Source organism: Canis lupus, chromosome 8 (genome assembly GCF_003254725.2).
Source record: "Canis lupus dingo isolate Sandy chromosome 8, ASM325472v2, whole genome shotgun sequence".
NCBI classification, from domain to species: Eukaryota; Metazoa; Chordata; class Mammalia; order Carnivora; family Canidae; genus Canis; species Canis lupus.
In genome coordinates, this window is record NC_064250.1 from 29,121,091 (window position 1) to 29,230,951 (window position 109,861).

General features: G+C 38.4%; 2 protein-coding genes, 1 long non-coding RNA gene and 1 pseudogene across 10 annotated transcripts; 2 read left to right on the forward strand and 2 right to left on the reverse strand.

Moving 5' to 3' along the window:
* Positions 1–1,320: 1,320 nt before the first annotated feature.
* On the reverse strand, positions 1,321–17,351 carry LOC112657587 (uncharacterized). The gene is made up of 3 exons (XR_004817993.2): positions 16,880–17,351; positions 16,000–16,125; positions 1,321–2,674 (listed from the first exon to the last, which is right to left on the reverse strand). It is a non-coding gene; the product is annotated as an uncharacterized LOC112657587 (long non-coding RNA).
* A 7,661-nt stretch (positions 17,352–25,012) lies between these two features.
* Positions 25,013–105,516, reverse strand: FERMT2 (FERM domain containing kindlin 2). 8 transcript variants are annotated; one of them, XM_049113173.1, is made up of 18 exons: positions 105,501–105,516; positions 104,060–104,225; positions 74,153–74,386; positions 56,001–56,135; positions 48,776–48,808; positions 48,223–48,448; positions 47,855–47,957; positions 46,264–46,371; positions 40,215–40,349; positions 39,210–39,259; positions 37,890–38,014; positions 31,803–31,909; positions 31,453–31,674; positions 29,426–29,449; positions 28,891–28,911; positions 28,132–28,256; positions 27,690–27,831; positions 25,013–26,294 (listed from the first exon to the last, which is right to left on the reverse strand). In XM_049113173.1, the coding sequence occupies exons 2-18, from the start codon at positions 104,214–104,216 to the stop codon at positions 26,121–26,123; spliced, it is 2,121 nt and encodes a 706-aa protein (XP_048969130.1). In that variant the 5' UTR covers positions 104,217–104,225; positions 105,501–105,516; the 3' UTR covers positions 25,013–26,120. The 8 variants fall into 8 exon arrangements, with proteins under 8 accessions (XP_048969130.1, XP_025299417.1, XP_025299418.1 ...); XM_025443632.3 differs by lacking the exon at positions 105,501–105,516 and adding an exon at positions 104,974–105,114; XM_025443633.3 differs by lacking the exon at positions 105,501–105,516 and adding an exon at positions 104,685–104,847.
* LOC112657585 (homeobox expressed in ES cells 1-like) lies at positions 52,151–56,006 on the forward strand (annotated as a pseudogene).
* Positions 83,694–83,995, forward strand: LOC118355483 (cytochrome c oxidase subunit 7A2, mitochondrial-like). The gene has a single exon (XM_035719852.2). It carries the CDS (start codon positions 83,762–83,764, stop codon positions 83,978–83,980), a length of 219 nt encoding a protein of 72 aa, XP_035575745.1. The 5' UTR covers positions 83,694–83,761; the 3' UTR covers positions 83,981–83,995.
* Positions 105,517–109,861: the final 4,345 nt, after the last annotated feature.

Genomic DNA, 109,861 nt, shown 5'->3' on the forward strand with positions numbered 1-109,861 from the left:
AGTATAGGAGATATTTCTGTGCCTTGGCATTGTAAACTGTAAGCAATGAACAGGCTTTATTTTCTCTCAGAGTTCTTAGAGCTATTCATAGTTTATAAACAAAGTGATGGTTTTCCTTATATCATAATCATTTAAAACTTAGCTTATATTAATTAGTGATGAAGACAAAAGTAAATTCTAAGAAAACAGCATTCTCAGCATTGCAGATGGATAGTATAGCATGACTTTAGCCAGAGCTTGTAAGATTTACAGTGTACTTGACCCATTTTGTTGACATTTTTGTGATTTCTCTTCCTTCTACACATTAAAAGTATTCTCTGAAGTTTTAGATACTTATCCATTTGTTCAACAAATTATATGTTGAATGCTCACTGTATTCTGGGCACTATGCTTGTGACTGAAACTACAAAGATGATTAAGACAAAGCTCTCAGTGGGAGACAAAGATAATTGCAATGTAAAGATGCACAAACAGAAATATGTTTGAAGTTTCAAGAGGTCTCATGGGAGGGAGCTCCTGGTTCTACCTGGGAATGTCAAGGAAGACCTGCCTGAAGAGGGGATGATTACTGGAGAAAGATACAATTGCCATCGAGAGAGATAGACAGAGAGAGAGAGAGAGAGAGAGAAAGGTAGATGTATGTAGGAAGTGCCTGGCTGAGCTGCAGGGCACTTAGCCAGCCTGAGAGATTCTAGGAAGCTGCTTGGAGATGGACCACTAAAGGTTGGAGGAAAGATATGGAGTAGGAGAGTCTTCCTAAAAGACAGAGATGTTGGCTTAACTTGTTCAGAGAATGGCAAGTATTCATAAAGGTCAGGAGACAGGATTCATGAGGGAGTTGGTGAGGGAGGATGAGGGTGATGCACCATGCTGAACATTTAGCAATTTATTAGCTCATTTAATACTCATCTAACTCCATGAAATAGTTAGCATTTTCTCCATTTTGTAGAGGAGGACATTTATAACAGAGGACATGTCCACAAATTTTTTGATACTCTTCCCTTTAAGATGTATACCCTAATTCCTCTCCCCTTGATTGTGGGCTAGTTAATGACTTGTTTCCACTTAATAAAAAATGGCAAGAAGTGATGATTTGTGACTTTTGAGACTAGGTCATAAAGCATTATGGCCTCCTTGTTGTCTCCCAGATCATTCACTCTGGAGGAAGCCAGCTGCCATATGATGAGGACACTTAAGCAACCCTGTGGAGAGGCCCATATGTCAAGAAAGTGAGCCCTCTTGCCAGTAGTCGTTAAGGAGCTGTAGCCTCCTGCTATCTTCCATGTGTGGGAGCCATTCAGAAAAAAGATCTAGCCCCAGTCATGTTTTGAGGTGATTTATTATGATTTATTATGCAATACGAGATAACTAATACAGACAAGGAGTCATCAACATATTAAAGGTCACATAACTCATAAATTACAAATTTGAAATTTGAACCCAGAATTTGAAATTCAAACTCCAGAGTTGTTGCACCTAACCTATTTACTATCCTGCCTTGAAACGAAGGCGGGGACCTGTCTTTAGAGATCCAGTGCTTATATGACACGGACACACATGCATTCATATATATGCACACACTCATTTTTCCTCTCTGTTTCTTTTTCTTTTATGACTCTATCTTGATAGTAATAGGAAACCACTGAAAACAACTGGGTTTTAGAAAGACCCTGTGGTGTAGAGGCCTAATTATAAGAGGGCACAACTGCAGTTAGAAGAATAGGGTCAGGTAATGAAAGTAATCCAGACAGGGAATGGCCAGGTCTTAGACTAAGGCATGAGACAGAAAGGGTGTGGCAGGTTCAAGAAATGTTTAGTGGGTAGAGTTGAGGCACTCCTCTCGGTGGCTGACTGGATGTCTGTGGTGCTGGCCTGTGAGAGGGCAGGAAGGGGAAGTGGAGGGACTTTCAGAACTGAGTCAGTCATGGTGCCACAGTAGGTAGGTTAGGGAGGGGATGTTGGTGGCTGGTGGGAGAGTAGGAGAGGATCATAATGAGTTCTGCCTTGGATATGGTGCATTGAGATGTATCTGCACTTGAGAGGTATCTGCACTGGACCAGCACTACTGAGGAGGTCTGAGTTGAAGTGGGGATTTGGGGGTCACCAGCCTGCCTTTAGAGGATGCTGAAGTGACAGCACAGCTGACTGCACTGTGAGAGAGTGTGTGCAGTGAGGGGAAGAGAGCAATTACTAAGGGGAGAGAAGAAAGGAGAACCAAGGGAAAAGATGGGCATCTGAAGAGCCAAGGCGAAAGGGAGTACCATTAAGGTGTCAAATACAGCCTTGTTTTCTGACACTTGCCACTTTATATGTCTGTGGAATGTGGCCAGTGACTTCTAGGCCTGCTATTTGAAAGAGCCCCCTGCTGAGAAGCTTCTGCATTGTGCCCTGAGGCACATCCGAAGGCTCCCAGTGAACCTTATATGTGCACCTGGTCTTAGCTCATCTACTTACTGAACTCGTTTAGTTTCAACATTTATGCAGAGTTAAGCATCCAGTAGGCACATACTAAGTGACTGTTGGGTTAGTAAATGCTTATTATACATACAAGGCACTGGGTAGAGCAAGGCTTTACTCTTTGCATATGTAGAAGTAATAATAGAAGACCTCTTGATGAGTCCCATTGACTCAGATAAGTAGCTGCATGCAGATTTTAATGAGGATTTGATGTGTCCTGTAGAGATACAAAATTTTATTTCTCTTTATTTCTTTGTCATTAATGTTAATTAACAACAATAAAAAAAGAGTCAAAGACCTGGGATTCCAAAACTTTTCCTGATATTTTAAGATTGAGTTTACAGATGCAGTTTGGAAAGTTAATATGGATTAAGCTGAGATTTTTTAAAAGGGCTTCTTTAATAACATAAAATTCTTTCACCTCCAGCTGTTCTAATGGTAACTTCCTGTCCATCTGGGAGTCATTATTTTTAAACGTTGTGTTTGAGTTAAATGAAATAATGTCAGTGCTTACACTTTTTTAGTAATTAGATATAGTGATTATTGTTCTCTTTTAAAATTATGCTTGGATTTTCAATTAAGAAAATAGTAAGTCCATAATATAGTTTCAAAAGTCCAAAAACTTTTACAGACTAAAAAATAGTGAATTTAAAAAATTAAATCCTGTGGCTTTCATATTAAAGGCAAACAAAAGTTTCCCACATATTTAAATGATTAAGACAGAAAACTTTAACCAAGCTATCAATGCTGTAGCTCTTTTTTTTTTTTAAAGATTTTATTTATTTATTCATGAGAGACACAGAGAGAGAGAGAGAGAGAGGCAGAGACACAGGCAGAGGGAGGAGCAGGCTCCATGCAGGGAGCCCGACGCAGGATTGGAGCCTGATGCAGGACTCACCCATCCCCAGGCCTCCAGGATCACGCCCCAGGCCGAAGGCAGGCGCTGAACCGCTGAGCCAACCAGGGACCCCCCATGTAGCTCTTTATAGTATGAAAGTTCTGCTATAAATCTGCTGGATTTATTAACGGAGGATGTTCATTTATTTAGTAGGGCATTAAATCCTATAACATAATGCTGCTTACTAAGGGCTTGTTTTGGTTTTTTTGTTTGTTTGTTTGTTTGTTTGTTTGTTTTAAAACTCTCCAAAAGTAAAAAGACCAGGAAGAGAAAAGAGTTCAGTGGGTTCATCTGGAAGAACCTTCCATCCCATCCACCAACCTAAACCTTCTTACCCTTAACTCCTGCACTATTCCTTTGTCTCTGAGCCCTGCCCTTCTCCCAGTCCTTCCCACCTGCCTTGAATCATGTGCTCTGATGCTGGGCGCTGAGGCTTTCATTCTCTCATTTTAAGTTTTTTATAGTTATTTCATAAGTAATTAGAATAGGTTGGTCTCTACAATTTACCTTTCTTTTAGGCTTTATCTCCATTTCCCACAGTGGCTTAACCAGTGATGATCACTGAACATCCTGTAACTAGTACTGTGATGGTTAGTTTTTGTGTCACTTTGGCCAGGCTATGGCATCCAGTTAAGAGATAAATCAATAGAAGATGTAGTTTTCCTCCTAGGACTTAATTAGGATCAATTCTGGATAGGAAACACATACCCTAATAATGCCTGACTAAATCATTTTGATGGGCCTGTCTTCTCTAATATGCTTTCCTAATCTAAGTTTTCCTCTTTGCCCTGGGCACAGTCAGTGGGCAAGACAGACCCTATATCTTAAGTTCTATGAATAAGAGCTTTTTTGAATTGAGCTAGGCTTGGGAATTAAAACCAGATATGCTTTTCAGTTAATTAATTTCATAACATAAGAGAAAACTAAGAGCTTGAGTTTTTAAAAAAGTTAATGAGAAGATATTGAAGTCACTGGGAACAAGCTTTTCTCAAATATGTTTCCTTCAGCTTAATACATTTTCTAAAAAATTAATTAAGCGAGGGGTACCTGAGTGGCTCTGTTGGTTAAGCGTTGGACTCTTAATGGTCATGATCATCATGATCATGACTCATCAGGTCATGATCTCAGGATGGTGAAATTGAGTCCCACATAGAGCCCATAGGCTCAGTGGGGAGTCTGCTTAAGATACTCTTTCTCTTTGGGATGCCTGGGTCCCTCAGTGGTTGAGCATCTGCCTTTGACTAGAGCGTGATCCTGGGGTCCTGGGATGGAGTCCTGCATCGGGCTCCCCGCAGGGAGCCTGCTTCCCCCTCTGCCTATGTCTCCGCCTTTTCTCTATGTATCTCATGAATAAATAAATAAAATCTTTAAAAAAAAGTCTCTCTCTCCGATTAAATAATTAAATTTAAAGATTAATTTAAATTTAAATATTAAATAAATCTTTAAAAAAACAAAAGACAAACCAAAACTAATTAAACTAGATTTAGCCCGTAGCAACCTTAGCCTTTTCTTTTTTCTTTCCTTCCTTCCCTTTTTTTAAACAGAGGGAGACATTTGATTAAATTACTGAAAATATTCACTGAAATTCACTGAAAATATTATTCAATGGGGAAAACCCATTAGATATATAAAGACAGATAACATTAGATAGCTAATTAGGAACAAAGAATTGCATAATGTAGTACAGATAGCTAAGAAGAAACTCTTTGTTTTGAAATACATTTTTATGCAATGTCATATGGTCTAGTTAAAATCACTGTCGTGGACCTTTTGGTCCAAAAATGGAAGTCCTATAGTGTATCATTTAATGTCTTCACTTTGGCTGACTCACTGTCTTGGCATTGTTTCTGCTGCAGATATATATAGAGATGGTTCATGTCATACTTTAGAAGAATGTTTTTGGACAATAGAGCATAAAGAACACAGTTCAGGAGACTTCTGAATTATTAGATTTTTTTGAAATAGAGTTTATTTAAAGGAATATTTCATGAGCAATGCAAATAATTTAGTTTTTATAAAACAGGACAAATATTAAATTAGAATTTGATGGGGGTGGGGAGAGTTGTGTATGTTTATGTGATTAACAGCTGATCTCCAGTCAAAAATCCCCAAGTAGTAGATATTACTTCTGTAAAAAAGAAAGCTTTTTTTCTGTTTTACTTAGAAAATTTAATGAATCAAATTATTGCCATTAAAAAAAACTATCATTCTCATTTAGAAACCAACTAATTGTGGGGCCTATAATCAAGTCAGAAAGTTAATAATACAGTTTATTAAGACAAATGGCTAACTTACCAATTCAGTCAATACCCCTTGCTTGGGAAACCCAAATGGCCCTGGGACCAAGGAAGATCTCCAAAACTAAATGTAAAACATCTCTGATGAAACAAATGTTGTTGCCAGACACATTTCTACAATATTTTCCATTATTGACCGTACAGGAGGTGAGATGTGATGCAAACGAAAGCACTTATTCTCTGTTATTGAGAGCAACACAGGCTTCTTTGGGACATTTTGACAAAGGACAGAGACATACTTCTTTCTCACTGGGTAAAGGGAATGAATCGTTTCCTTCCAAATGAGTCTGTACCAGCTGAATGCAGAAAGCAGTCATGTGCCAGGGATGAGTTCTGGCCTTTGGCTTCCTGCTTCTTCCAAGTGGTTTTCCACCTCTTAATGTACCTAAATGGAATTCGGAGAGGCTGCCCCCTACTTCCTCCCAAAGAGACAGCTCCTCCAGTGAGTCACACAGACACACACTCTGAGGTCTCAGGCATTTTCTCTGCTAAGCACAGACAGGATTGCATTGTACCAACATCCCACATTGCCTACAGCTTCAGCAGCCTCCTCCACTTTCTCAGAGTGTCACAGCCTAGTGCTGTAGCCCTGAGGAACCAGGGCATGTGTCTGGGGATCCTACAGAATAGGAGGGAAAATGGGTAATTGATGCCCATTTCAGATCAAGAGCAACAGGTATTTTGCTGAGGCTGAGCGTATAGGGGGGATGGAAGTGTGTGGGGTCTGGATGGGGTAGACTGGTGGAGATAGTAAATGTCTAAGATTTGGGTTGCCTGCAACAGTATGTCAAGCCTTAGGTATTGCTTTCTAAATCACCACTAATAATTTCTTTTCCATTCTCCCACGAGACCTCAAGTCTGGTCATTAAATTTTCTAACTTTGAGAAGATTATGAATGTAAAGCTCAACAACTGTTGGATTTTATTTACCAGGATACAGTTAGATGATTGGATTAATTGTTGGTGACTTTGCCAGTAACTGTGACTCCTGTGGGATTGTTACTTCTGAAATGCTAATTTCTTTAAATTTCTAATATTACTGCTGATGTGTGTTAAAAATTACTCTGAAAAATTATCCTAAATTTTAAAATTTTAACTTAAATAATTTAAAAATTATTTTGTTCGGGATCCCTGGGTGGCTCAGGTCTAAACAGGTTTAGAGCCTGCCTTTGGCCCAGGACGTGATCCTGGAGTCCCGGGATCAAGTCCCACATCCCTGCATGGAGCCTGCTTCTCTCCCTCTGCCTGTGTCTCTACCTGTCTCTCTTTCTCTGTGTCTCCCATGAATAAATAAATAAACAAAATCTTTTAAAAAATTTATTTATTCATTTGTATATTTTAATTTTTACAAAAGATTTTATTTATTTATTTGAGGGAGAAAGCACAAGCAGGGTGAGAAGAGGGAGAAGGACTCTCTGGTGAGCAGAGAGCCAGATGCAGGACTTGATCCCTGGACTCTGGGATCGTGACCTAAACTGAAGGCAGATGCTCAACTGAATGAGCCACCCAGGCATCCCTCATTTATTTTTTTAAGGATTTATTTATTTGAGAGAGCTTGAGCAAGGGGAGGGGCAGAGGGAGAGAGAGACAGAGAGATAGAGAGAAGCAGACTCCCTGATGAGCAGGGAGCCTAATGCAGGGCCTCAATCCTAGGACTCCTAGATCATGACCTGAGCTGAAATCAAGAGCTAGATGTTCAACCAACTGAGCCACCCAGGTACTCCAAGATTTATTTTTATTAAAACAGTAAAGAAGACTTTATCCAAGACTCTTGTAATAAGAGCATTACATCTTAAAAAACAAAAACAAAAAAACAAAAAACCCCACAGAGGGCAGCCCGGGTGGCTCAGCCCTGATCCTGGGTATGGGGCATCCAGTCCCACGTCAGGCTCCCTGCATGGAGCCTACTTCTCCCTCTGCCTGTGTCTCTGCCTCTCTGTGTGTCTCTCATGAATAAATAAATACAAAATCTTAAAAAAAAAAAAAAAATTGCAGTAGGGGAGAGAGATGGTACTCAACTCCAAATACAGTGAAGAGCTGGAGATTAACAGCCAACTAACAAAGAGAAGGGGTCAGTGGATAGGAAATTACCATGAGGAGACATTTGAGGATGGGGGAATTTGCCAAACCAGCTTAACAGGATTCTTGCCAAAGGCAGGACTAGGACACATATAAAAGGTAGCAGATGAGGAAATTGATTCCAGCAAGGATGAAGGCCAAGGCTGAGGCCTAGTCAAGTAAAGGTCTCAGAGGAGCCTGACTGAAGTTCGGTCAAGGAGAATCTTTGTCATCTGTACTAAATCTGGTTGTTCACTGCAGAAAGAGGAATGGAGAGTACAGTTAATCAGAGAGAGGAGGAAAAGCCCTTCTCAGCCTTGTGATTGGGAAGTCATTCACACAGGGTTGCCATGTGAGGGCCCAGTGCATTTCTTCTGAAGGGTGGCCACAAATGCTGCCAGAGTACCAGCAGCATCAACAGTTGGGCCAGCCAGAGCTTACAGGCCTTCTGCTCACTGTGGCCCACCGCACCAGGTCCAGCCAAACAAATTGCTATTAAACTAGATCTAAGGATTATATTTGTGTATGGTGTAAGAAAGTAATTTAGTTCTTTTGCAATGTAGCTGTCCAGTAGCTGGATCACTCTCTTACATTTTATTTTTTAAGATTTTATTTATTTATTCATGAGAGACACAGAGAGAGAGGCAGAGACACAGGTAGAGGGAGAAGCAGCCTCCATGCAGGGAGCCAGATGTGGGACTCGATTCCGGGTCTCCAGGATCCACCCTGGGCTGAAGTCGGCGCTAAACTGCTGAGCCACGCGGGCTGCCCACTCTCTTACATTATACACAAAAATAAACTCAAAATAGATTGGAGACCTGAAGCCATAAAACTCCTAGAAGAAAACATAGGCAGTAATTTCTTTGGCATTGGCCATAGATAAATTTTTTTTATGTCTCCTCAATCAAAGGAAACAAAAGCAAAATTGAACTATTGGGAGTACACCAAAATAAAAAGCTTTTGCACAGCAGAGGAAATCATTGACAAAAAGGGAGTGTACTAAATGGGAGAGGATATTTGCAAATGATATATCCAATAAGGGGTTAATGTCTAAAATATTTAAAGAAGCTGTACAACTCAACACCAAAAAAAAAAAAAAAAACAAATAGTCTGATTAAAAATGGGCAGAGGACCTGAATAGATATTTTTCAGAGAAAGACATCCAGATGGCTAAAAGACACATGAAACATAATCAGGGAAATGCAAATCACGACCACAGTGACCATGACTTTACAACTATCAGAATGGCTAGAATCAAGACAAGAAATAACAAATTTAGCAAAGATATGGAGAAAAAGGAACCTTTTGTATTGTTGGTGGGAAGTAAATTGGTACAGCCACTATGGAAAACACTATGAAAGTTTCTCAAAAAATTAAAAATAGAATTACCCTATGATCCACTAATTACATTCCAGGGTATTTGCACCCCCAGAAAACGAAAACACTAATTTGAAAAGATATATGCACCCATATGTTCATTGTAGTATTACTTACAATAGTCAAGATATGGAAGCAACCTTTGTCCATCGAAAGATGGATGGTTAATGAAGATGTGGTATATGCATATATATACATATACATACATATAATGGAGTATTACTTAAACATAAAAAAGAATGAGACCTTACCACTTTAAACAATTTTTTTTTCATTTTAACTCTTTCATTTTAACTCATTTAGTGGCATGAAAGTACATTCACATTCACACTGTCCATTTGCAGAACTTTTCCATCATCCCAGAATGAAACTTTATACCCATAAATACAAACTCCCAATTGCCCCCTCCCCTTCGTCCCTGGAAACTATTGTTTTACTTTCTGTCTTTCTGAATTTGACTACTCTAGGCATTTCATACAGGTGGAATCATACATTTGTCCTTTTAGGACAGGCTTGTTTCAGTTAGCATAATGTCTTCAAGATTCATCCATGTGATAGCATGTGTCAAAATTTCCTTCCTCTTTAGGGCTGAGTAATATCCCATTATATGTGTATACCATATTTTGTTTATACATTCATCTGTTAAATGACACTTGAGTTACTTCCAGCTTTTGGCTTTTGTGAATAATGCTGCTGTGAACACACATATAAAAATATGTTTGAGTTCCTGCTTTTAATTCTTTTGGATATATACTAGAAGTGGAATTCCTGAATCATTTGGTAATTATATTTTTAATTTCTTGAGGAACCATCATACTGTTTTCAGCTGTGTCTATACCATTTTACATTCCCACCAGCGATGCACAAGAGTTCCAATTTCTCCATATCCTCAACATTTCTCTCTTCTTTCCCTCCCTCCCTCTCTCCCTTCCTTCCTTCCTTTCCTTCCTTCTTTCCTTTCCTTTCCTTTTCCTTCCTTCCTTCCTTCCTTTCTTCCTTCCTTCCTTCCTTCCTTTTTCTTTTTTCTTTTCTTTTCTTTTCTTTTCTTTTCTTTCTTTCTTTCTTTCTTTCTTTCTTTCTTTCTTTCTTTCTTCTCTTTCTTTCATTTTTCTTTCTTTCTTTCTTTTCTTTCTCCCTCTCCTTTGCTTTCTTATTTTCTCTTCTCTTTTCTTTCTTTTATAGTAGCCATCCTGATGGATGTGAAGTGCTATCTCATTGTGGTTTTGATTTGTATTTCTCTGACAATGATGTTGAGCATCTTTTTATGTGATTTTTTTTAAAGATTTTTTATTTATTTATTCATATTGACACAGAGAGAGAATGAGAGGCAGAGACACAGGCAGAGGGAGAAGCAGGCTCCATGCAGAGAGCCTGACGTGGGACTCGATCCAGGGGCTCCAGGATCATGCCCTGGGCTGCAGGTGGCGCTAAACAGCTGTGCCACCGGGGCTGCCCTTTTTATGTGGTTTTTAAAAAAGATTTTATCCATTTATTCATGAGAGGCAGAGACACAGAGAGAGAAGCAGGTCCCTGTGGGGAGCCTGATGTAGGACTTGATCCCATGACACCAGGATCATGACCTGAGCCAAAGGCAGACACTCAACCACTGAGCCACCCAGGTGCCCTCTTTTTATGTAATTATATATACCATTTGTATATCTCCTTTGGAAAAATGTCTACTCTAGTCCTTTGCCTATTTTTATCTTTCTAAAAAGATTATTTATTTATTTATTCATGAGAGACAGGCAGAGGGAGAAGCAGTCTCCATGCAGGGAGACCCATGTGGCACTCGATCCTGGGACTTCAGGATCATGTCCTGGGCTGAAGGCAGGTGCTAACCACTCAGCCACCCAGGGATCCCTGTCTTTGATCCATTTTGAGTTAATTTTTATATATGATATAAGGTATGGGAGCAATTACATTCTTTTGCATATGGATATTCAGTTTTCCCAGCACCATTTGTTGAAGGCCATCTTTTCCCCATTGAATGGTCTTGGCATTCAATTGTCATTGAGTTGTCATTGAGTTTAATCTTATACTGTGAAGAGGAAACTCTTAGAGTTGCATTACTTTTAGATGTACATTTCACTTTTTTATTTATTTTTATTTATTATTAAGATTTTATTTATTTATTCATGAGACACAGAGAGAGAGGCAGAGACACAGGCACAGGGAGAAGCAGGCTCCATGCAGGGAGCCCAACATGGGACTCAATCCCAGGCCTCCAGGATCACACCCCAGGCCCAAGGTGGCTCTAAACTGCTGAGCCAGCCGGGCTGCCCACATTTCACTTTTAAATAGGTTTTCAAAAATCTATGCATCCATCACAGTTTTTCATCAGCCCTTTGCTAGAGAGTCAATGGGGGTAGTGACTTTACTTCTGTTAGAAGTGACAAGGCTGCTCCTATGAAGGATTCTCCTATGAAGGATCCTTGAGGAAACCCAGACCTCCCTGCATTTACTTTGTTGGATTGAGCTTTCCTCCTAAAGGAATATATTCCTTTAGCTTAACAAACCTTTAGAATTGAAGTGCACATGGGAGAAATAAAAACACTAGTCATTTCCATGCCACTTACAACATTACATTCCTCACAGTTGATTAACTGAGAAGAAGGGAATTTTAACGTCAACTTTATTGAAGGACTGGAGAGAAGTAGAGCAAGATGGGAAAGGAGCAACACTACTTTAAGGAACAGGCCACATTCCAAGCAGGGCACGCCTGATTTGGAGCTACCCTGGACAGCATGAGGCATTGAGTGGAAGAGAAAACTGTAGCCCAGAAAGGGAAGTCGGAGAATCTAAAGATGAATGTTGCCTACTTCACAGCTGTGTCAGGGATAGGCTCTGGAAGTGAGCATGAGTAATCCATAGATGTGTGTGCGCATAACCCAGACCCATTTCTTTCATGTTTATTTTGAAGCAATAGCATATGTTTCTCCAGACCTGGCGGTATTTCTTTTAGTTATTTTCTATCCAATCCTTCTTTTAAGGGAAAAATGAGAAGACTATGGTGCTGAAAAACACCTAACAGAGGATTTTCTTTCTGTGACCATCACCTCTACCTCCAACATATACACAAACATACACACACTCTCTCACACACACACATCTCTCCCTTTAGGACTTGTCATGATTTTGTAGTGATTATAATTTGAGTTGATTATGCATATTTAAATAGAAGGTGCATTTAAAATGTAGATTAAATCATTGACACTGGGATATCTCTGGTGAGTACTAGATATTTTTAATAGTTACATTGATACATTTCAAGAATTAGGATGGGTTTTTTTTTTAAGATTTTATTTATTCATGAGAGACGGGGTCGGGGGGCAAGAGACACAGGCAGAGGGAGAAGCAGGCTCTATGCAGGAGCCTGACGTGGAACTTGATCCCGGTCTCCAGGATCATGCCCTAGGCTGAAGGCAGCGCTAAACCAGTGAGCCACCTGGGCTGCCCGAATTAGGATGTTTTTAAAATTATTAAAGACTGACATTCTGTGCTGTAAGCTTCTTTGGTCAAAATCATCTCTACTACACAGTAGAGAAAAGCAGTTTCAAAACTTGGTTCAGTTATCTCTAATGCACTTTTTATTCACAAAGGAAAAGATATACCCAGATCACAAAGTTTGTATGTTATTAATACCTTAGTAGTCTAATTAATGTGGTTGCAGGAAACTTGACCATTGCTGGATGTTAGTCTCAGAAAAAGTACCACTGAGACCAAACCCATCCTTTCTTATTTCCCTGCTAAGAGTTTTCCCTCTTATAGAACTACTTCTCTGTCACTTCTTGGTCTTTGTACTGTTTTAAGAGAATTGACTTGTGACACTAGAGTATACCACATATCACTCTAGCCAATGCTTTTTTCTCTAAAAAAATCACACTTAACTATATTTCAGAAGTTAATGAGAGAGGCTGTCTTGTGATATCATGAGGAAGCTGGGGTTTCCACTTTCGATTATCTTTTAGCATCTACTCTCTCTCTCTCTCTCTTTTTTTTAAAGTTATGTTGTCCAACTTCAGGACCTCAAATCTTGTGACTAATTTCCCCTGCTGTATGACCTGTATAGCCTGTATGACCAGCCCCTTAACATGCTACTTTTTAAAAAAAGGTATACAATAACCAAAAAATATGCTTTAACACAGTAGTGCCATCTTGCTTGATTAGCTCATATAGTTCCTTTATTTACATTTTGAAGAATGCATTTTTCCCTGTTTGGAATTATTACTATTATTTGAGGTAATCTCTGACTAAAATAATACAATAGCTAACAAGTTTTTGAGTAGGATAGAATGGAATAGAAAGCATTTTTAACCTTGGGATAAGGTATTTCTGACAACATTTTTCTTTTAAAGATTCCAGTATGATAGCATGGAAATATGGGTATGTCCAAACTGATAAAATCACATACATTAAATATGTACAGTTTTTTTTGTTTCAATTATATTTTAACTAAGCTGTTTATTTAAAAAATAATAAGTTTGGTGGTGCCTGTGTGGTGCAGTCAGTTAACTATCTGACTCTTAGTTTCTGCTCAGGTCGTGATCTCAGGAGCCCTATGTTGGGCTCCATGCTCAGCAAGGAGTCTGCTTATGACTCTTTCTGCCTCTCTCTCTGCCCTTCTCCCCTACATTCTCTCTCTGAAATAAATACATCTTTAAAAAATAATAATAACTTTGTTTCTGTCAAATAAATATAGGTTCAGTCTTACCCCCCTCAAAATTAAAAAGATTCTAATAAATGGAAAGAGGGGATCCCTGGGTGGCTCAGCAGTTTAGCGCCTGACTTGGACACAGGGCGTGATCCTGGGGTCCTGGGATCAAGTCCCACTTCGGGCTCCCTGCTCAGCGGGAAGTCTGCTTCTCCCTCCCCCTCTGCCTGCCATTCTGCCTACTTCTGCTCTCTCTGTCAAATAAATAAATGAAATATTTAAAAATATATAAAAATAAGCAAGGCACTTGGATGACTCAGTTAGTTGAGCGTCTGCCTTTGGTGTGGGTCATGATCCCAGGGTCCTGGAATCAAGCACTGCATCAGGCTCCCTGCTCAGCTGCGGGGAGCAGGGGGAGCCTGCTTCTCCCTCTGCTTCTCCCCCTGCTTGTGCACATTTTCTCTCTCTGTCAAATAAATACATAAAATCTTAAAAAAAAAAAAAAGGAAAAGAAATAAGCTATCAACAGCCTGAAAGGAGTGGCAAAATGTATATATAATAAAGGACTTGTATCCTGAATATATTTATGTGAGTGTATGCATATATACATACAAATATACATATATATATACACACACACGTAAAGAACTATATAAGAACTGTATAAGCAATAATAAAAACAATCCATTTTTGGCATGCCTAGGTGGCTCAGTTGGTTAAGCATCTGACTTTTTTTTAAGATTTTATTTATTTATTCATGAGAGACACAGGGAGAGAGGGGCAGAGACACAGGCAGAGGGAGAAGCAGGCTCCATGCAGGGAGCCCAATGTGGGACTCGATCCCAGTACTCCGGGATCACACCCTGAGCTGAAGGCAGGCACTCAACTGCTGAGCCACCCAGGTGTCCCAAGCATCTGACTCTAGATTGAGCATTCCATCTCACTTACTTTTATCTGTTTGAATTTTTTACAATAAAAGTTTTTAAAAGGTTTATGAAATACAAAAAGTTAATTGGATGGGTCATGGGTTGCTCTTGTTGCTGTGCTTTTCTTGAGTCATACTCAATTGTCTATATTAATGGAGCAGTACAACAGTGGTTTAAGATCATGAGCTTTGGACTCACTTATTAGCTTGCATGGCTTTGAGAAAGTTCCTTGGTTTCTCCATAGTCCAGCTAGCTCCCTTTGTGAGGCTCCAGTGAGATGAGTTATGTGTAAAGTAAAGCCAAGTTCTTGCTCAATTAATGTTGGTTATTACCACTAGTGAAGGGAAAATGTGGCAGAGATCATGTTAAAAAAATTCTTAATTTCTGTTGGAGTGGGACTGTGGCCGTTTTTGGGGAGTGGACTCAGGGGATTCACACAGGGGAAGATGTGCTGAGAGGAAATCACACAAGTGTGCCCCACCCCCTTCTGCTTCAGGCTTCCCCTGACAATCAACACCTAGACTTTATCTCCACGAGACTGTCTTCAAATCCCTAACAGAAAACAAGAACATAGGCAATCCTGAAATCTTTTTATCTTGTTTGTTTGTTTTTGAATTTATACTTATTTTTTTTTTCTTTTGAGGGCACCTGTCTCTGGGATGTTTCTCTTGGGCTAGTATTTAAATTGGCTGTTTTCTAACTTCAAAACAGCTAGTGGTAGGGAGAGAAGGCTAAGATTTTTGGAGCTAAAAATAGCAAAATAAATAATCCCCAGCTGGGCTAATAAAAAAGCAAGCATGTGACCATATTCAATCTCAGGCCTGGAGTACAGTTCCCTCTGACTTTCTCCCCATAGCGACTGTCACCTTCAGGATTTCACATTGTTAGAGGCTAATCCTTTTCTTTGTGACTGCAATTCTTTCCTTCCTTTATTCAAAGACTACATCAGAGGCACTGGGAAGTAAGGATGAGCAAGGCCCTCTTAGTTCTTGGGTTGGGACACACTTGGGAAATAGCTTATGGGGACACATGGGTTGTCCAGGCAGGCCTCTTCGAGAGGTCAGGAGCACAGATCCTGTCAGATAGGAAGGGCCCCACGGGTCTGTTTTTCTTGCTTTACATGGTGCTGGTTATACATAGTGTTTGAGTTTTGGTGTCATTGTTCTTTAGAGGACCTAAATGCAATTTGCCAGAAAGAGTGGGCTTTGAAGACTTAATTGTGGCAATATTTCTAAATCCCTTACAGAAATCACTCCAAGCACCACTATTTATTTGTTTTAGAAAAGCAGATTTAGGCACATCTGCTCAGGGTCGAAGTTCTCCGCACACCCCTTACCGTGTCTCTGAGATTCCCACGCTTCAGCGGTCTTGCTCGATGGGGTGATTTCTCTCCTTCCCTTCAGACCTCCCCTGAGGACGTGCTCACATGCTCATGTCTGTTTCTGGCCCTCTCCCTCCTCTCCTGAAATGTAAGGAGCATCTTTTAAAATGGAAATTGGCCTTCCTGTGGGTCTTCCATGACATCTTGTTTTTGGAAGCTTCGATGTACTCCTTTATCTTGTATTTTTGTAAAGCTTTTTTGTTACTTTCTCATCATTGTTCCTCCACTGCTTTTTATTTTTTTTATTTTATTTATTTATTTTTTTTTTTTAAAGATTTTATTTATTTATTCATGATAGTCACAGAGAGAGAGAGAGAGAGAGAGAGGCAGAGACACAGGCCGAGGCAGAAGCAGGCTCCATGCACCGGGAGCCCGACGTGGGATTCGATCCCGGGTCTCCAGGATCGCGCCCTGGGCCAAAGGCAGGCGCCAAACCGCTGCGCCACCCAGGGATCCCTCCTCCACTGCTTTTTAATAACACAAGAATTGATGCTAATTAAAGTTATAGCCAACACATCACATGTGCATATTATTTTCTGGTTTCTTCAGGATGATTTTCAGTAGTTTGTCTTCCTCACATTCTGGTTTCCCGGTCTGTACTTCTGAAACAGTTGGCTTGATTTAGCTTCACTTGAGTAAGTCAAACATGTACTAAATTACCTCACAGAACTCTCTGAGTATTTTAATCAGTTTCTTAAAAAAAAAAAATTCCTCTTTTAAGGAAAAACTACTTAAGGATTAAATATTTAAAAATTTTTAGGGATTAAATGTTTTCAAATGTTTTCATAAATACTTATTGAACACCTGCTATTAGGATTGGGATTTTCTCACTGACCTGGATCCTTGTTTCCAATCCTCCTGCCTTCCTGCCCTCCTCCTGCACTTCTCTCCACATCCTTCAAAGCCTGTCCTCTGGGGTCCCCCTAGTCAGGCAGTTGTCTGGGGTTGCTCTGCCCCCCAGCACTCTGACTCGTGAGCAGTTATCACCTCTATCACTCTCTTGGCAGTTAAGTCGTAAACTTCTCGTGCACTTGTGCTGTCTCACATGAGTAGAAGAGTCTTTTGGGCCCCGAATCACTTAATATATTTTTCTCCTTCTGAGTATTCAAAATATTAGATTTATTAAAAAGGTAACAGCTCCTTGCTTCTACTGCTCCATCTTCAGCAACCTACTTTGGTTTTCAGCTCTACAGAAGCATTTCTTTCCTTTCTCAAAAGAACAGTCGACCATGCAGCTTTACCTGCCTCACTGAGGGATACATCTGACTGTATAGATCTCTTAGAACTAAAATGAGCTGACTGCCTCCAGTAATTTGTGACCTCGTACTTGGAGACGGAACTCAATTAATTATGTGCCAAACAGTTATTCTACATATCTCCCCTCCCCCACCCGCTTTTAAAAATAGTTGCCTAACAGATTGCAGAAGACTGTGCCCTGGGCTTTTCTGGAACACAGCTTCTTAGTGTTATTTCTTAGAATATAAATCAAGGACAAGGTTTATAATCAAATCTCATAGGTTTAGAAGTCATTTTTGTTTAGAGATCAACATGGTTTGATCTCAAGCAGTTCTTGGGACTAGAGGAAACATTGTCAATTCATGTTGTTTGCCTTAAAAAAAAAAAAGCAAACAAAACTTGAAGATCTGCATTCCAGATTTGTCTTAACCAGTGACAATTAATGAAAACATCTGTCCAGTTCCCTCTTTAAAGATCTTCAGAGGAGGAATTCTGGGCATGTGAAGAATCAAGTTGACAGTGCAGACCTCCATCTATAGCACAGCAAGGTCTGGGCGGGGGCATGGCAGGGAGCTTAGTTCTGGCTTCCTGCTAAGAAATCAGTAGACGGCATTTACTCTTCGTTTTGTGGTGGTTTTCCACAAAATTTATAAGAAAGCAAAAGGAAGTTTCTAAACTACTGCCAGATGGCAAGTACGTGGAGCTCTGAAGCAAGGCTAAAACCCAATCAAAAAAAGAAAAAACACATTTAGGACAAGACAGTTGGGCCTTTTTTGAGAATACCTGAAATTGAAGCATTTGCAAAACTTGTGTGAAGACATAGGCAGAGTGTTTATACAAAATAATTTCTTGAGTGGAGATTTAGGAATCAAAGTCAAACATGAGTGACAAAGATGACCTCAAAATGGTCTCCTAATTTCTGCCTATTCTCTGTTCTTGTTAGCTGTATTTCTTTCCTGTTCAGGCTATTTTTGAAGAGCTGGCTTCCTTTTCCCCACCTTTGGTACAGATCAACTGTTGCTGTACCCCCTGCCCTACCCCAGGACGAATGGTGGCTTTTCAAAATGTCCGTTGTAGGAAAACAAAACCTGTATATATTAAGGTCTTGTTTCATCTGTGATATGGTGTCTTTTCCATTCTCACTGAAGCTGCCCTGAATTAGCTTTACTGACTTTTTCAAAAAACGCCTAACAGTTCTACCTACCCGTAATCACTCCTTGCTCTGGTACTTTCTGTATGAACCAGGAACATTTTCAAAACAAAACAGACTCCTGGTATTTTCGAGATTGTCCTGCTACATAGCAGTGGTGTTTATCAACATTTCCCATTCTGTTGATTTCATGCTCATACATTAATAAGGCACTTTCAAATCACAAAAGCTTAATTTCTTGAGAATCGTATCTTGTTCAGTATTCCTGTCTCATAAAGTCAGCCTCTATAGAAGGCACATTCTCAAGTACAGGAATACATTTTATACTCAACCAGACAGCAAGCAAGAGAAGGTGTCAGGTAAGTTCCTTGGTTCCTCTGCTGTGACTTGGATGGTTTAATAAGATTTGGGTTGACATCTCCACGATTGCTTGAGTAACAACAATGCTGTCATTTGTATCCTGACCAGAGCCTTGCGCTTAAAGTTGATTTTCTAGTTGAACTGATAGATCTGTTTGTCGCTTCTTACCCAGTCCCTCTTCTTACTATCTCTGCACATTTACAGAATTTAAATGGCGTGGCCTGTGAGCATGAAACAGAAAGCCAGTGGACCACAAGGGGACTGAACCCCTGACACTGGGCTCATTAGCTCCATTCTTAAACTAGGACAGCCAAACAGCCAGTTAGTGATTCACTTGGCAGCAGTGGCCAGACTCGTGCTGATCTAGTCCAGAACAGGAAAGTATGTCAGAAGCAGAGGGCAGCTATCAAGAGCCAAGACCCCCTATACCCATTAGGCCAGTGATTTTTAGCATCACACTGTTTCACACTGAACTTCAGAATCACCAACAATCTTTTAATAATGCGGCTTTTACCCTCCCAACAGAAGAGGAAAATATTTGCCACTTATATTATTTTTTAATGTTTGAGAAAACTTGAACATTTTTTCAACTTTAATCATACTGTGTTCTGCAGCTAAATTTTTGGTTCAGCTTTGGGTTGAGATTCATCCATGTTGTGTTTTGGAATTTATCCCCTGTTTTGATTCCATTTTATGACTGTATTGTAAATCATTCTACTCTGATTATTCTATATTCGATTATTTCCAGTTTTTTGTTATTATAAGTAGTTCTGCTATGCATATTCTTGTGCAGGTCTCCTGTTCTGCACATGCAAGAGTTGCTCCAGGGTATATACATACCTAGGAGTAGAACTGCAGGATTGTAGGATATATCACCAATTTTACCAGATGATGTCCAAATGTCCACTTTCCTCAGTGTCACATATATATGCTGTCTTCTGTCACCTTTTAAGAATTTTACAGTTTTTCCTGTCACATTTAAGTCTGAAATTCATTTGGAATTGATGTGGACTACTACACACATGTATGAAGGCACTGGTCCAAATTCCTTTGTTTCCTAAAGATAATCACCAGCACCATTCATTGGGAAGTCCGTCTGTTTCGTGATCTGCAAGGCTGGCTCTCAGAAATCGAGGGTCCATATGTGTGCATGTTTGTTTCTCAAGTCTCTGTTTGGACTTTGGTTAATTTTACTTACCCCAGTGCCAAAATTACCCTTTGGGTACAGTGTGATATGACTTCTTGCCATCTGGTGAGGTTACTCCCCCCACCTGTTGGTCTTTAGGGAGTGTTTTCCAAATGTTCTTTCAAAGAGTTAGCTGAATTTATAATTAGGCCAGGAAGATCAAAACAAAGTTTAGATATTTTGATCAGTAAACCTGAAAGTAAATGTGTTTTACCTGAATTTTATTTGGTCATAAAAATAAAACAAAATTTAGATTTGAGATGAGAATTTGTGCTCATAAAAAGCATTTTTATTGTGCAGTATCTGCAAACCATATTAATACAGGTATGTCAAACTTGTTTGGATTGGTTGTGCTGTTTGTATCACAAATTTAATTAACATTGGCCTTGGACCACTTCCCTGAGCAGTAATACAGATAATGCCTGGCCAATGAAGCCACATGAGACTCTAACTAGATTTCATGAAATAAAGGGTCTCAAATTATTTTAAGTGCTTATAATTTTTAGTAATATGCAGGCCTATGCACAAATACCAAAAGGGAAACTCAACTAAGAGTGCATGTGTGCTGGTGTTTACTAAGGGAATAGAGAATTTTAATGTACACATTCAGCCTGGGAAACTTTGTATTGTTTATTAAATAAACCAGAGAAAGCAAGAGAGGAATCAGCACAGTGGGAAATAAGGTCAGCAGATAAGGCTTTTTTTTGCTACTCTGTTTCCTGTTCTGGGTGGCTCTGCAGTCCACTCTGAGAATTTCATTCCTTTTACCCAGATTGAAAATTTCCCATTTCCTGTCGCTCTCTACCACCTCCCCCATTCTTGAGCTGCCAAACCAAAGCAGTTCAAACAGATAAAGACACAGCTAATTTGTTGAAGAGCACAGAGCTTTCGGTAAACAGCTTCTTCCTGGATATTACTGTGTAGAGATGACCCGACCCTTATCAGCAGATTTAAGAATTGACCAAGTTATTATCGTACCATATCTGATGGGTCTGCTCAGCAGGGCAACTCCTCCTTGCCTTCTTCACAACAAAAAGAAGGAATGACTACAATAGCTGCAAAAATGCTTTATTGGGGGGTGGCAGGATTTTTTTGAATCCGTCTACATGTTTGGAATAAAGCAGAGCAGATGATAGCTGGGTAGGGTTATGCACGTAGGAAAGGCTCCTGTGAGTATCAGTGACGGTTCTGGCACAAAGAGCTGAATTCAGAAAGCCCTGTTCTCTTATGAATTATCAAATTGGTGAAGATGTTGCCATGTTTTAAGTGATTAGTCTAAAACTAGCTGCAGACCCCGTCAAACTTGACTATATTGACTATACAGGGTAGAAACAGTTATGAAAGGAATAGGATAGGAAAGTGTCTTAGGGGATCAAAGAAGTTTTGAGTTTAAAAACCTAGCATTTCACTGGGAAATCACTATGCTCAATGTAGGTGGAGTATTGGGTACTTAAACATTTTCAATTCTGTGGTATTTTTTTCCGGATAAATTACAGTCAGAAACCGAGGTTGGTCTGATCCTACCACATAACTAACTGGTAACTAATTAAAAGCACTTGAGTAACACTTTTTTTTGAAGTACAGTTGACAGTGTTACATTAGCTTCAGGTGTACAACAGAGTGATTTGGCCAAGTCTTACATTCTTGCCATCCTCACCACAAGCGCAGCTGCCATCTGCCCCCTCACAGCACTATTACAACCCCTGTGCTGCACCCTTTGCCCCCAAGATTCATCCTGTAACTGGAGGCCTGGATCTCCCACTCCCCTTCATCCATCCCTTTATCCTCCTCTCCTCTGGCAACCATCAGTTTGTTCTCTGTACTTAAGGGTCTGTTTCTGCTTGTTTATTCATTTCCTTTGTTTTTTTAGATTCCACATGTGAGTCATATGATACTTGTCTTTCTCAGGCTGATTTATTTCACTTAGCATAATATCCTCTAGGTCTGTCCATGCTGTTGCAAATGGTAAGATGTGTCATCCTTTTTTGTGGCTCACTGAATAACTCCATTGTGTGTATGTGTATACACACCACATCTTTATCCATTTGTCTATTGATGGGTACTTTGGTTGCTTCTGTATCTTGGCTGTTGTAAATAATGCTGCAATAAACATAAGGGTGGATATATCTTTTTAGAATTAATGTTTTTGTTTTCTTTGGGTAAATACCCAGTAGTGGATTTACTGGATCATATGGGATTTCTATTTAAAAAATTCTTAAGGACCCTCCAGTTTGCATTCCCACTAACAGTGCATGAGGATTCCTTTCTCTCCAAATCCTCTTCAACACTTGTTTCTTGAGTTTTTGAGTCTAACCACTCTGACAGGTGTGAGATGACATCTCATAGTGGTTCTGGTTTGCAAAGACTTTTAACATAAAAAGGAACAAAAACTATGGTGTACAGAACACAAAAAGTAAAATCTGCCACCTGTTGCTTTTCGGCTTGTATAAGAGCAGAGGGTCAAGAACAGCAAGTGGCTTTTCTTCTACAAAGTTTGTGTCTCTAGGGGATGGATATGTTAACTAACTAGATGGTAGAAATCCTTTCATATTATATGCATTTACCAAATCACCATGATGTACACTTTATTTTTTTTTTAAGATTTATTTAAGAGAGAGAGAGAGAGAGCATGAGCAAGAGGAGGAGAGGGAGAAGGAGAAAGAATCTCAAGCAGATTAGCAGATTCCCTGCTGAACACAGAGCCCAACACAGAACTTGATCTCTTGACCCTGAGATCACAATCTGAACAGAAATTAAGAATAAAACGCTTAACTAACTGCACCACTCAGGTGCCCCTACACTTTAAGTATCTTACAATTTTTTTCAGTTATGCCTTGATAAAGCTGAAAAAGAAAATAAGTTCATGTCTCTAGGTCCCTGACCTTTGATGTTCAAGGTTGTGTAAAAAATAATTTGTACCAAGTTAAAATTACTGATTAACTATAGCATCAGCAGGTCTCTAACTTGCTGATTTAAGATAAAGAATTGGAAGAGAGCTTGGTTGGTCTCCTGTCCCCAGTGCTTTCATGTTCATGTGAAACTGAGAGTGTAAACCTGAAACTGTGTCTCTCAAGGCCCTGGCCAGGGTTCTTTTCATGGACTGATGTCTCTGTATAGAGACCACTACCAATGGGGTTCCTCAAGATTCATGCAGGGTTTGTTTTTAACACTACTGGTACAGAGAAGGAAATCTGGGTTCCACTTCTAGTCTGCCTTGGTACTAATTAGTTATAGCCATGTTGCTTTGAACAGGTCACTTGGCTGGAGTCTCGTCTAGAAAATGAGGATGGATTGTCTAAGTCTTTAGATCTTGTACATGAACGCACTCAGCATGTCTCTTAAAGCATAGCTGGTGTGCATGTCTGTTTCCTCTATATTAAACTATGCTGAGGTTGTAAAAATTCTAAGTTGTCCTAATTCCTTGATTTCTAAAATAGCCATTATTATATTCAATGAACATATACGTGTTAACTGATCCTAAGTAGAAACTATGAGGCTCTGGGATGCCTGGGAGGCTCAGGTGGTTAAGCATCTGCCTTTGGCTCAAGGCGTGATCCTGGGATCGAGTCCCAACACATCAGGCTCCTTGCATGGAGCCTGCTTCTCCCTCTGCCTGTGTGTCTCTGCCTCTCTCTCTCTCTGTGTCTCTCATGAATAAATAAAATCTTAAAAAAAAAAAAAAAAACAACTATGAGGCTCAGATCCAGTCCTCAAGGGAGTAATGAATTATTATAAGCAATAATCATAATAAGGATGATTGCTCCTAAGTTCCAAAAAGGACCAAATTTAGTGGCTGTTCACCGGAGTAAGAAAATTTGGGGCTGTGAGGAAGCTTGGAAGTATTCATGGAAGAACTCTTGAGGTCTAAAAACTTTTTTAAAGATTTGACGGGGCGGCAGGGGTGAAGAGCATAAGCAGGAGGGAAGGGAGGGGGCAGAGGGAGAAGCAGACTCCTCACTGAGCAGGAAGCCTTATGTGAGGCTCAATCCCAGGACCCTGGAATTATGACCTAAACTGAAGGCCGACACTCAACCAACTGAGCCACCCAGGTGCCCCTCTTTCTAAAATTCCTAAAATGCTAGAAAAATGGGATTTGGTACATGTGGGAGACTGGAAGAAAGTCTGCAAAATGACATGGCGATGAGCAAGTGCAAATGGTCTTGGAGAATGTGGGCTGGGATACAGAGCATAGAAGCCCTCTTAGCTCCTGACTGGAGTCATCAGAGCTGACATACAGCCAGTGCTATGCTGGGGCTAAATTAGTATCGAGATTGTTAGGATGGCGGGGGGGGGGCAAACTCAGAGAAATCAGTACAGAGGCTGTGAAACACTAAGGCACTCAGGTAAGCCTTCATCTCAATATATTTTAGGGCTTTTAACCAAGTTAGTGACCTGCATTTCAGGTGAGGAAAGGGAATATATTATTTAGGTTTTTTGAAGTGGGAAGGAGCCCTTATATTTTGGAGTGAGGTTTGTAGGACCAGACAGAGTATAAAAAGTCATGGAAAATGTGATACGCGCTTTGCTTTAGAGGCTGTGGCATTGTGGTGGGCACAAGAAAAGGACAGTGACAGGTGTCAGTGACATCAATGACAAAAGTTTGCCTGAGGGAAAAAGCAACGAAGACTTGGCCTGATGAAAAGCAAGAGCTAAGGGAGAAAATCCAGAGCTGAAGTTTTGTAGCCAAGTGAGGATCCAATAGCTCTTAACAACAGGCAGTAAATTCACACATGTGAGTTGAGGTTTTTTAGACCAGGAGTCATTCATTTTGAGTTTAAAACGAATTCTTCCCAAGTCAACAATGTCCTTTCATCTGTCATACTGTTTAGATTCCTAATATTCATGCAGTTCATTTTTAAGTAGTAGAAAAAAGTGAAGTGGTGGAAGAACCTATCCTAGAGATGGAGTATATTCCTGTCTGCTGACATTCTGGTACCAGCAAGCTGTCCTCACAACACAACACGTTTCCAAAGGCAAAAGTTCATTTCTTCAGTTTTAATTCTATGTAAACAGTAAAGACAAGAAGTACAAAAAGAAACAAATAAAATATCTTGCTTTTATTTAAAATAAAATGCATTTATACAGTTTTTAAACCATGGATTATTGGACAATACTGGTAATCCACCCCTCCTGGCACCCTTTTGGGTTGTGTGAGCTAGGAATTTTCCAACTAGCACCAATGCGGACTGTAACAGCACAGCGGACGAGAACATGGCCAGTCCAGGCATTAGAGTTAAGGACGCTGTGGCGAATTATGACTATAATGAAGTCATTCTTAATTTAGCAGGTATGAGATCTGCACATTAATTATATTTTTAAAGCATTTAATTAATGCAAAGATGCTACATCTAAGCCATTTGCTAGCTGTGAGTTTTTTTAAAAAAAACTGTACAATTTTATAAAATTTGTGTTTGTACATTAGTTACACAAAATGCATACTTCATAGACCTTTACTTCATATTGTAATGCAAAAGTTGCATATTTTAGGCAGACAGTGAATATGCTGGTGAATACTAAAAATGTTGTAATACAATAGGGTGTAAAAATAAAAACAGAAGACAGTATACATACATGCTTATTCAAAGACAAAAATAAACCAAGCCAAACGGACTGATAGCATTTTCCTTCAAGGTCAAACAATGACATTATTAAGTATCAGGGACCTTTCACAGGCCTGATTTACTTGGGGGTGGGAATGGGGGGATGGAGAATCAATGGCTACCAGAAGTAGGTATTTTTAAAACACAAGATCAAATTAAACATACATTAAAACACATGCATTAAACATGATAAATAGACTTCATATAGTTTAAGCCCTGGATAGCTTTAAAGTAGATGGCTTGACTTTCTTGGTTTGGCTAGATTAAATCAGTGATGTTTTGTTCCCGACTTGCCCCCTACTTTAGTTTTCAATTCATGTCCCTAAGGAATGTGTGCCATATTTGAGTCCATATATTATATCACGAGAGCAGATTAACAGTCGTGCTTGTTAGTGCACTTACTAACTGGTCTGGTAAGGCAAAAAAGTTTTCATGATAAAATGATAAATTTCAAGCTTACTTTATTAAGCAGCATATAACAAACAACAGCTTTCAAAGTTAAATATTGTTATGGCCATGGAATTTCATCACACAGTGTCTCTATTCACACCCAACCACTGGTAAGTTTGTAGAACATCTCTTCATCTAAACTCTCATTTTGGTCTTTTGCACGTGTTGAGAGAAATATGTAGCCACCAATGAATTCATGAACCACTTTGCAATCTACTTCCGTACAAATGAAGGACAATCGTACTTCATCTGCAAACTCTACCGTGACCTAGAATGAAGACCAAGAACTGTCAGTCCCTGGAAAACTCTGTGTGGCTGGGACCAGCGAAGCTTCCATGCTATTTAACGTCTCCCCTCTCACAAAATATTTGTTGAGCCTTGTTTTTTTTTTTTAATCCTAAAGAGTAAGTTTATTAACCCCTCCCCCACACCTTTTTAGTTTTCATGTTCTGAAAAGGAAGACTGAATGCAAGGGGTTTAGGTCATTCTGTTCCCAATGGTCTCTGGTTAGTCTAGTTATGAGAAGGTCTCTCTTCAAGGCCTGGGAGAAAACTTACTTCTTGCATTTAATTTAATATTTGCTCTAGATATTTAACCTTTAGGTATCATGTGTGGATACAGTAGCCCTCCCCTACCTTATCCATGGGAAATATATTTCAAGATCCCCAATGGATGCCTGAAACCACGGATAGTATATATGGTTCTTGTCCCTTCACACATATACCTGTGATAAAGTTTATCAATTAGATACTTTATTATTTGTTATTGTAAGAGATTAATAACTAATAGAATTACAACAATATATAATCAAAGTTACGTGAATAGTCTCTCTCTCAACATATTTTACTGTACTGTACTCATCCTTGTGATAATGAGAAATGATAAAATGCCCACGTGATGGATGAAGGTGAAGGACGCAGGCACTGTGACATAGTGTTAGGCTACTACAGACCTTCTAGCAATATGTCAGGAGGAGGATGGGTTATCTGCATCTCGACCATGGTTATCCACAGATAAGAAGGGATACTAGTATATTTCAGAAATAGGAGATTCTGTGCAGTAATAGGAACTGATACAATAATCCTAATGATCCTACAATAACACATGGCTTATCAGTAAAAGATGGTTTATTTTAAATGATTTTCATTGTACTCCAAGGCTAGGGGCAGCATGATATACAGTAGTAGCTGTGCCAGGTTTTAGACCTCTGAGCATCAGTCTAAATCCTGATTCTGTTAACTAAGTGTGCAGTCATGGCAATCATGGCCATTAAGCCATTAACTTTGAGTGTCCTCATTTGTAAAGTAGGGACAATCCAACCACCTCACAAGGCCGTGGTAAGATTAGAAATAAGGTACAAATGTAAAAACATCTAGCATCATGACTGGCACAGAGTAGGAATTCAATAAACAGTAGCTGCTACTGACAGGGATGTACCACTACAGGAAAACCACCCTCTAAGCAGATCATTATGTTCTTAGAATTCTAATAATTGGGACAGTTATGAAATGGCAAGTTAAGTGGGAAATAACCAACCATGTTTTATACTTTAAAAGGTAATGGTACAAATAATCTACAGAATTTAATAGCCTTTTAATTCTTAATTTACTAATTCTTAGTAGAAGGGCTCTACATGCACTCAGGTAACACTGTTCAAGCTTACCATTTTTATTTCCCAGTTTACATTCCACTGTTTCATGTTACTGAAGCGCCATGTTTTAATTGCATCTCCTGTGCTGGCATCCATCCTAATCAGTCTGTTGTATGCAATTCCAATAAGTTCTTCTTTTTTTCCTCCCTGAAACCTATAGTATTAAAAACATAAAGTTTAAAAACAAGTGGGGGATGGGAGGACATGTTGCTTTGTTTTTAAGATGAGCTTTTTAACTCTTACAAAGGATATTTTCATATAAGTAAAAAGAGAAATCATTTTGAATTTTTAATGCAAAAATTACAAGTATAGAAAATAGGTTTCAATATTCTTGACATTTTACTGTAAAATTGCTAATGGATCTCAGTAGGTACTTTAAATGTTTAATTGAAGTAGATTACATAAAAAGGCACTAATTAAGATTTATACATAAATGTTTAGGAGAACCACTGACCTTGCAATAAAGTGTGTGATGCCAAATTCTGGTAATGACTGCCAAGCTTGAATAAATCTCATCTTGGCCTCAATTAGACTCATCTGAGCTACATTCTGATGGGCCTCCAAGATTCTTGCTGTTATCTAAACATGATTAAACACCACCTTTACCATCGAGACAATATTCTTTCATGGGAGGATCATGACAAAAAGTAAAAAACTGAATCACGTGCCCCACCCCACAATCACATATTTTAAGAACTAGAATTAGGAAATCTCTGCAGCTACTTTTGGAAATTTTAGTATAATGATGACTCTTCAAAATAAACCTTGATAGATTTCTTCTTAATTTAGTTTCCATATATCCAGAAACAAAAGGTACTATTAGAGGAGTATGTAACTGCCACTCTTGAGGTATATTCCAAGTACACACATATATGTCGCTGCTTCTATAAAAGGCATGTTCTAATCCTATGAATAATGAAGTTTTAAACTTAGCACCAAGACACAGTATCAGAATGAGTACCTGGAATATAAACTTCTAGCAGGAATATTTATTAGCACCTTTAAAGTACTTGAAACCAGCATAATAATTAAAAATTTTTTCTAAATGAATCATTAGAAAAGTTAACTTTTAATTTAAATTACACTCACTTTGGGATGACTACTGCCAAAAAGAGTGGAAGGAAATTAATCCATAAAAAGGGATTGTGGCTAAGGCTTTAAATATTTTATGTATTTTTTTCTTTTCTTTTTTTGGTAAATATGGAGAACTTACCAAATCTCTTATATAGCCTGGCTGTAGATGGCAATGCGAAGAAAGAAAAAGGAAGCAGAAAGAAAAAAAAAGGCAATCAGAAAAAATGGCAATGAAGCAAAGAAAAAGTTGCGGTAACCTGCAAACCAAAATTCCAGCCAAAAACCATGCAAAAAAAATTACTTTAGGTGGAAACCAAGCAAAGTAAATGCAAGCATGAAAATGAAAACAAGGAAGCAGCGATTATTTTCCATTTAGAACACTGAGAAACACTTCCACATTATTTTAAACTGATAAGTGTTACTAAAATTATGGGTAAATTATTTGTAGGGAAAAAAAAGAGCAAATACCCTTTTCCCTGTTCATTTACCAGTTCTTACTCGTTAGGCAGAACTAATGCTTTTAGTAGCAAAATCAAAATTAATATTCAAAAACCTTTAATGTTTTCAGATTGAGTCTGATACTATGACCCATGCATCACTGTTCAGAAATAAGTTGAAGGTATTCAGTGACCATACGGTTTATTTGCACAAGAAAAGCAAACCCCTCAAATTACCATCTGTTTTTTGCATCCTTTTTCCTGGAAGGGAAAATGAAGAGATACTATATACTACACTAGGAACAATGGCTATAAATAGATTATCTAGTTCAATGTATATTCACATGGATAAAACAGAGACAACTCTTTTCTTTAAAATGTAAAAATTCAGCTTGGGAATCATAGTCATATAAAGATACATACAGTGAGTTTAAATAATTAATAAATAGTTGCAGGGATTTAAAGTAGATTAAATATAACACAATCTTTATTGATGGGCCCTGGTAGGAATAGAGGAGCTCATGGCCCAAACCTCTTTCTACTGGATTCCTGAATCCCACTGTATTGTATAGTTTAACAATTACTAAGCACTATATCCAACGACTGGTGCAGTGCTGGACACACAACAGCAACGAACTCTGCCTGTCAGCACTTCTTAGCTGACAGTAGGAATTGTCAGGGCAATACATGGTCTCTACTTTCTGGGAACAACCAATATAAATCTAGTCAGAGAAAAGAGCATTAAAAAAGAATGTGCATTTGATAAGATGCCAGCATGGAAGAAAAGGCTAGAAGAATCCTTAACCACGGACCACACACATGCTGCCATCCTGCGAGTTAAAGACAGTCAGATAGTCACTGTTTTTGTCCTCCAGAGAATTTTCACTATGACAAGCTAGCTGAGAAATCAGGGATAGAGAACTATCTTTTTAAAGTGAAAACTATCGTTTAAAAGGCTTCTGAGGAAACAATCCAGTACCTTTGACAACTACACCAACAGTTGGCAATCTTCAGTAACACTTTAGTATTTTTCTTTCCTGACAGCAGATAGTGTAAATGATATGCTTGCTAAGGTTTGAAATTGTTCCTTGTCTTTGAAGGCAAATGAATCCACTTTCAGAAATAAGGTTTTTTTTTAAATGAGTAATTTTTAAATGAAATAACTAAGAATAAAAAAAAAATTAGTACTTGATTCACTTTCCCTTTTTAACTTACAATCTACATTCCACAAAGCTCCCCAGGGCAGCATTTCCTCCATTCCTTACTACTCCCACATCATAGGACTGTGGGATAAACAATTTCCATGTAGCTTACACAACCTCTGAAACTTAAAGACAAATACTTGGTGATTAAAACTTCTGAACATTTCTAGCTAAGTGATTTCAGACCCATTTGATAAACATTATATTTAAAGTTAAGAATTAGTAAATGTTCTGGGTATTTCATTGGTGCCTTCAGTAATGTTTTAAAATTATTCTTTAACAGAAATAAAAATGAAACTAGATAGAAATGAAATATTTATTTGAAAGGTCTTCTTCACCGCCCCACCTCAGACTGAAGCCTTTGCCTTTTATGGCATGATGTTTGGTGTAGCAAATACTGGGGGCTATCCCAAGTGAAATTCCCCTGCAAAGAACCTTTTATGTTGTACCGAAGAACCATTTTCCTAAATAGCAATCCTTTTATGGTATTAATTTCCAGGAAAGGAATTCTAAACAGAGTGAACAAAAGCAGCGAATTTCAATGAAAATTTACCAAACTTTGTCACATGTGCAAATCTTGGTTTAGGTTTTTTTTTTTACTGTTAAGAAAAGATAAACTATTTCTACCCTTGTAAAGTTTATTTCCAAGGCTGGAAAGTCCATTTTGACAGCAAGAAGAGTTGTTATAGACTTTGTTGAGAAATGCTGGCTGCGCTTTATACTACACTTAATTATATAAGGAATAAAACCCAAAGCATCCTCACCATATTCAATTCCCTGAAAGAACACACCCTGTTCACAGGATGATTTCCTTAGGTTTTGAGTAAATATGCTCCCAACTATCTTACCTCATTATCTGTCCTATTAAATGAAAAATATTTTTTAATGACTAATTTAAATGGACTGAAGGTTACTTACATCCTATTTTATGCTCTGATCACTGGATATGAAATTAAGACCATCACTAACACTAAAAAGTTTTAAGAGGGGAACTGAATTTAAAGTGTATGTACAAAATCATAAAACCGGAAGAAAACAGATGAAGTAAAATGAATCAAATACCTGCTTGTTCTTGTATTTTTTTAGATAGCGAGGGGACACCAAACATTCAGGATTTATATCAGTTGTTATCTGTTCTGGTATTAACTGAGGATCTGGGTTTAAATGCTGCATCTTCAGAAAGGAAAGAATATTTTGAACTTCCAAGTTATAAGAACTGTCTGCCATGGTCTTGCCTTTGGAGGCTAATCTGCAGGCTGCCATCCAGTGTGCATACTGTTTTTCCTGTTGAAAAGAAATATTGAAATATGATATGTATCACATATCCTTTGGGTTTAAAAATCTAAGGATGACTGGTCAACTCTAAGTAATCAAAGAAAATTAAGGTTTATACTTTTAATTGGAAAACTTACATTGTCACAACGAAGCCAGATTTCATTCATGCCTTCTGCAACTGGAATCAGGAGTTTAATGTTGAATTTTTGCCCTGAAATGTTTACATCTGGGGTCACTTCACATCCTAGAATTTAAAAAAAACGTGAAAATGGTCAAATTTACTTTTAAGAAATCTCAAGCCAAAAAAGGCAGCCCTCATTTTATGGTATCTTAACATGCTGAATTTTGCTGTTTTGGAATCTATTAATTGAGAAGGAAATTTTTACCACCCAATAATTTTGTTTGAGGCAGAGCACAGAGACACATCTAATACAGTTTGTGGCCCTCAGAAAACCTGATTAAAAAGAGAAGGGTCCTATTGAAAGGATATTACCAAAAAATACCACATGGCAAGTTTGATGCTGTGTTTTTTTTTAAAAAAAAAAAGATTTTAAAAAAAATTTTAAGATTTTTATTTATTTGACAGAGAGAGTGTGTGCCAGAGAGCACAAGCAGGGGAATAGGAAAAGGGGAGAAACAGGCTCCCTGCTTAGCGGGAGCCTGAGGTGGAAATCGATCCCTGGATCCTGGGATCATGACCTGAGCTGAAGGTAGATGCTTAACCAACTGGACCACCCAGGTGCCCTAGATTTATGTGAGAGGGGTAGGGTGGGGTGAGAGAGAGCCTGACCCCACAACCCTGAGATCATGACCCAAGATGAAACCAAAAGTCAGATGGATGTTCAACCTACTGAGCCACCCAAGTGCCCTGATACTGTGTGAAAAGTAAAATAAAGATTGTTAAGCCTCCATAGCATTTATAGTTGCATTGGAGGTGGATAGTGGCCTTGGAGAACAGATTCAGCAGATTTCAGTAGCCCTTTGAGGATCTGAGCCAAAGTACCATGACTGAGAAGTAAATAGGAAACAAAAAATAAATAAATAAATAAATAGGAAACAAAAATAGCTTTCTGATGAACCTCGCCTGTAACAAGGAAGGAGGAAAGAGGGCAGTTACAGCAGAGAGAGGTATAAGATAAAGGAGAAAGGGACTTTGTGGTTTAAGATAGGAGAGACTCCAGGAAGTTAAATGCTGATGGAAACATCACACTAGAAATAGGAAGAAAGAAATCTAGTGTCCGGGAGATAAAGAGGGTCTCTGATGGAGCGAGGCTCCTGGGATGGCAGAAAACTCAGCCCAGTTGGATAGGAGAGCCTTAAGAGAAGAGGTGCCTCCTTCCACTGTGTGGAAGTTGAGGGAAGCTAGCTTTCTCAGCTGTCGTGGCAGAGAAGCTATGTGACCTCCCTTCTAATGGCTTTCTAAGAAAAAAGAAATGAAGTTGTCCCCTGAGATTGAATGGCATCAGAGGCCTGAGAAGATCTGAAATATTGTTGAGAATGTCTAAAAAAACACAGAAGTACTGCAAGTGTTGAGGCCCAGGTTGAAGTTGGAGATCCATGAATTTCTAGTGAAACCTATCCACTCGGTTTTGTGATTTTTCCCCCCCTTCCCTCCTTTGAGTGCTCAGCAGCCTAATGTAAGCAAGTAAAAGACAGGTGGTTGGAGTGAGCCCTGGTTAAGGTTTTGGTAAATGTATATAATGGAAAAGACAGTGAATCTAGGGAATTGAAGGTTAATACCTGGTAAATGGTGTGCAGGCTGGACTCCGGAAAAGGAAGAGGTGAAAATATGTTACTAATGGGGAGAAAGTTGAGGGGTTGTAGGGAGAGAGTCCCTCAGATAGTCTGAAGAGAGGAATGAAGCTTGTGTTGCTGTTAAATTTGCATTTAACATTTCAGAGGAACAGTAATTGGGTTACACTGAAGTGTAGCATGTTGCCATGGAAGTAGGCAGCCAAGATGGCATGCAGTGATTGTTGTCTGAGATGTAGCCTAATAAGTGCCTCTGCGCCTACACCAACACCTGACTTCCCACTCACTTTGCATTTCCAAGCTTTTTGGGTTTTTTGGCATTTTACTCTTTTTTTTCTTTTTTAAAGTTTATTTATTTAAGCAATTTCCACATTCAGCATGGGGCTCAAACTCACGACCCTAACTAAGATCAAGAGTCACAGATTCCTCTAATTGAGTCAGCCAGGCACCACAGTACTTTACTTTTAAAGGTCTAATTATTATGGGGTTGTATCCTTTAAGTCCATTTGGATGATTAATGAAGTGTGTAAAAGATCACATATCTTCAGACATCTCTGTTTTAACTTTGCAGGTTAAATGAATTGCCACACAACTTCCTGATAGTTTGTAATACTTGAAGAGAAAGTTAAATGCTGTTGCTAATATTTTTAAAAGAAAGCAAAAAGGGAGAGAAAGTCCACCAAATTCATGATAGGAGTTGCATCTGGAGAGAAGAAGATCTCCCATTTATCATTTAAAATGTTTCTTTAATATAATACTTCAGTTTTAACATTTGTCCTATTTGTGTGGTGGGTATGTAGAGGTCTATCTTTTTCCTTATACAATACACTCCACTATCCACTTCCAATGCGGCTATAAATGCTATGGAGGCTTAACAATCTTTATTTTACTTTTCTGTGGCATTTGATGCTATTGACTACTGTCTTTTTAAAACAACTGTTACTTTAGTTCCCACCATACCTCATTTCCATGGTCTTCATAAGCATTTGTGTTTCCCTTGCAAGCTCCTCTTCCTCTAATCTGTCCTATACCGCAAACATAGGTGTTCTGTAGGGTTCTGTTCTTAGCTTTTTCATAGTACAGACAACCATTCTAAGGCTGCAGTAAGCATTAATCCTAAAACTAATACCATTAGTATCTTCAGTGCAGCTTTCCAGCTATCCAGTGGCCTACAGGTTATCTCCAAAAGATATTCCACAGGTACCAAAATTAAACTCATCATCTTTCCACCCAAACTCAGGTCGTCTATATTCTCAACCCTTTTCACTCAACTGCGCAAGCCAGAAATAAATTCCTCCCCATCAGCCTCTCCCAAGTCTGTCACCCAGGGTGCTGCTGAGGGTTCCTTAGGGTTCTCTGAGTTGGCACCCTCTTCCCCATTTATACTCATCACCTTAATCTGCATCAGTCACTGCTTTAAAATTACTCCTCTATACTATAGCCAATATAAATAGGATGAATCCCATCATTTTCATGTTAGTGACTTTTCAGTGGCATTTCACTGCTGCCAGTTTAAAAAACAATCTCCTTAACGTTTTTATCCTCTTAATTCCTGCCAATTTCTTCTGCTATTATCACTCATTTTAGTAGAAATCAGATTCGGCAACCACTAAAGTATTCATCCTCCCCCTTGGACTCTACGTTCAAGCAGCACAAAACACCCCCTTGGTTGTTGATGCTTTCTCCATACATTTCTGCACAACAGTCTCTGCCTGCCTGGCTTTTACTAATTCACTTTCCCTTCGTGAAACTCTAACTCTGGCATTATTTCCCCCACAAAGTCTATCCTGATTCTCTCCATTGTCACTGAACACTGATACCTTGTCCCTTTGCTCCCCCTTAGACCTGTTACTTTTTTTTCCTAAGATTTTATTTATTTATTCATGAGAGACGCAGAGAGAGAGACAGAGACAGAGATACAGGCAGAGGGAGAAGCAGGCTCCCCTCAGGGAGCCTGATGCAGGACTTGATCCCAGTCCCCGGGATCATGTCCTGAGCCAAAGGCAGATGCTCAACTGCTGAGCCACCCAAGCTCCTGACCTGTTACTTTTTAAAGTACTGTTGTCCAAATTGTAACTGTTTATCTTCCCTACATGCTCTAAACTCCTAGAGGAGTGGTACTGTCATCTGTTCTTGCTCACGTCTCTAGTATCTAGGACAGTTTTCAGTACAGGAATTCAATCAGTATTTACTAAACTAAATTTTTTATAACTTTATATTTTAGATGTCCAAAGGCCTTGGAGAGCATCTAGTCCAACACACTTATTTCTTAGAAAAAGATACTGAGGTCCAAAGAAGCTATTTTTCTAAAATCATAGGGCTTGTTTAATAGCAGAGCAGAATCTAGGCCATTTGATTTTAAGACTGGTGTTATCTTCATTAGTGTGATGTGCTGGAAAAGTGCTCTTTTGGGAGAACCTGGTAGAGGCAGCATGTGTAAGCCATTCTCCATACCAGGACTTGACTTCACACAGGGAGAAGGTTAAGGATGTAACAGGGACAAAGACGACAGGGGCCAGAACACAGATCTAGTCTACAGACAGAGAGGAGATCATCTGGAATGGTCCTGGGCAGCTTAGGAGTGAAGCAACAACAGAGCTGCAATAGAGTCTAAGAGTAACAAATAATGATGGAGACCCAAAAGTCAAACCCATGGGTCTTATGAGAGAAAGGCAGGAGCCTAATTAAAACTTTGAGGAAAATTACAGAATTCTAACACATGGGCATAGCAGTCTTCTACCCAGGACAGAGACTTCCCATTTTTTAAAACAACAGTTCAGAGGACTACTGGGCAGAACACAGGGTAGAGATTTGAATTATTTTTGTTGAAATATACTAAAAATATCCTAATGTACTATGCAGAATGGAAAATTAAGACTATAGATCAAGGAAAGCACCTCTGTATTTTAAGCAATTAAATGAAATTATTTTGGGAAACGTTTTTGTGAATGAATCAGGGGCCCCCTTCTTGGGTACTTTTGTCCAAATATGGATATTTTTAGTTAGAAAGACTTACTGCTTTAACATATAATCATAAATGTACATGCAAAATGTAGCCCAAAGGAGAAATGGGCCGGGCCGATAGGAATTAACTCCCTGAATACAGCCCTCAAAACTGGCCTGCTAAAGAAGTGCAATCTTTGCTACCCTAGAGAGGCTGGAAACAGGAGGCTGCCCCTGCAGCTCCACAGCCCAGAAGCACCTTGCTCCTTTCTCAATTCTGTCTCTCCAGCCCCTTAACATAATTGGAAATTCAAGTTTCACATGAATGTATCTGATTGGAATCAAAATCTCACTGGAAATGAGTCCAGAAAATGTATTTTAGTTTTCTGGCCTTTGCTGTAAAGAGTGTGGAACAGTGAGATGCCAAACTACTGCATCCTCCCCCGGACACACTCGTGCCAAAGGTGTGGTGAGTGCAGTTCTTATGTCAAGTGAGCCAGGTAGCCAGGTACTTTTTAGTGAATATGTCCACAAGTGAAGGGCTCATCAACGATCTGCAAGACCCTGCAGAAAAATCATGGCAGGAGGCAGCAAGATGTTCTCCAGCGGCAGAAGAACCAGTCCAACCTGGGTAGGAAATTCGCCTTCTACCTGAACCACTACATCAATCAGGTAAGGGAGGTGAAGAAGCAGTATGAAGAACTAAAGAAGTCACCCAAATAGCAAATAAAGTTGGGGGGGGGGGGGGGAGGGACGACGACCAAAGCCAGTAGCTCTGAGCTCCCAGCCGGTGTTAGTCCAGACCACAGGAAGCAAGCCTGCTAAAATGGAGTAGAAACATGTCCAATAACATGTGCCTCAAATACCAGATCCTAGTGATAGCACTAGATTTGAAGAGACAAGAGGAAACCAATGAGATTCCGGTTGTCAGCTAGGAGGAGCCTCAGAGCAGTATCCTGGGGCTTTCCCAGAGGCGAGACTGAGAGCTGAGTGTTGAACAAAAATGTGCAGGGAAGAGTTATGGGGTAGGGGAAAAACTTGGCCAAACCCCATAGATGCCTGCTACCCCACTGTTGAGCCAAAAATGAGGCTAGGGAACCTGAAGGGGACAAGCTTGTCATCAGTAAAGAAAGAGGAGTACAATGCTGATGAGGAAGGGAGAAGTCAGCAAAAACAGAGGACTACAACATGGATGAGAATGAAGAAAACCTGAATGCTGAAATGCTGAAGATGAGAAAAGAGGTACCATAAATTTACCTGACAAGAAAAGTGGAATCACTTCAAATGAGGACTGCACAAAGAGTTTACAACAAAATATTCATGTGAAATTGAATACCCAAAATTGTGACAAAAACTACTTATAAAAAGAAGAAGAAGAAGAAGAAAAGAAGAATCTAGACCTAAAATAGAACCTAAAGAAGCAATGAATCTGCTAAAAAAACTACCCTGGCCCACCACAGTGAAGTTTATCAATGATCAGCCAACAGAAATTACTCCATCAACACTGCTCATTCCAAGGCTTTCCTTACCTCTCAGGTTCATCTGATGAGCTGGTGTGCCACTGGATTCTTCTTTGCTCTTATAGCAAGAAATAGATGTATCTTTAAAGGTGCACCAATATTGCTTGTAACCTTTTAGAGTTAGCTTTTTTGGCCTACATGTCAAATAGAATTAACAGAAAAATAACTTTTGAAATAACTTTATCAATAGGATTAGCAGCCAAGTTTCACAACAGCGAAAGTCTAAGGCCAAGTTTTACACATGCTGAGCTCCGTTCCCTTGGGCCAGCATGTTATATTCAATGTTGCTGTTAATGGATTTGCGCCTTCTCGAACAATCTACTCAGGAATACCTCACAAAGAATGAATGGGCAGGGGAGAAAGACAGAAGGACCAGAATTCGAGTATTTCTGTTAGTGTTGGCATCTCTATCACTAGCAGGTCACATGGAAAGGACAAGAAAAGGTGAAGTAAATGTCACCAATGGGAAGGCTCCTAGGTCCTGTAATCCACCAGTAGGTTCTTGGGTGTGTGCAGGGCTGCCTCTGGGGCCTCTCTGGACAGGCAGGTGTACCTAGCATAACTAAAGTGAGGAAAATACTTGTCTCTCTCAGGGTGTATCTGGTGTTTCAACTTGCCACACCAAAGCCAAACACAAAGAAAACAGAATAGTCACGATGGAGTATGGATAAGGAAGGATGTGTAACGGGAGAATGGGGTAGGGAGCAGCATCTGAAATCATGCCCTGATCTCAGAAACTGTTCTCTATGGTGAGCTATTCTATGTTTAGCTACAGTAAAGGGTTTATTCCATAATGGCTTTACATCTTATATTCCATATCACATCCTGTCCTCTTTACCCTCTCTGCTTTAATGCCCAACTCTCTTGATTCTGTGGACTGTGCCTAGATTGATAAAAGTCTAGATAAGATACACTCATAAAATGTTCCATGATCAAATGAATAAAATGCAATAGAATCCGGGGCTTTGAACAAGGAAATAACCACTGGCAATAATGGTTCATTATGTCCTGCTTTCACCCAGAGGGGATGCTTTGTACTGAAATGCCACTGTATGTCTCAGAATCTACACAATGCAATCTAGGCTATACTGTCTTTGTTTTTCCCTTTTAAGAAAAATGTTTATTAGAAAAAAACAAGTTCATGAGTACTACAGTTTTAATTTGGTAAAGATAGTTATTTTCTCTCATAATTTAGTGTTTCTCTAACTGATAAATGCTTGTAGAGATGCATTGCTAATCTTACAGTAAATTTCAACAATGTGAACATTACTATAAAATTAATATTTATCATTCATTAATATTTGGAATCCCTCCCCTTTTTGTACTTACTTAAAAACTTTAATATAGTCAGCAAGTTCAGGAATAGAAGTGATGTCACCCTAAGGAAAGAAATCATTTTTTCCTGATTTTTCTTGAAATTTGAAGCTCTAATATATAGTATCTGATTATCAAGTATGAGCTTATTCAATAAACAAAATTACATAAAATACAGATTATGAAGGTTTTTTTTAATGAAGGTTTTAAAGGTAGAATCATTATATGGTTATACGTACGGTCATTTTCAAATGACATAAAAAGCTAATAAAAATTTTGATCAAAATAGCAGTTCATATAACCTTTAAGAACATATTATTGATTCTAATTCAGCTAGAACTGTTTGTATCTGCATATGAAATTATGCAAAATCATAACAGCCCTAAGTGTTTCTTCTGTAATAACTAATTTCTAAGTTTTATTTTTATTTTTTTAAAGATTTATTTATTTATTTATTTATTTATTTATTTATTTATTAATGATAGACATAGAGAGAGAGAGAGAGGCAGAGACACAGGAGGAGGGAGAAGCAGGCTCCATGCCAGGAGCCCGACGTGGACTCGATCCCGGGACTCCAGGATTGCGCCCCGGGCCAGAGGCAGGCGCTAAACTGCTGAGCCACCCAGGGATCTCCTAATTTCTAAGTTTTAAAACCAAACTTAGTATTTAAAATTTTTCCCAAGATATATTTTTTTCCTTTTGTAGCTCACTACAAATGTGCAGCTCACTAATGGATTTTACCATGACTTGAGACTACCTTTCACTCTGCAAAAATGTCTTCCCACTGCTTATGACAGAATGGGCAGATATCACAAGATTTATCTTTGCTGTACTAGAAGCACTGCAGACTAGAACAATATTAATTTTATAATTTTCCATAAAGTTTCTGAAAAGCCAACACCTGTATTCTGTAAAGCTTGAAATATTTCTCTATATCCACCCAATACTTATAAGAACCTAAATCCACAAAAAGATAAGCATCAATTCAAACTATACTAGCAGGAAAAAGATTCACCCTACCAAAATTGTTGATGTTTTTCCCCCTTCCAAAGTGATCTCCAGGTCTGAAAGGGCAGCATCAACTTCGTCCACTTCTTTGTCACTGTTGTTCAAATGATTCTCTGATGTCATGATTGACAGCTTATTGATGTGATACTGAAAACAGAAATGATATTTATTTAAGTGACTATTCTAAATTTAGTAACATTTTAAAATGAGATTACTGCCTGCATCTATATTCAACGCTTTTCATCACTTAACTTGAAAAGAGAAGTGTCCAAGAACTGGAATGATAAGAAAATAAATAGCACCTGAAATCAGTGTCCGAAATATCCTAATACTTATCCAAAAGGTGTTTGGACATGTAAAACCAAGAAACCAAGTGGGGGGTGGGGGGCAGAGACACAGGTGGAAGGAGAAGCAGGCTCCATGCCGGGAGCCTGATGCAGGACTCAATCCTGGGTCTCCAAGATCAGGCCCTGGGCCAAAGGCTACGCTAAACTGCTGAGCCACCAGGGCTGCCCCTGAGCAGAGATTTTTTTATGTGTTTTTTTCCCTCACTGCAGTATTCCCTGTGTCTAAAACAGGTCCTGAACCCAATGAACACTGAATGAATTAACAGAATAGGAATAAGGTCTTGTGTAAAGATGGATAACATTGATTACCTTATATTACTACTGTTACCCAGCGGAGGAAAATTAGTTATCAGTATTAGGCTGAAATCTAAAGCTCTACTCTCCCCAACCCCACTCCTCAACTCAATTCAATACTGAAAATAAAATCAGAGGAAGGTGTTTATATTCTCAGTTACAAAAGAATGATAAGATTAGGACGCCTGGGTGGCTCAGCAGTTAAACATCTGCCTTCGGCTCAGGTCATGATCCTGGAGTCCTGAGATCGAGTCCCACATCAGGCTCCCTCCATGGAGCCTGCTTCTCCTGCCTATGTCTCTGCCTCTCTCTATGTCCTTATGAATAAATGCCAAAAATCTTTTTTTTAAAAAAGGAATGATAAGATTAGGGGTTTTGGGTAGTTCAACTTGGGTGGCTCAGTGGGGAGTTTGCTTCTCCCTTTCCAAACTCTGCCTCTCCTCCTGCTATGCACTCTCTCTCTCAAATGAACAAAATAAATAAGATTGATTACATTTATATGTGGATATACACACATAAGTATATATTTGGGTATATACATAATGAGTAGTAATACTCCTCTATGTAGATAGAAAAATCTCTGCTTTTGAGTAACTAGTCATGATTTTAAATATGCTTAGGTAAGTAAGTCACTTATTACAGATCTATTAGATCTTGATGGAATGATAAGCAGAATTTTTAAATCACTTAATCAGTTACCTTTCAAAGCATTTAGTAGCAATCCAAATTTCTGAAGCATTCATTCACTGAATACAATTTATTCATAGGAAACAGTGAACTAATTTGAGGCCAGTTGTCAGTTTTCCTCTATATTTTAAGATTTAGTGAATTGGTAATTAATAGTCTCTGGCTGTACCTTCGGTTATGCTAAAATGAGATCCTTACAGTGACAGAAATTTCCATGTTCACGAATCATGGAGAATGAAGTAGGTAGAGGCCCTTGGGCAGTTGCCTCAAATGGCAGAGTAACATTAGGAATCATGAAGAGAGTTGGTGAAAAATACAGATTCTTAAGAGAGATGGTGAAAAATAGATTCTTAGATTCACCCCCCGAGATTTTGATTCAGCAGATCTGGGGGGTCCAGTCCAGAATCTGTATTTTTATTAAGTGACTCAGGTGGCTGTGATGCAAAAAGTCCTTAGCAGTTATCCAGGAGGAGTAACTGGGTGGCACTCTCAGTTAAGTGTCTGCCTTTGCCTCAGGTCATGATCCTGGGCTCCTGGGATCAAGCCCTGCCATTGGGCTCCCTGCTTAGCAGGGAATCTGCTTCTCCCTCCGCCTCTCCCCCTGCTTGTGCTTGCTCAAGCATGCGTGCTGTCTCTCAAATAAATAAATAAAATCTTAAAAAAAAAAAAAAAAAAGTTATCCTGAAGAAACCCTGGCTATGAATGGGACTGGTCATAAAATCCAGCTTTGCTTTCAGAGGTGCATGGGGTATCTATTAAATGTTATAATACAGACTTGAACGTAACTGCTTCAAAACAGTGTTACTAACCTATTTCTTTATTTACACCTTCTTAGTTTATTTTTTTAAAGATTTTATTTATTTATTTTTGAGAGAGAAGTATGAGCAGGGGCAGAGAGGGAGAAGCAGACTCCCTGCTGAGCGGGGAGCCCAAGGCAGGGTTTGATCCCAGGATCCAGGGATCATGACCTGAAGGCAGAAGCTTAACCGACTGACACACTCAGGTGCCCTACACACCTTACCTTAAATTACTTGTTTCTTTATACTATGTAGATTCATGAAACACAAGGAAACAGAAGCCCCAAGGAGAAAATAATTCAGAGTGTACGGTATGTCGGAGATAAAAATACTAGACATTTCCTTGCCGTTTTTTCAAAGTTTCCCCCTTCTGGTACTGGATGGGTTCCTAGAGCCTTTGGGACAGTCTCTGGGAAGGCTTCTAAGAATTCAGGGGGTTTTTGGTCCAGAGTTCTCTCATTAAATCTAGATTCTTTTTTTTTTTTCATTTATTTTTTATTGGTGTTCAATTTACTAACATACAGAATAACCCCCAGTGCCCGTCACCCATTCACTCCCACCCCCCGCCCTCCTCCCCTTCTACCACCCCTAGTTCGTTTCCCAGAGTTAGCATGCACATGAGAAAATGCTCTGCATCACTTGCCATCAGGGAAATACAAATCAAAACCACAATGAGATACCACCTCACACCAGTGAGAATGGGGCAAATTAACAAGGCAGGAAACAACAAATGTTGGAGAGGATGCGGAGAAAAGGGAACCCTCTTACACTGTGAACTGGTGCAGCCACTCTAAATCTAGATTCTAAAATGGTCCCCGAGACCTATGCTTTGGGACATTCCGTTTCCACAGATTAAAATTCATGATTTCTGAGGCATTTTCTACTGCACTAAAATGGAACATCTGCTGTACAGTGGGTGAGGGAAAGCTACAAAATAATCCCATTTCTGTGAAAATACAACTGTGTGTACATTTTGACTCTTGGACAACATGGGGGGAGGGGCGTTGATTCTCCTAAAACTTTACTGATAGTCTACTCTTGACTAGAAACCTTACTGATAATATAAGCAATCAATTAACACATATTCTGGGGACACCTGAGTGGCCCAGTGGTTGGGCATCTGCCTTCGGCTCCGGGTGTGATCCTGGGGTCCCAGGATCGGGTTCTGCATTGGGTTCCCTGCATGGAGCCTGCTTCATTTACTGGACTATATTTACTTGAGAAAACCTGCATGTAAGTGGACCCATACAGTTCAAACCCATGTTCAAGGGTCAGCTATATTCTCACTCACCAAATTTTTTTGAGCACCTATGTGCCAGGCACATTCGTATCTGTTGGTATTTTTTAAGTGCATTACTTTTATAATAAAAAGATAAATACTATGTAAAAAATCTGAGTTTCACACACACACACACATATAGATGTCACACATGTCATATATGTTTCACACACACACATATATATGTGAAACTCATATGTATGAGTGTATGTGTATACATATATACACATTTTTTTTTAAGATTTATTTATTCATGAGATACAGAGAGAGGCAGAGACACAGGCAGAGGGAGAAGCAGGCTCTTCACAGGGAGCCCAATGTGGAACTCAAACCCTGGACCAGGGATCACATCATGTCCTCAGCTGAAGGCGGATGCTCAACCACTGAGCCACCTAGGTGTTCCCCCGACATATATTTTATATGTATTATTCTGTCATTGGCAAAACCTTCACTAGAAAATTATAAGCCCATATTCTAAGTGAGAAAGATGTAGGCAGAAAGCCATAAACCAAGTGAGGTACTCTGAGTAAAATTACACCAGAACTTTTTTTTTAAAGATCTTATTTATTTATTCATGAGACACACAGATTGAGAGAGGCAGAAACACAGGCAGAGGGTAAAGCAGGCTCTACGCAGGGAGCCCAACGTGGGACTCAAACCCGGTACTCCGGGATCATGCCCTGGGCCGAAGGCAGGTGCTAAACCGCTGAGCCACCCAGGCGACCCTACTCCAGAATTTAATTCAAGAAATTCTTCAGATAGTCTGAATTATCTAGAAACACAACAGAAGACCCTTAACTAGTTGATTAAGCAAGTCTATCTAAACTAACTCATCTATCATGAAAGATTTTCCTTGTGTAAGCTTTGTTTCAATTCCTTTCCTTCATCATATAACAGAAGAAAGGGGCTTCTCTTCCATCACAAAGGACAATTTTAGGAGTCTTAAACAGAAAACCTTCCTGGATGCATAAAAGCATTTAGAAGATTAAGAGCATTTTTATTTGTGTTCTAAAGAGAAGAAAATAAAATCATAAGGAAAGCTTTTTTTCTTTTTTTAAAGATTTTTATTTTATTTAAGAGAAAGAACATATAAACTGGGCAGAGGAAAAAGCAGGCTCCCCGCAGAGCTGGGAGCCCAATGTAGGGCTCAATCCCAGGACTCTGGGATCATAAGCCAAAGGCAGCCACTTAACCAACTGAGCCACCCAGGCACCCTGATCTTTTTTTTTTTAAGATTTTTATTACCTAAGAGAGAGCACGCGCGCAAGAATGAGTGGAGGTAGGGGCAGATGGAGAGGGAGAAGAGGGACAGAGAGACAGCGGGAGAAGGAGAAGCAGGCTCCCCACTGAGCCGGGAGCCCCACACATGGGGGACCCATCCCAGGACCCTACAATCATGACATGAAGCAGAAGGCAGATGCTTAACCGACTGAGCCACCCAGACACCCCCACAGTGAAAGCTTTTCATAACTAAATGTCACCTCTGCCTCCTGTACTTAAAGAACACCAATTTTGTTAGAACTTTACACAAAACCAGAATTCAGAATTCTACCATAATCTGAGAGCATTCACCAAAGCCTCACTCAATCTAAAATGTAAGAATGACTTAATCTAGTGGTCAACTGCATGCAGCTCAGTGTCTCTCTCTCTCTCTCTCTTTTTTTTATTTATGATAGTCATACAGAGAGAGAGAGAGAGAGAGGCAGAGACATAGGCAGAGGGAGAAGCAGGCTCCATGCACCGGAAGCCTGACGTGGGATTCGATCCCAGGTCTCCAGGATCGCGCCCTGGGCCAAAGGCAGGCGCCAAACCGCTGCGCCACCCAGGGATCCCCTCAGTGTCTCTTAAATGCGGATTTGTGGATGCCACCCTATGTTATTTTATTAGAGGACAGCAGTAGTGAAGTGGACAATTTTTTGTTTTTAAGATTTTATTTATTTATTCATGAGAGACACAGAGAGAGGCAGAGACACAGGCAGAGGGAGCCCGACGTGGGACTCTAACCCGGGTCTCCAGGATCACGCCCTGGGCTGAAGGTGGCACTAAACCGCTGAGCCACCCGGGCTGCCCTGGATAATTTTTAAATGAGCACTACTGTAATTCTGAAAAAGTTGATATGCAGTTCAGAACCACTTTTGGGGTAACACTGGTTTAATATAAGGAAAATATTAGCTACCTACTTCTTAAGGATTATCATTCTAAAAACTTTTTTATGTTTAGTTTCACTATTTTATCACCTTTAAAATGTATTATTTTTGCTATAGCCATTTAACAAACATTATCATCCCCAGCTACTTAGGAAATTATGCAAGTAATAAGCTTCATTTTAGAAATGTGATTTTCAACACAGATCCCATTTCTAAGGGAAAATGGGGTAGTGTTAAGCTACTATATATCTAGAGGTAGGACAATGTATTTCTCCTATAGGATACAGAAAAATAGCTGTTAAGTATACCACTAACAGTACACCACCACCAAACTCTTAGATGAGATGACAAAAAAATTAAATTCATGGATTTGTCTTTAAGTGTATTCAGTTTCCACACAGCAAAAAGTAAACACTATCAAAATACTACTGGAATTACAATGCTACTTTATTTAAAAATAATCCCCTACTCTTTCCCTTGAAAGTCCCATTTACCAATACTCTCCACTACCTGTAAGGCTGCAAACATCATCATTTCTTCTTCTGTGCATTCAATTTCTTCTAGGAGAATAGCCCATTTGGCCTGCTCATAAAGCTGATTGATTCTGATTGCATCATACTGCAGCAAAAGAGACACAATCTTTTTACTACATCACCCTTAACATAAAAATGTTTGAAAAGTGAATATTCACTTTCAAAGCTTAACAAAAAGTTTTAATATACTTTTTTTCTGGGATTTTTATACAGTATCAAATGCTCAATAACAAGGATACCTATCGGGTTAGGTATATCTATATATTCCCACATCTAATTTTCCATTAAAAATGACATTAAAAATATGCCAAAATATTATTACTCAGTATTAGAAATAAGATTCTGTATGTTATTTTACAGGGAAATAATAATTAGATATTACAGAGCTCTTAACAAAATGAATCTAACTTGAGAGACATTTAAAGTAAGGTACAAGTGACTGATTTTCACTTGTTATTGCAACCTGCCACACTAAAATGTTACAGTCAGGGAGTAAGTTACTTCAGGGAACACCCTGCTCACTATGGAAAAGCATACTTAGACAAAGTACTAGGTCCTTAGTAATTATATTAAGAATCTGAAATACAGAGTACATATATATACTTGTGGTAAAGATTTACTTATATGTTACTGAATTATCCATTTAGTTATGTTAATAAAAATTAATAGTAATGTACTAGCAATACTATTTTAGAGTGGTAACAAAACATATGGCATCCCCTTCCCTAGCAAATATAACTTACGTTCCCAAAACAGTTTTGGTTTTACTGAAATGAGACATGATATGGCCTGAGGGGACTAAGACTGTTTTTTGTAGTTCCAAATTATACATTTTACCGTTAAAGAATTACTTAAGCACATAATAAAAAATGGTAAGCATATACATTAAAATCTATACTATAATCTAGACATGAAAAGGATGAGAAGTAGCCAAGAGAGGTTTTCACCTAAGAACGATAATAAGGAAGCAAAAGATCCAAAACACCATGCCATATGTTTTCTAGGGAAAAATACTCCAAGATTTCTTATCAAATTTACTCTTCTCAGAAAAGCAAAGTATTTCCGTAGGACAGATGATGCAGTCATTTGATAGTAAAAATATATAACAATGTTTGCCTAACTAAGAAGGAAGAAATGTAGACTTAGTTTTTCTTTGAAGCAACATCTTGTGATTTATAATTAGAAATTTGAAAGTCATTGAAAAGGTACTATTTCAGAAACACTTTTTTTTCCAGAAACTCTTATTTTACTAAAATCACAGCTTAAAGAGAGACTTAAAAAAAAAAATCCCTAAAACTAACTTTATCAATTCTATAGTACCAAGCTAGTGCATTTAAAATACAAATCAACCAAAAATTCAATTATTTTAACAAAAAAGAAAAAGTTTAATTATGTTCCCAACCTAGGAACACAATACTTATTTCAAATACAGATGCCTTTGTCTGAAGCTTGGGTTTGTAATATTATTCAGATGTTCTATATACAAATGATTACTTACCCCATCAATTCTAAAAAACAAACATCCAAATGAACCAAAAAAAAAAGAGATCCCTCTAAACCCTCGGTACCTTTGGATTCAAATCAAAAAAGCTGTAATACTTGAATCGGAGAAGCAAGGCCTCATTTTCCTTCACATCTTGTTCCATAAGAGATCTTGAGGAATCAAGCCACCTGGACAAATTAACAAGAGCAGTGGAATGCAAGACAAGATTAATAAAATATTTCTACCTCTAGTTGGAGAAAGAAATTCTTCAGTGTGTCTTTAATTCATTAATTTTTAAAAAATTTATTTGAGAGACAGCGTGTATACAAGCCTGATGTGGGGCTCAATCCCATGACCCAAAAGATCATGACCCAAGCTGAAATAATGAGTCAGAGCTTAACCGATTGAACCACACCCAGGCGTCCCTCAATGTTTCTGTATTTTAAAACTTACCCTTGGTTGATTTTTGCTTTGTCAAGAAGAGCCTGAGGCTTGAACATTTTCGCCAGAATTTCTGGTGATGTGATTGGCTGACTGACAGCAAGTATACCAGGGTTGCCTTCTGACAAAGCACTGTCACCAAACCAAGCAGAAGTTGGTGACAAGGGGCTTCCATCATGAGCATCGTAAGTGGGGGTCATTGTTTTACTGTAAAGTCCTGGGCTTGAATATATACTTCCTAATAAATAACATGAAAAATAGGTAATAAGTATGAATGAAGTACAGAATTTTAGTTTTTAATAATACATGCTATATAACGCAAATTGTGAAACAAAAGTTTCATTATGGAAGAGCTTAGTACATTATTTTACCTGTCTTGAAAACATGTAAAATTAACTTTAATTCTACTTGTACAACATTAGAACATATAATAAATAACAAGGTCAAAAGAATATAATTACATTGGCAGAAATTCTGGGGAAAACAGTTCAAGGGAATTAGAAGCTAAATGTTAAGAATATAGCTGAAGCAGACAGATCAAGTTTTTAATTGTGGCAAGGCTCACCTTTCAGAGGGCCAATGTAAAGAACATCGGTGCCTATAGGAAAGGAAAGACAGGAATTCAGAAGGTAAAGGAAAGGTAACAACAGAAGACAGAAACGAAATGAAAAGGAAAAGGAAATGGAAAAAAGAAAAACAGATTTTCCTAATGTGAATTATAAACCGAAGTAAATATTTTAGATGAATTTAAGAGTAAAGAATCTTAAAAACTGTAACATAAGTTTTTTTGTCCAATTCAAAAAAATGAAGTGCTCTAGTCAAGCATCCAGTGACAAACATATCCACGTTTATCACTCTTTGAAATCCACACCCTGTTTTAAGACAGCTTGATGTAACTGAATAAATGCACATAAACTAAGAACAATTTTATGTTAACATTTTCTCAGTTAATAGCTGAACTGGTTCCAACAGCTTTACAAATAAACTAGTAAAGCAAACAGGAAGATAAAGTTTTGCAAACAAAGATACATTTTATAATTAAGCCCCAAAGGCAGGGGTATTTTATCTTCCAATTCCTCAGTGTTCAACAGGGACATACATGTAGTAGAGGCTACATTAATTAAAACTTGTTGACTTAGTCAACTGACAATATATCCTCCATCATTTTAAATTACAAAAATTAAGGAGACTGGATTAAATTAAGACTTCAAAGTTCAGAATAATGTTAAGTAAAAGAACCTTCCCTCGAAGTCCTAACCCTTTTATGTTTGTTTTCAGTCATAATTTTTAAAAAGAAAATGTGTAAATGGAGGATGCAAAGAGAATGACTGTTTTCCCTTATCTAATTTAGGAATATGCTTAGGAATTTCCCTTCCACTCTAACAACCCCTCCATGCAATGATAAAAACAATTACTCCATGCAATGACAGAAACAATTCCCTATGAAACAGAGGTAGTCATGCTAGAGATTTTTATAGTTGTCATGACCTAGTCTAGGAAGAGCACACAAAGTAAAAAAAAAAAAATCTTTCTAGCCACATGGTATCTCATTTGATGTCCCTATGTGTTCTCCCAATGTTATTAGTCAGTAAAGCAATTTGCAGTACCTAAACATTGTTAAATAAGCAACAAAGAAAGCTGTCAATTCTTTATTAGCTTTAAAGAACATTGCGATAGTCAGTGATATCCTTAAACGCTTGAACTTTAAAACTACAAAGGCATTTTGTGAAAGGGTTACTTGGGCAGCCCATACTAATTAAAAGGGCTGAAAACATTACTCCAGCTTAAGTGGGCAAAAAATAATCTTGCTATAGTGAGTATATATATAAATAAGGAATAGAAAAACACTATCTTCCAGGCAAAATCTTCTCATTGTATATTTCAAAGATATAGCAAATAAATCTTTTACTAGGAATGTCAGAATACTGAAAATTCATTCCTAATTTGATGGACTATTCAGAATTAAAGGTAGAATTGACAATTTTATAAAGATTCTAAAACAAAATATATTCCCCTAAATTATACAATATTTAATAGAATCAGCCACCCCATCAATTCTCTGCCTTCTCAATTTCCTCGACTTTGTATATTCTACACTTCACATGTGATCACCTCACTGCTCTTATTCTTACCCTGTTAGGCACTCCACGATAATAATTCAGTTAGTTTTTCCAACAATCCTATTATTCGCATTTTAGAGGAGCAAACTGAGGCACAGAGAGGTTAAATAAGTTGTCCAATGTCAAAAGCTATTAAGTTTCAGAGCCAAGCTATAAATCAGCCAGTCTGATTGAAGCGATACACACCACCTCCTGGGTACCATAACTTATTTAAGCCATTTCCAATTGGTGTGATTTGTTTAGAATTTTGTCAGCTACACCATTGCTACTGCAAATGTGCCTTCCAACAGGTATGTTTGTACTTATTTCCCAATTCAATGCTGGGACAGAGGGTTAATGCATTTTATATTCCTTCTAAGTCTCAGTTCAGTGACAATCCCAACTGCCTTGTGTTTCTGATCGCTCAATTTAAAACATATTTGAAGTAGAAAGTTATTAAGGATAAGATGAACTAAGATACTTAGTTAACAACAAATAGGAGCTTGCTCAACTATATGGAAGGATAACCCAAACTGCGAGGAGGGGAGAGTGAGTTCAACAAAGCACTACAGTCTTGGGCCACCTACTACAAATCTTAAAAACCCCATGTAACTTTAGAATCTGCCTCATAACTTGGTTACTATGGTTACTAATTACATTCTTATTCTTTTTTAAAACAGAGTGTGAAAGTATTTAATACATTTTAGAAAATTTCCATCAAAATATCAATCTCCTACCATACTTAGGAAACAAACTGCAGGTGAATTGAAAATAACAAATGTTGACATTACAGATGAATTAAAACACATAAATATGAAATAATTATATAAAAGTATATAAAAAGGAAATATAGAAGAATTTTTGTAATAGTTGTGATTTTCTTAACCAAGGGTGAAAGCCCAAAACTATAAAGCAAATTACAAATCTGACTACATAAAAAATGTAAAACTTTAGTACAGTAAAAAGATCACAAAATTAAAAACTATAATATATATTACTCAACTATTATTCATACTAGTGTTTATCAGGGCAACTAAAAATGTAATTCTGAGATATTTTTATTGACATACTGGCAAAAATCAGTAGTGATTTACAACATGTATTATCAGTCAGAAGGTAGGAAAAGGGGCATTTTCATGTACTGTTGATGGGAGTGTAAAACTATCACTTTTACACTTTTATGGTGTATATTTGAACTTCTGGGAGACTTTCTGGAGTATATTTGATAGAATAATTAAATACTATCTAGGTAGGAAAACAGTTAAATATACATTTCCTAAACGGAAATTTTGACACTATTTATATTGAACTAGGGAGACCTTTTATTCCAACACAGAAAGATCACCAAAATCTACTGTTCAACGGAAAAACTCAAATTGCAGAATATACAGTATTTACTAAACTCTCATTCATGTCATAAAAAACATAATTAGACACAAATATAAACATATAGAAAAGGTACTCGCAAGTTGTACTCCAACTGTTTACAACAGAGTTTCACAGCAGCAAGGGAGTAAGTTGAAGTGGAATATTCACATTCAGTTTAGTAGGTTTTCTATACTATTGGAATTTTTTATAATCAGACTGTATGAATGTAGGACTTCTATAATTAAAGGATTATAAGATCCATTAATGTTATTCCAAGTGCAAAAACATAAATTACAAATGTATAACAGTCCTTTTTTTTTCAAAAATTAAAAAAAAATTTTTTTTAAGATTTTATTTATTTATTCATGAGAGAGAGAGAGAGAGAGAGGCAGAGACACAAGCAGAGGGAGAAGCTGGCTCCATGCAGGGAGCTCGACGTGGGACTCGATCCTGGCCGGGCCTCCAGGATCACGCCATGGGCCGAGAGTAGCGCTAAACCACTGAGCCACCCAGGCTGCCCATTAATTTTTAAATTTATTTTTATTTATTGATTTTTTTAAGTAGGGATGGAACCCAATATGGGGCTTGAACTCACAACCCTGAGAGTAAGACCTGAGCTGAGATCAAGAGTTGGACGCTTAACCCACTAAGCCACCCAGGAGCCCCAAAACCACGCTTTCATGAAAGACAAAAATGAATGCATAATTCTGTAATATTTGAATTTTTACTGTGAGCATACTTTTATAATTAAAGAACAGTTTACAAAAATGTTTTCAGGGAGCCTGGAATGAACTACAGGAAGATCCCAACTGTAAACGTGGGGCGGAGTCAGTCAAGAGGCAAGGAGAGGCCAGAGCTACCCTGTGCAGCCCATGCAAAGATGTCTCCCAGCCTCCGGGAAGGTGCATGGCTTGGGGAAAGCAAATCCTCACCCTGCTCCTTTTCAATTGAGAGCATTTTAGGACAAGACCAGAAGAAAGCCTGTGTTCCATCAATGAAACAGGCCCTAGACAGACAGACACCTGTAGTTCCTCAGCAAAAGATGTTAACCTATGTCTACATATCCTGAGCCTTCCCAATGGGATCTCATTCCCTTGTACTATGCATCACCCAGTACCAGAAAAAGATATTTGAAATATGAAAATTACTCAGCCTCAGAAAGACTGTCTTTCTGAAAAGAGGGCTGAGTTGTATAGAGGCCGAAGACCAAGAACTGCTTTTAGTCAAAACCAGACTGAAGTGTTGGAAAATGTCTTTACAGTAAATGCTATGAGTAATGCTGGTATTAATACTGGAGAAGACTTCGCTCAAAACTGAATCTAGAACAAGACAGAATCCAAATCTGTTTCCAAAATCAGCATGCACAGCTGAAAAAATCCCATAGAGAATCGCTGTTTTCAATGGTGAAAACAAATTTCAATACAAATCTCCTGGAATAGACAGAAAACTAAACACATGAAATCTTACAATTACAGAATATGAAGAAGCAATATCAAGTGTTAAAAATATGTTTTCTTTTACGTATATAACCTGTTATTTTTTTTCTAAAAATATATTGTCAATATTATAACATGGTCCCTATTATATTTGGGCACTTTTAGTTAAAGGCCTTTGCCACGTATTTTAATGAATATTTTCAGAAAAAAAGCCAGCTGTTTTAAAGTGAGCAAATTTAATAATTTAGTTTGCTTAAAAATTTTTTTTAAATGTTTTTGCTGCTTAAAAATGGCAAACTCCAAATAGGAAAAATGGCGTCTTGCATAAATGATTTTCCTGACAATGCCAAACAAGCAAAGTATTCATTACTTTCTGTATTATCTTAGAACCCAGAATTTTTCTTTGTCTAAACTGCCTTTAAGATTTTTAAGAAAAATTTCTAATGAGATAATTTTCTAATTCTACTTATATAGTAAATCCTGAAATTAGTAATTCTTAAGTCAGTACTATACTACAAAGTTAATTGTTTCTTGGAAAAACTCTTTCCCCAGCTGATCAGGCTCATTTCCCTCCCTCATAGGTAATTAGAGATTTGGTATTTTCCTCAGTAAAGTGGTGAAGCACTCAAGGGCATACCACCTGAGCACAGTTGTGAAAGCAAGGTATTTAAGAACTCCTAGAATATGTCATATTCTATGTAAGAATTTGACTAAAGTCTGAGAATCAAAAAAAAAAAAAAAGTCTGAGAATCAATTCATTCATGATGGTTCTTGAAAGATTACATTTTAAAAAAAAATTAAACTTTGTTAAAGTATAATTTATATGCTAATATTTTATCAAATGTTCCAACTACTATTCACACAGTATTTACTTTAAATATAACTGGAGAAATGATATTATGTAATGGTTAGTAACAGGAGTGTGAGCCAGATAGACCTGGATTTGAATTCTAGCTCTGCCCTCTATTATAAACCTTGGGCAAATTACTTTTTTTTTTTTTTTTTTTTTTTTTTTTTTTAGAGATTTTACTTCTTTATTTGATAGAAAGAGAATGTGGGCACATGGGGAAGGGCTGATGGAGAGGGAGAAGCAGACTCTCTGCCGAGCACAGAGCCTGACTTGGGGCTCAGTCCCAAGACTCTGAAATCATGAACCCAGCTAAAGGCAGACACTTAACCGACTGAGCCACCCAGGCACCCCATAAATTTCATACTTCTTGTAAGGTTCTTTGCTTTTAATACCACCAAAATCACAGGGAAAAATGAAAGATAAAGTATACATTAAATAACAGTTATCACTTACTGAGTATAACTGGCCATGCTCACACTGAGATGCTCACAATTCAAAAAGGAGGAACTAACGGAAACCAAGCCTGAAGAGTATATATTTAATCCTCACCACACCTGCAGTAAAGGAACATTTACATTTGCGAAGCAAGGCATCTGAAATCATGAAGGTATCACATACTGAGATACCTGGACCTGTATTTAGGGAAACAGTATGCATCTGATCATGTTTTTCAATATTTGGTTCAAATATTGACTTAAGGTGCTGACAAGTCATGGAAGCATACAAACTAGATGGAGTATACATCTGTAAATATTCAACTATAATTTAAAATTTGTCCACTTTACTGTATATAACACCTCAAAAAACAAAAACCCACCCTGCAGTTACTTAGTCCCATTTACACTATAAACTAAGTGAAAAAGGGATGGTGTCCCCTATCAGATGCCTTCAGTAACATAAATCTTCATGTATTAATTGAATTTTTAAATTAACCCTACTCTAATTAAAGGCACATTGTTTTATTCTCCTTTATCCTCCGTGTAATCCTGAAGTTCCTTGAGGTCTCCCCCCCAGTCAGTTGGCTCAACCGGTTTATTAACATCTTGTAACTATTCTTTGACCAAAATGTTCACTGTCAAGATCAGTCTGTCTGGATTGCCTTTTCTTACCATCAGAGTCCTAGCCACTGCAACTTTTTAAAAGCTTAATTCACAAACTCAGTTCCTCAACCTATAAAGTAAATATACCCTGTTTGGAATTGTTTTGTCTTCCAAATTCCTGCAATCCTACTTTCTGTATTTTCATTTAGCACTTATATATTACCTTCTTAAGTACAGTAACTGTTTTTCAATTAGCCTAAAAACTTATGAATAAGGATGTCCAGTCCCTGTATATGCCCAGGACTAAAGAACCATGTACTTTAATTAGTCATCTAGCTACCCAAAAGACACTGCCTATGCTCCTCCTGGATGCCATATGCTGAGTTGGGTTCTGATAACAAAAATGTGAAAGTTCTATCATGCCGAGAGCTCACAATTTATTAGGTGAGAACATGCAGTATGATACTAAACACAGAAAAGTCTGGTCTTAGAAGAGAAGGATACTTAATTCAGGTTGGGAAAGTAATAGAAGGAAATCTAAGGAAGCTTCTTAAAGGGGCAAAGTCTTAAAGGAAAAAGGTGGAAAGCCAAAGGGACCAACACATGCAAAGCATAGAGGTTTTAAATAACCCAGAGTAGTAATAATGTCTTAAATAAGTAATTGTGGTTTTCACAGAATACAGAAAAAAGAACTAAATATAAAACACTGTCCAATTTTTTGCAATACAAAGTTATTGCCCCCCTTTTAATTATTCTTGAGCAGAGAACCAGCCTTCCTTTTTATTGATGCAGCTATTAACAGACACTTGACATGATGATTTGCACACGACAGTGCCTGGTGGTGATTTCATGATTGCAGGGGAAAAATGCTGACGGAAAGTTTTTAAAAAATGATCACTCTCTTAAACCTATGTAAATCATTTGTCAAAAAAACACAATCATATGGATATATGCATGGTTCTCACAGTATCCTTTAGTTAGTCTAACAAAGTCTCACCTGATCCAGGAGTAATAAGAGGCCCCTCTAATTCAAGTGCCTCATCTTCAGACTGGTCATCTAGCTTTTTCTTTTTTTTCTTTGTTGGATCTCTGGGTTTTTTCAAGAGAGAAAGTTCTTCAGGGTGTCTGATATCTATTAAAATAAAGAAGAAAGATTATTTTAGTAGTGTAATGGAAAATTTAAACACTTTACACCTGGCAAATCCATCCAATATAAGAATTAATAATTTCCTTCTGTGTATGTTTATGTTTTGCCAAATATTAATGTTACTCAAAAGACTGAAGTATGGTACTTCTAAAAATAATCTACCAAAGCGTTCAATTCATAGCTTTGTAGTAAGTGTAGTAACCGTAAAGTAGAGAAATAACCATCTGCTGGGGGTACTGAGAAAATATACTAGAATTCTTATATATGTATTTGTTTTTCTAAAACCATAAAAAATTAAGATTTATATCCTAGCCACAGCAACTAGGCAAGAAAAAAATAAAAACATACCAATTGGAAAGGAAGAAGTAAAACTGCTATTTACAGATGACACAATACTATATATAGAAAACCTTAACTACTCCAATAAAAACTGTTAGAACTAATCAGTTAATAAAATTCAATGAAGTTGTAGGATAAAATAAATTAATATACAAAAACCTGTTGTGTTTTATTGGGGGCACTTGGGTGGCTCAGTCTGTTAAGTGTCTGACTCTTGATTTTGGCTCAGGTCATGATCTCGGGGTCTTGGGATTGAGCCCCATGTGGGGCTCTACACAGAGTCTGCTTGGGATTCTCTCTTCCCTCTCTTTCTGCTCGTGCTCTAAAATAAATATAATCTTAAAAAAAATACTCAACAATATTGATCAGGGAAATAAATGCAAGTTAAAACTATGAGAAAGCATTAGGTACCTGTCAGAGTAGCCAACATTAATAAGATTGATAATAGCCAGTGTTGGTGAGGATGTAGAGGAACTGGAACTTTCATACCCAGCCAGTGGGAATGGGAAATGAGACAAATTTTTTAAAGTTTCACAGTTTCTTATAAAGTTAAACATATACAACTCAGCCATATCACTTCTACTTACTTACTCAAGAAAATAAAAGCACATTATGTAATAGATTTACTCATAAAAGCCAAAACAGGGCAGCCTGGCTCAGTGGTTTAGCGCCGCCTTCAGCCCAGGGCGTGATCCTGGAGACCTGGGATCAAGTCCCACATCGGGCTTCCTGCATGGAGCCTGCTTCTCCCTCTGCCTGTGTCTCTGCCTCTCCCTCTCTCTGTGTCTCTCATGAATAAATAATCTTTAAAAAAAAAAAGCCAAAACTAGAAATAACCCAAGGGTACCTGGGTGGCTCAGTCAATGAAGTGTCTGTCTTTGGTTCAGATCATGATCCCAGAGTCCTGTGACTGAATCCCGCATCAGGCTCCTTGCTCAATATGAGGTCTCCTTCTCCCTCTGCCCTTCCGCCCTGCTCATGATCTCTCTCTTTCTCTCAAGTAAATATATAAAATCTATATCTGAGTTTTTTCATCTGTTAAATGAGAATATTAGTACTTCAGGAGGTTGTTGTGAAAATTAAATGATTAATATGGGTAACGTTCCTTGAACAAGGTCTGGCATAACAAGTACTTCATTAAGCGCTAAGTATTAATTTTTTTCTAATTAAAAAATTGCAATTATGGTAGAAATTTGGAAATTATGAAAGTATAAATAATTGAGTCATTTAAAACACATTCTTGAAAAATGGAATATGGCTATGTAAGTAAGAGATTACGTTAACAGATGTATAAAATTGCACTGCGTAAATGTAGCATAATTCAACCATTCTTCTAATACTGAGCCCATTATAAATAATGATTTTACAAACATATATCTGTGTACATATCTCTCCACATTTTATTTCTTCAAGAATTCATTGGAGTGGAATTACCAGATCAAAAGTTTATAATAATTTTAAGGCAAAAGTGGAGCAAGATGGACATGTTTTTTAAAGCTTAGCTTATTTGAAAAATAGTATATTTCCTTGTTTTAATTTACATTTCCTTATTTACTAGTGATGTTGTACATCAAGAGTTTTTAGCCATTTATATTTCCTTCACTAATTTTTCTATTAGGTTTCTTCATTTTTTTTCCTCTTAGGTTTCTTCAAGTCAGAGTTAATTTTCATGTAAATTGTATAGTAGCAAATCACACTGGATTTCTATTTTAAAAACTACTATTATAGGAGCACCTGGGTAGCTCAGGCGGTTAAGTGTCTGCCCCTCCCCCTGCTTATGCTCTCTCCCTCCCTCTCTCTCTCCCAGGTTTTAAAAATAAGTTCAAAAAACCTTTTAATAACTATATGGCTTTTTCTGTTTCTCTGTTGGTTATTTGAATTTTACTATTAGGAACACTCAGGTACAGGTCAGGTTTTTGTTTTGTCTCATTATTTCACCTATTTTCTGGGCAATGTTTTTCTGAAATATAAAAACAGAATTACCAGAAAAACTGTCCTGAACAAACAGGTTACCAGAGAACAGGTGAACATTACTGTCCTTTAATTATTAATAAATTTTAGGTAAGTACATTTTAAGTACTAAGCAGCAGAACCATGTTAGAATTAAATGCCTGCTCCTTAAATTCTGTCCCTTTCTTTATAAAAGCTTCCAGGCATATTTGATTTCCTTTTTCAAAAAATAATTTTTAAAAGATTCATTTATTTTAGAGAGAGAAAAAAACGAGTGGGGGTGGGGGGAGGCAGAGGGAGATGGGGAGAGAATCCCAAACAGAATCTATAAGGAGGGCTGAGCCTCACATGGGGCTCAATCCCAGGACCCTGAAATCCTGACCTAAGCCAAAATCAAGAGTAATCTACTTAACCAACTGAGCCAACCCTTGATTTCTTTTTAAAGTTAAAAATAGTATAGCATATTCTTTATAGCTAAGGTTACCTAATTAAAAATCCAAGATTCTCTTCATTCTTTTTTTTTTTTTTAAGTTTTATTTATTTATTTATTTATTTGACAGAGAGATCACAAGCAGGGGGAGCAGCAGGCAGAGGGAGGGAGAGGAAGAAGTCTCTCTGTTCAGGGGGGACCTGATGTGGAGCTTAATCCCAGGGTCCTGGGATTGTGACCTGAGCCAAAGGCAGAGGCTTAACTGAATGAGGCACCCAGGTGCCCGATTCTCTTCATTCTTGTATATTCCAGGTAAAAAGAGGTTAATTTACCTCAAATGTAATTTTTGAGATTTAATGCATTAGCATTAATTGCTTTATGTAGATTCACAAACTCAGGAGATGTTTCAAGTATCAAGTATATCTTTTGAGCCATATTTATTTAATTAATAGAATTGAATCATTTCCTAGAGTACTTTTAATTTTAATTTCTTTAAAATGTTTTTATTTATGAGAGACACAGAGAGAGAGAGAGAGAGAGAGAGGCAGGCCAAGACACAGGCAGAGGGAGACACAGGCTCCACGCAGGGAGCCCTACATGGGACTCAATCCCGGGTCTCCAGGATCACGCCCCGGGCTAAAGGAGGCGCTAAACCGCTGAGCCACCTGGGCTGCCCTCCTAGAGTACTTTTAAAATAAGATTTAACATTCTAAGAGACTTAATCACTGATGAGTTTCACTTTCAATTCTCAGTGTACCCTCGGCTTTAAATGCCATCACTACCATGTTAGGAGATAAGAAAGGCATTATACAATCCCAAGCTTTTGAATAATCACAACTTCAGTATCAAGTGGTGGTAGTAACCTATCTGTCCATCCCATTCATCTCCTCAAAGTAATTCATGTGAAAAAATCTAAAAAAAGTATAAAGGGACATATAATGAGTCATGCCTGAGATATGGACATGCTTTTACCACAGTTCACCACAGTCAGGTTTAGTGGGAGAGGGGAAAGCAAGCATGTTTCATCTGAAAAGGCATCCCAAATGATTCTGGCATGTCCCTTCTGCTTGAGAATCACTATACCACATGATTCATCCTTTGAGATTTTCGTTCCTAGGTCATTTCCTGTCCAGCTATTAATATTATTAGAAGGATGAATACTGTTAAGTGTAACTAGCTTTTGGGTCAGTCATAAGAATGTAAAAAAGTTCTTAACCATATGTGTCCATGAGAATTACTTGTGAAGTTAAAAATAATACTAAAAATATATGTTTCAGTCATACCCCCATATACTCTGAGTGACTTAGGGCTTCTAACAGCTTGTTTTATAAAAGCTCTAGTGATGGACGACATTAAGTAGATTTACTGTGGGGATCATTTCACAATGTATACAAGTATCAAATCATTATTTCATATATTTGAAACTAATATGTCAATTATATCTCAAAAAAAAAAAAGCTCCATAGGTAATTTTGATTCCAACTTCTTGACAACCAGTAGCTTAATGAAGGGGTAAGTGGAGGAAGAATGACATCTTATTTCTCAAATGATAGGCACATCTACATTGGAACAAGGTAGCCACTCTCTATACATGAAGTCTGAATAGGTTTTCATTATAACAAAAAGGTAAAGTAAATCTACACTTCCACATAAGACACTAATTATTTCATTCATACCGGAATTTAGGACTGATTCACTGACTGTGTTTTGTTTCAAGAAAGAATTAAACTAGTGAATTTAGAAATGTGAATCGCATGTAAAAGTAGGTCTGGTGAAGAAAATAAGTAATTTAAACTAAGTTTATATTTAACGAAAATACACCTGGAGGACTATTTTAAAATGGGTATACCAAAATACCGTGCCTTCATTCATGCTCAATTTTATACTTCAATAATATAAACTAGTATTATGAGTCACTACACAAAGTAATGATCCAGGACTTCTTTATAACACAAAGATATACTACATAGCAATGAAATGTAATGTTCAAAATCAGTATGTTATCAAGTAGAAGACAAATCTAGTGGAAGATGGACTACATAAATGCTATATATATATATATGTATCAAACTATGGGGAGTGAAGAAATGGGGAACAGAGAAGCACAGAAGGGTTTTCAGGTAAGATAATCAGATTTTATCTTGTTTTTTAATTTAAATTCAATTAATTAATATATGATTTATTAAGTTGCAGAAGTTGGAGTCAGTGATTCACCAGTCTCATATAACACCCAGTGCTCATGACATCACATGCCCTCCTTAATATCCATTACCCAGTTACCTCATCCCCTCACCCCCTCCCCTCTAGCAACCCTAAATTTGTTTCCTATGATTAAGAGTCTCTAATGGTTTGCCTCCCTCTCTGATTTTATCTTGTTTTATTTTTTCCTCTTTTCTCTTCTGATCCTCTGTTTTGTTTCTTAAATTCCACATGAGTGAGATCGTATGATAATGGTCTTTCTCTGATTGAAGGATAATCAGATTTTAGTTTAAAAATATTTTGTTAAAGATTTTATTTTTATTTTTTACACAGAGAGTGCGTGCCAGAGAGCACAAGCAGGGGGAACAGCAGAGGAAGAGGGAGAAGCAGGCTCCTTGTTGAGCAAGGAGCCCAACGTGGGGCTTGATCCTAAGACTCTGGGATTAAGACCTAAGCCAAAGGCAGATGCTTAACTGACTGAGCCACCCAGGTGCCGCTAAAAATAAATTTTGTCGTGAGAATTTCTCATTAAACATGTATATTGACCATGAGAGACTCCTAACTCTGGAAAACAAACAGAGGGTTGCACAAGGGGGGAGGATGGGGGAATGGGGTAACTGGGTGACAGATACTAAGGCCCTTGATGGGATGAGCACTGGGTGTTATACCATATGCTGTCAAATGGAATTTAAATAAAATATTTTTTAAAATTAAAGGAATCTGAAAATCTCAAAAAAATGTATATTGAGCTTGTGCATTTATTTTCAATCCTCTCTAAAATCATACTAAATAAATTAATAAATAAAACATGCACTTATAAGGACAAAAAGAATAGTAAAAAACATCACATAAAAAAAAGTCAGGGGCATCTAGGTGCCTCAGTTGGTTTAAGTGTCTCCCTTCGGCTCAGGTCATGATCCCACAGTCCTGGGATTGGGCTCCCTGTTCAGAGGGGAGCATGCTTTTCCCTCTCCCCTTGTCTTCCATTCTGCCTACTTGTGCTTTGTCATATAGATAAATAAAACCTTAAAAAAAAGAAAAGAAAAGAAAAGAAAAATTCTGGGAGACAAAAGCCAGAGTGGGAGAGTAGTAAATGACTTAACAAAAGGAGAAAAATAAAATCAAGATGTTTGCAAAAGGAAATACCAATAGGAAACACAATGACTCATAGTGCCAAATATCAAGCATGACCAAGCACTAAAAACAGACAAAAATCCAAATCCTGTCCCATATTGGATTAAACCTACCCCTTAGATACATGCCTTTTAGGATCTCTTAGAGGAGAATCTAAGCCCTACGGAACAATCTTTTAGATACTGACATTTGATAAAGCTTGCTCAGTGTCTAAATACCCCAGAGAGGGGTGTCTAAATACCCCAGAGAGGGGTGACAAGCTAAACCTCATTCCATGCAGAACTTCCTATTGATATTTGTAGTGCTCTATTATTAAATGTATGAATGGACAATGATTGAGAGACATCTGAGAAAGGGCTCTGTGGTAGGTTTCACAGTTCTAGAGGTTAACTCCTTTAAATTTCTGTCCCCGATTATACAATCATACACTAATTTAGGACTGCTGTGAAGAGACTTTGCAAATGGAATTAAGGCTACTAATCAACTGATTTAAGGGAGATTATCCTGGATTTCTCCATGGGTCCAATGTAATCATATGAGGTCTGCCAAACAGAAGAGGAAGGCAGAAGAGGTAAGCACAAGAAAGATGAGACAGAAGGAGAGGTCAGATAGATGTGAAGGGAGTAATAAAAACTGGACTTGCTATTGCTGTTTTTGAAGACGGAGGAAAGAAGTCATATGTCAAGGAATTTGGGAGGCTTCTACAAACTGAGAATGCCAGAGGTCTCTGGCAGACAAGGTAGGAGAAACTCTGGCCCCACAGCCACATGGAACCAAATTCTACGGTGAATAATTCTTTCTCAGACCCTTCAGGAGGAACACGGTTTTGCTGACACCTTACTTTCAGCTCTATAAGACTAACTAGAGGGATCCCTGGGTGGCGCAGCGGTTTGGCGCCTGCCTTTGGCCCAGGGCGCGATCCTGGAGACCCGGGATCGAATCCCACGTCGGGCTCCCGGTGCATGGAGCCTGCTTCTCTCTCTGCCTGTGTCTCTGCCTCTCTCTCTCTCTGTGACTATCACAAATAAATAAAAATTAAAAAAAAAAAAAAAAAAAAGACTAACTAGAACACCAATCTGAGCCACACTGTACCCAGATTTTTAAACTACAGGAACAGTGAGATAACGAATTTGTATTGTTTTAAGCTAAGTTTATTTTATTTTGTTTTTTTAAAGATTTTATTGATTTATTCATGAGACAGAGAGAGAGAGGGAGGCAGAGACACAGGAAGAGGGAGAAGCAGGCTCCATGCAGGGAGCCCAATGTGGGACTCGATCCTGGTTCTCCAAGATCAGGCCCTGGGCTGAAGGCAGAGCTAAACCGCTGAGCCATCTGGGCTGCCCTTAAGCTGCTAAGTTTATGATAAAATTTGCTATGGTAGCAATGGAATGGATGTACTGAGCTTCTAACATGAAAAACACCAAATGAAAAGGAAAACAACTTGGGAGAACCAGAGATACTGCTGGAAACAGAAAAACAAAACAAAACCTTCTTAAATACAATTCTCAGAAAGTAAGATGACATCTATGACAGACAAATAGGATGTTGTAAACAATAACTAGCAATTAACAAAGAGATATTTGAAGATACAGTGAAAACAGTTCTAAGGAGTGCCTGGCTCAGTTGGTAGAGAATGCAACTCTTGATTCAGGGTTATAAATTTGAGCCTCAGATTTGGTACGGAGATTACTTAGAAAAACAAAATAAAATCTTAAAAAAAACACAGTTCTTTTTTTGTTTAAGATTTTATTTATCTGACAGAGAGAGAAAGAGAGCACAAGGAGGGGGAGCAGCAGGCAGAATGAGAGGGAAAAGCAGACTCCCCTCGGAGCAGGGAGCCTGATGCAGGGCTCAATCCAGGACTCTGAGATCATAAACTAGGCCGAAGGCAGATGCTTAACCAACTGAGCCACCCAGGCACCCCCAAAAAAAGTTTTAAGAGGGAATATATAGTATTACAAAGGCCTACTCAAGAAACAAAAAAGAAAGTCAAATAAACCATCTAATCTTACACATGAAGGAAACAGAAAAAGAAGAATAAACCCCAAGGTGAGTAGAAGGAAGAAAATAATAAAGATCAGAGCAGAAATAAATGACATAGAGACAAAAAAAAACACCCAAAACATAACAAAAATCAATGAAATTATGAGATAAAATTGATAAACCCTTAGACTTACCAAGGAAAAAAAGAGAAAGGACCCAAATAAATAAAACCAGAAAAGAAAGTCTTGAAGTAAAAACTGGCCCCACAGAAATATAAACGACTGTAAGAGAATGGCATATGAAAAATTATATGCCAACAAATAGAACCCAGAAAAAAATAGACTAATTTCCAGAAAAATACTATCTTCTAAAACTGAATCACAAAGAAATAGAAGATCTGAACAGACTACTCATAATTAAATTGAATAAAAAACCTACCAAAGTCCAGGACCAGATGGATTCATGAGTAAATTCTACCATTTAAAGAAGAGTTAATACCTATTCTCCTCAAAGTATTCCAAAAATAGAGGAGGAAAGAAAGGTTCCAAATATATTCTATGAGACCAGCATTACCCAGATACCAAAACCGGAAAAAGAAAGAAAAGAAAAGAAAGAAAAGAAAAGAAAAGAAAAGAAAAGAAAAGAAAAGAAAGAGAAAAGAAAAAAGAAAGAAAAGAAAAGAAAAGAAAAGAAAAGAGAAAAGAAAAGAAAAGAAAAGAAAAGAAAAGAAAAGAAAAGAAAAGAGAAAAGAGAGAAAAGAAACGAACTACAAGCCAACATCCTTGAAGAACACAGATGGAAAAATCCTCAACAAAATCTTAGCAAACCACTTTCAACAATACATTAAAAAGATCATTCACCAGAATCAAGTGGGATTTATTCTGGAGATGCAAGGATGGCTTAATATTCATAAATCAATTAACATGATACACCACATCAACAAATGGAAGGATAGAGATTATATAATCTCAATCAATACCAAAAAAGCATTTGACAAAATTCAACATCCATTCAGGATAAAATTCTCTGTAAAGTGGGTTTAGAGAGAACATACCTCAACATAATAAAGGCCATCTATGAAAAACCCATAACTAACAATATACTCAGTGCTAAAAACAAAAAACAAAACAACTTTACCTCTTAAGAACAAGACACCACTTTATTTATTTTTTAAGATTTTATTTATTTATTCATGAGAGACACAGAGAGAGGCAGAGACACAGACAGAGGGAGAAGCAGGCTCCATGCAGGGAGCCCAATGTGGGACTTGATCCCAGGACTCCAAGATCATGCCCTGAGCCAAAGGCAGACGCTTAACCGCTGAGCTACCCAGTGTCCCAAAGACACTACTTTCAATCAACATAGTACTGAAAGTACTGGAAACAGCAATCAGAAATAAGAGGCATCCATACTGGTACAAAAGAAGTTAAACTGTCACTATTTGCAGATGACATGATACTATACATTGAAAATCCTAATGACTTCACCAAATAGCTACTAGAAGTAATCAGTAAAATTGTAGGATACAAAACACCCAGAAGTCAGTAGCATTTCTATATACTACTAATGAAGTAGCAGCAAGAGAAACACTGGGACAGTTGTTAAGAAACAACTCTGCTTATAATTGCACCAAAAAGAATAAAATATCTAAGAACAAGCTTAATGAAAGAATTGAAAGACTGTACAATAAAACAGATAAAGAAACTGAAGATGACACAAATGGAAAGATATTCCATGTTTAGGGATTAAAAGAATTAATATTGCTAAAATGTCCATACAACCCAAAGCAATCTACAGGTTCAATGTAATCTCTATCAAAATACCAAAATCATTTTTGTTTTTTGTTTTTTTTTTTTAATTTTTATTTATTTACTTATGATAGTCACAGAGAGAGAGAGAGAGGCAGAGACACAGGCAGAGGGAGAAGCAGGCTCCATGCATCGGGAGCCTGATATGGGATTCGATCCCGGGTCTCCAGGATCGCGCCCTGGGCCAAAGGCAGGCGCCAAACTGCTGCGCCACCCAGGGATCCCGCAAAATCATTTTTTTTAAGATTTTTATTTATTTATTCATGAGAGACATAGAGGCAGAGACACAGGCAGAGGGAGGGAGAAGCGGGCTCCATGCAGGGAGCCCGACGTGGGACTTGATCCTGGGCCTCCAGGATCCTGCCGTGGGTTGCTGGCAGAGCTATACTGCTGAGCCACCAGGGCTGCCCCCGACATCATTTTCACAATTACTACTAAATAGGACAATTACTACTAAAATTTTTATGTAACTACAAAAGACCCTGAATAGCCAAAGCAGTCTTTAGAAAGAAAACAAAGCTGAGGGTATCACAATTCTCAATTTCAAGATATACTACACAAAGCTGTAGTAAATAAAACAGTATGGTACTGGCATAAAAACAGATGTACTGATCAATGGATTAGAACAGAGCCCAGAAATAAACCCATGCTTATATGGTGAATTAATATGTGACAAAGGAAGCGAGGTAAAACAAAACAAAACAAAACAAAACACACAGGAAAGACAGTCTCTTTAATAAATGGTGCCAGGGGATGCTCAGTGGTTGAGCATGATCACTGGGGTCCTGAGATCAAGAGTTTCCCCATGGGAAGCCTGCTTCCCCCTCTGCCTGTGTCTCTGCCTCTCTGTGTCTCTCGTGAATAAGTAAATAAAATCTTTTTTAAAAAATGGTGCTGGAAAAACTGGACAAAATATTAGCAAATCGCATAAAAATAATGAAAATGGATTACTTTCTAACACCGTACACACACACAAAAAAAACCTCAAAATGGATTAAAGACCTAAACATGAGACCTGAAACCATAAAAATCCTAGAAGAGAACACAGACATTCTCTGAGAGTGACCACAGCAGAATTTTTCTAGGTATGTCTCCTGAGGCAAGGGAGACAAAGCAAAAATTAAACTGAGACTACACCAACATAAAAAGCTGTTGCACATTAAAAAAAAAAAAAAAAAAAAAAAAAAAGCTGTTGCACAGCAAAGGAAACCATTAACAAAGCAAAAAGGCAACCTACTGAATGGGAGAAGATATTTGCAAATGATTTATCACATAAGGGGTTAATATCTAAACTACATAAAGAGCTTATACAACTCAACACCAAAAACACAATTCAATTTAAAAATAGATTAATAGGAACACCTGGGTGGCTCAGCGGTTAAGCGTCTGCCTTCAGCTCAGGGCATGGTCCTGGAGTCCAGGGATTGAGTCCCACATCGGGCTCCCTGCATGGAGCCTGCTTCTCCCTCTGCCTGTGTCTCTGTCTGTCTCTCTCTCTGTGTTTCTCATGAATAAATAAAACCTTTTAAAAAATAGATTAATAGACATTTTCTCAAAGACATATAGGTGGCCAAAAGACACACAGAAAGATGCTCAAACCACTAATCTTCAGGAAAATCAAAATCAAAATCTCAATGAGGTATCACCTAACACTTGGGATAGAATGGCTAAAATCAAAAAGGCAAGTAATAAGTGTTATTATTAGCAAGGCTGCGGAGAACAAGGAACCCTCATGCACTTTTGGTGGGAATGTACACTGGTATACTTACTGTGGAAATAAAAATGGAGTTTTCTCAAAAAAAAAAGAAAACAAAACTATAACATGATCCAATAATTCTGCTACTGGGTATTTATCCAAAGAAAATGACAACACTAATTCAAAAAGATACATGCACCCTTGTTAATTTGCAGCATTATTTACAATAGCCAAGATATGGAAGCAACCTATGTCCAGTGACAGATGAATATCGGATAGGGAAGATATGGAGTGCATATATATAAACATACACATACACAATGGAATATATGCAGCCATAAAAAGGATGAAATCTTCCATTTTCAACAACATGGGTAGACCTACATGGTATTATGCTAAGTAAAATAGGTGAGACTGAGAAAGACAAATACTGTATGATTTCACTCATATGTGGAATCTTAAAAGAAGAAAAACAAAAAGCAGAACTAGATCTATAAATATTTACAAATCATATAACTAAGAAGTGATTAATATCTAAATTATAGAAAGATCTCATACAACTCAATAACAAAAGCAAAAACATCCAATTAAAAATGGGTAAAGGAATGGGATGCCTGAGTGGCTCAGTGGTTGAGCGTCTGCCTTTGGCTCAGAGGTCCAGGGATCAAGTCCTGCATCGATCCTGTGAGGAACCTGCTTCTCCCTCTGCCTATTTCTCTGCCTCTGTGTGTCTGTCATGAATAAATAAATAAAATCTTAAAAAAAATGGGTAAAGGACCTGAATAGACATTTTCCCAAAGAAGATACACAAATGGTAGACAGATACATGAAAAAGTGTTCAACATCACTAATCATTAGAGAAATACAAACCAAAACCACAATGCAATGTCACTTCATACCTGTTAGAATGGCTATTGTCAAAAAGATTAGTACTGGCAAGGATATGGAGTAAAGGGAATCCAGCCACAATGGAAAATAGAATGGAAGTTCCTCAGAAAATTAAAAATAGAACTACTGTATAACCCAGCAATTCTACTTCTGGTAATATAACTGAAGGAAATGAAACCACTATCATGAAGAGATATCTGCGCCTCCATGTTCTTAGCATTGTTTGCAATGGCTAAGAAAAGGAAGCAACATAAGTATTCACTGACAGATGAATGGATAAAAAAGTTGTGATACACAAACACAGATATTATTCAGCCATAAAAAGAAGGAAATCCTGCCATTTGTGACAACACTGATGGACCTTGAAGGCATTATGCTAAATGAAATAAAGTCAGAGAAAGATAGATACTGTATAATCTCGCTTATATGTGGAACACAAAACAAAACAAAACCAAAAAAGTAAATTCATAGAAAGATCATATTTGTGGTTACCAGAGGCAGGAGGTGAGGAGTGGGGGGAACTGGATGAAAGTGGTCAAAGGTACACACTTAAGTTATAAGTAAGTACTAGGGATGTGATGTATGACATGAAGACTATAGTTAATGCTGGTATGGTATATTTGAAAGTTGTTAAGAGTTACAATTGCAAGGATTTTGAGTGCACATGTGTGTGTGTGTGTGTGTGTGTGTGTGTGTGTGTACCTATATGAGATAATGGATGTTAACTTTGGTGATCATTTTACAGTATTACTTAAGTTATTATGCTGTACACCTTAAATGTACACCATGATCTCAGTACAACTAGAAAAAAAGTGTTTGGTAGAATTCACCAGTAAACCAGTCTGGCCTTAGTGCTGTTTTGGAAGGTTATTAATTTATTGATTCAATTTCTTTAACAGATACAGGTTTACTCAGGTTGTCTATTTCTTATGTGAGTTTTTAGAAGATTGGCTGTCAGGTTTTTTATTTAGTAAAAATTATGTTGGCTCAGGTCATGATCTGGGGGCCCTGGGATAGAACCCCACACTAGGATCCGTACTCAGTGGGGAATCCCCTTGTCCCTCCCTCTCACCCCTGCTTGTGCCCTCTCAGAACAAATCAAATCTATTTTAAAAAAGAGCTTATGACATAGGGCAGGGGGGTAGGTTAAATAGATAATGGGTATTAAGGAAAACACTTGTGATGAGCACTATGTGTTGTATTTAAGTGACAAATGACTAAATTCTACACCTGAAACTAATAAGTACACTTTGTTAACTAGAATTTAAAACTTGAAAAAAAAAAAAGGGCTTAAAACATAAAACCATTTTATTTTATGAATACCAACAAACTAATTCTAAGGTTTTTTTTTTTTTTTAATTTTTATTTATTTATGATAGTCACACAGAGAGAGAGAGAGAGAGGCAGAGACACAGGCAGAGGGAGAAGCAGGCTCCATGCACCGGGAGCCTGACGTGGGATTCGATCCTGGGTCTCCAGGATCGCGCCCTGGACCAAAGGCAGGCGCCAAACCGCTGCGCCACCCAGGGATCCCTAATTCTAAGGTTTATATGGAAAGGCAATACACCTAGAATAGCCAACACCATATTGAAGGAGAAAAACAAAGTTGAAGGACTGATGCTACATGACCTCGAGACTTAATATAAAGCTATCATAATCAAGACAGGGTGCTGTCTAGCAAATAGATCAATGGAACAGAATGTAGCATCCAAAAATAGATCAATATAATTATAGGCAACTGATCTTTTTTTTTTAAGATTTTATTTATTTATTCATATGAGAGAGAGAGAGAGAGAGAGAGAGAGAGACGCAGAGACATAGGCAGAGGGAGAAGCAGGCTCCATGCAGTGAGCCCGACATGGGATTTGATTCTGGGTCTCCAGGATCATGCCCTGGGCTGAAGGCAGGCACTTAACCGCTGAGCCACCCAGAAATCCCGGCAACTGATCTTTGACCAGAGAGCAAAGGCAATACATAGGAGAAAAGATACTTTTTCGATACATTATGCTCGAACAACTGGACATCCCCATGTAAAAAAAAAGAATCTAGACCCAGACTTTATACTCTTCACAAAAATTAACTCAAAAGGATCACAGTCCAAAATGTAAAATGCAAAACTATAAAACCTCTAGATAACACAGGAACAAAATCTAGATAATCTTGAGTTTAGTGATGAGTTTTTAGATATGACAAAAAAGACATGATCGATAAAAGAAATAACTGATAAGCTAGATTTCATTAAAATTAAAATTTCCGGGATCCCTGGGTGGCGCAGCGGTTTGGCGCCTGCCTTTGGCCCAGGACGCGATCCTGGAGACCTGGGATCGAATCCCACGTCGGGCTCCCGGTGCATGGAGCCTGCTTCTCCCTCTGCCTGTCTCTCTGCCTCTCTCTCTCTCTGTGACTATCATAAATAAATAAAAATTTAAAAAAAAAAATTAAAATTTCCTGCTCTCTGAAAGAAACCGTCAGAGAATGAAAAAACAAGCCAGAGACTGGAATAAAATATTTGCTAAAGGAATATCTAATAAAGTACCATTTTCCAAAATATATACTAAAAACTTAAGAACTCTTGAAATTCAACAGTAAGAAAACAAACTGATTAAAAAATAGGTCAAAAGGGATGCCTGGATGGCTGAACCAGTTAAGCATCTAACTCTTGATCTCAGCTCTGGTCTCAATCTCATTGTCATGAGAGCCTAGTTGGGGGGGGGGGGGGGGGGGTGGTTAAGGTCCAAAGACCTTAACAGTCTCCTCGACAAAGATGATGTACCCATGGCAAATGAACATACAAAAAGATGCTCCACATCCTATGTTATGAAGGAAATACAAATTAAAATAACAATGAGGGGCAGCCCGGGTGGCGCATCGGTTTAGGGCCGCCTTCGGCCCGGGGCGTGACCCTGGGGTCCAGGGATAGAGTCCCACTCCCTGTGTCGAGCCTGCTTCTCCCTCTGCCTCTCTCTCTCTCTCTGGGTCTCTCACGAATAAATAAATAAATAAAATCTTAAAAAAAAAATAACAATGAAATGTCACTGCACATTAGAATGGCCACAAACCAAACACTGACACCACCAAATGCTGGTGAGGATTCAGAGCAAAAAAGAATTCTCATTCATTACCAGTATGAATACAAAATGGTGCAGCTACTTTGGAAGACCGTTTGGTGGTTTCTTAAACAACTAAATATTTTTACCATATGATCCAACAATCACATTCCTTAGTATTTACCCAAAGGAGTTGAAAACATACCCATACAAAACCCTCCACACAGATATTTATAGTAGCTTTACTTATACTGCATATCTTAGAAAAAACTACAATACCCTTGGTATTGGTAGGTACATAGGATAAATAATCTGTGGTACATCCAGACAATGGGATATTATTCAGTGCTAAAGTGAAATGAGCTATCAAGCCATAAGACATGAAGGAAACTCAGATGCATATAACTATGCAAAAGAAACAATCTGAAGAAACTACATACTGTATGACTCCAACTGTATGATATCCTAGAAAAGGCAAAACTATGGAGACAGTAAAGAGATTAATGGTTGCCAGGGGTTAGGGAAGAAGGAGGGATGAAAAGGCAAAGCACAGAAGATTTTTAGGGCAGTGAAACTGCTCTATATGATACTATAATGATGGATACATGTCATTATGCATTTGCCCAAACCTACAGACTGTATAATACCAAGAGCGAATCCAAATGTAAGCCACGGACTCTAGATGATGTGTTGGTGTCGATTTACCAAGTGTACCACTCTAGTGTGGGATGTTGATAGTGGGGAGGTTGTACATGTGCAAGGATAGGGAATAAATGGGAACTCTGTACTTTCTGCTTAATTTTGTTGTGAACCTAAAACTGCTCTAAAAAAATAAAGTTTATGAACAAAAAAAAAAAAAAAAGATAAATCATATAAATGGGTAAGTCAAAAAAGAACCTTAGATGGCTAATAAAGATATAGAAACATTCTTAACTTTATCAGCTTTGAATGAGAAAATATAGTATTTCATTTTAGAAGTAAACACTAAAAACTGACAACATTCAAGTGTTTGTGATGATTTGGGACAATGGATTTTTATACATTGCTGGTTGTAATGTAAATTGGTAAAGCAGTCCTCCCTTATCCACGATTTCCATTAATTGTAGTCTGGAAGCAGATGATCCTTCTTTTGATGTATCATCAGAAGGTCAGCTTAATGCTGTGTCACAGTGCCTATATCCTTCACCGGACTTCATCTCATGTAGGCATTTTATCATCACACATTATCACAAGAAGGAGAAGTATAGTACAATAGGATATTTTGAGGGAAAGACCACATTCACAAGACTTTTACTATAGTATATTGTTATAATGGACTTATTTTATTATTGTTAATCTCTTATTGTACCTGATTTATAAATTAAACTTTATCACACACACATATATATATATATATGTATAGGATAAAATACAGTACATTTACTATCTGTGGTTTCAAGAATCTACTGGGGGTCTTTGAACATACCCCTCACAGATAGCAGGGGACTACTGTATAGCCACTTGAGAAACTCCTACATACAAATACAAAACTGAAAACAAAACCCCACAAAGTAATGGCACTAACATATTGTTTATGGATCTAAACAGATATGGAAAAATGAATGTGCATGTTGGTGTGTTACTAATGTATTTTTAAAAGTACTAGAAGGTTATATACTAACTTATGACAGTGGTTGCTTTGTGAAGACAAAATATAAGAATGTGACTCAAGAACTTTACCTCTATTATTGTGACTTAAAAAGTTTTGCAAAATGGCAGTTATTAATTCTAAAATAACAGGAATTAGGTAAGTTTCATATAATTCCTTATACTTTTCTGTATTTTAATTTTTTTTCCTAAAAATTCCATCAAGCATAAAAAAAACACTGTAATTTCAGTCATTAGATCAAAATAGTAATGTCCTGCATCTCCTCTAAATCTATGGAATAATAGAGTTATGTTCTAGTAATAATGACAATAGTTCACATTCTCTCTGATGGCCGAATACTTCCTGTCACATGACATAACTGGGTCAGCCAAAAGTAACCCACATTTCATTTCAGAAAGCATAAACAGAATTACTACAAGAGTGTTCAAGTTGTAGACTGCTTAAGGAAGGTAACACTCATGGTCATTTCCTTTAGAGCTGTGTCAGGCCTTTAGTGAAGGAAGTGACACAATGTGCTCAATCACTAAAGTCAAATAGTGACTTACCTGAAGGAAACATTACAAAAGCTACATCCTGAAAATAATGCTTTTTCCTTCTCCTTCCCGAGAAATAAATTAAGTCATCAGAATGAAGTATTATATAATAATACATACCTGATACATTTCTAGCAAGAAAAGAATCTATGTTAGACTCCTCCTGTTCCATCTTACTTTAATATTTATCTTGAAGTGATATAAAACTTCCAAGAATAAAGTGAAAAACTGACATACACATACATACATAGCTCACCCCAGCCTACTCTTTGAAATAAGCTCAGTGTTAATCATCAGTCATACATATTTCACATAACTCATATGTTCATGAAGAATTTAATACTTACTAAAAGTCTTACAGATGTCAGAAACAGCTTTGAAGACTCTATCAGAGAAATTCACTTTCACCTTCACATACTTCATGTTGGGAAGCTGTAGGCGAAGCAGTTTGTGCTGGGGGGTGAACTGAAGCTTAGCATCTGCCTGAATGCCATACTTATCCAAGGTCCAATGTGTTTTAAGAAGCCAAGTTCTCTTCTTTTCCCACCAGAGAGCATGATCAGACCAATCTTTTTTTACATCTATAAAAACACAAGCAATACACAAAACATTTAAAAACACTTAAAAATCACTAAGATTACTTCGAAAGAAATTATATGATAACTAATTGGATATTTAATATAAGCAACTAATTAAATATTGTCTTTTATGTGATGAGTATAAAAGAAATACTAAAGAGCAGAGAAAACATTCTGTGCCCTTGAAAGCCCATACATGAGGTAGCTGACGCAGAATTATTAGAACACTAATAATGCTTATACCAGGTACAATATGGGACACAGGGATGAAGAGGGTCCTGAGACTGAGCCTGGGACTCCAAGGATTCCCTTTTCCTTGGTTCCTCCACCCCCGCCCTACCCGCTCCTGTGCACATTCTGTCTCAAATAAACAAATTTTTAAAACAAAAACAAAAAAAGAAACAAAGCCTTCCAGGGAAAGAAAAAAAAAAAAAAAAAACCCTGGAAAATAACATTTTTGGAAACAAAAACTACTCTCATGATTCTGATAAAAAGATCATTTTAATATAAGTTTTAAAAGCCTTGGTCAACTTTAAAAAAAAAAGAGCTTAAAAGCATATACTTTTTTTTTTTTTAACACAACTTGTATACCTGAAAGCCTCACACAGTAAAAAATAAAATTTCCACATCATGTGCCTAGAAACACCTTCTTCAATGGTGAAACTTAAATCACATGACTGAATTTCTCATTGTGGAAGAAACACAAATGGAAAAAGTCTTCAATTAAATCCCCAGACATTAAAAAAAATTAATCAGTAAGTAATGGGAGAATTGTAGTTACTTCTGACTACATTGCCACTTTGAAATTTTAATATTTGTTTTGGAAAAACCCAGTCAATTATGTCAATTGAAGTTTAATTGTATTAATATATATAATTCCTATTTTATAACTACTCACTTAATTGTGAGACACACTGTATGTAGTACCCTGCATCTTTTTTTTTTTTTTTTAAAGATTTCATTTATTTATTCATGAGAGACCCACAGAGAGAGAGAGAGAGGCAGAGACACAGGCAGAGGGAGAAGCAGGCCCCACGCAGCAGGGAACCTGATGTGGGACTCGATCCCAGGTCTCTAGAATCACACCTGGGGCTGAAGGCGGCGCCAAACCGCTGAGCCACCTGGGCTGCCCAGTACCCTGCATCTTAAATTATTTTCCAGCACAGAATTTGTCAATCAACTTTAAATACTGAAAATCTTATCTAACATTAAAAACCACCAAGGTTGGAACCTTTTCATTTATTGAGGTAAATGGTCACACACATTATATAAAGGGTTTACTTTTCACGAAGAGAGAACCCAAAACAGGAAAAGATAACTGCAAAGAATGAACCAATTTGAGTAAGTCTGAGCTGAACTGAATTAATGGTAGGTAGGCATATATTACTTTCCTCCCCATACCTCAGTCCATTCACTCTTCTGTCCTCTGGGCCAATGTCAACCACTAAGGAAGACCTATCTCCCCAGTGGGGGGAAAAGGGAAGAAAAAGCTGTATCCTCCTCCTCCTCTGTAAACACTGATATATCATTTGGATTCCCCCAAAAGGCAAACCTGAGATGAGAACTTTGAAGGGAAGCACACTTTGAAGGGAATAGGAAGTGAGACGGTTACAGAGAAGTGTATTAAGGGTTCACTGACTACTGTGTATAACTGGGAGTTCAGTCCTGCTAAAGACCCCCTGAGGAATTATGTAGAAGATGCCTAAGACTTGTCCCACCTAAGGAAACATAAGGTGAGGTATCTATCTACTTCCTTGGTTGCTCCCAAGGCCATTAAATTCCTACTACTTTCTGGCTGTCAATGCATATAGCTGGCCACCCTTCACTCAGGCAGACCCACAAAGCCCCAAATATTTGTATCAGGACTTTTACAGAAAAACTTCATGGGTCTCTGATGAATGAAAATCTCAACTTTCCATCAATTAGGTTTTGAACTCTAAACTCAGAAACAGCTAACTCTCCTGATCTTCCTCTAAAAATCTGACCCTCCCTATCAATTCCACCTCCCTTCCTCACAACAAAGGAGCAGCCCACCTGCATCCAGCAAGAATAAACAAGGGAATGTTATGTTTCAAAATCATCACTGATAATTCTGAAGAACTACAGGAAACAGAGTGAAAATGAGAGATACATAAATTAATGTGGGAGTGGAAATAAAAGTCCGAGTAGCAATGGTTAGGCAGTGAGGAAGTAGTGATAAGGAATACAGAGAACTTTTCCTGAGTACTTTGTTACAGGAGGAGCACAATAATAGGATGGCAGATGGACAGAAAGTGGAAAGCAAATCCAAGGAGTATTTTTAGGGTTTTTTTTTCCATTTTTTTAAAAGATTTTATTTATTTATTCATGAGAGACAGAGAGAGAGACAGAGACACAGGCAGAGGGAGAAGCAGGCTCCATGCAGGGAGCCTGATGGGGGACTTGACCCTGGGTCTCCAGGATCAGGCCCTGGGCTGAAGGCGGCGCTAAACCGCTGAGCCACCAGCGCTGCCCTAGGTTTGTTTTAAAGAAGAGAAAGTTGAGGCAGCCTGATGGCTCAGAGGTTTAGCGCCGCCTTCAGTCCACGGCCTGATTACGAGACCTGGGATTGAGTCCCAGGTCAGGCCCCCCAGAGGGAGCCTGCTTTTCCCTCTGCCTGTGTCTCTGCCTCTCTCTGTGTGTCTCTCATGAAGAAGAAGAAAGAAGAAGAAAACAAAGAAGTTATTACAAGATCATTTTTTAAAAGAATTACATTTTTTAAAAAGATTTATTTTAGAGAGACAGCATAAGTAGGGGGGAGAGGCAAGAGGGGAGTAGCCAAGGAGGAGAGAGAGAGGGGAAATAGACTCCTCACTGAGTGGGGCACCCCATGCAGAAATCAGAGCTCGTGACCTGAGCCAAAACCAAGAGTTGGACGCTTAACCGACTGAGCCTCCCAGGTGCCCCTACAATGTCATTTTTTTTTTAATAGGCTCCATGCCCAGCCTGAACTCTCCAACCTGAGATCAAGAGCCTAGCTGAGATCAAATCCAATGCCTAACCAATCGAGCCACCCAAGTGCTCCTTTAAAAAGTGATTGGAATGATAATATAAAACTCAAAACGCATTTACAATTACCATTTCTTAATTTGCTCTTCAGCACAGTCATTGTGTCTGTTTCACCTCAAAACTTTTTAGAAACTTGATTAAGCTCTCTTAAATACACAAAATAATGTTTTCTCACCTTCTAGAAAATCTTCCTTTGCTGCTGGCTTTGTATAACACTATGTATCCTACTTCAAAACTAGTAATACCTTCACCTCAAGTACCATAACTGGCTTCACCCAGAATATCACAAGAATATAGCTGTTCTATTCAGAAGCAGCAAAAATGAATTTTATACACTGATAAAAATCCTGAGAAAAACGATGATCTACCAATTGAGAATCACTCAACAAGGCAAGTGTAAGAGCCAATTATACATCAAAAATACTTAACAAATTTTGTATGTATGTGTAAAGCAGTATATCTTAATGCAGTAACTCTTGAAAGTACTTAGGTTATCTAGTATGCTACAGCACAGCTTGTCTCCACAGTAATAAGTTAAACTATACTATGTCAACTGTAACTGATATAAACACAATGTGCACAGGAGATTTCAAATATCAAGATATATATTTATATATTCCTCCAATCAAAGACTGAGTAGAAGCATAAAAACTTTGATTTTAAAAGTAAAATGGTCATCTATAAAATCACTACAAATAAATAATGAAAAGCAAATGAAAATGCTGGTGATTCATAAAATAATGGCTTATTTTCCTTATGTGGCATTACAATTTATAAAGAAAGTTATTGAAGTTCCCTACATGTACATAATGAAACTTTAGAACAACTTTCCATGTATTTTACTCCCACATCAAAATCTGAAACCCGCACCTGTTCTAATAAACATTTCTAATTTTTTAGAATGGCAGCCTTAGTGTTTCAAACATAGCATTAGACAACTAAATGCAACACACACACTCACACATAAGAATAATCAGCCTGGGGCACCTGGGTGACTCAGTCAATTAAGTGACTGACTCTTGATTTTGGCTCAGGTCATGACTTCACGGTTGTGAGATGGAGCCCCACGCCAGGGTTGTGGAGGCTGCTTAAGATTGCTTAAGATTCTCTCCATACCCTCACTCTCAAAACAAAAACAAAAACAAACAACAACAACAACAACAACAAAACCATCAGCCTGGCACTTGCCATGGTAGGAGTTAGCAAGCATCACCATAAGGGGGACTTGTTTCATCAGCATTATAAAACCATTCAAGGGGTAGATCATGTTCAACAATATGTTCTAGTAGTCAATTTTTCCAAAGTTAATTTTCAGTTATGCTCCAGGTATAGTGTAACCACCTTCTTTTATTTGGTATATTGTGACTTTAAAATATTTTATCTAGATTTTAAGAGGCAACACACTATAAATACAAACCTCAGAAAGAAAATCTAAGGGGGGAATACTATAAAGTCATTTTCTCTCTTGCAGTAGAAAAGACATTTCTTTCTTTATTCATAAATCTAGCCTTTTTCAGAAGTCAAGAACTATTTAGATTATGGTTCCATAAACCAATAAAGGTCATCTAGAATACTTTTAGTAATATACGTCAATTTTTCAAAAACACTTTGCCAGCACTGAGTAATGTATAGAATTATTGAATCACTATATTATATGCCTAAAACTACCACTGTTTGTTAGTTATACTAGAATTTATAAACTTTTAAAATTAACTTAAAAAAATTTTGCTAGAATTCTGGAAAGAATTATTGCTGTGTTCCTCCCTTATTTAATAGATCCAATCATGCTGTGCTCTGTTCCACATAAAAGTAACACTATCTGACACTCAAATTTACATCATTAAAATTGCAAATGGCTAAAACATTAACTGAATCAATAAAAATCTCTCTTGACTAACAGAATGCTCTTCAAATTCAAGAAGTAGTTGAGTATTTAACCTACAAAGACACCATTTGTGTATTCTAAGGAACAAAACTTAAGGGTTTCATTATTGTGAGGCTGAGTATACAAACATTGCTTATTCTACCAAATGGCCTTTGGAGCATTCACCTGCTCCATGACTCCAGGAGTCACAAAAAAAAAATCAAGTATTTCAAAAAGCTTTCTGCTAGGGAAAACACTATGTCCCTCTTTTTGCAATGATAGCTTCCTTACACTCTAGAAAATATAAGCACAGAGAAAGGGGATACACTATTAATACTCTATTTAATCTTTTCCTATTAGGGCCACAATTCCTTCTTAACTATTTTATTATGCAATTCTAAAATGTAATTATTTACTTTCATTTTTTAAAAAATTTTAATTGTTGGGAAACCCCGGTGGCGCAGTGGTTTAGCACTGCCTGCAGCCCGGGGTGTGATCCTGGAGACCCAGGATCGAGTCCCACATCGGGCTTCCTGCATGGAGCCTGCTTCTCTCTCTGCCTGTGTCTCTGCCTCTCTTTCGCTCTCTCTGAATAAATAAATAAATCTTAAAAAAATTTTTTTAATTGTTTAAAAAGTAAAAAAATGACAAATAGAAAGTTAACCAAATTAACTTATTTTTAAGTACCACATTTCAAAAATAAGTAACTTATTAGTAACAATTTGAAACAAATAGGAAACAAAATGTTACTTTTAAGTGGCTTAGATTTCTGTTGCATATTTAAGAAATAATATTCAGGAAGGAAGGAAATACAAAATTTGTTTAGCATTCTCATAACTTCATAAACCAGAAGCAAAGTTTACATTAGATAATCTCTGGTAAGTCAACATTTTGTATTAAATTAGAAGTACACAGATGCTTTCTGGGCACATGCCTTATTTTTTAGTAATATTTTTCTGTTGTGCTAATATACAGTTTGTCCTGTTCCGTTTTATTTTAGCATCCTCTTAAAACTCCAAATTAGGTAGTGTTAACTATTGCATGTCAAGAATTCACCCTGTCTTTAATGATGGCAAAAACTCTTCAATCCTAGTAAGCTATTAACAAAGCTACTAAGCAACTGGTTCTGACACCACTGCGAACTAGCCATGCAAACTGACCAGACCAGATATCATAGGCCAGTGTCCTCTTGACCTCCAAAATAAGACTTTAGAACTCCATCACACCATTTACTTATTCCACCTAGTTACTCATCTACCAAACTCAGATTTTCCCTCATTCATTTCACAACTAGATTGAAACAATCACAGGCACACTTCCTTTTATCATGCTTTGCAGATACTCTGTTTTTTTGTTGTAACAAACTAAAGGTTGTGGCAGCCTTTGTACCTGCATGGGTCTCTGCCTTTGTCTTATAATAAAAGAAGTATCTATTTATCTCAAACCAATCCTGTTAACTATGCTCTGCTGCCCTACTCACCTTCTAGGAACCATACACTTCTTACACTGGCTCCCTAGGTATCTCATCCATTACCGCGGCTTTAAATGTCATCTATACATTTTATCTACAGTCCAAACTTCTGCTTAGAGTACCAGCTTATACATCCTACTGCCTATCTCATTTCTCCATCTAGATGTCTCACAGGCATCTCAAACTTCATATATCCAAAACTTAACCCAATTTTCTCTTATCTCTACTATTACTAAATAGCACTAACCATCAACCCAGTTGCTCAAACCAGATTCTAGAAGTAATAGATCCTTCTTTTCCCACCATTCCCCACATTTATCAGCAATCCTTTCAGTTTAACTTCCAAAAATCTCCAATTTCCACTAGCATGAACCCATTTTGTTTAGGTCACTAGCATCTCTTCCACTGATTACTGCAATAGCCTGACTAGCCTCCTGATTCCATTCAGCACCTTCCACACAACATCCAAGGTGATCCACTTAACACTCATGTCATTCTCCTGATGAAAATAACAGCTTCTAAATGCACTCAAAATCCAAATACCTTATCGTAGTCTACAAAGGCCCACACACTATGGCCCATCTACTCCTCTGAATTTATTTTATGCTACTCTTCCGTCTGCTTCAACCACACTTTCCTTCTTTTCTCCAAGAACTAATAAGTAAGCTCTATCTTGCCTCAGTGGCTTTGCACACACTATTCCATTCTGAATGCAAATTCTCTTATCTTTCTCAAATTTTAGTTTAAATTTCATATTCCCAGAGAAGTCGTTTTTAGCCACCCTAAGATAAACCTTCCAATTGACCTATGTCCCTCTGTTATTCTCTATTTCAGTACACTGTGATATTGATGATCAAAATTTGCATTCATTGTTTGTTGTTCATGGGAGGAGTGTCTTTCTTCCCAATTAGACTATATACTCTAAAACAAAAACACTGTCTATTTCAGTCACCACTATATTACTGCACCTAGCATGATGCCTGGCATACAATACCTGAAAAATGAATAAATCCTCATATTGAAAAATTTAACGATCCTTCATTACTACCCCAAGAATGTATTGCCCCAACAGGCAAAGTATCCTTAAAACATCAAGAAAAATAATATGTAAATTAATTTTAAAAATCCACTTTGTCTTCAACTTCAGAAGTAAAACATGCTTCTATAACAACCAGAAGCACAACAGAGATTTCCCCTAGATGTGGAGAAATCAAACTGAATTGACTTCCTCTTCTTGCTCACATCTTCTAAAAAGGATGAATTACTTTGTCGAAGGCAATCCCTTTTATGCAAAATGATTATATTCCAAAAATTCATTTTTTGGTTTGAAAGTTCAGATTTGCCACAAAGAAATATCATAAACAACAGTTAGGTTCCAAATCAGACTGCTGCCCAAATCTAAAATGACCCAAAGCATATTACTAACAATATTATATCACACTAAACAGGTATCACAAGGTTTTTTGGAAAATATATGGTCAGTGCTTCAACACAAGATGTAAGGAAAACTGCTAGCAATAGCACCTGCAGAGTGTGGGTTAGAGAGGGAAGAACGAGAACACGGTTATTAAGTTGTAAGGGAGACAAGGGCTTCCGTCTAACTAACGGCACTGGGCATCTCCCTAGTCCTCTTTCCGCAACTCCAGGAACTAACCTACCTTCTTCCTCTTTCCCAGCTGTAATTTACTGTGTTAAGGCAAGGTTTCTTACATTTACTAAGCTACCGACAGTAGAAGCTTTTGTTTCTGCTTTCCTCTCTATTTGCTAAAACAAATACACAACTCTTCTAATGTTTCTAATGAGATGTCATTGCCAATAATGTGTAAAGACAAGATCTACAGGTAAAATTAATGCTTAAATAGGTTTATTGGTTTAAAAATGATATCTATGATGTTATCTCTAATATTTATTGAAATTTAAGGACAGCAGATCTTTTTTTTTTTTTTTTTTTTTTTTTTTTTTTTTTAAGGATAGCAGATCTTAATTTCACCATTCAATCACATATTCTTTTGTCCTGAAGAACTCCTTACTCTCACCCCTTTAGGTCTCCTTCCTCTCAAACTTTTAATTTCAGAGGTAAGGATGCTGAAGATCCTCTTCCCTTAATTTTAGGTGTGCCTTCTTGTTCTGGTCTCTTTAATTACTCAGATCTTCAAAAAGGGAAAGGGGAAGTAAAATGAAGACTGTTATTCTTCAGGTACACAATCAATAAATTAATCCATAAACATTTTCCAAGTACCTACCATTTGCCACACTACACTTGGCCACTGGAATATAAAATTAGCAAGTAAGAACTCCCATCCAAGAGACATACATAGTCCAAGTAAGGGACACAGACAAGTAAAATGAGCTAAAAAGATAAAAGAACAAAATGCTACAGAAGCAACCAACTTTAATGTCAAAGAGGAATGAGGTTCTAAAGATGATGTTCTACCCATCTTATGAGATGTGGGACTTCCAACATGTGCTAAGAGGAACAACCCTATAAACAATGGAGTCTCCAAATCAGATTGTGATGGGATTATGGAGAATGAATTAGGAAGAGTCTGGCAACAAGACATTTACTGCAATACTCTGGAAGCAGGACCTGACCTCAGGAAGAAGCTAAAGAAAAAGAGCCAAATATGAGAAACATGTCTAAGAATCACAGGTCTTAACAAGATTGACTATCGATGAGAAAAGATAGCTGGCTGCTTCTCCCCCTGCCTATGTCTCCGCCTCTCTCTCTGTGTGTCTCTCATGAATAAATAAATAAAATTTAAAAAAAAGAAAGAAAGAAAAGACAGCTGAAAGGCGAAGAGAAAAGCTAGAAAGCTCCTAGCTTGAGAATTAAACGGACAGTGACAAAAGCACTAAGATTTGTTTATTTAACATTAAATATATGCCAGGAGCACTTAATACACTATCATTTAATTCTCCCAAAAATCCCAAGTAGAGAGGTAGTTCCGGTTCCGGTGCGGGGACTTTCGTTCCTGGTGTTCAGTTGTCGCAGTTGGTGGGTAGTAACTGAGCCAAGATGCTGCGGAATCTGCTGACTCTTCGCCAGATTGCCCAGACGACCATAAGTACTGTTTCACGCAGGCAGTTTGAAAATAAAGTTCCAGAGAAACAAAAGCTATTTCAGGAGGATAATGGAATACCAGTGCATCTAAAGGATGGAGTAGCTGATGCCCTCCTGTATAGAGCCACTATGATGCTTACAGTTGGTGGAACAGCATATGCCATTATTAGCTAGCTGTGGCTTCTTTTCCCAAGAAGCAAGATTGACTTCAGTTCATCTCAGCAGGCAGTTGGTTCAGTTTCATTCAGCTCTCTATGGACCAGTAATTGATAAACTCAATATTTATTGACTTATACTAACTGCCACCAATAAAGCAGTCTTTACCATGAAAAAAAAAAAATCCCAAGTAATAAATACTGTTTAATCCTTGTTTCGGGAGATGAGGAAACCAAAGGACAGAGGAATTATATAACCTGGCCCAAGGTAAAAAAAAAACAAAAAAAAAAAAGGCTAGCATATACAGAAGTGAGATTTTGAATCCAGATTAGTGTGACTTCCAAACTGGCATTTTTGGGATACCTGGATGGCTCAGCAGATGAGCTTCTGCCTCCAGCTCAGGGTGTGATCCTGATGTCTGGGATCAAGTCCCAGATTTAAACTCTCCTGTTTCAACAATCTCCAAGAAATACTAATTTAAAAACGCAAGACACAGAATGTTGTACATCATGAGCTCCCATCCCAATTGTGGGGGAAAAAAGGGGAGGATAACACACTAAAACCTATGCTCATATGTGCATAAAATATCTTTGTAAGGAAATATAAGAAACCTGTAGCAGGGTTGCCTCTGGGAGAGAAGATCAGGTGTCTGGGGTTGGGAGGTTTACCTCTTTTTCTACTCTAAGCCCTTTGATATTGTTCTAATTTCTACCATGCACTCCATGACTTTTTTTTTTTTTTTTTTAAGGCTGGAAACAAAATAAGACAAAATGGTAATGGTTGCTAGTTTGGGGTGGAAGGAATGTGGTTTTATTGTATTGGTTGCAATTTTCTGTAGTTTTAAAAATGAAAGTTGCAGGGGCAGCCCAGGTGGCTCAGTGGTTTAGCATGGTATTCAGCCCAGGGCATGATCCTGGAGATCCGGAATCAAGTCTTGCATCAGGCTCCATGCCTGCTTCTCCCTCTGCCTATGTCTCTGCCTTTCTATGTGTCTCTCATGAATAAATAAATAAACTCTTAAAAAAAAAAAAAAAGAATTAGCATTTTTTTTTATTTTAAAGATTTTATTTTTTATTTGAGAGAGCACAAGTGATGGGAAGGGCAGAGAGAGAGAGAGAAAGAGAAGCAGATTCCCTGTTGAGCATGGAGACCAACATGTGGCTCGATATGAGGACCCCGAGATCATGACCAGAGCCAAAGGCAGATGCTTAACTGATTGAGCCACCCAGGCACCCTTGAAGTGACATTCTTTTTTTTTTTTTTTAAGTTTTTATTTTAAACACCTAGTGCTCATCACAAATGTACTCCTTAATCCTCTTTACCTATTTCACCCACTCCACACCCACCTCTCCTCTGGCAACCATCAGTTTGTTCCCTAGAGTTAAGTCTGTTTCTTGAATTGTCTTTCTTTTCCCCCAATGCTCATTTGTTTTGTTTCTTAAATTCCACATGAATGAAATTATATGGTATTTGTCTTTCTCTGACTTATTTCACTCAGCATTATAGTCTCTAGATCCATCTATGTTGTTGCAAATGTCAAGATTTTTTATGCTTTTTTACAGCTGAATATTATTACATTGTGTGTAATATATACACACATATATATATCTCACATCTTCTTTATACATCCATCAATCCATCAATTGATAGACACTTGGGCTGCTTCCATATCCTGGCTCTTGTAAATAGTACTGCTATAAACACAGGGATGCATACATCCCTCTGAATTCATGTTTTTGTATTCTTTGGGTAAATAGTGACATTCTTAAATACCACTCCATTAACCAAGATAAAGTTATTCAGAAGAGAAGCAGGTTTGGATATGTTAAATTGAGGACAAAGGACTAATGTTAAGATTCATTCACATTTCACAGTAAAATCCTGATGACCATCCTACACATTTTATATAAGAAATATGTATTAGGAGTAAGATAGAGTAGACATCTACAGGGAGATAAAGAAATTATTACATACAGTGCAGGGGTGCCTAGGTGGCAGAGTTGCTTAAGCAGCCAACTCTTAGTATCAGCTCAGGTTGTGATCTCAGGGTCTTGAGACCCATGTTGGCTCTGCACTCAGTGCAGAGTCTGCTTAAGACTCTTTCTCCCTCTCCCTTTGCCCCTCCTTCTGCATGCTCGCTCTCTCTTAAAAAATATTGATAAATAAATAAACACACACACACAACCAAAACAAGAACGGGATACCTGAGTGGCTCAGTCAGCTAAGCATCTGACTTCAGCTCATGCCATGATTTCCAGGTCCTGGGATCTAGCCTGTGCTCAGCAGGGAGTCTGCTTCTCCCTCTGCTCCTCCCACCTACTCATTCTCTCTCTCTCTCTCAAATAAATAGTTTAAATTAAAAACCCTTACAGTGGAAACACCAGGTCTTGCCAGAGCGAACAATGAGAAGTGAAGTATGCTTCACTTGATGATTTTATTTCCTCCCTTCCCTTCCTTAGCACCTGCCTTTCCTGCCTCAGAGATAAGTGACCTGTACTGGTAAGAGCACTATTATGTGGTAGATCTCAAAAAATTTTTGTTGTTGTTAAGGAATGTTTTAAAAGACTTTATTTGAGACAGAGAGAGTGTGCACACACAAGCCATGGAAGAGGCAGAGAGAAGAGAAAAAGAAGCAGATTCCCTGCTGAGGAAGGAGCCCCATGTGGAGCTCAATCCCAGGACCCTGAGATCATGACCCGAGCTGAAGGCAGATACTTAACCGAATGAGCCACCCAGGCACCTCGATTTTTTTAAGGTAGGTTCTATGCCAAATGTGAGGCTTGAACTCACAACCCTGAGATCAAGAGTTATAAGCTCCATGAATTAAGCCAGCCAGGGTGCCCTGATTCAAGAAATATCAACGGCAAAGGGCTGCAGCAGAGAGTAATATACTGGTTAGAGTTTCAACAAATTTTCCATTAAGTCTGACTTCACCAGATCTTACTGCAACATGTTTAATCTGTTCCTTTCCCCCACCAGTATCACAGTATCACAGGGATGCTATCAAGCTTCTATAAAGTAGGACCTGAAAATGTTCTTAGAAATCAACCCCATCTAGGAACTCCTGGGTGGCTCAGTGTTTGAGTATCTGCCTTCAGCTCAGGGTGTGATCCCGGGGTTCTGGGATCAAGTCCCACATTGGGTCCCCACAGGGAGCCTGCTTCTCCTCTGCGTCTCTGTGTGTCTGTCGAGAGAGAGAGAGAGAGAGAGAGAGAGAAAGAGAGAGAGAGAGAGAGAGAGAGGGAGGGAGGGAAAGGGAAAGAAAGAGAAAGAGAGAAAGAGAAAGAGAGAAAGAGAAAGAGAGAAAAAGAAAAAGAAAAATAAAGAGAAGAAACGAAACTCAGTCTAAATTCTTCCTATAGATAAGGAAATCAGGTCCATTGGGGTTAGTGGTTTGCTTGAGCCCCAACAATTCCTCAGTGGCAGAGCTAAGATTAAAATTCAGTTCTCACGGACACCTGAAATGTTAACTGAATCGATAGTCAGCATGAAAAAAACGGGTTCACAGACTAAATTTATGTTCATTCAGCTCTGCCCAAAGTAAACATGCTTCGCAGGCACAGAAAAACCTTGTCCACCAAAGAGACTGCTATTTCATTAGGATCTCCAAGAGCTACACTGAAATACTCAAACGATTCCATTTCTTTGTTTTAATACTATCCATATACTGGAATAGCAATTTATTGATATATAATGGACCTCATCCCTACCATACACTTACCAGTTCATTACCAAGAAGCTAATCAATTCAAGATCTATACTAAGGGAGACACCTGGGTGGCTCAGTGGTTGAGCTTCTGCCTGCGGTTCAGGGCGTGATCCCAGACTCCAGGATTCATAAGGAGTCCCCCACTGGGCTCCTTACAGCCTGCTTCTCCCTCTGCCTGTGTCTCTGCCTCTCTCTCTGTGTTTCTCATGAATAAATAAATCTTTTTAAAAATATATATATATATACACACACTAAGGAAGCTAAGAAATTATTCCAGAAATTTATGAACTAGACCATGGAAACTATAATTCAAGTGGTCTTAGGAGGTCCTGCCTAGAACCAGCCAAAACTACACAAGTCTTTCATCATCAAGTCATTCTCCCAACAACAAATGTGAATGAAGAAATATTTAAACAATGCATGTCTTTAACTGATAATAGCAACTACAAGCATACCTCATTTCATTGTGCTTCGCTTTACTGCATTTTTTATAAATTGAAAGTTTATGGTAATCTTGTGCCAAGCAAGTCTATCTGTGTCATTTTCCAACAGCATTTGCTCACTTTCTTCCTCTGTGTCACATTTTGGAAATTTTTGCATTATTTCAAACCTTCTCAGTATATTTGTTATGGTGATCAGTGAGTGACCTTTGATGTTACTATTGTATAATTATTTTGGATACCACAAACCACACCCATATGATGGCAAACTTAATTGATAAATATGGCTGGCGTGTGTTCTAACTGCTGCCTGGGCATTACCCCATCTCTCTCCCATTTCTTAGCCTCCCTATTCCTTCAGACAAAATAATATTAAAATTAGGCCAATTAATAACTCTATTATGGCTTCTACATGTTCAAGTGAAAGGAAAAGTTGCACATCTCTCACTTTAAATCAAAAGCCTAGTGTTGAAAACTGAGATAGGCTGAAAGCTAGGCCTCTTACACCAACTTGTAACGCAGAGGAAAAGTTCTTGAAAGGAAAGGGCTAGTCCAGTGAACACAGGAATGATGAGACAACAAAACAGCTTTACTGCTAATATGAAGAAAGTTTTAATGGTCTGGACAGAAGATCAAACCAACCACAACATTCCCTTAAGCCAAAACCTAATCCAGAGCAAGACCCTAACTCTTCTATTCTAAGAAGGTTGAGAGAGGTGAGGAAGCTGCTGAAAAGTCTGAAGCCAGCAGAGGCTGGTTCATGAGGTTTAGGAAAGAAGCTATCTCCACAGCATAAAGTACAAAGTGAAGCAGCAAGTGCTGATGTAGAAGCTGTAGCAAATTACGCAGGAGATCTAGCCAAGATCATTAATGAAGGTAGCTACACTAAACAAATGTAGCCAAAACAGCCTTTGTATTAAAAGATGCCTTCTACAACTGCCATAGCTAGAGAGAAGCCAAAGCCTGGATTCAAAGCTTCACAGGAGGGATCTCTGGGTGGCTCAGCGGTTTAGCCCCTGCCTTTGGCCCAGGGCGCTATCCTGGAGTCCCGGGATCGAGTCCCACATCGGGCTCCCTGCATGGAGCCTGCTTCACCCTCTGCCTGTGTCTCTGCCTCTCTCCCTCTCTGTGTCATTTCATGAATAAATAAATAAAATCTTAAAAACAAAACAAAGCTTCAAAGGACAGGCAGTCTGTCTTGTTAGGGGCTAATGCAGCTGGTGACTTGAAGCTGAAGCCAATGCTTACTTGATTACTCCAAAAAATCCTAGGGCCCTTAAGAATTACTCTACTCTGCCTGTGTTCTATAAATGGAAAAACAGAGCCTGGAGGATAGCTCTCTATTTACAATGTGGTTTAATGAATATTTTAAGCCCACTGTCCTTCTGAGTTTGGGCAGACTCCCATTTTAGCCTTTGAACTTTCAGTGTCATGAAATATCTCTGAGAGTTCCTTTAAAACAATTTTTTTTGCTGGTGTTACTTTCTATGAGAATCTTTATCCTTTTTGTCACATCACTTTCCTCACGTATGTCAATAAATCTGCCTTTCACTAAATCCTTTAGGCTGCATATATATTCTCTCCAACGGCAACAAGTACCCACTGTCCCATGGTGAGCTATTTTCTTTAACTGTTCATCTATGTTTGATTCACTTCGGGTATTTTATCTTTTTGTTTCTTTGTTGCATATTTATCTTTGTTGTCCAATTTCTTCTTTCAATGATCCATTTTTATAAAACAGCTCATGAGTTTATCAGTGGGAGACAAAGAGGCAACACAGCTACACATTTTGCTATCTATGCATGAAGTGTGAAACAAATACACAAGTAACAAATCACGGACAGACTCTGAAATAAGTGACATGACTAGTCATGATGCACATCTGTTATTTACATAATGAGCTGGGGACTGAAAAATGAGAAGTTTTCACTTCATGCAATTATTCATAAAGTATGGTGGTAACTAAAATGTAAATCCTATTGTCGGATGCTACTTAACTAAACTGTGATAACTGAAATGTGTATACTCAAAAAGTGTGCAAAGCACACTTTTGGTTTCCAAAAATCTGTCTTTTATTTTTTAAGTCTTTTATTTTTTTTATTTTTTTCTTAAGATTTTATTTATTTATTCATAGAGATGCAGAGAGAGAGAGAGGCAGAGACACAGGCAGAGGGAGAAGCAGGCTCCATGCAGAGAGCCCGACGTGGGACTCGATCCAGGGTCTCCAGATCACGCCCTGGGCTGCAGGCGGCGCTAAACCGCTGCGCCACCAGGGCTGCCCTGTTACAGTCTTTTAAAAATGCTTTTAATCTGTAAGCAAATGCTGTGTACTGCTTCAAAGTTTACATATCATTCAAACTGCCAATATATTTCAATTAAAGTACCCCATTCAGTTTTAAATTTAAAAAATTATTATTTTACATTAAGACTTCAATGACTGACTAAAGCAGATAGACCAACCAATTAAAGAAAACATTTAGAACCTAAACTGATAAAAGTAACAAATTGGTGTATCTTTGATATAGCTGTAGTGACTGAGAATTTAGGAATTCACTCATCAAAACAGTATTGGGGCACCTGGGTAGCTCAGTTGAGAGTCCCAACTCTTGATTTCACCAAGTCATGATTCAGGGTAATGAGATCAAGCCCGGGACAGGCTCCATGCTCACTGGGGAGTCTGCCTGAGTTTCTCTCTCTCCCTCTCCTTGTGCCCCTCCCCCTGCTTGCACTAACTCTTTCTAAAAAATAAATCTTAAATAAATCTTAAAAAAAAAACCCAGAATCAATTAAACTTACAAATTGCCTCTTGAAGTTATTTACAAGCCCAAGAGAATAATGTTTACAATTTCAATTTGTTACTTTATACTGAAAAATATATTAACCCAAAGTAGCTGAGAAATTTTACCAGATAACATGCATGCAATTACAGAATGCCCACAAATAAAAGATATACCAATTATTCATTTCCAGAAGGTGGATAACTTTCTATCCAATCTGGAAGGCTTACTATTGGTTCAACTTGGCTTATTTCCTACGAGATTTGACTGGGGAGTCCATGAAATACCAACATCTGACAAATTCTGAGAGTAACACCAGGGTTGAAATCACCAGTTAGTATCTGACTCTCAGAAATACTAATTGGATTTGTCTTTTAAAGGTGATGAGAGGCACCTGGGTGATGCAATCAGTTCAGTGTCCAACTCTTGGTTCCAGCTTAGGTCTAATCTCAGGGTGGTGAGATTGAGCCCCATGTTGGGCTCCACAGTTAGCAGGGAGCCTGCTTCAGATTCTCTCTCTCTTACTCTGCCCCTCCACACTGCACACACATTGTCTTTCTCTCTCTAAAATAAATAAATCTTAAAAAAAAAAAAAAGAGCGGGGGAAGGGTGATGGGGAACCTGGTGGCTCAGTCAGTTCAGTGTCTGCCTTCTGCTCAAGTCATGATCCTGGGTTCCTGAGATCCAGCCCTGCACCAGGCTCCCTGCTGAGTAGACTGTCTGCTTCTCTTTCTCCCTCTGCCCCCTCCCTCGCTTGTGCTCTCTCTCCCCCCATCTCAAATAAATAAATAAAATCTTAAAAAAAAAAAAAAAGTAACTTAGAATATCTTATTGGCTTTGGCATTTTATTTTTTTTATTTAAGATTTTATGTATTTATTTCAGAGAGAGAGAGAGAGAGCGCGCGCACGAGAGAGGGTAAGGTCTGAGGGAGAAGTAGACTCTCCACTGAGTGGGGAACCCCACTCGGGGCTGGACCTCAGGACTCCAGGATCATGACCGGAATCGAAAGATGAAGCCCAGTTGACTGAGCCACCCAGGTGCCCTGGTTTGGCATTTTAAATTTATCTCAGAAAGTACTGATAAATCTTTTTTTTTTTTTTTTTTAAAGATTTATAGGGGATCCCTGGGTGGCGCAGCAGTTTGGCGCCTGCCTTTGGCCCAGGGCGCTATCCTGGAGACCCGGGATCGGATCCCACATCGGGCTCCCGGTGCATGGAACCTGCTTCTCCCTCTGCCTATGTCTCTGCCTCTCTCTCTCTCTCTGTGTGTGTGTGTGACTATCATTAAAAAAAAAAAAAAAAAAAATTAAAGATTTATTTATTTATTTATGATAGACATAGAGAGCCTGCATGGGCAGGCTCCATGCAAGGAGCCCGACGCAGGACTTGATCCCAGGTCTCTAAATTCACATCCTGGACTGAAGGCGGCGCTAAACCGCTGAGCCACCGGGGCTGCCCTCAGCACTTATTTCTTAAGCCTGTCATGTCACTGGCTTCCCCAAGACTGCTCTTCCATCATCATTAGACTTCTTTCAGTTCCTCAAATGGCCACCCTCTCTCCTCCACTTCTCATCCTCTCCTAACCTGTTGTTCTTTCATCCCATGCCTTTAGGCTAACATCCTCTACCACTACTGGTTAACTCCCACTCCACCTTCAACTCTCAGCTTAAAAGTTATTTCCTCCAAAAATCCTTCCCTATATACCAGGTGACATTGCCCAGCAAATACTCCAGTAGCTATTTCAATCATCATAACACTCATCACACTATAGCAATTACTTACTTAAAGATTGTCTTGTCCCTATGACTGTAAGATGAGAATAAGGAATGAGCTAATTTTGTCACTTCCTGTCTCTCCCATTCATAGTATACTGTCTAGCATTCAGGAGGTTCTCATTTACAATATTAAGTGGGTGAGTGAAGGAATAATAGAGAATATCATCTCCTCACTGACTGAACTTTTATCTTTCCTCTCTATAATCTTACTTTCTACTTCTCCAAGCTGTTATCCAATACATCATGAACAGTGCAATCACAATCTAGAATGCCTTTCTTCCTAACTTTTCACTCTGGCCCTCTTCAAATAAGACTAGTCATTGCTCCTTCTTCTAAATTTCCGTCATCTTCCTATACCACTTTTTTTTGGCACTTCACAACCAGACTATCAACTCAAAGCAATCTTCTGTTTTCATCTTGGTATGAGAAAGCTGCTCACACTTTAAGCAGAGACTATGCCCCCATTACCTAATATAAAGCTTGGCCCTCCCTAAATGTTTGCTACTGCTACTCCTAATGTGGTCAAGTTCATGAACTACTTCTATCCCCAAAGAAGTCTCCTGCTATATACCTCTATAACCTATCAAAAATAGGGCTTGAGTATATAGAATTATTTTTATACAGGAATGTTTACACACAAATGTCCCATCTCACTCTAAAGCCTTTCTTTCATAGTCTGAGTTAAGGCATTTATTTATGCCTCAAACCCATGAGCTAAAATACTTAGTAGTGAGATATTCCAGAGGTCCATTAGGATCCTCAATGAAACAATTATTATAACTAGTACTTAGTAGGTGCCAAGAACTAAGGACTTTACATATACACAATCATTTAGTCCTCACGACAAACCTATAAAGTAAATATATTATTACCCCCATTTTACTTGTAAGGAAACCAAGTCACAGCAGTGTTACATAATTTGGTACAAGGTGACAAAGCTTATAGAGAGTGAAGCCAGTATTCAAACCCAGGCAGTCTGGCTTCAGGTAATATACTCAGAGAGTTTGGAACCATTCAACAAAACTTACAAAAGCAAAAAAATAAGAGGTTTCTGGTTAAATACTACATAAGCACAATGAAAAAAAATTAGACTACTTCAATCTACAATTCAAGTTTACATTTTAGGTTTACACAATATTTGAAGTATAACTTAAGATAGCATTTACTGAGCTCTTACTAAGCATTCTACTAATTACCAGGGATTCTGTTAATCGTTTTAATACCATACTTAGTTCTCATATTAACTCCAAGAAACGGGTAAGTAAACTAAGGTTAAGAGAGATTAAATAATCAAGTTAAATAAGATGCCACAGTCACATATAACTATAAGTAGCCATGTCTTAGACTAAGTTCTTAAACACTAACAAAGTTTACCTTTTAAAGGCATTTGCCTAAACCAGAATTTTTATTCATTGGACATACCTTCACACTAGCATAGTTTATCTATAATTCTGTATATATTGGAGCATAAAACCTATTGCTTCTAAAACATTCTTGTCATTTTTCTTATAGTATTACCAGTAGTGATGCAAGGTAGCGCAATAAAGTTAAAAAATTCATTCCTAATATGGTAAGAGAACATTACTATCTGGCTTCTTTATAAAAGAAACTTCCTCAATCTTTTATAAAATACCATTATTTCTCTAGCTCAGTAAAAAGGAAAAACTTACATACCACTGAAACAGTCTGGACTACAATCATCATCATTACTACATTGACTTCATATGTATTAAGTAATTTAATTCTTTAATAATATGATAAAGTTACTATTATTATCCTCATTTTACAGCTGAGCAATCAGAGGCACAGACAGTTAAGTCACCCAGCACAAGGTTGTATAGCTAGAATATGGTAAAGTCAGGACTGTCACACCAGTAGGCTACCCCCCACCCTAGTCTATGCTTCACAAGAGCATTCTATCACAGCAATAGAATGCCAATACTGTGCATAAAACTGTAACCTGATAACAGCAATCATTTGCTTTTTTCCAAGTTATTTTTAATTTCAAAAGTTATAAAATTCAAGAATTATACTAAGGAATATTAAGCTGGGAGGCACTTATCCAATAGACATCTTCATCTACCATCAATAATACTGGCACTTTATTAGATGCTTTATTCACAATTCTGAGTGTTCCATTAAGAAAAAGATGTCTAAATCATCATTACATGGATACTTTAAAATTATAATCAACCTTTAAAATATCTGATACAGTTTTTAGTTACAGCATAATATAAAAATAAGATAAATATCTGAGAAATGATTCACTATAAATTCTAAAGCAGATTTCATCTCTGAGCTGGAGGTTGTCAGTTTCCTAACCTTGAAAATTGTATACAGGTTGCCCAAGGAAACACGGAAGGTAGCTGCTGGTCCTTATACAACTAGATAGTAGATAATCGAGTCCAAAAACATGAATCATAATAAGAAAAAATCATGAATCATGAAGAAAATCCAAATGTTAACCTTACATTTTACTCATTCACTGCTTATCATCTTCTTTTATATATACTAATTCACTTAGAAGAATTATTGAAAAGCAGAAGATATAGTTTTCAAAACAGTTTACCAGGTCACTCTAGGAGAGTCACTACGAATAAATAGTATTCTTAGTGAAGTACACCAGGATTTGAATGATCCTCCTATCCACAACAAGCCTTCGGTAGATATATCATCTAGTTTAACGAGTTACCACATTTGAGGGGCACCTGGGTACCTCAGTGGTTGAGTGTCTACCTTTGGCTCAGGTCGTGATCCCAGGGTCCTGGGATCGAGTTCCTCATCAGGCTCTCTGCAGGGAGCCTGCTTCTCCCTCTGCCTATGTCTCTGCCTCTCTCTGTGTGTCTCTCTGAATAAATAAACAACATCTTTAAAAGAGAGGAAAGAAAAAAAAGAAAAGAATGATAAGCCATAGACTAGAAGGAAATACTGCAAAACACGTATCTGATAAAGGACTTATATCTAAAATATATAAAGAATACCTAAAACTCAGTAAGAAAGAAATACAATTAAAAAAAAAACAGGCAGAAGATATGAAGACATTTCAGTAAAATGATACACAGATGGCATACACACATGTGAAAAGCTCCCCATCATTAGTCATTAAGAAAATGTGAATTATAGGGCGCCTGGGCTCAGTTGGTCAAATGTCTGCCTTCGGCTCAGGTCAGGATCCCAGGCTCCCTGCTCAGTAGGGAGTTTGCTCCTCCCCTCTCCCTCTGACACTCCCACCCTCCCTTGTGTTCTTGCAAGCACTCTTTCTCAAATAAATAAATTTTTAAAAAAAAAATGTGAATTAAAGCCACAATGATACCCCTACATACTTATTAGACTGACTAAAATTAAAAATATAAACAAAAAGACCTGACAATACCAATGCTGGGGAAGGACCCAGAGCAACTGGAACTCTCAAACTTTTTTTTTTTTCAGTTCTGGTACAATACTGACAGGCATGCAAAATACCGTGGCCCTTGGAAAAGTTGACAGTTTTTTAATAAATTTTAAGCATATACTTAGGATTCTATCCAGGAATCCCACTCCTCAATAGTTACTCAAGAGAAATGAAAATATATGTTCGTGCAAATGTTCTGCAGCAGCCCTATAAATAATCTCTCCAAGCTGGAAACAATACAAATGCCCTTCAACTGGTGAATGGATAATCTTGGTACACATCCATACAATGACTACACAGCAATAGAAAAAACTACTTTTACACTCATGATACATAGATCTGAATGTATTACGCTAAAAAAATTTTTTTTAGTCAAATGTACTATGCTAAGTGAAAGAAACAGACTTAAAGCTACATGCTCTGTGGTTCCATTTATAGGACATTCTAGTAAAGGCAAACTAACAGTGTTTTTCAGGATCTGGGATTAAAGGGATGACTTATTACAAAGGAACACAAGGAAACTTCCCAGAATGATGGACATCTATATCTTAATTATAGTAGTTTAACATGATGATATAAATTTGTTAAAACTCAGTACACTATACCAAGAGAATGAATGTTAATGTATGTAAATTATGTCTCAGAAAGCTAGACATTAAGAAAAAACTAATAAAAAATGCAATTATGCAAATAACTTGTTACAAAGGAATTATAATGAATATGAATTTGTAAACACAAATCCAACTGTAGAACATCACAACTCAATTAAAAAATTATTGGGATGCCTGGGTGGCTCAACGTTTGAGTATCTGACTTCTGCTCAGGGAATGATCTCAGAGTTCCAGGATCAAGTCCTACACTGGGCTCCCTGCATGCAGCTTGCTTCTCCCTCTGCCTGTGTCTCTGCCTCTGTCTCTCATGAATAAATAAAATCTTTTAAAAAATTATTTAAAAATATTCCTTTAGAATATTCATTTAACTCCCACTGGGCATATGCATCATTTTGTAACACACCATGGCATTAGCATTAATATTTATTTCAGTAAAGTAATTATTTAAATAAAAACACTGCATACATTAACTTTTTCCTGAAACCACTTAGTTTCTAAATGGGCTCAACGTTTTCATGTGCCAAGAAACAATTTTGTATCATTCCTTTGTAATAACTGAATAAGACACATCACTCCTATAAAAGGAATTAATTTACTACTAATGCCTTCATGGTTATAAATTTTTCAAACCTCTGTAATACCATCATCCACCTATTGGTCCATTCAACTTCAGAAACCTCATGAAAACAGCAGTTAAACAGCTTTTGTTATATTAAAGAGGTAGGTGTGTGTTTGGAAGTGAGAGGAAGGGTGAAATGATAGCTATTTTTATTATTATTGGTAGTGAGAACACAAAACAGTCCCAAACTAAACTCCTTCTGAGTACAATTCTCTACTTTCAAAGCTGGAACCCATTAAATAGTTTAGATTATATTTTAACTCCTTTTAAAAGCAGTTCTTTTTTTCCCCCCAGTTCAGTATCACAATACCACTGAAAAAACTGCCACTCTCATGTGTATAGTACTAAAAGTTTATAAATGCATTTCACACATATTATCTCTTAATCCTCACCAAAACCTATGAGATAGTGTGTTAATTTTCTTTTTGTAAATGTCAAAACCCACTTAGAAGATTAGATTAGTTGTCGAAAGATTACACAAATGATTTAAGTGTCAGGGCCAGAACGCTGTTTTGTATTACTCTGTGTATACATTAGCAAGAACAATCTGAAGACAGAGAACATTATAGGAAAGCTTATACCTAACAATGTCTAAAAATATTAGCAATACTTGGTAGTCACTGCATATATACCCCTAACAATGTCTAAAAATATTACCAATACTTGGGAGCCACTGCATATATTAAAGGAGACTGAGTAAAGAATAGTTTAGTGACAACTAAATGTGGAATGGAATCCTGGATGGAAAAAAACAAAGGCCATTACTTGAACAAGTGGCAGGGATGCCTGGGTGGCTCAGTGGTTGGGCATCTGCCTTTGGCTCAGGGCATGATCCTGGAGTCTGGGGATGGAGTCCCACATTGGGCTTCCTACAGAAGCCTGCTTCTCTCTCTGCCTATGTCTCTGCCTCCTCTGTCTCTCATGAATAAATAAATAAAATTGTTTTTAAAAAACAATCAAGTGGCAAATACAAGTGAACATGGATGCATATTAGACAATACTACTGAATTAATGTTTAATTTCCTAAATTTCTTAAAAAAGATTTTATTTATTCATGAGAGACACAAAGAGAGAGAGGCAGAGACACAGGCAGAGGGAGAAGCAGGCTCCATGCACGGAGCCCAATGTGGGACTCGATCCCAGGACTCCTGGACCACGCCCTGAGCCAAAGGCAGCCGCTCAACTGCTGAGCCACCCAGGTGTCCCTGATTTCCTAAATTTGATAACTAATGTAATATGTAAGAGAAAGTCCTTGTTCTTAGGTAATACATATTTTAAATATTCAGGGATGAAAGGTTATGATGCCTGCAACTTACTGAAAGTGATTCAAAAGAATATGTGTACAGAGAAATCAAATGGCAAAAATGCTAACTGGTGACCTAAATAAAGATTATACAGTGCTCTGGGGTTTTTTTGTTTTTTTTTTTTAGATTTTATTTTTTATTTTAGGCAGAGAGCGAGAGAGATCACATGGGGGAGGGAGGCTCTCTGCTAAGTAAGCTGAGAGCCTGATGTGGGGCTTGATCCCAAGATCCTGAGATCATGAGCTGAGATGAAGGCAGCCACTTAGCTGACTGAGCCACCCTGTGTCCCACTCACAGTTACTTTTATTACTGAACTTATAAGACTGAAATTTCAAAAAATAGAGATGAAAATAAAAAAATAAAACATTAATTTTCTTTCAATTTTCTTTAATAGCTATTAGACATCTCTAAGGGGATCTTTTGTTAAATAACTGAATAAATAAAGATACATTCTCGCAGGTGCCTGGGTGGTTCAGTCAGTTAAACATCTGCCTTCAGCTCAGGTCATGGTGATACCAGGGTTCTGGTATTGAGTCCCAGGGACAGGCTCTGTGCTCAGCAGGGAGCCTGCTTCTCCCTCTCCCTCTGCCATTTCCCCTGCTGCGCTCTTTCAAATAAATAAATAAAATCTTAAAAAAAAAAAGAAAGATACTTTCTTTTTAGTGCCTGTATAAACAAGTTAACTCTAGTTGGAATCAAACAGTATTTGTTGATTTTTAAAAAATAGGGTACAAAACATGACAGCAAGCAATACATAATACATCTGAGGAATAGCTCATACTTTTTTGTGGTATGAGAATTTTAGTAAAATTTTTCTCCCATCCCATTCCAAAATATTTAAATATGTTTTTATAATCTTCATACATTTCAAAATAAGTACTGTGAATCTGCACCACATAGATATTTCCATTAATTCAACCATAAGTCCTCCAGGGGAAAAAAACAACAGGATTTCAATAGCATAGACACCATTTCACTAAATAAACATGCCTTCCCCAAGGAGCACTAAGCACAAGTAGGAGAAGGGAGCTGTCCAGTTACACATGGTTTTCTCCTTGTATTCATCTTGCCAAGCTTCATTCCTAGTGTTTAAAGTATTTTTTTGCAACAAATCTCCTAATGCAAGCCAACCTCTTCATCTGATGCTCAACTAAAGAAATTTATTTTTAAAGTTTCTGAAGGAAAAAAAAAAAAATAATAAAGTTTCTGAAGGAAAAATTAGCTATTTTTTGCACATCTGGGAGATGGAATAAATGTATAATATAATTCATGAACACTTTAAGGGAGTTTTAGGAGTTATTTTAACATCGATTTTTTTTGTTATATGTGCCAACTTCACAGCCTAACTCCGTCTGAACATGCAATTCCAACATAAATGTACTCTATTTCATTATTTATAGCAAGAACATAACACTTCAATGCAAAGAGGACTTCTTTATACAGGCTACAATTCAGAAACAGTCCTCAAACTTTCTAGGTCAACTCATCTTTTTTTTAGTTACTCCTGAGTCCCCCAAATTGTACTTTTTTCTCTGGATTATTATTTAACTTGATTTAACCCAACTTCTACATTCTTCCTACTCACAGAATTAGAGTGAAAAGAAACTCAGAAATCAGTCCATTATTCCTCCCTCCAAGCTCACAGAGTTGCCGGCTAGACACCGGTAAGTTCCATAGAAGAATAAATTCCTTATCCTCTAACTAATACGAATTTTTACAGAAAGGTAATATTAAATTGTACATAGAAGCTCAGAAAAGAAAAAAGAAAAAAAAAGTTCAGAAGACACTTATAAAGTGTTCTGAAAACGCAGTGAAACAAAGCACCTCTTCACTTCGAATCCTCCATACTAAGTTTTGACTACTAGTGAGTAGACAGTTTTAATATTTCTTGATCTCTAGAGGAACATAAGGAAAATCCCATAAAATTGGGGCTCTTCCTTACAATTTATTTTTTGTACAATTAGTTTATTTGCTGTCATCTCATTCTTTGTCCCTAATGTTTTATTAACTCTACTTTTAAATAAAAACAGACACAAAATAAACTATACAGATTTGAAAATTATTTTTTAAAAAACTACAATAAATTTTTCAAGTTCTATTTCAAACTGTCAACCTGGATTTTTAAAAAATAGAGGGCAGAAAACAATTTTTCATTTCAGAATGAGGTATAAACATAGAAGGGACCAATCTTGCGATTGTCTGTCTAGTATCATCCTAAATTAAGTCAAAGATGCAAAACATTTTCTGTGACATCAGGATATAATTCCCTAAAGCCCACTTCTTCATAGCATACACTCTTTATGTTTCTTTTAAAAGGTTACTGCATAATGACATATGAGGTTTACACTAAAATTTAAAGGAGGCCTTTCAGATCTTTGAATCAAAGTCATGAATCAAAGAATCATGATTTAATGACCTTAACTGAAGTGCAAAAGCTCTTTATAAAATACTAACTAAATAATGATGCTGACACATACTAAGGAAGCATTTATTTACTTTTTTAGCTTGCTCAATTAAGTGACTAAGTCTGGGCTGAATGCAATAAGGCTGACCTGCAGGGGTCAAACCCAGGAGTTGTGTTACAATCTTTTTTCCTTAATCACAGACTTCTTTGATAATCTAATAAATGCTAAAAAGCCTCTTCTCAGAAAATTCCCTACATGGACAGAGATACAAAATTTTGTTTTTTTATTTTTCAAGTATTTTTTTATTTAAATAATCTCTACACCCAATGTGGGACTTGAACTCATGACCGTGAGATGAAGAGTCACACACACTTCTGACTCAGCCAGCCAGGTGCCCCACTTACAAAATTTTAATACAACCTTGAAGGGAGGTGTCATTACACAATCTATTAATCCCAGGGAAACAATTATCATTGATTACATAGAAAGAAAGAGTTAAAACTTAATGCTCTTGGTATTCATACAGATTCTGATCAGAACAAGGGGACCAGACAGGCATCTGGAGTCAAAGGTTGGTGAAAGCTGTGATAACCTTCTGTTCCACCGTACCAAAACTATTCAAAGGCCACAGCAGCCAGGTTCTGCCAACTGTCCATCCCTGCTCTGTGATCCCAAGACACAAGGCCCTGTGCCATCTCTACCTCTAATCATCTAGATTCTGCAAGCTGCTTTGATCTACTGCAGTTGCTGACAAGTAACTACCCAGTCCACCCTTTAATACCTTTGGTGACACAACTCAGCGTTTCAAAAGACAAGCCATTGCAGTTTTAGGCAATGCCGAAAAATTATGAAGTTCCTTTCTAATCTGACTAAAGGGGTTTGTAAACTTTAAATGCTGCCCTACTGAATTTCTTCTCTTTTCACTTACCAATAGGTAACAAAATAGCTTATCATTCAGTATTTGATACTAATCCTAAAACCAGAAGCAAAAAATCATAGTTCTACTTGCACCAAACAGATAAGTCAGAATAATGATGAAAAGCACTTTCTACTTGCAAATCAAAATGGAAGATCAGTACTGGTTCAGTTCGAGAAAAATGCAAGGTTTCCACCTACACAGCATCTCCTACTTTTCAGGGCTTCTTTTCACTGCATAAAAAATTTTAAATGTATCAACATTAAAAGATTCAGAGTACAGTCACCAACATTAAAAGATTCAGAGTACAGTCACTTAAATTAACATCAGTTCTGTCTGCAAATAGTATTCTCTATATTTCTATTTATACCTGTGATTCTGTAATAAACAGTTCTAATCAATACAATATAAATATAGAAGTCATTACTTATTTATCAGATAAAGCCTGGCTTTCAAGAACTTTAAGTTGTCTCAGTCACCTTCAATGGCTCCTTTTTCACACTAAGAAATATCTCATATTGAAACCAATGTATCAGTAAGGTCCAGTTATCATATATATAAGCAACCTCTGATGCAAATGCTTGTTTCCTTCGAAAAGAAAGGAAATATTAAAAATTATACTTTCTATTTTCTTCCTTAAATAATCCCACGCTAATGCTGGAAAAAAAAAAAAGATTCACAGATATTACGAAAAGTGATTTATACAGTCAAATCAGATAAGAACAACGTTAACCAACAGTTAATTGGATTACCAATATAGTAAAATCTCATTTACAAAGGACTACCCGAGGGGGGCTTGCTTTCCTGGGCCAAGTCTCAGAAAGCCAAACAATGCACAGCCCTAAGAAGAGTCTATCTTGTAAGGAGCTTCTTTTTGGTCCTTCAATAATTACACCACCTATAGAGATACAAAGATGATCCACCTAAATGAATTCTACACTATTCTGCAAATACCATTATAGGGCACCAGTTCCATAAATTTATATGGTAGGTTTGCAACAATCTCTTGGTAAAGAAATACATTTCCTGATAAATAAGCACTTCTCTAATTTTCCAGAGTGGCTTGAAGAATGAAAGCCGTGTTTTAAAAAGGCAATAAATAAATAAATAGATAGATAGATAAATAAATAAATAAATGGCAGTGCCACACTTCACCTTACCACAACTGCATGACCTGCAAAAGGCATGTTAAGCTCATGAAGACAGACCTCTGAGCCTTTCTCTTGTGATAAACTCATATTTAGAATTATTTTAGTTGATTCTTAAATTTGAAAATTTCATGCATCACGAGCAAAATATTGTACTACAGAATTTTCTTACAGTCCCTATTGTTGGATACCCTATTATTTAAATGGATTCAGTTTTAAATCAATGCAATATATACTTGTACCCAAGCAAATACTATGAATCTCGAATTAGTTTAATTATGCCTGTTTTTTTAGCATAAAATTATTTCATGAGCTTAATATACAATTGAACACTCGAAATAGCTTTTTTAAAGCACAGACTTCAGATAGTCCAAACACTGCCCCACCCCTGGTAAGAGTGGTTGACTGGAACATTTTAATACACTCCATCACGTATAGTACGGCTATAGAACCTTCATTATTGGCGCAAGAAGTTGCACATTTTCCAGTACAGTTTATTCTTTAAAAAAAATGTTTGCATCATCCTCAATACCAGATGTCACCAACACTCAGGTGCGCTGAAGATACGTGATAACCACAAGCCCTGTAATATCCCCCCTCTCAACATAAATGCGCACTTTTGTCATTTCTTCTAACGTGAAGTCGCTGAATGTAAAATAATAATAATAATAATAATAATAATAATAATAATAATAATAAGGCGTTCTCGCCAGTAACCACACAGTTAGGTCTATTAATTGGGAGGCAGGAATCACCACATTAAGAAAATTTCAAACAGTAACAACGCAAAACACAACACAAAGGTGAAAGGTCTTTTTTGCTTAATTATTGAAAGATCTTACCATTTTCAAAAGTGTCTGCGGGATGCCGAGCAAGAGTTCCAAAACCCACCCCTCCCCCAGCCGTAAGCCGCTCCCCCCTCCCCCCTCCCCCCGCCCCCCGCCCCCGGCCGCCGCCTCAGCCTGGAGGTCTTTATCTAGACCCGGCTGCGACGCTACTCACCAAGTTTCTCCACCAGCTTGAGCATCACCCCTCCAATGTGCACCTCCCCGGTCACCCTGAGGGTGACATCGCGGTTCAGGTCTGTCACATGAACGCTCAGTTCCCACGTCCCGTCCGCGTAGCAGCCATCTGGCATCCTTATCCCGTCCAGAGCCATGGCTCCTTCCTGCGAGCACGGAGGAAATGGCTCTCGTCAGCGTCACTCCCCCAAAGGCAGGCGAATCCCACCGAATTCGCGGAGTCCGCGGCGGAGCGGGAGGAGGTGGAGGACCCGAGGGTTTCCGCACGAACTCGGGAGGGCGGCGAGGCGAGGCGAGGCGAGGCGAGGCGAGGCGAGGCGAGGCGGGGAGGGCCTGCGGGCGGGACTGCGGGCGGGACTGCGGGCGGACTCCGCGCCCTTCCCGGCCGGCGCCCCGCGCTCCCGCCCCGCGGCGGCCCTCGCCGGCCCTCGCCGCCCGGCCCTCGCCGCCCCAGCCCAGCGGCCCTCGCCTAGCGGCCCGCGGCGGGCTTCACCTGCCGGCCTGCGCTCCGCACCGCGGCCCGCCGAGACGCCGCCCGGGGGCCCCACATTCCACCTCGCCGCCCTCGCTCCCCCTCAGGTCCCGGCCCGGTCCCGGCCCCTCACCGCGCGCTCCTCGCGCTCCCGGCCGGGGGCTCGCGCAGCAACAAGCACGGCGGCGGCGGCGGCGGCGGCGGCTCGCGGGGCGGCGGCGCGCGGTCCCCCCGTCGGCCGGCAAAGCGCTGCCTCCCGGCGGGAGCGACTAATGGAGTCCCGTCGTCGCGGCCCCTCGCCCGTCTGCCGGCGCTCCACCCCTCCCTCCCCGCCTCCTCCGTCCGAGTCCGGCCGCGGCTGGGCGCGCCTGCTCCCTCCTCCCCCGCCCCCCGAGCCGCCCGGAGCGGTCGGGCCGCCTCACCCGAGTCCCTCACGGTCCCCCGCGGCCGCGCTGCGGGCAGGGGGGGGCAGGGGGGCCTCGCGCACTCCCGAGCTGGGGGCGGGGCGGGCGGGGCGGCGCGCTCCGAGGTGCCGGGCGCGGCGAGGGGGAGGCGAGGGGCGCCCGCGGCGCAGCAATCTCAGCCCCGCCGAGCCGCTGCCCTTTTATGGAAATGAAGGACCGGGCGTAGGGATTGAATCCAACATCCGGGCTCTCGGCCGCGGGACCTGAGGAGGGGGAGCGAGGCGAGCGGGGGCGGCCTCCCGCGCGGGGAGGGGGGCGCGGCGCGGCGCGGCGGGGCGGGGCGGGGCTGCGGCTTTGCGGGAGCGCGTGGCGGTGGGCGTCCGTCCTTCCAGCGGGAGAAGGGGCTTGTCCGTGAGAAACGGTCACAGGAAATTCCCAGGGCAAGGTCGCTTTCAGGGAACCAAGTCCCCCCGCCCGCCCCCCCCCCCCACGCCTGGAGCGAGTCCCGAAGACTCGGGGCGGGAGTAGGTGCGGCGCTCCGGGACCTGGAGAGGAGGGTCTGGGACGTGGAAACTGGAGAAAGTGAGTGCCCAGGCCAGCTCCACGAACATCCCACAAAAGAATGAGAAAACCCAGAGGGAGGTGGACCGCAAAAATCGCCTCGTAAGCAATGTCCGGCACAACCAGCAACTCCTACCGGACTCCCAAGAGTTCGCTTGCGCTTTTAACCCGTTCGGAGGCTCCAAGCAGAAGCGGGTCAGATACGCCCCCCGACGCTCCGTGTTTGCGGGGCGCAGCACAGCCAGTTTGACTCAGAAACGTTCTCCGGCCGCTCCAGCTCTTTGCATTTGTGTATTTTTGTATGCAACTTAGAACTAACAGTCGACTGGGGCTTGTAGGTGGCTAAGCATCCTCTACCCCACCCTCAGCCACACCTTGAAAGAATTTTAATAGCTCTGGGATGGTGCCAGCAGGTAGGGAGAACCACAGGGCTCTACCTGTTGAGACCGACCAGGGATAGAAAATGGTCCTCCCGCTTCCCACTTTACTTCCACTTCCCCCGTTTACTGTCGCACTCGATTCAGAAAGGGCCCCCCAGAGAACCCGCCTCGCAGACGGGCGGGCAGACGCAGGGCTCAAAAAACTTAGGTCCGCAAGACAGCTAATCCCAGGTCCCGCGAAAGCCCCGGGTTTTAAAGTCTCCGTGTTCTTGAGCTGTGCCAATTACTCTGAAAAGGAACTTACGAGGCAAATAACCCTCCGTTCCTCAACGCAGTTGGGAAACGAGGTTAGAGGCCTCGAGAAAGGGATGGGACCCATAAAGGAGCGAAAGGAAAGCAGCGAAATTCAGATGCCAGAGGTTTGGCACCAAAAATAGGGAAAACCACTACCGTACTTGGAGCTAGTCATCATGGAGAAACTGATGCCTCGGATCTGGCGTCTGTCCGCTCTCCAATTATTTCTACTCATGGAGGTTTCAGAGGGTTCTCTTGGAAGTGGTATGAATGTCCCAGAGAGGAGGGAATATTTGTGTAAATTATGGTGTTGAAAATATACAGGAAAACGTTCTTACAAAAATAGGGAATTGCTTGTTAGGGTAAAAAGCTGTACAAAACTGTGTATGTGGCTGTAACATCACAAGCTTATCCTCAACTATTCAGAGGAAGAAAAAAAAAAGACTGGAAGGAAATACACCAAATGATAAGAAGCTGTGTGGGTGTTGAGATCATGGGAGATTTTTCTTCTTCTTCTTCATTTTCTACAAACTCCAAAGCTTTGCATTCAGGACTTCTCTGTCACCACCTTAAATTTTATTCAACATCTCAATTTCTCTGTGCATGCCGTTACATTCACAATGATGGACACAGCGGGTAGAGAAGCTACTGAACTACTCGGCAAAGTGTCCCTTTGTGTTTTTTAATATCCCCCCCCCCTCCCAATTAAAACATGAGCTCTTTCAAAGCAGGGACTTAAATCTTTGTTTTTCCCACAAATTTATAAATAGCTTGAAACAAAATGGAAAACATGCTGATACCAAATCAATACAAATGTCAAAGAAACAGTAAGTCACGGAGAAATCTCATTACTAGGGAAATCCTGGCTTTTAAATTTTATGTGTTATTTCCACATCTTATCTCAAAAAGATTTGTGGCAATGTATAAGTATTCATGGGCTATGAGATAGCATACATTAGGGGTATAGCACAAAATTAGGGTTAGTGGGGAGAGGTGGGAAATGGAAGGACAGAGATTTAAAATGGAGCCAGAAATGAGGCTAAACATTGTACCTTAATGAACTTTGCAAGTGTCCCAGTAAATTCCGAGTAACTATTGCTTCTGAATATGCCTCCATAGAACCAAAAATATCCGTGTTCTTTCTGAATATGCTGTCCTTCATACAAATTTGTCAAAGCTATTTTGTCTCAGAAACCCTTTTAGCACCCAGTTTCCACATTCTAGTTCTTTTCTCACTTTCCAGTGAGTACTTTCTGAACAGCCTCTCACCACAGTGCCTACTGCTTTGACTAATGCGCACTTCTGTGAATGTTCTTTACGTTTAGTGACAGAGGGAGATGGTTAATAATGTAAATAACAGCCCCATTTCTTAACATTTGAAATAGCTTAGTTATAGCATAATAAGAGACTTTCCTATCTTGAGAAAATAAGCAGTTTATATTTGAGCAGTATAGAGCACAGGAAGGCAGTGACCCTCTGTTAAGTACCATTGGAGGAATAGATTAGGATGGGTGCAGCTGGTTCCTTCGGGCCTTCTTTTTGAGTATTTCAAGCTGGTGCTTGTTTTGAAGATGAAAGAGGACTCTGACTCCAATCATTGAAACCGGGATTTTTTTTCCCCCGGTTTATCAAGTGAGGCTTTCAAATGCATTTCTTAAATGTTTACTTCTACCTAATGTTTTCCAGTGTATTCAGATGTGGAATCTTATCTGGAATCCCCCACTAGAACCTCTAAGACAATGCAATACTTGTGGTACTGACATCATGCTGAAAAGTAGCCGAGAACTCCAGTGTTTGGAAGAACAGCCCAAGCACTGAAAGCAGCAATATCCAAATAAGGTACCAAGCACTGGTCTTAGATTTAGACCAAATGATACCTCACAGATCTGCCGTCAAATGCAGCCCTTGGGCTGGGTAATCCACAGGTTGACTTCGGCTTTTTCTCTGACCCTACCTAAGCTGTGCTTTTATATTTCTAAAAGGTTAATACAAAATAAACCCACCAGGTTTGAAAGAGAGAGATGTTGGGTGATAGGAAAAAATAAGAGAAAAAAAAAAAAGGAAAAAATAAGAGAAGGTCTGTGTGAGTGCGAAAGTGTAAGGGTAACTAAAAATGCACTTCAAACCACCATATGAGGCCAGCAAGATGAAATGTAATGAATTATTCCTGTCAAATACCAGGTGAACAGAATTCTTTGTCCCAGGGATTGCCAAAAATGGAACATACTGGTAAAGCTACTAAGGAGGTAGAAGTCAAAGGACATGGAGTGTAAACTAAGAATGGGAAGGAAGGCTGCAGGGGCCACAGTTTTTATAGAAACGGTAGTCACTGCAAACAGCAAGAAAAGGAGTAGCAAACCTAGGGACAAAGATGATTTGCTGGGGGTGGGGATGTTTCGACATGGACCTAAAGGAGAACTCTTAAATAGCAATGAAATCTACTTCAAGGAGAAAGAAATGCACTGCTCAAATGTACCGCTCCAGAGTATAGAAAATTTTTCATAAGAAACCATGCTGGGTGATACGTGAAAAAAACTTTTTTTCTTTGATTTAATTTTGAACATCATGTCATCTTGTAAACATTCTGTCCTCGACAAAAATATGGAGGATTCACACATAGGATCATACAAACAAGGTAGCTAATTGTGTGCCTTAGAACAGTACAAGGCACTGAGACAGATATGTAGACATATAACATATCACAAAGTCTTAAAGGAACATCTGATGTAGGAGACTTATATTTAAAATATCATAAAGGATATCCACATGCAAAAAAATTAGGCCCCTACTTACACTATATATAAAAATTAACTCAAAATGAATCACAGACCTAAGTTTAAGATCTAAACATAGCATTCTCAGAAGAAAACATAGGAGTAAACCTTTGTAACCATGGATTAGGCAATAGCTTCTTAGATAAGACATCAAAGCCAAAGCAACAAAAGAAAAACAAAATTGAATTTTCTCAAAATAAAAAATACCTAAATTTCAAAAGAGCATGAAAAATGTGAAAAAATAACCCACAGAATGGGAAAAATATTTGTAAATCATATATTTTTAAGGAACTTATATCTAGAATATATAAAGAGCTACTATAAATCAACAATAAGACAACTCAATTAAAATGAGCAAATAGGGGTACCAGGGTGGCTCAGTGGTTGAGCAGCTGCCTTTGGCTCAGGGTGTGATCCCAGGGTTCTGGGATGAGTTCCACATCAGGCTTCCCACAGGGAGCCTGCTTCTCCCTCTGCCTATGTCTCTGCCTCTCTGTATCTCATAAATAAAATCCTTTAAAAAATAATAAATAAAATGAACAAATAATCTGATTAGTCAGTTCTCCAAAAAGGATACACAAATGATCAATGAGCAATGGAAAAATGCTCAACACCATTAGGCATCAAGGAATTGCAAATCAAAATCACAATGAGATAACACTTCATACCCAGCAGAATGATATAATTAGAAAAAGACAATAACAAGTGCTAGCTAGGATATGGAGAAATTGCAGCCCTCATACATTGCTGGTGGGAATGTAAAATGGTCAACTATTTTGATATACAATTTGGCAATTCCTCAGAAAATTATAGAGCTACCATATAACCCAGCAGTTGTACTCTTAGATATATACCAAGAAAATTGAAAATATATGTCCAAATACTTGCACACAAATA

Bases quoted from the DNA above. Each gene is read 5' to 3' on its own strand.
- LOC118355483 (XM_035719852.2), top strand. From the start codon at position 83,762: ATGCTGCGGAATCTGCTGACTCTTCGCCAGATTGCCCAGACGACCATA.
- FERMT2 (XM_049113173.1), bottom strand. From the start codon at position 104,216: ATGGCTCTGGACGGGATAAGGATGCCAGATGGCTGCTACGCGGACGGG. The intron at 56,136-74,152 runs GTAAGTATTAAA...TTATTTTAATAG, and splicing joins TGACATCTGTAAGACTTTTA to ATATCAGACACCCTGAAGAA. The intron at 26,295-27,689 runs GTAAGCTTGAAC...TCTTCATTCTAG, and splicing joins TAAACTGGGAAATAAAAATG to GTCACGGTAGAGTTTGCAGA.